Below are 131641 nucleotides of genomic sequence, written 5' to 3'. Positions count from 1 at the left end.
TTTGAGTACAGTCAGTCCCTTGCGCTTATTAAAACAAGGCAACGCTGTTGAGGGGCCAGCAGGAGAGTTAGACATGGTTCTAACTTGAGTCCCCAAATGTATGCCTATTTTAGGCTGTGGCAAACTGAGGAGGCCTGCAGCGACTTCTAGCAGACAGGTTTTATTTTATTTTATTTTATTTTATTTTATTTTATTTGGTTTGGGGGTCACATCCAGCGGTGCTCAGGGGTTACTCCTGTCTCTGCACTCAGAAATAGATCCTGGCATGCTCTGGGTACCAGGATATGGGTGCCAGGATTTGAACCACTGACCGTCCTGAATCTGCTGCATGCAAGGCAAATGCAATGCCTTACCTCTGTGCTATCTCTCTGGCCCCTGGACAGGATTTTTTTTTTTTTTTTTCGTTTTTGGGTCACACCTGGCAGTGCTCAGGGGTTATTCCTGGCTCCAGGCTCAGAAATTGCTCCTGGCAGGCACAGGGGACCATATGGGGCGCCGGGATTCGAACCGATGACCTCCTGCATGAAAGGCAAACGCCTTACCTCCATGCTATCTCTCCGGCCCCCCTGGACAGGATTTTTAATGCGCACAACTGGGCAGTTTGGAGATGGGAATATCTGGGTCTTTCCTGACACCAAGCAAACCCTTCCAGTGGTTCCAAAGTGCTCGCCTCTGCTTAGCCAGCAAGCTAAGCTCCTTCCTTCCTTCCTGCAGGGTCTCTCTCTCTCTCTCTCTCTCTCTCTCTCTCTCTCTCTCTCTCTCTCTCTCTCTCTCTCTCTCTCTCTCTCTCTCCCCCCCCCCCCCATAGCCTTTCTGAGAAACCACAGCCCTGTCTGGGTAGCAGCTGGGTGACGAGGGTGACAGAGTGACCACACCTGCCTTACATGTGTGAGCCCCTGGGTTCTATCTCCCCACCGCAACAAACACAAATCACAACCCTTCCTTCAGCCCATCTGGCTTTGATTATTCCATTTCTATTTTCCTTTTCAAGGCAAGTGTCCAAATCTCATCCTCACAACGATGAGATCCGAATGAGGTCATGAGGGTGGACCCCTCCTAGAGGAATTAAAGCCCTTGGAAGAAGACCAAAAATAATACCCCAAAACAAAACCTCTCGCTTTCTTTCCTCCCTCTTCCTCTCCACTCCACTAGGAGAGGGACTCTGGGAGGGCACAACAAAAATACAGTGTCAGGATGGGAGAGGTAGTACCCCTTGTATACAGCTGACCTGGATTTGGTCCCCGGCACTGCAAATGATCCCCCAGCACCAACAGGGGTCACCTCTGAGGACCACTTGGTACTGACTAAAAATAAATAAGACATGTCTGCAAGCTTCGAATTTAGCCTGGAACCTGAATAGACATATTTTCCCTCTTTTTTTTAGTTAGAGCCACACCCAGCAATCTTTGAGCCTTCTCTCTGCTCTGTGCTTAGAAATCATCCTTGGCAAAAGTGTCAAAACTCATCAGTGCTGGGTTTTGAACCTGGGTATATATATGGACAAGTGTCCTCAAGAATAGCCCTGAACTGGAACCCCTTAAATGCTCATAATAATAGATTAAATAGTTGGGAGATGAAAGAGTGGGACCAGAGGAATTCAGTGGATAGGGCAACCTACAAAAAAGATGAGAGAACAGACCAGGGCCAGAGAGATAGCACAGCAGAAGGGCATATGCCTTGCACGCAGCCAATCCAAGACTGATGCTGATTCAAATCCAGGCACCCCATGTTCTCTCTAGCCTGCCAGGAGCAATTTCTGAGTGTAGAACCAGCAGTGGCCCCTGAGCCTTGCTGGGTGTGATCCAAAACAAACAAACAAAGAACAGACCAGCACTAGGAGTGAGTCCCTGGTTTGGTCCCCACACCGACAATAAAGCACAATGAAAAGAATAAACTGTTGTTCCATAATACGATGAATGAACCTAAAACAGTAATGGGGATGGCTCATCTGGGAGTGCGCGCAGGGGTTACTCCCGGTTCTGAACTCAGAAATTATTTCTGGCAGGTTTGGGGGTTCAAACCAGGATCAGCCATATGCAAGGCAAGTGCCCGATGTATGGCAGTTGGATTTGGGCATGCCCTTGAATACCCCCCACTGTAATGACTACTGAACCTAGATGATATGAACCCTGGACATGCCCCTGGACACGCCCCCTGTCATGCCGGATATAAAAGTAAAACTTGGGGTCCAGAGAGATAGCATGGAGGTAAAAGCTTTTGCCTTGCATGCAGAAGGATGGTGGTTTGAATCCCGGCATCCCATACGGTCCCCCGAGCCTGCCAGGAGCGATTTCTGCATAGAGCCAGGAGTAATCCCTATGCACTGCGAGGTGTGACCCAAAAACCAAAAAAAAAGTTCTCTCTCTCTCTCTCTCTCTCTCTCTCTCTCTCTCTCTCTCTCTCTCTCTCTCTCTCTCTCTCTCTCTCTCTCCCTCCCTCCCTCCCTCCCTCTTTCTCTCTCTCCCCCCTACCCCCCAGGCGGGCGTCCATCACTGTGGGCTATTGCTGGGCCCCCAATGAATGAATAAAAAGCCACTTTCAAGGCCAGAGTGGTGGCACAAGTGGTAAAGCCTCTGCCTTGCCTGCGCTAGCCTAGGATGGACCGAGGTTCCATCCCCCAGCATCCCATATGGTCTCTCAAGCAAGAAGCGATTTTTGAGCACATAGCCAGGAATAACCCGAGTGTTACCGGGTATGGTCCAAAACTAAACAAATAAAAAAAAAAAAGCCACTTTCAGGGGGCAGAGTGATAGTACAGCAGGTAGGATGCTTGCCTTGCATGAGCACCGAGTGCCAATGGTTATGGTTCAAAACAACAAAGAAGCCATTTTCAATAGACATTTATAACTTCATTTCTGGCAGGTGCACAGAGCCACGATCAGGTCAAGGATGCAGGAGTGTTTGTCTCTGGACTGTGGTGACAAGGGGCCTTGGGTGGGGAGCACTAAGACACTAGAATGTTTTTTTCCTCACCTGGGTCTGGTTCACAGGTTTGTTCATTTTGGAAACAGGACGTTCATCTTTCTCTGTGAAAATTCCCTTTTAAAAAAACATAGTAATTTGGGTGGGGCCATATTTGGCGATGTTCAGGGCTTATTTCTGGCTCTGCAATCAGGATTCACTCCTGGTGGTGCACAGGAGTCCATATGGAATAACCAGGGATTGAACCTGGGCTGGCCTGTTTCAACCCTATGCAAGGCAAGTGCCCTATTGGCTGTACTATTACTCTGGCCCCAAATTCCTTTCTTTTTAGTACCCCCCCCACACACACACCCCTCTTGGTTGTTGATGAAGACATCCTTCCACATGCTTCCTTGTATTATGTGCACATCTTTTCTATTGCAATGCTCGCTGGGGGGTCATGGCCCATTTTTAGGGCTTTGGGGCCATTCCTAGCAGTGCTCAAGGTTACTCTTTTTTTTGGGGGGGGGGCATACCCGATGACGCTCAGGGGTTATTTGTGGCTCTGCGCTCAGAAATTGCTATTGGCTCAAGGGACCATATGGGACCGGGGCTCAAACCAGGTTCATCCTGGGTCTGCCGCGTGCAAGGCAAACGCCCTACCCCTGCTGTTGCTCCGATTCTTCAGGATTACTCTTTTCTCTGTGCTCAGGAATCCCTCCTGCCAAGACTCAGGGACTCAATCATAGACAGTGCCAGGGATTGAAGCCAGGTTGATGCAATTGAACCCAAAAATTCCTGTCCTATTCTTTGATTTTGCACTTTACCTTTTTTGAGTCACACCCAGAAGTGCTTAGGAGCTACTCTTGGGATCCGGGCTTGGGGTCACTCCTTGAAATGCTTGGGGACCAGCAATCGAACCCAAACCTCCTGCATACAAAACATGCCCCAGGGACAGAGCAATAGTACAGTGGGGAGGGTATTTGTCTTGCATTCGGCTGACCTGGGTTCAATCCCTGGCATCCTATATGGTCCACCAAGCTTGCCAGAAGTTATTTCTGAGTGCAGAGCTGGGAAAACCCCTGAGCATCACTGGGTGTGGCTCCCACCCAAAAAAAAAACAAAAAAACATGTGCTCCAACCCCTGCCTTGTTCTGTGCTGCTCACACACCTAACTATGGAACAACTGGGAAGCACTTACAGAGCCAGGGATCAGGGAGCTGCCAGGCCAGTCCTCGATTCCTATGGGACCCCCGGATTTGATCCCCTAATCATATGCTCAAAGCCTCGGCTCCATTCCTTCAGGTACCTATGGGCATCATTCCTTGTATGAATTGGTTTGGAGAAGGCTTGGGACCACATCCACAGGTTTGGTTCCTGGCTTGGGCTCAGGGTTGTATGTATATTTCAAGGAAACAGGTAAATGAAAAACTGAGGGGTGATGAGATCACCCAAAGGGTTGAGCACAATGAGTTCAATCCCTAGAATTCCATGTTCCCCTAATCACAAGTGTGACCCCCCCCTAATCACAAGTGTGACCCCCCAAAAAAAAGCACTATGCACCAGTGCACAACCAGGTGGAGCTCCCAAAATCTAATAATGATAAATTAGTAATAATAAATTCATTTTAGATGGTCAGAAGTGGGAAAGCTGGGGGCCGGAGAGATAGCATGGAGGTAAGGCGTTTGCCTTGCATACAGAAGATCAGTGGTTCAAATCCCGGCATCCCACATGGTCCCCTGAGCCTGCCAGGAGCTATTTCTGAGCATAGAGCCAGGAGTGACCCAAAAACGAAGAAAAAAAAAATGTAGGAAAGCTGCCATGAGGCCAGCATGAACTAACTTTCCTGTTCCTTTAGCATCTGATGAGAGACTCCGTCCATCACTGAACAACGCTCATCTCTTCCTTGGCACCTGACCTAGTGGCCAGCCAAGAGTGTGTTCCTCTTACGGAGGGAGTGCAAGCAGGTGGTCAGCGTCTCTCATAAGCTCAGCTCATACTCTTGGGGACAATTGTTTGGTGATTGCCTAGTGGGAGCTGGAAGAAACAGAACTGAAACCCAGGAAATCTTTGTGATATATTTAGCTGTATAATGGGAGGCAGTCACTTGGCTTGTTTTTTGTTGTTGTTTATTTGTTTGGGGGTTACACCTGGCTGAGCTCAGAAAATTATCTTGGCCATCTCAGAGAACCATATGGGATGCCGGGAATTGAACCCAGATTGGCTGTGTGCAAGGCAAAGGCCCTACCTTCTGTGCTATAGCTCTGGCCCCATTGGCTTGGTATTTTGGGCTGGGGGTGGGGGGGAACAACACCTACTGGTGTTCAGGGCTCAGTCCTGGCAGGGCTCAGGGGACTATCTGGATGGCAAGAATCGAACCCGGGTTGGCTGTATGCAAGGCAAGTGTCCTACTATTGCCTTGACCTATGGCTTGGTTACTTCATGCCAACCCTTTTACTGCAGACAAACTAAAAGCAGAAAAAGCAGAAAAAGCGGAAAAAGCGGGGCCGGGCGGTGGCGCTAAAGGTAAGGTGCCTGCCTTCCCTGCGCTAGCCTTGGACGGACCGAGGTTCGATCCCCCGGTGTCCCATATGGTCCCCCAAGCCAGGAGCAACTTCTGAGCGCATAGCCAGGAGTAACCCCTGAGCTGGTGTGGCCCAAAAACCAAAAAAAGAAAAAGCAGAAAAAGCACAAATCCCGGGAACACCCTGGGCCCTTCTCTCTCTCCCACACACCCTTGGTGGCAGCAACAGCCAAACTCGTCAGAGACATCCTGTGCTCGGAGCCTTGCACACCCACCTTTCCGAGACCCAGCTTCCTTTGTCACACCCCAACACTGTTCCTGAATTCCCCCCAGGTGGCAGTTATTGAAGATTAGCACCAAAGTTCCCAATCGCCTCTCTGAGTCCATTCTAGAGATGGGAAAACTAAGTCTCACATAGACTAGGTGGCCTGAGTAAACTCTCGCTCGCAAGAGACAGCTCTTGTGGGGGTCACCCCAGCCTCAGTGCTTCACCTGGGCACTAGCAGGACAGCCACAGCTACACCTCAGAGTGGCTGGGAATCCAGTCTGGGCACCCTGATATGCCCCATGTCTTCTGCGCCCCTGCCAGAAGCAGCACAAATCCCTGGACAAATCCTGTTCTCAGGGCCTCCTCACTTGCTCACAAGTAGATTATCCTCCATCCCCCTTGGAAATGTGAGCTGCATGGGGGTCACCTGAGTCTGGCACCCCGCCGCCCAGGTTGCCTAATGCAATGGGGAAGCTCAGTAAAGATCTGGAGGGATAAATCCACTCTTTTTTTTTTTTTTTTTTTTTTGTGGTTTTTGGGTCACACCCGGCAGTGCTCAGGGGTTTTTCCTGGCTCCGTGCTCAGAAATTGCTCCTGGCATGCACGGGGGACCAAATGGGACGCCGGGATTCGAACCGATGACCTTCTGCATGAAAGGTAAATGCTTTACCTCCATGCTATCTCTCCGGCCCGGGATAAATCCACTCTTGAGCTCAATACTCAGACCAGGCGGGTTCCCCAACCTACCCCGACAACATTCCTTCTCTGGAGCTTCAGAAGTCGGGGATCCCTTACATGCTGCCTGGTGAGGAGTCACTCCTGTGTCTCCTCCAGTGTACTTCCTGCTATATGGGTCCTGAACAGGCTCCAGCACTCCCTCTGACTTGATGTCCGCAAACATCTGCAGGGCCCAAGGGCTGGCATCTCTCTGGGCTTTCGAGCCTGGCACAGGAGAACCGGAAGCACAAATTACCTGCAGCAGCACGTTTTATTGCAGCCAGAGCCCCCTTAGTGGTGGGACTGAGAAAGAGAAACTGAGTCACAAGCTGTGTGCTCCAGGTCTAACTGACCAAGCCCGCCTCTCCCCTTCCCACCCCCCCAAATCAGGGCGCTCAACCACGCCATAGAGGAATAAAAAGGGGGGGGGGTGTCTCTGAGCAGTTTCCATCCAAGGCTCTGAGGGAAAAAAGGGCAATGACAATGACTTGTGTCCTGGGGTCGCTTTGGGGGGGGGGGGCCAGCAGGGCGTCCTCTGCTGGAGGGGCAAATGGAGGGCGGTGAGCCAAGGGAGGCTCCAGATGAGAAATGGCACAAGTTTAGATCAGCTGGGCCCTCCCTCCACTCGGCCCATTTCAGGTTCTATGTGGGGAGCTGCGTGTGGTCCAGGTCTTGGTCCATGATCTGGAGAACGTCGTCCAGGATAGAGGGGCCCAGATCCACATGCAGGGACAGCAGGGAGCTGGCGTGAGACAGGAAGGGCTCGTCGGAGCCTGATTCAGGGCTCAGCCCATTGAGGGCAGAGCCTGCCTCTGGGATTCTCCAGAGGTCCATGCTCCCTGCGTCGGGTGATGAAGGCTGCGATGACTCCAGGTGCAGGCGAGGGGGCTTGGGAGGCGCCTGCGTGGTGGTGGTAGTGGGCAGGGTGAGGGCCTGGGGTCCCCCGATGACAGGGAGGGAGATGGCATTCTTGAGCAGCGGTGACAGCCCGGCGGGCAGCTCCCGGGCACACAGCGAGGTGGGCGTGCGTGCCAGCTGGAAGGGGAGGTCCAGGGCATCACTGCCTTCATCGTCGTCATCGTCACCACCGTCCCCCGCCGTCCCAGGCAGCAGGTGGAACTTGCCCTGCAGGAAGGAGATGTCCCCGAACATGTCGTCTCCGCCGCCACTGCCGATGTGAATGGTGTGTCGGAAGTCCCCAAGCGGGGGGCTGATCATGTCTGAGGACAGCAGGTCTCGCAGTTTCTCCTTCTTGCCCTTGCGGCTGCTGCGCTTCAGGTAGATGGGCACTTTGGTGGACATGGTGGCAGGTCACTAAGTGTCACCGCCTCTCACCCACTGGTGCTCAGCCTCCCGCACCTGCTCAGGGCTGAGCCTGGGGGGGAGTCTCGGAGCATCAAGGGCAGGCGATCCCCTCCAGGTCTTTTGCTCCCCAACGTTTCCTTGCAGAGATCCGATGTGGCGGGAGGTGGGCAGTGCCCCCTAGCTGGTTCTAGAGCTTGTAACCCATTGATGGGTCTTTGAGGGCTGGGAAGCTAAAACACAAAAGATGTAAGTCAGGGGTCAGAGCGGTGGCACAGGCGGTAGGGCGTTTGGCTCGCACATGCTAACCTACGACGGATTCCGGTTCGATCCCCCAGCATCCCACATGCACCACTGAGTCTGCCAGGAGTTATTTCTGAGCACAGAGCCTGAGTAACCCCTGGATGTGGGCCCAAAAATTAAAAAACGAGGGGGGATCAAGCTGGTTTCTCCAATTCCAGACTGGACCCTGGATCAGTTCTCGGGGACTCAATTCTCAGGTGCTGAACATATAGAAGGGCCAAAGACTGTGCCCAATGGTCCAGCCTTGAGTCCCAGTTGGAGCACAACCTCTGGCTTCGGGGTTCCTCCAGGGGTCAGAACTTGATGCTTATGTCCCAATGGAGAAGGGCAGGGGAATAAATGTTTGAGGGAGGAACTGGAGTGAGCTTGGCATTGTGCCGAGTTCTCCACAAACGTGTTTCGAGATCCCTGGCATCCCATAGGATCTCCAAGCACAGCCAGGAATGACTCCTGAGCTCAGAGCCAAGAATAAGCCCTGAGTACTGCCAGGTGTGACCCAAAAATGAAACAAAAAAAGAGAGCCCTGAAAGCAGAGCCAGAAGTTAGCTCTGGGGCCGGGCGGTGGCGCTAAAGGTAAGGTGCCTGCCTTGCCTGTGCTAGCCTAGGACGGACCGCGGTTCGATCCCCCCGTGTCCCATATGGTCCCCCAAGCCAGGAGCAACTTCTGAGCGCATAGCCAGGAGTAACCCCTGAGCGTTACCGGGTGTGGCCCAAAAACCAAAAAAAAAGAAAACAAACAAACAAAAATTAAAATCAGAGGTATAGGTATACCATAGCCATTTATGGTAAAACAAGACCTTACGGGGCTGGAGAGATAGCATGGAGGTAAGGTGTTTGCCTTTCATGCAGGAGGTCATCGGTTCGAATCCCGGTGTCCCAGATGGTCCCCCTTGCCTGCCAGGAGCAATTTCTGAGCCTGAGAACTGCCGGGTGTGACCCAAAAACCACAAAAAAAAAAAAAATAAAAAAATAAAAATAAATAAATAAAAATAAAAAGAACAAGGCCTTACACTTGTGAGGCCCTAGGTTAGCTCTTCTGTTAAGCTGGCTACCCACACAGGGGTGGGGAGGAATGTTCAAGAGAAGGAATCTGTCCCTGAAGAAATGACCTGTCATATGTGGACTCACGTCTAGAAGATGATTCAGTGACTGGGAAAGAATTAGTCCAGAGCACAAGGGCCCCAGTTCAATGGCGGGAGAACACACAGCTTTGCTTTCAGGAGCCCCAGATGCAATTCTGGGCACACCTGGTTCCACCAACACCAGGTGGTAGGACTTAAAACACTTTTCCTTGTTTGGAATTTTTGTTTCATTAGTTGTGGTTGGGGGACTGACCTTTGCTGAGGTGCCCAGAGCCTAAAAAAGTAGAGCTTGAACTCTGACCTCTCTCAGGCCCTGTTCAGGTCCTCTGGCGCACATACTTGCGTAAATAGGCTTGTAAGCCTGGCTTTGTTATGAAACCAGAAAGTTACGCTTTGCTTTTTTTCCCCTTGTTTGTTTTGTTCATACCCAGCAGTGCTCAGGGCTTACTCCAGGCTCTGCACTCAGGAATCCCTCTTAGAAGTGCTTAGAGGATGGGCAGGGGGAGATAGCAGGGCGGAAGGGCATTTACCTAGCACACAGGACAGATGGTGGTTCAAATCCTGGCATCCCATATGGTCCCCCAAGCCTGCCAGGACTGATTTCTGAGTGCAGAGCCAGGAGTAACCAAAAACAAACAAAAAAGAAATGCTTAAGGGGCTTTCTGGGACACCAAGATCAAACTCAGATCAGGGTCAACTCTGCAAAGCAGAGCCTCACTTGCCTCACTTGCTTATCACTCTGACCCCAGAAAATTAAGCTTTTGGGTGAGTAAAAAAAAAAAAAAAAAAAAAAAAAAAGAGTTCCCTGGAGAGATATCACTGACATTAACAGATGGGCCCTGGGGGAAGGTCCCAGAGCGTAAGGACCTGTTGGGGGGCAGGTGACATGCCCACTCTGTAGGTAGAGACTTGTAGGTAGAGACTAGTTCTAGGTCCCCAGTGGGATTCACCCCCTGATGAGTTTACCCACCGCCCCAACCTCCGATCCAGCATCCAGGCTCTCTAGGAGGCTAGAGGAGGGGGAGGGAGCTGTCAGAGAAAGCAGGAAGGGGGAGGCCGGAGCAGCAGTGTCCCCAGGGCTCTTTCCGCCCCCAGCCCTGCTCCTCTTTCAGGAAACCCCACCCAGGACCGGACACCCGGGCCGGGATTCGAGTTACCCCCGCCCGGAGCACCTGCGATGGGCAGGAAACAAAGAAATGACACTCGGGTGGCAGGAGTCCAGCTAGGCTGGAAGGAGGAGGAGCCAGGGCCGGGGCGGGGTCTCAAAGCCGCCGTTGATTGGCTCATCACCTGACAGGTCCCGCCCGCCCAGTCAGGCCACGCCCAGTGAGCTGTCTTGCATCCTCTGCGACCCTAGCAGGCCAGCCACCCTGGGGCAGCTTTTCCTTCCTTTTCAGGGTCACTCTGGATAGACCCAGAGCCAGAGCCAGAGCCAGATCCCTCCCCATCCCACCCCTCCAGTGCAGACACCCCACTTTCCTCCAGGGCCGCCAAGACAGCCTGAATGTTTCCACAACAAATCAGGCGCCCCTGACAGCTGTCTTACTCCAGGCCAGGCCGGGCCCGCCCAATTCCAGATGTGGGAGACTCCAGCACTGGGGGTGAGGGGTGGGGGAGGACTGGGTCCCCACCCCAGAGGAGGAGAGCTGGGAATGACATACCCTCAAGCCCCAAGTATTCAGACTTGGCAGGCGCCCCCAAGTCCAGCTGCCCCTCACAGCCCAGCCTTCATTCCAGCGTGGCCAGCTCCAGAACAATGGGTGGCATTCCTGCCCTTTCAGGGGGCAGAGGAGTAGGGGACATTGGGGCCTGGCTCCCCACACCCACCAGATCTGCAGGATGAGCTCAAAGAAACGGTTCCAGCTGTGCTAGAACCACTGGATCCCTTGGGCCACCCCAGTCCAAATATTTGCACCCTCCCCTTGGTGCAAGTATGGGGAAGACACGGCGCTGATCCAAAGGAGAAGGGGGCTGAGCTGGGCCTCAGCAGAGGAGGGACACACTGTGTGTGTGTGTGTGGGGGGTCATGCGTGCCTGGAGATAGAACATCCATCCGGTGGAAAAAATGACTTCCAAGGGACCTGAGCATTAGCACAGCGGGGAGGGCGTTTGCCTTGCACGCAGCCGACCTGGGACCCACATAGGTTCCATCCCCGGCATCCCATAAGATCCCCTGAGCCTTCCAGTTGAGATTTCTGAGCACAGAGCCAAGAGTAACCCCTGAGCGCCCCCGGGTGTGGCCCACCCCTTCAAAAATGGCTTCCGGGAAGTAGATCATTCCAACCCCCTCCCATCTTAAGTCACTCCACGTGGCTGTTCCTTGACCTTGAAATCCCAGCATCGACCTTGAATCCCTAGGAGGCCTGGGAGCCCCCCCTTGCAAGCAAGCCCCTGTTCTCCGGGGCCTACCCTTCCCTTCCTAACTCTAGATGATCAATCGATCGATCGATCGATCGATCCTCAGGCGCTGGCCAGAGAGAAGCTAAGCCAGATTCCGAGGGACAGCGCCAAGGTCCGAAGGTTCGAGGCCCCTGTCAGCCAGAGCCTCCATTCATTCTCCAAACAGCCCAGCAGGGTCTTTGACAATCAGGCTGGTTCCCTCGGACACGGCTCCCAAAAGGACGAAAAACAAAACAGAACAAAACAAAACAAAAAGCATCGCCCTGCGCAGAAAACCACGCTTCCCCCCCCCCCTTTGCCTCTCTGCACCCCAAGAAGATCGGGGTCTCCCGGGGCCGGGCGGGGAGTTGCGCTTCCCTCCTCGGCTGCCAGGTGGCGCGCGTCTCCCGCCCTCTCTCCCTCCATCCCTGGGCGCGCACTTGGGGTCCCTCCAGCGTGTCTGGGGTTCCCGGCTGGTGCATCCCCTTGATCCCCCCAGCAACGAGTCTCGTAAACGTACCCCATGCAGATTTCCTTCTCCAGGTGAATGCATGTGTGTGTGGGGGGGAATCAGATTCTATTGTCCAAGCCAGACAATAGGGGCGATCAGAGACCCTAACCTACCCTGCAGGCTCGGGTCTGTCTTGCAAGCTTGCTGGGAGGGGCCGCCGCCTCCTCCCGGCTTTCCGGCCTGGGCTCTCGCTGTCCGAGAGTGTCCGCTCGGCGCGGAGCCAGGGTTCGAACGTGCCGCACGCACGACACGGCCCCCTCATCCCTGGCCTCCCGCGGCTCCGGTTCCTCAGCGGGCCCCAGCTCGGGTTCCAGCGCCCAAGCCCCAGCTAGCTCGGATCTGTTCCAGGACAGTGGCGGCCTCGGCTAAAGATAGGAGGACACCTCACCATCGGGCTATAAAAATATGGGGATCCCCCCTCAAGCCAGGGTGGGAATGCTAGGCAAAAGGAGGGTGTGTTTCCCCTCCCACCCCGGGCTGTCCCCCACATCTCGGGGTACGGAGACAGCTCCTCCAGCTCAAGAGTGCATATGGAGGAGGGTCAGGGTCCGAGAATTCGGGCTGGGGATGTGGCTGGAAAACACCAAGGAGCCCGAGGCTTGGAGGGATGGATTTGCTCGGAGGTGAGACCCGAGTCTTCTGCAGCGATCGGGGGCGGGATACTGCACGGGGCTGGGGTGGGGGGTCTTTCGAGGCTGGGGGAGGCTCTAACAGGACGCAGGATCCCGGCCAGGACTCACCTCGGGGCATGCAAAATGCAGGAACCCCGCGGACGAATGCAACTCCGGAGCTGCCTGGCGGCCCGAACGCGCCCGACTGGCGATGTGCAACTTACAAGACTGACCGCGGCCCTAGAAGCCACGCCCCCAAAGCCACGCCTATTGAATCACTCCCTAAACCACGCCCGTTGGTCACACCCATCCAGGTTAGCCAATGAGAAGAGGGCTTGTTGGGTCACGCCCCCATTAGACACGCCCCTTCTGACCGAGGCTCCGCCCACGGAGCCGCCCTGTCTCCGGGGTCCAGCCCTGGGCCTGGGAGTCTCTGGTCCAGGGTTTGGAGGCTGCGGCTGCCGGTCTGGACTCTAGCAATGTCCGTCGCCGGAGTTAAGGGTTCCCTGGGTTCTACATGGAAAAAAAGGGGGAGATGGAGAAATAGTACACAGGGGAGGGCGCTTGCCTCACACAAGGTTGACTTAACCTGGGTTGAATCCTGGACCACTCATAGATAGCATCACCCCACCCAGCATCACCGGAAGTGATCCCTGAGCCTAGAACCTAGAGCCAGGAGTAAATTCTGAGCATCATCATCGGGTGTGTGGTCTCCCCCAAAAAATATTAGAAGGAACGAGGGGGAAGCAGGTGGTAGACAGCTCTGTAGACTTCACCAAGCCAAGGCCTTGGCCCAGTTCTCTCTCCCTTGGGCCTGGCTGGGGAGGCGCTGGCACAAGTGTATTTAGTAAACCCCAGAACGAAGCGAATCTGGGAAGCGGCCTGCATGAAACTATTACATAGTTGCGGGATGTTTTAAGACTGTGTTCTTCCCTGGAAGAGATGACATGTTGAGGGGCACGCCAGTTTTGGGGAGCCAGGCCAGGTAGATTCTAGGGCGTGGGTGGGAGCTACTTGTGCTAGTTCCAACACTGAATTGTTGTTTCTTGGTTCATTCCTACGGTGCTGGGAAACAGTCAGCGACGGGCAGGCCCTCGGGGGTGCTGGAAAGGACCCAGGAAGTTTATTTCCCAGTTTTGTTTGGGGAAGCTGCAGGGATTTGTGGAGGAGCATCGGTGAGTTAACCAGGAGCCCCGACTGTTTGCTTGGCCCTGCTAAATTGGGTGTACAGGCCTAAGTGTACCCCATTTTCTTCTTGCTCAGCAGGTGCAGGGGAGAGTCAGGTGAAGGAAAGGGCAGAGAGTGGTGGCGGGAAGGGACCCAGCTTTCTGGAGGATGACAGTTGTTAGTGACCCATGTAATTAGGATAGAAAAGTTCTCCGGACTGTATATCTGGGAGTAACTCTGGGAGGAGGAAGTTGCTAGGGTGGGGGTCATTTGTGTGGGGAGAGGGGAGGATGGGGAGAAAGGCAGCTGGGAGGAGGGGATAAGGCCCTGCCACAGGACTCATCTAATCTGTGAAATCTGTGACCTTAACCAGCAAAAGTTGTGGATGGAATTATAAACAACTGACATGTTTGGTCTGTTTATTCGTTTGGGGGAGCATACCCCATGATATTCAGGAGCTATTCTTGCCTCAGTGCTCAGAGGCTTGCTCCTGTTGGTACTCTGGGAATCAAGCAGTAACAAGAATCAAACCAGGGCCTTGTGCTTGCTAAGCATGTGCCTACATTTCTTCTGCCCTAAGCAACTAACTTTAAAATAGGGTGACTAGGGGGCCGGTGAGGTGCGCTAGAGGTAAGGTGTCTGCCTTGCAAGCGCTAGCATAGGACGGACCACGGTTCGATCCCCCGGCGTCCCATATGGTCCCCCCAAGCCAGGGGCAATTTCTGAGCGCTTAGTCAGGAGTAACCCCTGAGCATCAAACAGGTGTGGCCTGAAAAAACAAAAAACAAAAAAAGAAAGAAAGAAAAAAATAGGGTGACTAGGACCAGAGCAATAGCACAGCGGTTAAGGCACTTCCCTTGCATGCCACCAACGTGGATTTGATCCCTAGCATCCCATATGACCCTCAAGTTCTGAAGCACTTGAGAGGAGTGATTCCTGAGCACTGTTGGGTGTGGCCCCCCAAATCAAAATATTAAAAAATAAAAACAATAAAATAAAGTAGGGAGATAGGGCTAGAGAGTTAGTATAGCAGGTAGGGTGCTTGCCTTACATGGAGCTGACCCAAATTCAATCCCTGTCCCAAATCTGGTTCCCTGTACTCCCTCAGTAGGAGTGATCCCTCAGCATGCTGCATGTGACCCCAAAACAAAACAAAACAGGGAGACAGATGAGGGAAGTGGCACAGAAGGTGGAATGCATTCCATGTCTTTGTGAGGCCCTTCGTTCCATCCCTAGCCCTGCAAAATAAATGAAAAATATAAAAAAAAATAAATAAAAATTAGAATTGGGAGGGTGAAAGAGATGGTACAGGAATTAATGATTAAGCACTGCCAGGAGTGACCCTGGGCACTGAGTCCAGAGTAGCCCCTGATCACCTCTGGGTGTCCCTCCAAGTCCCAAACTAAATAAATAAAATAGGAATACTTGGGAATAAAGAGGTATTTCAAAGGGCTGAGCTATATGCATTGCATGCAAAAGACAGGTTCAATCCCCAGCACCTCATGATTCCCTAAGCATTATTAGGAGTTATCCCGAGTACTGGCAGGTGTGGCCCACCCCCTCAATAAATAAATAAATGAAAGGGAAATAAAAATAGGGAGAAAGGAGTTTGTTCCAAGAGATAGATTATAGGCTGTGCATGCAGGAGTCCTGTGTTTGATTCATGGGAGTAGTACCATATGATCCCCCAGCACTCTTGGGAGTGACGCCCCCAAAAGAAAAACATTTTAAAAATGCTGGAGCAGGAAGGGTGTTTGCCTTGCATACAGCCAACCCAGGTTTAATCTTTGACATCCCATAAGGTCCCCTGAACTCACTAGTAGTAATTCTTGAGCGATGAGCCAGGAGTAACCCCTGAGCACTGCCAGCTGTGACAAAAAGGAAAAAAGAAAAAGAAAGAAGGAAGGAAGGAAGGAAGGAAGGAAGGAAGGAAGGAAGGAAGGAAGGAAGGAAGGAAGGAAGGAAGGAAAGGAAGGAAGAAGACAGAAGAAAGAAAGGAAGGAAGGAAGGAAGGGAAAGAGAGAAAGAAAGGAGAAAGAAAGAAAGAAGGAAGGAAGAGAAAGAAAAGAAAGAAGGAAGGAAGAAAGGAAAGATGGAAAAGAAAGAAAAAGAAAAGAAAGAGAGGGGCCGGGCGGTGGCGCTGGAGGTAAGGTGCCTGCCTTGCCTGCGCTAGCCTAGGATGGACCGCGGTTCGATCCCCCGGCGTCCCATATGGTCCCCCAAGAAGCCAGGAGCAACTTCTGAGCGCATAGCCAGGAGTAACCCCTGAGCGTCACAGGGTGTGGCCCAAAAACCAAAAAAAAAAAAAAAGAAAAAAAAGAAAAGAAAGAGAAAGAAAGAAAGAAAGAAAGAAAGAAAGAAAGAAAGAAAGAAAGAAAGAAAGAAAGAAAGAAAGAAAGAAAGAAAGAAAGAAAGAAAGAAAGAGAAAGGACTGATTATTCTGAAGAATCTAGTTGGGCCCAGAGTAACAGGAACCCTTAAAGATAAGAGAGGGGGGTGGAATGGGGGGGTCAGAGAAAGGTATGTGAGGCCGAAAGGTCAGTGGAGGAAGGGGCACAGGCCAAGAATGTGGGGTGAGCAGCCCCTAGACATGGAAAAAAGGAGGACACAGTGAAGGATGGAGACAGGCTCTTGAGGCCTGGCTGGATACTGAGCGGTGGGTGACACTAAGGAAGCTGATTATTCAACCTTATTCAGCCTTATTGGGGCCAACACAGAAAATATGGGGCACAGCAGGGAGGGTGTTTGCCTTGCACTCGGACGAGGAGTAATTTCTGAAGGCAGAGCCTTGAGCGCCCAGGATGTAGCCCCCAAACTAAACCAAACCAAATCAAAAGACAGATGTGAGTAGTGAATTTATCCTACACCTCAAGCTGCTCCCAGCATTCCGAGGAACACCTGAGAGAAAAGCAGACTCAGGACCTGGTTGTTTAGGGGGATGTCAGATGTGGCAGGTTGGAGGCTTTCTGGTCCCCCTTCTTGTCACCCACATTCTGCTACCCCCACACCCAGGCAACCTGGCCTGTGTCCAGGGCACAGCCAGAGGCCATAAACCAGAGCTGGCAACTGAGGGCCAGAGCAATGGAACCAGGGGGCGGATTGGGGCATTTGCCTTGCAAGTACAGACCCGGGTTCGATCCCCCGGCATCCCATATAGTCCCCACAATTACCTGCCAGGGGTTATTTAATTATTTGTTTTGTTTTTGGGTCACATATGGCAATGCTCAGGGGTTACTTCTGGCTCTGTGCTCAGAAATCACACCTGGCTTAGGGGACCATATGGGATGCCAGGGATCAAACCCAGGTCCATCCTGGGTAGCCGCATGCAAGGCAAATGCCCTACTGCTGTGCTATCGTTCAGGTCCCATCGCCCTCTCTGTGAAGTCTCCTCTGCCTGCGACTGAGCCACTAGAGGCCTCTTGTCCTGGGGGGCTGCTTTGTACCTCCTTCTCCCTCTGCTCCTCTAGTGTCTGCTGGAGTCTGGGCCCTATCAGCTGCCATGTGTGGTGACCCCGCCCTTCTCTTTACCCAGGCATTCAGGGCATTCTGCACCCCAAAAGGAGGAATGTGAGCCCCTGGCCCCTGGAAGTTTGGTTGTGCTGAAGGGGCGCTCAAGTGAATAAGCATATGGAAAGTACCAATTTGACCTTTTAGGGACCAAAGTGGTAGCTCAGGGCTCGGAGAGATAGCACAGTGGTATTTGCCTTGCAAGCAGCCGATCCAGGATCTGGTTGGTTCGAATCCCGGTGTCCCACATAGTCCCCCGTGCCTGCCAGGAGCTATTTCTGAGCAGACAGCCAGGAGTAACCTCTGAGCAACGCCGGGTGTGGCACAAAAAGCTAAACAAACAAACAACAAAGTGGTAGCTCAGTAGGTAGCACACTTGCCTTGCACGGGGCTAACCTGGGTTTGATCCCCAGGCCCTAAACTTCATCAGGAGAGAGTCCTGATCACTGTGGAGTTTGGAGTTTGACTTAAAAAGCAAATGAACAAGGCGGTTTAGCCTTTTTGGTATTGTTCAACAGGTTGAGCTCAGATTCATGCCTGGCACCTCACGGTTCCCCAAATATCACAGAGCAAGGTGTGGCCCCAACCTCCCTTTTTATTTGGTATTTGGGCCACAATGCTCAGGGCTTAACCCTAACTCTGCACTCAGGACTCACCACTGGTGGTGCTCAGGGCACCATCTGGGATGCTGGAGATCAAAGCTGGGTCAGCCCATGCAAGGCTAGTGCCTTCCCCACTGAGTTACTACTCCAGCCCTGAAGTGTTTATTTTGGTTTTGTTGCGGGTTGGGGGGTATTCCTGGTGGTGCTGGGGGTCAAATCTACACTTAGCCACTAACAGTTGAGCCTCTCCTTCACTCCTGAAATTGTTTTTTTTTTTTTTTTTTTTTTTTTTTTTTTTTTTTTTGTGGTTTTTGGGCCACACCCGGCAGTGCTCAGGGGTTACTCCTGGCTCCATGCTCAGAAATTGCTCCTGGCAGGCACGGGGGACCATATGGGACGCTGGGATTCGAACCGATGACCTCTTGCATGAAAGGCAAACGCCTTACCTCCATGCTATCTCTCCAGCCCCTCACTCCTGAAATTGTGACTCCCAACTCACACAATGCAGAAGAGCCTGAGTGTGTGTGTGTGTGTGTGTGTGTGTGTGTGTGTGTGTGTGTGTGTGTGTGTGGGAAAGTGACAGGACATCTGAGCCAGGCCAGACTGGGACTGCGGATTTTTATTTTATTTTTTTTAATTTTTGGGCCACACATTGCCGAGCTCAGGGATTACGCCAAGTTCTGCACTCAGGAATCACTCCAGGCGGGGCTTGGGATGCTGAGGATCAAACCTGGGTCGGCTGTATGCAAAGCAAAGACCCTCTCCACTGTACTATTGCTCTGGACCTGGGGGAATCCTGGTGAGTTTGGGGGACATGGAAGTATCTAGAACCAAAACTCCAGAGAGGAGTCTTCAACTTCCTGTCCTCCCCTACCCTGACATGGGCCTTGTTAGGGTGTCTTTCCCCCAACCCCACTCGGGACTGACTCAGCCCTTCATCCCCTCCCAGCTCTTCTTCCTGGAAATGGCCGAGTCACATCCCCAGCCCCCAGAGGCCAGGCCGGAAAACCCATCCCCATTCTTCCAGAGGGACTGGGGGGTGTCGAGATTGGCACAGTGGGATCTCATCCCTCTCATAACCCTGAGGTTCTGGGGGGCAGTGGGAAGACAGAGCCTGGGAGTCTGGGGTGCGGGAGTTCTGGGGGCAGACTAAGGGGTAGGGTCTTGAACCCATCCCTCTTGTCCTTTTTTCTGCTCCGCACAGCTCAGCCTCCTCTGTCCCCACGGCCTGAGCCAACCCCGGGGGCCCGCCTGGCCTTTCCTTGATTGTTTCTTGTTTCCTTCCTCCCCTGGGCTCCTGCCAGCTGCAGTCCTGAGCTGTCCGCACGTCACCCCTCAAACAGTTCGTCTTGGGAGTGGCCTTTTGAGGGTTACCCTCACCCACCCACACAGGAGCTGGGCATAGGCCTGTGGAGGGACTTTCCTTTGGTCCTAGCCTTAGGGCTGTCAGGGGAGTTTCCAGAGTGGGGACAGTTCCCTCGAATTCGCTCCTGGAGGGGCTGCCAGGCACTTCCTTCCGAGGCCTCTGGGAGGGTCTGACTGCTTGGCCTTTGGCCTGGGAACGGCCTGTAGGAAATTTGGCTTGCAAGGCGCCTCGTGGCTCTACTGGGTTAAAAAACTTCTATTTTACGTCTAACTTGTGTGTGTGTGGGGGAAGGCCCCAGCCCCCCCCCCCCCCCCGGAAACAACCAAGCCCAAGTGAAAGGAAGAGTTCTTCGTGACTGAAGAAGGCCCAGAGCCAAAGGGGGCTGATTCATTCCCTGTCCACCCCAGGCCGGGATGACTTGGCCAATGAGTGGGCACGTGAGGGTCCAAAAAGAGCAGAAATGACACAGGTTTAGTCTGATTCAGGTGGGGGAAAGGATGGGTGGCTTCTGGGGTGACATGTGGGAATTCATGAATGAATGGATGTTTGCTGGGCAGAAAAGGGCTGGAGCTACTGTGTGGTGGGGATGGCGCCAGGCTAAAAGGTCACAGTACTTTTCACTTACCGTATTTAGTTTCTCCAAGGTGGGGGCTACTGTATTCCCCCACCCCCAGGGACACTGGAGCTACAGGGAGCAGTAGGCCCTGGTGCTCTGAAGCTGTGCTATCTCCCTGATCCTCATTTTTTCCATTTCCTTAAAGAAGGGGCACATGATTATTTTGTTTGGAAGCAGTCCTCCAGGGGAGGGGGAGCTGAGGACAGCTCTGGGGTCAGTGGCCTGCTTGGGGCTCTGTACTTATTCCTATCACTGTGTGACCTCCTAAGCACCTGCGGGGGCATCCCTGGCAGGCCCTAGCACTGCTGGAGAGGAACCCCTAAAGCAGTCATTCACTGGCCCTGCAGAAATTTAGCACCAGGCATGACTGCAGAGATGATGAAAACCTGTCCTACGCTGGCCTAGCCTTCCACCTGCAGGGGTCAGCTTTGAGGAGGCCTTGGAGCCCCGCCTTCCCCGACTCCCTTTCTGACAGAAATGCCTGGCCCTGAGGGAGCTGAGGGGCAGGGCTGGGGCAGGCACTGGCTGCAGCTGGGCTTGGGGGGGGGGGGTCAAAGGGATGGGGTTGGTGTGTCACAGCAGCAGCTGCCCAAGGAGGGCTTTGATGGACTCAGGCAGCTGCTGGGCTCAGAGTGGAGGAGTCTAGATACAGGGGAGGAGGAGGAGGGGGATGGGGAAGAAGAAACTGAGAGGGAGAGGAGAGGGAGGGCAGGGGCCTGGGGTACAGTCAGTGGCTCTACCCAAAGCCCAGGGGGCACTTCCAGGGCAGATGCAGAAGAATAAGAACCTGGCACTCAGGAGCAGGACAGCCAGCACACCCAGCGACCCCTCCCACTTCTCGGGGTTCTCCTCTCTTGCTGCCTCCTGGCCTCCAAGTTGAATGATTGCACAGATGCTCCCAGGACCTACCTCAGCAGAGGCTGCCCCGTCATCCAGACCCCTTCATGCCAGCCTGACCCAACAGAGCCAGGCACCCGGCTCCATGCTCCTCGCCTGCCCCTGGGTGGTGACCTCACGTGGCACAGGGAAATTAGGTTTTGGGGATGAGGTCCCAGCTCTGACTCTGACTGAATCTGGGGACCGAACTCCGGGCATCTGTGCCAGGACCAATTCCATCCCTGCCCCATGCAACGTCGGAACCTTCCTTCCCTTTCCTGCCTCCGAGGCTGAGTTCCCTGTTGGTGCCCTGGCGGGCAGCCCAAATGCTGGTTCCGGCCATTGATGAGAAAGAACAGAACGTTCATCTCGAAGAAGTTTGGGAAGGGGGTGCAGGGGGATAATAATTGAGGTTTAGATGTAGGGCTCAAACAGGACTGTGCTGACCTGAATCCTCTACTTTAGCCCCTTTCAGGATCTCATGGCGGCACAGTGGCTGCAGCAGCTCCGGCAGAAACCTGGGAATTCTTGTTACCCTCAGGCTAATAAAGGCCAATAAAGGACAGGTAGACGTAATGACCTGATGGGTGAAGGCCAGGCTGGAGGGCTGGAAGATAGCACAGTGAGGAAGTCTTCCTCCTCCCATGGCCCTGACCTTGTTCAATCCCTGGCACTAAAGTCTCTGGAGCCTGTGGGAACTCCTGTCAGGATTTCGGGGAACTGTTTGCATCAGACAGTGCAGGTTGGGCGGGTGCAGTCAAGGGCCTTACCTGCTATACTGCCCCACCCCTTCTGAACATGCTGATTGGAAATGTCTCATTCTACTTAGGAACTTTCAGCTGTCTGGAGGGCACGGAAGCAAGCCCAAAGTCCTGTGGTGGGTCTTCTGGACACCCCAGTCCTGCTCAAAGTACCTTTGATCCCCAAGGCTCGCTCTCTCTGGCTCCTTCTTCCCCCCCTGCATTGACCTCCAGAATCCTAAAGCCCCTCACCCCACTTTCCTAGACCTCTCCAAGGAAACGTGCCCCACTGTTTATCAGTGTGCACAGCAGTGGAGTTACCATCACCAGAATACCAGCCCCCTCTGTCCCCTGCTGTGTCTGGGAGCTGACCAGCCACTGGGGTCCCAGGGAGGTGCGACATGGAGTGGAAGAAGTCAGACACGCAGGGATGTGCTGGGTCTTATCTATGCTCACCTGAAATTCCAATTTTTTTCCTGGGCCACATCCAGTGTCACTCGGGTTACTCCTGGCTCTGTGCTCAGGATTTACTCTTGGAGGGCTCAGGGGACCATATGGGATGCCAGGGATCAAACGTGAATCAGTCGCATGGAAGACAAATGCCCTCCCTGTGGCGCTATCGCTCAGGACTAACACCTAAGACTTCTGACAGGGCGAGGAGTTGGCAGGGGACTAATAGTGACCTGAGTGTCACTGGAGGAATATTTTGGAAGATGGTGATTGTATATTACTGAACTTAAAAATAAACAAAAAAGGGGCCGGAGAGATAGCATGGAGGTAAAGCGTTTGCCTTTCATGCAGGAGGTCATCGGTTCGAATCCCGGCATCCCATATGGTCCCCCGTGCCTGCCAGGAACAATTTCTGAGCCTGGAGCCAGGAATAATCCCTGAGCACTGCCGGGTGTGACCCAAAAACCACAAAAAAAAAAAACAAAAAAAAAAACCAACCCATTAATTATACATATGAATCCAGTGAAGTTTATGCTATTATTATTGTCTGGAGTTCCACGGGACCCTCCCTGATCCTTCCCAGCTTCCCGTTCTCCCCACCTGAGCTAAGAGACCCTTGTCCCTAGGTGCTCCAAAACCCAGTTCCCCGGAGACAGAGCCCTGAATGCAGGGCAGGTAGGAATGTGGCCGGCCAAGGTTGGATAGACAGTGGAAGGTGAAGCCTTCTGATTCTCGAAGAGCCATTTGCTCACTCGCAGACCTTGAGCACTGCCAGAGGGGCTTCTGGAGTCCGGAACCCTACTGCAACTGTGACAGTCCTATCAGGGGCCAGAAATAGCCCTCACTTCCTGTCCAAAGGAAATGGAGGGAAATGGGTGGAGGGAAGGGTCCTTCCCCTGCAGGCTTCATTGACAGCTCTGGCCCTGCCCTTGCTGACCCAGCAACCCGGGACCCTGGACATGGCTTATATCCGGGCAACGGGTTCCCATGGACTCTGCTCTCACTCGCACACACCAGACCCCCCAGGCCTCCTCTTACACTGCCCACTACTTTCTCTGCCCTGGGTCTCCTAGGGCTGTGCAACCGGGCCAGGGGCAAAAGGGACTTATCATCCTGCTGAGTCTTCAAAGGAGCAGGAGGAGGGATGGGAGTGGCTTTCCTAGAGGCACAAGGGCTGAGATAAGGGGGTGTGGCTGGATAAGGAGGGGGCGGGGCGGCCCATCTCCCCAGATGCTGTCCAGGGGCCAGGAGGGGCCCAGCTGATGTTGGCAGGAAGGCAGAGTGGTGGTGGTGGGGGCCACCAGATATTCCTGGAAGAAGGGGGGGGCTGGGGGGCCTTCCTGGGCTGAGCCTGGGCTCTGTCAGAGATGTTTATGGGGTGGGGGCAGGGGAGCTTCCCAAGACTGAAGCTCTCACTTATCTTAGACCTCTCCCTTTCAGAGGCGCCTAGAGCCAGGATACCCATGGCCAGCACCAGCAGCCACTGTTTCTGTGCAGCAGAGATTCACCCAGTTCTCTTATCTGACCATCTGTGGCCCAGATCCAAGCTGAAAGCTCACCCAGCACCCCTCCCCCAATTGTTTTTCTCCCCCAGCCTGGGATGCAGGGCAAAGGGTCCTGGGCTCCGTGCAGCCGGCTCTAGCCCAGTTCTGCGGAGCAGCCCCTGCAGCCAGGGAGGCCAGGCTGGGAGCACAGTCAGTAGGAGGCCGGCCGGGAGGCTGGGCACGCAGCCAGGCAAGCAGCGGGAAGACTGGGCCGGACAGCGCAGGCCCCGGGCCAGGGGGTCAAGGAGGCCTTGGTTCTTCGCTCACCACCAGGAAAACCAAAGACCAGAAGAATTAAGACTCAGAAGTTACGCTCGGAACAAATTCTTCTTTTTCCAGAAGTGTTTGAGTCTGACTCACGCGGAAAGTCCAAACTTTCTAGACTTTTCTCAGCAGGCTGCCCTGCAGCCAGTTTGCTCCGGACTCTGTGTGTCCGTGAAGAAAACAGGAAAGTTCAGCCTGGAATTGGGGTGCAGTTACTCCTCAGTCCTTTGTCTCCCCTGTGCCTCTTGCAGCTGGGACCTTGTCCCAGGGCATCCTGGACTCTGGAGGTGGCCTTGGTGGCAGTGCTGGGCCTCAGATCCTGACCACCTGGGCCGAGACACAGGGGCTGCGCCTTTGCTGCCCAGGCCCGGCCTCCTGCCTCCGGAGGTAGAGTCGGCTGAAGGTGCCCCCAACCTGCCCTTTGGTGAGGCGCCCAGGGTTCACACACACACAGCCAAGGACGTCCTAGAGAGGGAAAGGGGACGGGAAATGGTCACTCCTGGCTCAGCCCAGGGTGCAGGCGACCAAGCCAATTTGGCTCCCACAGATCTGGGTGTCAGGAGGCCCCACCGCAACCCAGAGGAAAGGGATTATTGAGAAATTCAGAATTACTGAGTCTCAGGAAGAGATCTAAGAACTTGCCCCAAACTTGGGTACAGACGTGTTTTTTGTTTTTCAATGTGAAAGACAATTTGCCTGTTCTATTTAAAAGGAAAAAACTGAGGCTAGAGCAAGAGCACAGCAGGTAGGGCGTTTGCCTTGACCTGAGTTTGATCCCTGGAATCCCATATGGTCTTCCCAGCCTGCTAGGACTAATTTCGAAGCACAGAGCCAGGAGTAACCCCTGAGCAAAGCCGGTGTGGCCCCCAAACCAAACCAAACCAAACCAAACTTCCTTTGGGCCACTTCAAGCCACCCAGGGGGGTTTCCACGAACTTCAGGCCAGCACTCTGCTCTACTGCACCCCAGGCTGCCCCATCCACTCACGCCAGGACTCAGGTTTTGGGAGGGACAGTTGGTGGCAACTGTGTGCATGGCCTGAGGACTACTGGGATGCTGGGAGTAGGTTTTATGTGAGCCCTGACTCCAGACTGGGGGTATTGGCGGTGCAGGGCAGGGGACAGACAAGTTGAGCAGACCCACCTTCACAAAGTATCTCAGCTCAGACGGGACAATGAGCACGTCGGGGGTGAGTGGCAGCTGTGCAAAGGTGTAGAAATGCTCCAAGTCCAAGGGCACATCTTCCTGCGGCGGGTACAGTGGATAGTAGCTGGAGGCGGAGACACAGTTACACAGATGTCGGGTGCTCTTAGCCCCTGCTGGAGGACCCCCTTCACACCCCATCCCCAAGCCTAGCTGTGCACTCACCTCCTCTGGGTCAGGATATGCTTGAGAATCCGAGTGAATTTGTCCGAGGGGCTGGAAGCTCTGGAAGAAGGCCCAGGAGTGGCTAAATAAAGGGGCTCTGGGCAAGGCCCTCCCAGCTCCTGGTCCTGTCCATCCAACATACCACCCAGCCCTCGCTCTTCCCTCCTCTGGCACAGCCATCAAGGGCAAGAGAGGCTCAGCCTCTGGTGTGGGCCAATGACGAAAGCTTCAAGAACCAGGAAAATCTTTGGTCTTGCTTTTGGGTCACGCCTTGCAGTGCTGGGGGTTCCCCAAGTGTAGGGTTGGGGGGGGGCAAGGACCGCTGTTCTGGGGAGTAGTCCCAGGGAACTCCCCTCAGGCAACTGAAAGGGCCCCCCTCAAATCGCACCATCTGTCCCCACAGAGCTGAGGAATCAGATACGGGCTGGGGCAGGGCCCAACAGGCATCTGCGGTGAGCCAGGCCAAGGGTGGCCGCTAGCCAGCGCTGGATTACGCAAGAACAAGCGAAGCTGGGGGCCTGGCGAGGGCAGTTCATGGTTGGGGTGACCCAGGCACCCCAGAGCGCAGCCAGCTGGGACACACCTATCTTGCTCCATAGGATGGCGTCACGATGCTTCCCCGCAGCTAGCCTGGGAGGAACCACAGGGCCCGGAACCCACAACCACCAGATTCGGTTCCTCTAAGCATAGGTAGGACACCTAGGGAACCTCTCAGGGACACCAGGGAGGACAGCCAAGGTGACCCACAGGGCGAAATCTTCTGTGGAGACAGGCTCTGCCCAGGCCCCCAGCGTACCTGCTGATCTCCTCGGCACCCACATGGAAGAGCACGTCGGTGGACGTCAGGCCCAGTGTCACGCTGCCCAGGCCCAGCGTGCAGGGCTCAGGCACGAAGTGCACACGCTGCAATGAGAGGGGCCACCCGCCATCCAGATGCTGAGTCCCCGAGAGCAGGGGAACCCTGGCCCGCCCACCCGGCCTGGGACCTTGGCACCCCTGACCTTCCTGTCCTGGGGGGGCAGGTCCGGGCAGGTGAACGGTGGCTGCGGGTACAGAGGCTCATGGTGTGCGTCTCTGAGTGATGGGACGAAGACCAGGCAGGAGCCTGAGCTGTGGGAAAGAGGGGGCAGACATTAGTGTCCAGTGCTAGAGAACTGGGTGCTGCCCCCCAGGGTGCCCATGAACAGCTACATCAGGGGTATGGGCGCTGTTTCCTGCCTATAGCGCTGCGCTGTCGCCAGTCATGCTGTGAGAAGGATCTAGAACTTCCCAGGAAGGGATTGGACCAAGACCCCAACCCATGGAAGCTGGGCATATGTTGACTGGGGTGCCACCCAGAGACCCCCCCACAAGCAAGCTCGCTCTCTGGTTCTGATTTGAGGGGATGGGGCAGAACGCCAGGAACAGTGCTGACAAGGCTTCTTCTCTGCAGTCCCCTATCTTCACATGGCTCAGAAGGTTCAGGGATGTCCCAACAGAGGGCAGAGTCCCTAACCACATCAATGCTGCTTCCCTGGTCCAGCATGGGGATTCTTGGGGTCTCTTCTCTAAGCCCAGGGATTCCCCCCAGCTGTGGGGGGCAGATGCAGACCCTCCTGCCTCAGAGGGGCTGCCCCTACCCTGTCCCCTCAGAGGCAGGTGCTGGCTACTGTCCTGACATTTGTCTGCAACACCCGTTGAGGGTGTGAACAAAATTCCTGCCACCAGAACCTGAGGTTAGTAGGGGTGCCTGGGTGTGGCAGGCAGGTGCCAACAGGATGGGGGTGAGAGATGGGAGGGCCCACTGTCTCAGTTGCGAGGGCCGCTGAGAGTGGAGGTGGGAGGGCTTCGAGGCAGGCCGGGGAGGAGAGCACCAGGCCCGCCTGTTCGCCAGAGAATTCCAGCTATGCCCACTGCGTGCCAACTTCGCAGGGCAGTTCGCCCTCTGCTCCAGCCTGCATGGGACTGGACTGTAACGGCTTTCCTGAGGAGGGGGGTCCCTCCTGCAGAAGGGGGTGCTCCTGCAGCGGAGGCTCAGGACGAGTAAGCGTCCCAGCATGAAGGAGGTGCCCGTACCCACAGACCCCAGATGAAAGTGCCTGGCGGTGCCGGGCCGCTTGCCCTCACCCCGACAATGCCCGCTTTGTTCTTCTACTCGTCTGTTGTCAGTACCACATCGGGGGAGGCACCAAAACAACCTTCTTGTGGGGGGGTGCCCAGCCTGCACTGGGACAGCCACCGCCTAGGGAGCCCCTGCATGTGATGGGGTGAGGGGACACAGCCCAACTGTTGTTTTTTTTTGGGGGGGCGGTATTTCTCCCTTTGGGTCTCGCTGGGATAAGTCCTCACTTGAGGGACGATGCACAACCCTAGCACAGGTTGTCATGGTAGGGCCCTGGGCCCTGAGACCGGAGGCGGCAGAGGGTCCTATTACCACTAATCAAGCCTGAGATCAGTTCTCACAGCAGCAGGTGGAAGCGCATTTAAAAACCACCTTTGTTGCATGCCTCTAGGAAAACCTTGGCCTGGAGAATGCAGGGCTCTGAGCCCACTCGGGAGAAGCGCCATTGCCCGCACCAAGTGCTCCCAGGCCTGGTCATGGAGGAACAGAGTCCCGAGGTAGGGATGGTTGCTGCAGCCCTGGAGGAGGGTTTGGAGATGAGAATGGCGGCCTTGGCTGAGGAGGAGCAGTTGCCCGGAGGTGAGGAAGGCCTCACCCCCTGAACCAACTGGCCTCTCCAATTAGACCCTCATCTGTGACAAAGACTAAGATGGTTTCTCCTGGCTGTGGACCCAACTCAGTGATGGCCACTCATGGGGGGAAGCACTGGCTCAGTGGCAGGGCCTGAGCTCACCCCCAAACACCTTGCCCAGTGACATGTCAGGGGCCCCTACGACTTTGTTGGGGAAGCCGAGAGACGCAGCGATGGAGCCGCTCCTGTCCGTGCAGCCTCGGCATGTCCAGCGTGTTTATCTCGTGTGGACCAAGAGTCTGGGTCCCACTGACCAGGGAGTTCAAGGGGACCTGTGGGACCACGATGGCCAGGGGGGCAGCTGTCTCGGCAGCGCTGGGGTTAGGAAGGTCCCACCCGGCCTGGGGCCTGACCTGCGAGTCCCTTCCACAATGGTCCGGAGACACTGTCTGAAGATGTCCTCAAAGGGACTGGTCAGCAGGCAGTTCTGTGAGGAAAGGAGAGAGATGGGAGGACAGATGGGGTTGGGCCCCGCTACCACACACATCAGGGGCTGCGCGTGCGGTGGTGGGATGGAGGGCTGGGAGAGCTCCAAGAGCAGGTCTGTGGATGGAAAGAAGATTCTGGAGCACAGCCTGCAGCCGCTGGCGCTGAAGGCAGACAAATAACCTGCCTGCTAAGGGTTGAGGGTCGCCTGGGGTTGTTCCGGGTGTGGAGAAACACCCAAAGGTGCTCAGAGGGAGCCAAGACTGCCAGAACCCCCATGCCTGGCTGGCCCAGCTACTCACCTCCACCTGCTCATGCTTTGCATCCAGGAAGGGTCCAAACTGCCCAGGTCGGGGTACAGGGAGATAGAAAAAAGGAATGAGAAAACAGGTCAGGACTTGGCCATCACCGGGTGCTGCCCGGTCTCTGTAGATATGAGGTGGGCATTTCTCAAGCTGGCCCTACAGCCCTGGGATTCCCCAAACAGTCCGGCAGGGTCACAGGTATCAATGAAATGCAGAAACATGTGATGGGGGACCAGTGTGAAGTAGAGATTGCAGGCCAAGGACTGCCTATGTGGACTAACCCAAGCACAGAGGCTGGGAACCAAGCCTTGCTTCACGCAGGCCACCATGGGGCCAATTTCCAGCATCCTGTATGGTCTGAGCCGTGCTGGAGGTAGCCCACTCCCCAAATAACATGAGGGGCCAGAGCAATAGCACAGTGGGTAGAACATTTGCCTCGAGGGAGGCCAACCCAGCATCCCATATGGTCCCCGAGGCTGCCAGGAGAGATTCTTGAGCACAAAGCCAAGGAGTAAGCCCTGAGGGCCAGGGGTGTGACCCAAAATAAAAATCAAAACTGAAAGGGAAAGAAAACACTCTTTAGTCATCCTTACTATGTGATAGATGGCCTTTAAATAAATGTATCTGAAAAAAAATGCCATTTCAGGTCTGGGGTGTATCTCAAGTAAGCCCACCCCCAGCACCACATGGACCCCAGCAGTGCCATGCACGGCCCCACAACAGAGACAGATGGACACTTCCTGACGTGCTCCCTATAAGCTCAGAACTGCCTGAGCCCTTCTTTGTGGCCCTTGGCCACCCTAGCAACAGCCCCTGGCCCCTCGTACCAAGATGCAGACATCTGGCTGGTCGTGGTTGATGATGGTGATGAGGTCGAGCAGGGGGTCATAGGTGATGCTGTCGGACGTGGTGAAGGGCCCGCAGGCCACCAGGACCATGGTCTGCTCCAAGTCTAGGGACAGCAAGCCAGGTTGGGGGGTGGTGGAGGAAGAAAGGACAGTCAGGGGGAAGAGCTCAAGGACACTGAGCCTTTCCTGTGCCCTGGCCAGCAGGACACACCCAAACTCAGAATCTACGCCTGGGAGCGTCTACGTGTGCTTTTCTGCATGCATGCATGGGACAAAGTGGCAGGGGCATCGCCAGCAGTGTTTGTGGGGTGTACACTGACAGCATGAAGGGGCGAGATGACCGAAGAGACCTGCCTGTGGATTCCATTCAATCCTGAGCATCTCACCACTCCTGGCGGTGCTGGGGGACCACTCGTGTTGCTGGAGATGCAATCTGCTCTGCCACGTACGAGGCAAATTCCCTATCCACCTGCTCCAGCCCTCTCCCTCACTTTGGTCAGTTTATTTTTAGTGTTTGGGTCACACCTGGCAGTGCTCAGGTGTAATAACTTTTTTTTGTGGGGGAGTACACCTAGTGACGCTCAGGGGTTACTCCTGGCTATGCGCTCAGAAATCACTCCTAGCTTGGGGGACCATATGGGACACCTGGGGATCCAACCAAGGTCCCTCCTAGGTCAGGCACAGGCAAGGCAAATAAATGCTCTACTGTAGGGCCACAGCTCTGGCCCCGTCCTATAACTGGTTGTGTGCTCAGGGCTGACTCCTGGTGGTGCTTAGGAGTCCATCAGGCTTGCTGAGGACTGAACTTGGGTTTACAAAATATTTGCCTTAAGCACCTTTTTTCGGCTCTACTTCCTTATTGGTCATTTTCAGCCTCACCAGCCCCAAAAGTATCCAACCTAATAAGTACCAGGATGGCTAATAAGTACCAGTAGAGAGGAGACTTACACGGGCACTGTCCTAATGTCCCCCTAATGTGCATCCAGACAGATGGCAGGAGAGCAGGGACCCCAAACACATGGTTAGAGATTAAGGGGATGGGGAGGTAGCCTCTGGGGTACAGCTCTTAAGAGGTTCAGTAGCAGGTCATGGAGCAGCAAGTCCAGTGAGGGGACCTAGGGGACAATGTCCCAGCTGCAGACTTGGACTAGGGGATTGTATGCTGGTATAGGGTCGGGTTCGAGAAGTCAAGGGAAAGCAGAAATCTCAGGGTCCCACACCAGACTGGTCTTGATCTGAGATGGAGCCATTGTGTGGGGGATCCAGACACACCCTTAACCCTTTTATTCTTGGTTTCTGGGCCACATCCGTAGGTGCTCTAGCTCTGTGCTCAGAGATCACTCCAGGGGATGGAATGCAAGGCAAATGTCCTCCCTGCTGGACTATCGCTCTGACCAGTTACTTGAACTTCATGATAAGCTTCTTTTTTTTTTTTTTTTTTTTTTTTTTTGGTTTTTGGGCCACACCCGTTTGACGCTCAGGGGTTACTCCTGGCTATGTGCTCAGAAATCGCCCCTGGCTTGGGGGGACCATATGGGACGCCGGGGGATCGAACCGCGGTCCTTCCTTGGCTAGCGCTTGCAAGGCAGACACCTTACCTCCAGCGCCACCTACCCGGCCCATGATAAGCTTCTTTTTTTTTTTTTTTTGGTTTTTGGGCCACACCCTGTGACGCTCAGGGGTTACTCCTGGCTATGCGCTCAGAAGTTGCTCCTGGCTTCTTGGGGGACCATATGGGACGCCGGGGGATCGAACCGCGGTCCGTCCTAGGCTAGCGCAGGCAAGGCAGGCACCTTACCTCCAGCGCCACCGCCCGGCCCCCATGATAAGCTTCTTAAGTGTTAAGAGTTTTATATGCAAGTACAATTCTCTCTCTCTCTCTCTTTTTTTTTTTTTTTGGTTTTTGGGCCACACCCAGCGGTGCTCAGGGGTTACTCCTGGCTGTCTGCTCAGAAATAGCTCCTGGCAGGCACGGGGGACCATATGGGACACCGGGATTAGAACCAATTACCTTTGGTCCTGGATCGGCTGCTTGCAAGGCAAACACCGCTGTGCTCTCTCTCCGGGCCCGCAAGTACAATTCTCAAAAAACGAGGCACTCAGGTAAAGTCAACCCACTCTTGTACTAACAAACTCTCCAAGGGCAAGAAAACACCACCTCGAGGAAAGCACCCCATGCTGGTTCTGAGCCAGTAATTACTTCCTGAGTTTCCCCTTTTCAGCTTCTGAACAAATTTTTTATTTTCTATACATACTCCATACAGAATATGAACAAGAAAACAATCTCTTTTCTTTCCTCTGAGTTTCTGTAGCTCATGACCACCCTGATTCCCAACTTCACACAACTGGGCCCCAGCCCCAGGGCTGCTGTGACGTCACATGTGGACAGCTAAATCAACAGCCCCATTCTGCAGCTGGGGTCAGGGGTCCTACAATCAAGGCACTGGCAATTTCGTGGCCCATTTCCTGCCTTTCCCAGCTGCCCGGGGTCGCCCTGCCCCCGGCCCAGGTGCCTTTCCTTCAGGCTTTAAAGCTAAAGCCTGACTTTCAGGGGTGGCCTGTCTGTCCATCTATGCTCACAAAGGGCAGGGCTGACCACGGGCTCATTTGCCTCCACCGCCGAAATCTTAGGCCCATCACACGTTGGCCGGACATAGTCAAAGCTCATAAGCCCTGGACTCAGCTAGGGGCTGGGACTGACCCACTTCTCAGAGAAACTTCTTTTTTTTAAGTTGAGGGGCCAGAGAGATAGCACAGCGATAGGGCGTTTGCCTTGCAGGAGGCCAACCTCGGACAGACTCTGGTTCGATTCCCGGCATCCCATATGGTCCCCTGAGCCTGCCAGGAGCAATTTCTTTCTTTCTTTTTTTTTTTTTTTTTGGGCCACAACCATTTGATGCTCAGGGGTTACTCCAGGCTAAGCGCTCAGAAATTGCCCCTGGCTTGGGGGGACCATATGGGACGCCGGGGATCGAACCTCGGTCCTTCCCTGGCTAGCGCTTGCAAGGCAGACACCTTACCTTTAGCGCCACCTCACCGGCCCTAGCCAGGAGCAATTTCTTTTTTTTTGTTTTGTTTTTTAGGTCACACCCGGCAGTGCTCAAGGGTTATTCCTGGCTCCATGCTCAGAAATTGCTCCTGGAGGGCCCGGAGAGATAGCACAGTGGCATTTGCCTTGCAAGCATCCGATCTAGGACCAAATGTGGTTGATTCGAATCCCCGGTGTCCCATATGGTCCCCCGTGCCTACCAGGAGCTATTTCTGAGCAGACAGCCAGGAGTAACCCCTGAGCACTGCCGGGTGTGACCCAAAAACAAACAAACAAACAAAAACAAAAACAAAAAAAAAAAAAGAAATTGCTCCTGGAGATAGCACAGTGGCATTTGCCTTGCAAGCAGCAGATCCAGCACCAAAGGTTGTTGGTTCGAATCCCGGTGTCCCATATGGTCCCCCGTGCCTGCCAGGAGCTATTTCTGAGCAGACAGCCAGGAGTAACCCCTGAGCACCTCCGGGTGTGGGCCAAAAAACCAAACCAAACCAAAACAAAACAAAACAGAAATTGCTCCTGGCAAGCACGGGAGACCATGTGGGACTCCGTGATTCGATCGGATGACCTTCTGCATGAAAGGCAAACACCTTACCTCCATGCTATCTCTCCGGCCCCAGGAGCAATTTCTGAGTGCAGAGCCAAGAGTAACCCAAGTGCCGTCCCAAAAACCAAAACCAAAAAGATCTGGGTTGGCAGGGTTCAAAGCAAAACCTACCCCCACCCCACCCCCCTACTGCTTTGGGCTATTGCTCCACATGATGGGAGAAGTAGAAGATTCAGGTGGGTCGACAAGGGACAGAGTTGGGGGAGGTGGGGAGGTGGAAGGAATAAGATATTGGATGGGCCCCGAAATGTCTCAGCTGGGTTCCCCTCAAAAAAGTATTAGCTTCTTACAAAAGCATCCCATCACACCACAAAGGATTCCCTGCTTGATGGGTCCAGGCACGAACCCTAACCTTTGCTCCCAATCTGGGTCATTCCCTAGGAATGACTTCTGCATAGCTGATGGGCGGGGTGCGGTGGACTGTGTCCCTCCATCCCGCAGCCTCCTTCCCCTCCCCCAACATGCCAGGGATGCTCTGAAGCAGTGTTCACAGACGCCTTTCTCTTTTCCAGGTTGCTTATCTCGCTTGGCTCTAGGCGGTCTCAGATACTCATCTAGTTTCTCGGCAAATTGAGTCCTTTGTAGTGGCCATAATTGGAGGCGGCAGAGCCAGGACAGTGGGTAAACCTGGCACCTGCATGCCGCACCTCACCTACAACAGACCCTACATCTGGATGGCACCGGTCTTCCCACTAACGCCCCCATCTTAGAACCCAATCCAGGACACCACTTAGAAAGTGTCTGGTGACAATTGACCAAAGTGATAGTACAGTGGGAGGGAGTGCAGAGCCAGATTCGATCCTCGGCATCCCGTAGGGTCCCCTGAGCCAGCCAGGAGGGATTCCTGAGCGCAGAGCCAGAAGTAACCAACCTGTGAACATCGCAAGGTGTGGCCCAGGAAAAAACAAAGGGAACTTCTTTGTTCAGGGGTTGGAGAGAGAGAAAACAACTGGTAGGGTGTGGCCCCAAAACAAAAACAAACAAAACAAACTAACAAACAAACAATAAATCCTTTGGTTAAACATTAGACCCTGAGGCTGTGCCTGGGTGCTCAGGAGCAGCAGATAATGGAACAAATTACCAAAGCTCAGCCCCATAGGTCTGTGGGTCCTCCCTGCCGGGTGCTCAGGCAGGTACACCTTCTGGGAGATCTGAAGGGGTGTAGGGGACCCGCGTCCACTCCTCTGCGTGGGTGAACCAGAACTCACCTCCTCCTTCTGCAGTGGGCTGATAAAACGGGAGAGGCACACCCTGAAAATCAGGACAAAAGGTAAACTAAGGGAGAGGCCCAGCGTGGCGTTTGCTAAGTAGGGAGGCATCTGTGCTGCACTGGGGTGAAGGGTGCTATCTTGGGGAGCCCATGGGACTGAAAGTGCCTGCTCAGGGAAGGGCTGGAGAGAGCAGGAGTGAAGTCCTGACTGCAGCCAAACCCTGTTTAACCCCTGGCACCTAAGGGTGGCCTGAACCACCTTGAGAGTCAACCTTGAGAGTTCCTACAGCCTCAGGCCCTTCAGAACTTCTGGTCTCGTCTGCCCGTTCCCACCATCCAAAACCACCCAAATGCCCAGGTCAAGAAAGCTTGAGACTCAGCTCCAAACGCTCAGTGGCAGAGGGTGGGACAGAGGTGCCTGATGTCTCAGCACCCCTCTGAGCTGGGCTATGGGGGCCTGTCGCTTCCCTACAGGTGGTTTTGTGTAGCACCCCCTCCCTGCACGGGCTAAACCTGACCAGCTGGCTGAGGTTGCTCTGGCTGGGCCGGGCTGTTACCGCACACCCTGCCGGCTCCCACTTCTCTGCAGCGTGCCCAGAAACCAACAAAAAGGTCCTTAAGTGGGGCTGGGAAAACTGGGGCAACAGCCTTTTCCCCAAAGCACAGTGACCAAACCCAGTGCAGAATCAACCTCGCAAATGTGAGGCATCTCCGGCAGGGCAGGATGCATTGGCGCTGCCTTTTTCCTTTTCTTTTCTTTTCTTCCTTCCTTCTTTCCTTCCCTCCTCTCTCTCTCTCTCTCTCTCTCTCTCTCTCTGTCTCTCTCTCTCTCTCTCTCTGTCTGTCTCTCTCTCTCTCTCTCTCTCTCTCTCTCTCTCTCTCTCTCTCCCCTCCCTCCCTCCATCTCTCTCTCTATCTCTGTCTCTCCATCTCTCTCTCTATCTCTGTCTCTCCATCTCTCTCTCTATCTCTCTGGTTTTTGGTCATACATCCAGCTTCGCTCGGGGGTTACTCCTGGCTCTATGCTCAGAAATCGCTCCTGGCAGGCTCGGGGGACCATATGGGATGCCGGGATTTGAACCACTGACCTTCTGCAGACAAGTCAAACTCTTTACCTCCATGCTATCTCTCCGGCCTGGAGCTGCCTTTTTCTATAAAGGGGCATGAGTGGGAGGAGCCTCAGAATCCTGCAGCTGAACAGGAGGGGGGACCCTGCTGTACCTCGTAGAGTTTGGTCGCCACAAACTTCGTGCCAGTGGAGTTGATACCATCCATCGCGACAATCTGCAAGCCAGGAAGCCAAACAGATACTGAAGGAGTAGCCGGACCAGAGATTTGTGCCCCAAACACAAAGCAGCCAGGCCAGGGCATGTGCCTCTTTTATTTTATTTATTTATTTATTTTTGTTTTTTTGGGGTCACGCCCAGTGACACTCAGATGTTACTACTGGCTATGCTCTCAGAAATCGCTCCTGGCTTGGGGAATCATATGGGATGGTGGGAATCAAACTCAGGTCTGTCCTGGGTCCACTGCGTGCAAGGCAAACACCCTACCGCTGTGTTATTGTGTCCCCTTTTTGGCCCCAACACCCCTCACCCCCAGAAAAGCCTTCTCCAGCTGCTGTCACCCGGAACTGCAAACACGAAGGATTTCCCAGCACACTAGTTAAGGAGGAGCAGAAACAATTCTGCTCTGGGCCGATGACCTAATTTTTACAATGACCATATGAGGTCAGTACAGTGACTTCCGTTTTCCTGTCAGGTGGGACACCAGCTCAGAGATCTGAGGACCCCCCCTGTGCTCCCCGCAGCCTCAGCCCCCACCCAAGGGCCCACCCACCTCACCTGGCCGGGGAACAGGGAAAAGTCTTGAAGCTCTGATAAATCCACAGGAACTCGAGCGCCGGAGGAATGTTCTCGGTCTCCCTCCAGGATCACCGACTTGACGTTCAGTTTCCCGTTGCTGTCGCAGCCGATCTGCCCCAGCAGAGTGACAGGCTCCTTTGGGGGCAAGGGGGAGTGCACATGTCAGTCTCAGGGCGAGGTGCCTGCCTGCCAAGTGACTCCCAGCACCAGACAGTCCCTGGAGGAAGCCCCGAGCTTGCTGGCATAGTACCCTATGCCCCCCCCCAAAGTACCAGTTTTTGGGATGGGAACTCTAAGGGTGAACAGCAAAGGAAACCCAAAATCACACACTTCTGGGGCTGGAGGGAGAGCACAGTGGGGATGGCATTTGCCTTGCATGTTGCTGACCCAGGTTCAATCCCCGGCATCCCACAGGGTCGCCTAAGTACCACCAGGAATGACCTCTGAGCACTGCCAGTTGTGGCCCCCAAACAAACAAAAGCAACAGAGTAAAAAAAAAAAAAATCACACACTTTCTTGGGGTGTGGCCTTCCCTTGAGATGACCACAATTTCCCTAACTCTTGGGGTGAAGGACTCACCCAGCCCTGCCTGAGCTGGAAATAACTCCCGTGAAGGGGGAACTGATGCTGGGACTCTGTGGGTGTAGGGGAGCAATAGCTCCATTTACTGAGAGAAACCAAGCACTGCCTTAAAGGCTGGTAAATGAACCCAGTCAAGTTTCCGTGCCCCTGTGGGCACCCAGATGCCCAGAAGGGTGGGGCACAGGTTATTATCAAGTGGGCAAAGCCTGGGGTTCGAGTCATGATTGGCTCCAGGGCCATTTCCTTAACGACACACCGACAAGCTGGTGACAGGAAGTCCTTCATTAGATGGAGCTGAAATTTCTCTCCCGGTGCTTCCTCTGGTCCGTTCCCAGCCGAGGGCACACGGAGGAAGTCAAATCTTTCCCCACCAGCTCATGCATCCGCCTTCACCCCACTACTTCCTCCCAACATCCCCCAACACTTCCTTATATGACAGGGTTTTGCATATCTTCCTACTTGCTCATTCTCTGAAAGCAAACCTGGGACAGCTACCTTCAGGGATCTTCTAGAACATGCCTCTCCTTTCTGGAGAAAGCACTGGTACCCAGGCCTGACCAAGCCCTGACAGAGATGCTGTGGGCAGGAGTCGGCCCATAACAACAGAGACCTGACGCGAGAGACTGAGTCACTCTTTCTGGACGTCCTGCCCTTGCTGTGGCCCTGAGAGCTGAGACCAGAATGTTCTGAGTTGTGAGAAATTCCTGCCTCACTACTGAGGGGAACAGGCTTTGCTGTGCCAGGACCCTTTCCAGTATAAAGAAAACGGGTCACAAGATGAGAGCTGGCTCCAGGCTTTGGTTTTGAGGCCACACTTGGCAGTGGCTCAGGGCTTAGGCCTGGCGGGGCTCAGGGGACCTTATGTGGTGCCTGGACTCAAACTTGGGTCAGATACCTTCCAGGTGTACAACCTTCCCAGAGTACTTTCACTTTGGCCCCTGAACTCGGGTTTTTCTTCAGTAGAAGTCAGTTGACCAGACTGCAACAGGATAGATGCTCTGGCCAGAATGAAGACGGGAGCCAAAGTCAGGCGGCCACTCTTACCTGTGCCGGGGCCAGTACGGGTGCAAACTCCTCGATCCTGTAGTGGTCCTTAAGGTCGCTGCCCAGTTCTTCAATTCTGCAGGTCAGGACTGAAATGCCAGGAGGAAAAGTTGTTTCAGACTTTTTGCTTGGCAAATAGCACGTAAGGCAGGCATTGGACAGAAGCAGAGGGGTCCTGACACCCAGCCATGCCCTCTTAGAACCCCAGTCTCTCCTGGGTTGAGTAATAGAGTCCAACCTTCACTGCAGCCACAGAGCAAGTGAAACCATCCCAAAGTAGCTGGGCTCCCAGTCTCTGTCCCCTCCCCTTCACTCTGGTGGGGAGGCCAAGCCCTGTCCAGAGAGCACCTCAAATTCACTGAGCAGCCAGTGCAGAGCCAAGACTAGTCAGGTTCCCCAAAACAAAACATGCCACATGCCCCTCACTGCTGGGCCCCCATAAAAATATTTCACCAGCTCAAACATTCAAAGGCACCCCCCGGAACCTTCCTGATAGCCTCCCAAAGTGTCTACACCCATTAAGCCCTTCCAGACGTTTGATATTCTCCAGATTCCCGAAGGGAAACCAAATCACCTTCCCGAATGTCGGGGAGCTTCTGGAACATGGAGTTGTAGCTGCCCGTGAGAGGCTCTGGGTCCCCCAAGACCTTCAGGCTGATGTTGGCGGCTCCTCCTCTCCCGGACCACGACACTCCCTGGGCCTCACCGAAGGACACCACCACCTCTCCTCGGCTGCTCCTCGAGGCGTATTTCTGAGAAGGGGCAGCGCTGGCGGGAGAGAGTGGAAGGGCCTTCACATGGCGGCCACCCAAGAGGGAGACAGAACAGCTTGCCAGGTTCTTTTGTTTCGGGTTTGGGGGCCACATCCAGGATGCTAAGGGCTCATTCTTGGAGGACCTGAACCCAGGTCAGCTATGTGCAAGGCCAGCCAGCACCTTACTAAGCGAACTATCTCTGACCCACCTTTTTTGTAGTTTAGTTCTTTTTTTTCGTTTCAGGAGGTGTCAACCCAGCGTTGTTCAGGGGTTACTCCTGGCTCTGGGCTCAGAAATCGCTGCCAGGATTCAAACCACTGACCTTCTGCATGCAAGGCAAATGCCTTACCTCCATGCTATCTCTCTGGCCCCAGTTTAGGTTTTTTTTTTGGTTGTGTGTGTGTGTGTGTGTGTGTGTGTGTGTGTGTGTGTGTGTGAATCCATCGGTGTTCAAGGTTTACTCCTGGCTCTGAGCTCAGAAATCACTTCTGGGGGTCGGAGAGATAGCATGGAGGTAAGGCGTTTGCCTTTCATGCAGAAGGACGGTGGTTTGAATCCCAGCATCCCATATGGTCCCCTGTGTCTGCCAGGGGTGATTTCTGAACATAGAGCCAGGAGTAAAACCCCTGAGCACTACTGGTATGACCCAAAAACCAAAAACCAAAGAAAAAAGAAAAAGAAATCACTTCTGCCCTGGTTCAGTTATATTTTTTTGTTTTGTGTGTGTGTGTGTGTGTGTGTGTGTGTGTGAATCCATTGGTGTTCAAGGTTTAACTCTAACTCCTGGCTCTGAGCTCAGAAATCACTCCTGGCAAGCTCGGGGCACCATATAGGATGCTGGGAATCGAACCCGGGTCGGTCTTGGGTCAGCAGTGTGCAAGGCCTACCGCTGTGCTATCTCTGGCCTGTGGTTTAGTGTTTTTACCATCATACTTGGCAGTGCTTGGTCTCCTGGTGGTTTCCAAGAGAACCATGTGATGCCAGCTTTGGAACTGGGGTCTGCTACATGCTAGGCGAGTGCCTTCCCCGTTATACTACCTCTCTGGCCCCTAATTATTGTTTTTTGTTTTTGTTTTTGTTTTTTTATTTTGGGGCCACACCCGGCAGTTTAGGAGTTATTCCTGGCTCTGTGTGCAGGAATTACTCCTGGCAGGCTCCGAGGATCCTATGGGATATGGGGATTGAACACAGCCCTCCCTGCTGTGCTATCTGACTTTCTTGGGGGATGGGGAGGCAACGCTAGGAACTGAACCCAGGGCCTCCCAGAGAGCAGCTTTTGAAGGCGAGGATTAGAGAAGCCATAAACTGGCCTCAGAATTTATGAATCTAATCAGCTTAATGGGGTTGGACATCCCGGGACCTCTGAGGAATGTCAGGAATGAGCGGCCTCGGGAGCCGCCTGTGGAATCCCAGCGCTGTGTGGAGAAGCCTGGAGATGAGGCGGTTGATCAGACGCTGCTGGTCGGAGACCAAACAGAGCAACAAGCCCCACTTGGAACTGGCTGCGAGAAGGCGCCGTGCGTCTCCCCGGTCTTCTCATTTGGGGGACATTCTTTAGTATTTTGCAACACCATCGGCGCCTGCGACTGTGGGTCAGCTCCAAGTTGCAATGCCAACAAGTATGGTTGACTGTGGGGTTTGAGGCTGGAACCCCAGTAAAAGAGGTAAGCAACTCTGTAGGTGAGCATCCCCAGTCGCTGATCCCCAGACCCCAGGAGGCCCACTTGCTCCAGGGCAGCGATGCTGCAGTGTACTCAGGCCTCTTAGGCCATGAACAGGGCCTGGACAGTGCCGGGGGGCAACCCAACCGACGCACTGAAACCCCAATGCCCAGTTCCGGGGCTCCATGGTCTGCCTGGCCGTGGTGGTTTCCAGAAAACGAGCTCACTCATTATCTCAGGCTCAGAGCTGCTTCAAGCCGAGTAATTTAGAAGCCGCTGTCAGAAATTGCAAAACCAGTTTCTGAGGTCAGCTTTATTAGTGAGCATTAGGAAACGCTGAGGCGGTGGAACTCCGATTTCCCACTACGACGGCCCATCTGACATGCACCCAGGACCCAAGGTCTGTCCCAGGGGGAGGGGCTGCCCACTGCAGGCACACCTACCCGGGCCATGCCATGACCCCAGGTTTCACGGATGCAAATTGTCAATGAAAAAAACTGCTTTCAGAAGCAGTCAAGAGGAGTACCCCAAAAGTCCCAGGAAGAGGGGCCGGAGAGATAGCATGGAGGTAAGGTGTTTGCCTCTCATGCAGAAGGTCATCGGTTCGAATCCCGGCATCCCATATGGTCCCCCGTGCTTGCCAGGAGCGACTTCTGAGCATGGAGCCAGGAGTAACCCCTGAGCACTGCCGGGTGAGACCCAAAAACCAAAAACCAAAAAAAAAAAAAAAAAAAAAAAAAAAAAAAGTCCCAGGAAGAGACCACACAGAGCTCAAGGATCTGGTGGATGGTGCCAGCAAGCAACCCACCACGCTCTCTTCCCACCCATGACAAAGCGATAAAGCCCGAAACTATGCTCGTTGGAGAAGCGACAGGCTGTCAGAATTTTCTGAAACGGAGCTCCCCTGCCCCATGGGACAGCACCCACAGTCTTGCCTCAGCTCCTCTGGAGCCCTCCCTGCAGTGTTCTCCAGTGTCAAGTGTGTCATTTATAGATTTCAGAAAAGCCTACATGAGCTTGGTGGCTCAAACACAAAACGGTGGCGGCAGGTCGGGCTCAGCCCGCAGAGAAGCCTGCATGGACTCCCGGGGACAAGGAAAAAAAAAAAACCCTCAGCAACAAGTTGTAACCTGAGCAAGGAACAATAAACAAGTGACACAATGTTCAGAACAAAGATAACTGCCTCTCTTTTAAAGAAAACAATCACTTCAACCGCAAACACAGGCCAAGGCCCAGGCAAACAGCGGGGGACTCCGTCCGGCCCACTGCGGGCCTCTGCAGAGGCAGGGCAGATTGTTTGCAGTCTGGGGGTATCAGTTCCCAATCAAGGAAATGGGCCCCAGAAAGTGGGTGGAAAGTGAGTTTCCTTAATTGCTGGGAGAAACAGGAATTTTCCATGAAGGTGGGGAGAGGCAGGGGCCACGTGGCTTGTTTCTGGGTTTTCATACCTGGGCGAGAAACTCGATGGCGAGAGGAGCTGCTGGGGGCTTAGGGCAGACGCCCTCCTTTTCGTGATGGGCGTCTCGGGGGTGGTGATAGCTCGCTTCTGAGAGCCCTAGAAACAGAAGGGGGAAACCAAGTCTCAATAAGGAGCTTTTGGCTTATTCCTATGCAGAGGATCAAACCTGGGGTACGGCTAAGCCTCGCCCCAGGGCCTCTCCACCCTGTTGGCACCAATGCCAATTAAACGCTCAGTTCTTCAGGGAGAAAAGGGGACCAAGATGAGGGGGGCACCTCTCGCCCAACAGAATGAACCCAAGATTTACAGGAACCCCTTATTTTGCAGGCCACTCGGGTACGAGTCCGTGGTCCTAGACAGTTCCCAGCAGCAGGCAGGCCTGCCAGGTCTTTCTACACACACGTTCTTTGCCCTGTTGGATGCTGCTTTAGGGCAGAGGTGAGATTTTTTTCGAGACAGGAGGGGACCCCTGGCATCCTTGACCAAGTCTACTATGCATTTTCCTAAGAACCAAAGGGAGGGAGGGCAGTGGGCCCTGACACTGCACAGAAAAACACCTCCCGGCCGGTGACTCCTCAGTCCAAATATGCCCATCACCGAGGATGACGCCCACGGCTCATTTCTCTGTGCACCCCAGTCTGGGATGTCCCCTGACCAGGGCAGGCTGTGGCAGCGCCTCTGCTCGTGGGCGCCTCCTTGTGGCATATTTGAGTTTGACACTAGGATTCCAAAATCTTCGTTCAAAAGCTGGAATTCCACTAGAAAGTGGAGTTTTGAATGGTTCTCCTGTGGGTCCTACCCGGTGATCACACTTGGTCTCCAGAACTCAAGAGTTTAGGGTGCCCGGCAGGGCTACTACACAGGAGAAATGGAGGCAGCTTTTGCTGAGATGTGGCGTCTAGGCGGGGACCGACCTCAGGGAGGAAAAGCTGGAGAAAATTATCATCTCACTGGAGAAAAAGGGCCATTTCCTTATTCCTTCACTATTCCAGGCACCTGGTTCTGCGCCAATGTCCACGAGTGAGTCACTTCGTCTCCATAGGCACACCGGAGTCACTTGTCTTCTTTCCCACAACCTAATTTTCTTTTTGGGCCACACCCAGCCATGCTTAGGGGTTACTCCTGGCTATCTGCTCAGAAATAGCTTCTGGCAGGCATGGGGGACCATATGGGACATTGGGATTCAAACCAACCACCTTAGGTCCTGCATCCGCTGCTTGCAAGGCAAACACCGCTGTGCTATCTCTCCAGCCCCCAACCTAATTTTCTTTTTTGGGGTGCGGGGCTTCCCACAGCCAACTCAGGGACCTGGGATTCAATTCACTGCTTCCTGCCTGGATGGTTCAAGGCTTACACCTTGAGGTGTTTTGGGGGTCACTAACCCACACTGGGTGGTGCTCAGGGACCAAGCAGTGCCAGGCAGGGATTGAACTCAGGGCCTCACCCATGCTAAGCCTGTGCCCCAACCCTTCTGAGTCACCTCCCTAGTCCACCGACGATTTACCTCTAAGCAGTGGGCTTGCTCCACAATGACCCTTCCTTATTTTAAGGTTGGTTGGTTTTTTTTTTTTGGGGGGGGGAGGGCACACCCGATGATGCTCAGAGGTTACTCCTGGCTCTTCACTCAAGAAATCACTCCTGGGACCGGAGAGATAGCATGGAGGAAAGGCGTTTACCTTTCATGCAGAAGGTCATCGGTTCGAATCCTGGCGTCCCATATGGTCCCCCGTGCCTGCCAGGAGTAATTTCTGAGCATGGAGCTAGAAAAAACTCCTGAGCACTGCCAGGTGTGACCCAAAACACACACACACACACACACACACACACAAAGAAATCGCTCCAGGCTTGGGGGACCATATGAGACGCTGTGGGATTGAACTACTGTCCGTCCTAGGCTAGCGTGCTCAAGGCAGACACGCCTTGAGCCCTGCGCCATGGCTCCGGCCCCTCGAGGTGCTCAGGGACCTGATGGGGCTTGGGAGGCTCTATCAGTGGTCCTCAAACTATGGCCCGCAGGCCACATATTGTATTTGTATCTGTTTTGTTTCTTCATTGCAAAATAAGATCTATGCACAGTGCATAAGAATTCGTTCATAAGTTTTGTTTTTATTATAGTCAGACCCTCCAATGGTCTGAGGGATAGTGAACTGGCCCCCTGTTTAAAAAGTTTGAGGACCCCTGCTTGTGCCACTGATCAAACCCACACTACATGTAAGGCAGGCACCCTTCCCATCATTCCAAGGGTCTGGCCCCTTCATCCACTTTGTAGAAAGTTAACTCTGAGGCTGAAGAAAAGCTCCATGGGCTGAAAATATGCTTTACATGCAGGAAGCTTGAGCGGGATCCCCTGAGCATTGCCAGGAATGACCCCCAAGCAGGGAACCAGAGCAGCCCAAAAGCACCACAAGTATGGATCCAAACTGAGATGAAACGAAAAGACTGCTTATGATTAACTTGTAATTAGGATCACACGCTGACTCAGTACCTTGGGGTGCACTTTAAACACTCATGGCCCTGTCTTTAACACTAGGGGGATTTGGGGAACCCCCAAAGGCTTCAAGGGAGCAGAGCCCGTCCCTGCCTGAACATTCACTACTGTTTTCCCAGTGTTTCTCGGAGGATGGCACGTAGTAGCTGCTCACTAAATGAATAAACCCTGATGCTATAGTTTAGGAAGCTTCGTTTTGAGAAGTTAATCTGCCGTGGTCACTAGGTTATTTTTGACTGTGTGCTCCAAAAGCAGTGCTCTTCTGAAGAAACATCCAGCAGGTCTATAGTGGGGTGGGGTGAGGAACAGATAAGCTGTAACACGGATTAAACTTGGGTCTGGGCAAAGAAGGCACACACAAGTCACTTAGGTCTTTCCGTTCCTCCCTTCGGTTTTTAGACCCCTAGCAGTGCTCAGGGGTTACTTTGGAATCTGTGCTCAGCAATCATTCCTTGCAGGCTCAGGGGACCATGTGGGATGCTGGGGACCAAACCTGGGTCAGATGCATGCAAGGCAAATGACTTTCTTGCTGGACTAACTATTGCTGGACTATTGCTCTGGCACATGTTAAATGTTTTATTTATTTATTTTTGGTTTTTGGGCCACACCCGGCGGCACTCAGGGGTTACTCCTGGCTCTATGCTCAGAAATCATTCCTGGCAGGCTCAGGGGACCATATGGGATGCCGAGAATTGAACCTGGTCCATCCCAGGTTGGCCATGTGCCAGGCAAACGCCCTACCGCTGTGCTATCGCTAGGGCTCCAGAAGTTATTTGTTTTGGGACCACACCTGGCAATGCTCAGGGCTTACTCCTGGCTCTAAGTCAAGGGTCACTCTCAGCCATGCTCAGGGGACAACATGTAGTACCAGAGATGAAACCACAGAAGGCTTCCTGCAAGACAAGGTCCTGCCTCCCTGGACTATCTCTCCAGCCCACCACCTAAATCTTTTGATAGAAACCTTGAGTGCAGCTTTCCCCACAATCCACCTCTTTCTTGCAAGGGGCATAACACCAGAATTGGATTATTGATTCTTTTCCTCCAGGTCAGTCAAAACTATGCAACAGCTGATAAGGAGCAATTCTGAAGAAAATCATATCCCATTGCTTGGGGTGCATTCTGGGAAGAAAGCAGGAGGCCTGCATGATCACCCTCTGTAAAAGCATCCACATAGGGGCCGGGAGAATGGGTCAAGAGGCTGGAGCACATGTGTTGCAGGCGGGAACCCCAGGTTTGCTCTCCGGCAACCCAGGGCCCCAACAACATGCAAATGTGGAGACATAGTAGGAAGGGGTTAACTCTCTTCCTCAGCACTTTTTTTTTTTTTTTTTTTTTTGGGCCACACCTGGCTGTCTGCTCAGAAATAGCTCCTGGCAGGCACGGGGGACCATATGGGACACCGGGATTCAAACCAACCACCTTTGGTCCTGGATCGGCTGCAAATGCCGCTGTGCTATCTCTCCAGGCCCATCAGCACTCTTTTTTAACACTATTGATTGATTGATTGATTGGATTTTGGGTCACACCCAAAAGTGCTCGAAGTTACTCCTGGCTCTGTACTCAGAAATTGCCCCTGGCAGGCTGGGGGACCATATGGGATGCTGGGAATCTAACCGGCCAGTTGCATGCAAGACAAACAGCCCTCCACTGTGCTATCTCTCCAGCCCCTTCCTTAGCACTTTCAGTGTGGCGCTAAGGCTGCAGAATCAAGGAACGCTGCCGAATGTCCCCTCCCTGTCCACTCACCTTAGAAGGTGTGGTATAAGCGTTCAGAAGAGTCTCCTCTTCCTCTTCCACTTCGAATCTGAAAAGACTAGCTAAGAAGAAATGTACAGGGGGCAAGGCAATGGAGCACTGCAAGGAGAGAGTCCCAAATGCAGAGCCAGGAGTCTGTCCTGAGCACAGCAGGCGTGGTCCCCAAATGAAAAAATTACAAACCCTCCCCCCAAAAGGAAAATGGCCCACCCAGAGTGATAGTACAGCGAGGAGGATGTTTGCTTTGTACATGACTGATCCAGGTTCAATCATCAGCATCCCATATATCCCATATCCCAAATCTGCCAAAACTAACTTGGAGCACAGAGCCCAGGAGTAATTCCTGAGCACAGCTGGGTGTAACCCTCCCCAAAACAAAAAACAACATAAAAGGGGAAAACAGTATATTTAAACTCCCTATGACTTGCAGTGTGTGTGTGTGTGTGTGTGTGTGTGTGTGTGTGTGTGTGTGTGTGTGTGTGAAAACAGTATATTTAAACTCCCTATGACTTGCAGTGTGTGTGTGTGTGTGTGTGTGTGTGTGTGTGTGTGTGTGTGTGTGTGTGTGTGTGTGTACACACTTCAGAAATTGCTCCTGGCAGGCATGAGGGAACATATGGGATGGTGGGATTTGGGATGGCGGGATTTGAACCACCGTCCGTCCTGGATTGGCTGTGTGCAAGGCAAATGCCTTGCCACTGTGCTACCTCTCCAGCCCTGCCTTTTATATTTTTTAATTGTTTTCATGGGTCACACGTGGCCATGCTCAGGGGTAGGCTTGGGGAGGGGCTATGGTTGGCCATGTCATGTACAAGGCAAATAAATGCCCTGCCCTGTACCGTGTGTACTATCACTACAGCCCCATTTTGGGGGTCCTTAATATTTGCTTTTAAAAACAATTGCAGATCAACCCTGATCTGAACCACATCTGTGGGAACTTGTAGGCAAGGATACAGCTCCTGGATGGAGAAGATGTCGCGTGCCCCCGCATGCCCGCTGTCCTTGGAGGCGGCCTGTCTGGCTTTGGATAACCTTTTGCTCAGAAACTGAGGAAGAAAAGAAGAGTAAAAGGGGAGGTGTTTTCTACCGCCAGGAGGTAAAGACTGGGCATCCCATTTAGAACCCAAGTTTAGGGCCAGAGAGGTAGTAGAGTGGGTAGGGCATTCGCTTTACACAGTCAACCAGGTTTGATCCCCAGCATCCCATTTGGTCCCCTGAGCATCACTAGGAGTGATCTCTGAGCAAAGAACCAGGAATAACCTGACAAGTGACTGCCAGGCACGTGTGGAATCCAAAGCAAGCCAACATACAAAGAAATTACGACCCAAGATAGCAAATGTCTCAAAGAGTTAAGAAGATGCCTGCTAGCCCAGCCGTTTCACAGGTCAGTTCTATGGGTACCAACACTATCTGGGAAAGATCTACCACCTCCTGAGACATTCTGCCTTTCTGACACGAAACGTCCTGGGCTGCTCTTAGGATCCAACTTCATTTTTGTTTTGTTTTTTTTTGGGTCACATTCGGTGACGCTCAGGAGTTACTCCTGGCTCTGCGCTCAGAAACTGCTCCTGGCTCCGGGACCATAGGGGATGCTGGGAATCAAACTGAGGTCCAACCATGTGCGAGCATGGCAAACACCATACCACTGTGCCATCGCTCCGGTCCCAGGACCCCACTGACCCCACTTCTACCTCTCCCCTCTCCCCGAGTGGGCGCAAATGGAGAAGGACTTGCCAGTTCCTTCTGCTTCCTCCTTACCTCATGCTCGAAGGAGCCAAGGATGTCCGTGGTGAGGCCCACTTTCTTGCTGGTGCAGAAGGCTAGCAGCTCGCCCACCATCCCCTCCTCATTCTGCTCATACTGAAGACACAGATCCACCACTGGGGAGGAGAGGTGACAAGTGAGGACCCACTTTCCTTTTCTGCCGCCACCACTCAGAGGGGCAAAGGATCTTCTGGTCTGTCTGTGTGGCAGAACCTCGTCTTCCCCAAGGACAGCTGAGGGGGCCAGCTGAGGGGAACTGAAGTGAAGGAGAGCCAAGGCAGGATTGAGGGAAGAGGTTCAGACCAAGACCCTGAAGGAGGCCGGCCAGAGAGGCCCTGGTATGAAGAATGGGGAGGGAAGGAGAGTGGGTAGAAAGGGTCAAAGGGCCACAGGTTGGGGCCACTGCAGTGACCCCTGTTTGTTCCAGGGCTACCAGAGGGTTTGAGCAGAACAGGATCTGAGGCCCTTCGGGTGGCGGCGGTAGGCAGCCAGTGGGGGCGAGATAATGGGGGTATCCCAGGAACTTTGCTGACTAGCTGGGCTGCTGCTGCAGTCAGAACACAGGGAAAGGGACTACTGGAAAGTTAGCACAGCATTTGCTTTGCATGCAGCCAATCCAGGACAGTTGGTGGTTCGAATCCTGGCATCCCACATGGTCCCCAGAGCCTGCCAGGAGTGATTTCTGAGCAGAGCCAGGAGGAACCTCTGAGTGCCATTGGGTATGACCCAAAAACAAAAACAAGAACACTGAGAAGGTTGTGTCGCTCAAGGGCTACTCCTGGTTGAGCTCAGGGATCCCTCCTGGAAGGATTTAGGACCAGGACAGCGAACCTATGGCACATGTGCCAGTGGTGGCACACGAAGGCCTTGCAGCTGGCACGCGGGAAGGTCTGCAATTAAGATATACGGTGCATGCATAGATACTAAAATCTTGTTATTAAGGTTTAATTGACGTGCTGGTACTTTTGAGGAAATTCTTTGGTTTTGTGCGGCAGTTTGGGCAGCCACACGATGACAGGGATTGAACCCAGGAATCCAGGTTGGCTGCTTTACCAGCATGCTGTCTCACCTCTGTGACCTCTTAGATGTGTTGGGAGGCAGGAAGGAGAGGGGAGGGGGAGCCCTGCTTTCCACTCACAATGTCTGAGATGCCAGTCAGACAAGCAACCTCGAGACCACTGGACCACCTGACCATGCCATCATCTAACCACACCACCATTCTACCATCTCATCATGCCACCATCCATCCATTCAATCATGCCGCTGTCCAACCATCTGACCATCCAACCATCAGACCACACTATGGTCCAACCATCTGACTCCCTGACCATGCCACCATCCAGCCATGTGACCACTTAGCCATGTCACTGTCTAGCCATCTGAACATGCCAATGTCCAACCATTTTGACTGCCCAACCACGTCACCATACAACTATGCCACTGTCCATCCACATGACCTCTGATCATGCCGCCATCCATCTGACCACCTAAGCGTGCAGCCATCCAATCATCTGACCACCTGACTGGGGCCTGTAATGTTAGTAGCGAGATAGATCAGCTACAGATCTGCCAGCATCTGGGTTATGCTACCAGACAGGCCCCTGAAGATAAGGCTGAGTCCAGAGGGCAGCGAGCATGGCAGACACCATGCACCATGGCAGACATGGCACCATGTGACACCGTGTCTCACAGAAAAGGCAGTGACAAGCAGAGCCAACTGTCTACATCCTACCAGAGGAAGACTGAGGCACTGCTGGCATTAGTGGATGAAGGACAACGAGGACTGCTGCAAAAGTCATTTCCATGGAGGTGGGGATGAAACTTATAGAAATGGGCTTATGATGAAGCGGGAGGGCAAGAAGCGACAACCCCCTAAGAAGGTCTGGGGAAACAGGGTGACCTGGAGCATAAGTTTTGTGGAACTCTATCCCCAGGCACTAAATGCTCCTTGGGTCACCACTGGGAGAGACCCCCAAGCACAGAGCAGGTGCAGATCCCCAGCACAGCTAAGGGAGGTCCCCAAGCAAGCAACACAAATCAAGAACCATTTTTGGTGCTGATGGGAAAAGACAGAAAGGAGCAGTGTCTTCAAGGAGGAATGGAGTTTGGGGGTCCAGAGCACGGCTGGTCCTTGCTGGGAATATGATTTATTTAGCCACTGAATCAGGAAGGCAGGTGTCAGGTAGGGGAGAAGAAAGAGTTCCATGTGGGAACTCAGGAAACTTTTCTAATGGGTTCTCTCTCATCAGTCTAAGTCGGAGATTAGTGGAACAGAACTTTGTAGAGGCTGGAAAAGAAGCATCTAGAAAACGTAGCATGAATGACTAGGCAGAGGAAGGACAGTGAGATGGGCAGGAACCCACAAGAAAGGAGGCACAGGCAGAAGTCAAGGGCCACCATGGATAAGAGGGAATTGGGGGTACCTGGCTAGAGTCGACACACCCCACTCTAGCTGTCTGGAGCCAGGCAAAGCCAAGACATTTCTGCCCAGGACCAAAGTACTCATTCTAGCCTCCTCTATGGGGCTAGAGAGATAACACAGCAGGGAAGCATTTGTCTAGCACACATTCCGTTCAGGTTTGCTCCCAGACACCCCTAAACCTAAACACTCAGAGGTACTCTGAGCCTTGTTAGGAGTGATCTCTGTGCACAGAGTCAGGAGCACTGCTGGGTATGGCTACACTCTACCCTCAAAGTCAGAAAGAGAAAGCACCGGGCATGAGTGAGCTGTAAAATGAGTCCAATTCTGAGGGTCACATGTAAAGACCCAAAATAGTCCTACCCAGGGCTGGCGCTAGAGTACAGCAGGGAGGGCACTTACCTTGCATGCAGCCAACGCGGGTTCGATCCCCGGCATCCCATAAGTAATTTGAGCCCAGAGCAGAAGTCACCCTTGAGCATAACTGCCTGTGGACCTGCTCCCCCAAAACATTGCTCGACTCCGGACCTGTCATGCTCATTTTTTTGGTTTGCTCTATGGGCCACAGCCGGCTCAGGGTATTACTCCAGGCAGGCTCATAAGAGGACCCTATGGGATGCTGGGGGTGGAACCAGGTTCACCTGCTTGCAAAGTAAACATCCTCCCGGCTATGCTATCGCTCCAGCCTGGCCTTGAGCAGCGACAGGGAAGGAACTGAAGCTTCTGCTACTTTTCAAGGCCCCAAACAACGTCCAGACCCCAGCTCGCCTGAACGATGCGATTTAAGAGGCTGCCTTCCCATTTTTTTTTTGGTTTTGGGGTCACATCCGGCAGCGCTCAGGGGTTCCTCCTGGCTCCACGCTCAGAAATCGCCCCCTGGCAGGCTTTGGGGGAGATCACATGGGATGCTAGGATTCAAACCACCATCCTTTTGCCTGCCAGGCAAATGCCCTACCTCCGTGCTATCTCTCGGGCCCAAGAGGCTGCCCCCTTAAGCCTTTATTTTCGGGTGGGGGATCCGGGCATTGCCCCACCGGAGCATCCGGAGCTCAGCTCGGAGAAGACACTCACATTTCTCCACCAGGGCCTCGTCGCAGTTGAGGCCGAAGAGCTGCAGCTCCTCCAGCAGTTGCTGGGACGACACGATCATGGTGACACGACCAGGCTACCGAGGCTCCGCCGGTTCGAGCCCAGCCTCGGCCCACCCCAGGGAAATACTTAAAAGCAAACAATTCTGGAAGCTTTCCCTGGCCCGGGAGTGAAGAAACGATGCAGAAATGTCCAGAAGCGACTCTCCGTGCAACGTCCCGCCGCCTCCCGGAACGCCAAATCCGGGCACCGTGGCATCCGACGTTGCACCAAGAACCCAGCAAAAGAAAAACAAAAACCCGCCAAATGATTCGGGCCGCGCGCATGCGCGTGACCCGGGGTCAACCCCGCCTCTTCCGCTTCGCCCCCTTCTCCAGGCTTCCTTGGCTGCCGTGCGCAAGCGCGGTGGAGGGCGCATGCGTACGAGCGCCGAGGTGCCCACAGTAGCTTCTGGCAATTGGAGCTTCGAGCGGGCCACTGCGCAGGCGTCCGTCTCAGGGCGGGAAAACATGGCTCCTGTGTGCAAGAGTGCTGTGTCTCCGGGTCTGCGGGGAATCGGTTTTCCGGCCCCCGGTGTGGCCGGCGCTGTTTTAGACGTGTCATCGGATGTTCCAAACTTTGGAGCGCGTGCGGGGGAGGTCCCGATCCGCCCCGCGGGTCTCCTCGCCCCTGTGTGCATGATGTGGCCTGCTTTGGGGGGATCCGGCCCCTGGGGTCTTCAGGGTGACACGGCTCTTTGCTGGGTCTGAGGCAGTTGGGTGGAAAGAATTGGGCAGGAAGGCGACTTGACTGATTCTTGCATTGGGATTCGTTAGGTTTGGGATTTCCAGAAGGTTTTTCCTTCTGGGAAACTGGAAGTTGGGGAGCCAAGATGGAGTTCATGGGAGATCAGGGAAGAAATCATTGTTGGAAATGCTGCCCAATTCTTTTTTCTTTTTTAAACTATTTATTTACTTATTTATTGGGTTTGGGGCCACACTCCGTGACGCTCCTGACTAGGCGCTCAGAAATCACTCCTGGCTCAGGGGACTATATGGGATGCTGGGAATCGAACCCAGGTCCGTCCTGGTTAGGCTGCATGCTAAGCAAAAGTCCTGCTGCTGTGCTATCTCTCTGCTCCTATGCTACCGAATTCTAGGAGCCACAGTATCGCTGTCACTCTCGGGATCTCTGCTGATCTGTGGTGGGTGCTGGTCAAGGAAACAAGACTGGTTCTAGAAAACTCGTTGACAGTGTCTGTGAGGAGGCTTCGGAATGCACATCTCTGTTCAGTTTTTGGTTACAGAGAACCAGCCAGAATCCAAAGGGTCAAAAAGTCTAGGATATATGGGCCTGAGAGATAGCATGAAGGTAAGGCATTTGCCTTTCATGCAGAAGGTCATCAGTTCGAATCCGGCTTCCCATATGGTACCCCATGCCTGCCAGGAGCAATTTCTGAACCTGGAGCCAGGTGTTTCCCCTGAGCACTGCCGGGTGTGACCCAAAAACCAAAAAAACAAACAAACAAAAAAACAACTAGGATATATATGCCATATGATATGCATAGATATATGTATATACATAGGCTTTTTGCTGTTTTGGGGTCACATCTGGTGATGCTCAGGGCTGACTCCTGCTTCTGTGCTCAGAGATCCCTCCTGGAGGGGTTTGATGAATCATATGGTCCTGGGGATGCACCACATGACTGCATGCAAGTCAAGTGCTTTTTAAAACCAAATTACCCCCAGCCTCTGTTATAGTCTTATTAATAAATAAAGGAGGGTGTGAGTGATAGTACAGCAGGTAGGGTATTTGCACGTGGCTAACCTGGGTTGGATCCCAGCTCCTATGTGGTTTCCCAGGATGATTCCTGGACACCGAGTTAAGAGTAACCCCTGGAGGGCCCGGAGAGATAGCACAGTGGTGTTTGCCTTGCAAGCAGCCGATCCAGGACCAAAGGTGGTTGGTTCGAATCCCGGTGTCCTATATGGTCCCCCGTGCCTGCCAGGAGCTATTTCTGAGCATACAGCCAGGAGTAACCCCTGAGCAACACTGGGTGTGACCCAAAAACCAAAAAAAAAGAGTAACCCCTGGGGCTGGTGAGGTGGCACTAGAGATAAGGTATCTGCCTTGCGAGCGCTAGCCAAGGAAGGACCGAGGTTCGATCTTCTGGCGTCCCATATGGTCCCCCCAAGCCAGGGGCAATTTCTGAGCGCTTAGCCAGGAGTAACCCCTGAGCATCAAATGGGTGTGGCCCGAAAACAAAAAAATAAAAAAACAAGAGTAACCCCTGAGCACTGCCAGATGTGACACCCCCCCCAAAATAAACAATATTCACAGGTAGAAAGATTCAGTCAAGCATGAGTAGTTTTGATTTTAATTTCTAGATTGAGGTTTTGACCAGAGTATGATTCTCAAGACTGCAGACTAAAAACCACAGGAAAAAATGAGAGACAGGGGTACTGGTGGCAGGAGTACCCTGACTTGTCCTCAGTAACGTGTGTGTGCCATCATAAAAGGGGGAGAAGAGATGAACAGCCAGAAGAGATGAAGGTGTTCAACATCACTTCTTACCGTGGAACTGTAAATCAAAGCAACAATGAGATAACACCTCAACCAGTGAGGATGGCATAGATGGAAAGAATGGAAAACAGCCATTGTTGGCAGGCTCATGGCAAAACAGAAGTCATGTTCACTGCCAGTGGAAATGTCAGCTGGTTTAGCCTCTGGAAGTCTACGGAAACATTGCCCAGCCAAGAAAAGAGCTTCCATATGTCCCAGCAGCCGCACTACTGGGCATCTAGCCCAAGAAAAACATTGACAAAAAAGATATCAGCACACCTACGTTCATTGCAGCACCATTCCCTGTAGTCAGATATGAAAACATCTTGCCTCAGATGAATGGATTAGGAAGTTGCGGTCTATATATATATATGCAGAAAAAAATGGAAATCTGTCGTATGCTACAATTTGAACTGGAGAGCCTATTTTTTTTTCCTCGCACACCTAGCAATGCCAGCAGGAGTGATTTCTGTTCTGTGTGCAGAGCCAGGAGTAACCCCTGAGCACTGCCGGGTGTGGCCCACAAATAAAAACAAACAAAACCCTACAAAAGTTAGGGCTGGGGAGATAGTACAGGGTTAGCAATCTTTCCTTGCACACTGCTGGCCCTGGTTTGATCCCAGATACCACATATGGCCCCTGAGCATTGTTAGGAATCTGCCCTGATGGTCATCAGGTGTAGTCAGAAAAAAAAGCCACACAAGGGGCCGGAGAGATAGCATGGAGGTAAGGCGTTTGCCTTTCATGCAGGAGGTCATCGGTTCGAATCCCGGCGCCCCATATGGTCCCCTGTGCCTGCCAGGAGCAATTTCTGAGCCTGGAGCCAGGAATAACCCCTGAGCACTGCCAGGTGTGACCCAAAAACCAAAAAAAAAAAAAAAAAGCCACACAAAAATGAACACTATTGTAACCATGTCATTTAAACTACAAATTTTAAAAAGCATCAGAAGTGTGGGGCAGGGTGTCATCTGTTTATGAGCCCCACCATGAATTGGGGTAGAGTGGGGGGGGGGGGGTAAGAGTGTGTGTGTGTGTGTGTGTGTGTTGTAAGAGAGAGAGAAGAGAAGAGAGCAGTGAGGCGAGTATTCCTTTTCTACTTGGCATGATTTGTTTTCTACTTTAGTGTAATTTGTGCAAACAGTGGCACAGAACAACACCCCTTTTCAGCCCACAGTTCTGTTATCCAGAAGGTCTGCCACTGGCTGTTTGCGCTGGACTGAGCAAGTCTGAGATGGAGGTGTTGGCCAAGGTGCATTCCAGGCTAGGGTTTCATCCGGCAACCTCAGAAACTCTTAAAAGGAGTTTATATTATTAGGTCAGTTCCAGCCCAATAATCTTCCTTTCTTAAGCTCAAATGATTTGGGACTGTAATTACATCCACAAAATCCCTTTGCAGAGAGCTCAGGTTCAGGAGCAGAGGGCATGGCCAGAACAGATTTAGTGGAGCTCAACAAAGAGGGAGTCACAAAGAGGTCCCAGAATGCGCCCCAGTGACTCTCAGGCTGGCGACTGGGGTCTCCCAATACTTGGCACCCTCCCACCTTTTTATTTTATTTTATTTTTGGTTTTTGGGTCACACCCGGCAGCGCTCAGGAGTTACTCCTGACTCTGCGTGCAGAAATCGCTCCTAGCAGGCTCCGGGGATCATTTGGGATACCGGGATTTAAACCAGCATTCGTCCTGGGTCAGCAGCATGCAAGGCAAATACCCTACCACTGTGCTATCTCTCTTGCCCCCACCTTTATATTTTTTGGATTTTTGGGTCACACCTGGTGACGCTCAGGGGTTACTCCTGGCTATGCACTCAGAAATCGCTCTTGATTTGGAGGAACATATGGGATGCCCAGGGATGGAACTGTGGTCCATTCTGGGTCAGCCACATGCAAAGCAAATGCCCTACCGCTGTGCCATTGCTTTGCTCCCTCCCACCTTTTTAGTATCATCTTGGCACGACCCCCAGTGCCCCAACAAAGCATGTGATGCCCCAGTTAGTGCCACCACACACAAAAGGAAAGGAAGTAGAAAATGTGTGGGAGTGAGTGTTGTTTATGGGCCACTCGGTGGAGCTTAGGGGTTACTCTGGGCTCACCAATCAAGAATCACTCCTGGGGGCCGGAGAGATAGCATGGAGGTAAAGCATTTACCTTGCGTGCAGATGATTGGTGGTTTGAATCCCGGCATTCCATATAGTCCTCCGAGCCTGCCAGGAGTGATTTCTGAGCATAGAGCTGCTGGGTGTGACCTAAAACAACAACAAAACAAACAAACAAAAAAAAACAAAAACAAAGAATCACTCCTGGTGGGATTGGGGACCACATAGGGTGTTGAGGATTGAACCCAAACTAGCTGCATGCAAGGCAAATGCCTTACCCACTGCGCTGTCTCTCTGACCCAAGGAGAAAATTGTTTTTAAGCAAACAAGGAAGCTATTGAAAATATGGTTGTATCTTTTTTGTTGTTGTGGGGAGCTATATCCGGCAGCGCTCAGGAATTACTCCTGGCAAACTTGAAGAATCATATGGGATGCCTGGGATCAAACCTGGGTTGGCCATGTGCATGGTAAACAACCTATCTACTGTACTATTGCTCCAGATTGAGTTGTATCATCTTTTTTTAAAATTAAATTTAATTTTTTTGGTTTTGGGGCTACACCAAGCAGTGATCAGAGGTTATGCCTGGCTCTGTACTCAGAAGTTGCTCTTGGCAGGCTCCAGGGACCATATGGGATCAGGGAATTAAACCTGGTCTGTCCAGGATTGGCTTCATGCAAGGCAGCTGTGCTATTGCTCCAGCCCCGGGTTGTATCATCTTTTAAAATATTTTTACTATTGGCTCATTTCATGATAATTATGAAAGAGAGGGACGTTTTATACAGAGGAATATCCTAGCTACAAAATCCTGCCATTTCCAACAAAATTTTGAAGAAACAAGAAATCTGGGACGAGTTATCCACCATATTATCTCTTCAGCCCCTTCCCCCAGCATCCCATATGGTTCCCCAAACCTGCCTAGCATAATTTCTGAGCAGGGCCAGGAGTAACCCCTAAGCACTGCTGGTGTGGCCCCACAACAAACAGCAACAAAAAACAAATGGGAACAACATTTGTGGGTGCTACAATGTAATCCCAAGAGAAGCACAGTTATATTATAAAATTAGGTGAGAAAATGATTTATAGCTTTTAGCTTATTTTTATTTTGATGGCTTTACTTCAGAAATGTCTTTATTTTTGTTTGTGTTTTTGGCTACACCCAGCAATGCTCAGGGGTTATTACTCTTGGCTCTGCACTATAAAAACGCCTCTGGGGGCCGGAGAGATAGCATGTAGGTAGGGCATTTGCCTTCTATGCAGAAGGACGGTGGTTTGAATCCCGGCATCCCATATGGTCCCCCGAGCCTCCAGGAGCAATTTCTGAGCATAGAGCCAGGAGTAACCCCCTGGTGTGACCCAAAAACCAAAATAAATAAATAAATAAAGGGCCGGAGAGATAGCACAGAGGCGTTCGCCTTGCAAGCAGCCAACCCAGGACCTAAGGTGGTTGGTTTGAATCCCGGCGTCCCATATGGCCCCCTGTGCCTGCCAGGAGCTATTTCTTTTTTTTTTTTTTTTTTTTTTTTTGGTTTTTGGGCCACACCCGTTTGACGCTCAGGGGTTACTCCTGGCTATGTGCTCAGAAATCGCTCCTGGCTTGGGGGGACCATATGGGACACCGGGGGATCGAACCGCGGTCCCCGCGGTCCGTTCCTTGGTAGCGCTTACAAGGCAGACACCTTATCTCTAGCGCCACCTTCCCGGCCCCAGGAGCTATTTCTGAGCAGATAGCCAGGAGTAAACCCCTGAGCACTGAAGGGTGTGGCCTAAAAACCAAATAAATAAATAAATAAATAAAAATTAAAAAACTGCCTTGGCAGGCTCAGGGGACTCTATGGGATGCTGAGGATCGAACCCAGGTAGGCCTCGTGCAAGGCAAGCGCCCTTCCTGCTGTGCTATTGCTCATTCCTTATTATTATTATTATTATTATTATTATTATTATTATTATTATTTTATTATTATTTTGGTTTTTGGGTCACAACTGGCAGCACTCAGGGGTTACTCCTGGCTCTGCGCTCAGAAGTCACTCCTAGCAGGCTTGGGGGACCATGTGGGATGCCGGGATTTGAACCGAAGTTTGTCCTGTATTGACCACGTGCAAGGAAAATGCCTTACCACTGTGCCTTCGCTCCAGTCCCTATTATTATTATTATTTTTCTTTGGTCACACCCGGCAGCACTCAGGGGTTCCTCCTGGCTCTATGCTCAGAAATCGCCCCTGGCAGGCACGGGGGACCATATGGGATGCCGGGATTCGAACCACCGTCCTTCTGTATGAAGGGCAAACGCCTTACCTCCATGCTATCTCTCCGGCTTTTTTTTTTTTCTGTTTTTTTTTTTTATTTTTATTTTTAATTATGAGAACAAAGGTACAAAGAAAGAGGACAAGGTAAAGTTACAGTGGAAGGACAATCACCCATAACATAATTCTCAGAAGTCCCCTTGCTGATATCTTAACTTTGAAATTTCAGCCAAAGAACATTAAGATAAATAAGACAGAATCCATGTACAATTACTTTGTCCCTCAAGTCCCCAGATTGTAACACATTATAATATTTCTTAACAGTACACAAAGCAATCTAAAGCCATAAAACTTACGTAACTCCTTAAACATTACAGGCATAGTATTTTCTTACATTTCCATATACATGCATATTAGCTTACGTTAACCTCAAATTTTAAGTGAGTTCTTTTTAAGGATTAGAGTCAAAGGAGCACAGTAAAAATGGTGTTAGAGTGGCAATTGTTGTTTGCATAGGCCCACCAAAATATGAGGGACATGGAAAGAAATAACCTTGGCCTAAGTACAAAGAGACCCGACCCCTGAAGTTTCCTGGCACAAGACCAAGTCTAGGCTTCAGGCAAGCTAGATCGTCCAATCCAATACATTGTCTGTCGTGCCAACACACTTTTATTTTTCACACAGTCTCTGTTGTTGGTATCATGTTTCTGTATTAAAGATCCTGGAATCTGCATATCTTACATTGAAGTCAGGATGTGGAGCATCCTCTCCTTTCACCTCACAATCAAAGGGCAATGCAGGGAGCCCTGTCCTGTAAGCAGGTCGTTGTCGTTGTTAAGTCTTCTCAGTGTTAAGGGAAGTCTCTTTTGAGCAGGTCAAAGTCTGAGCAGTGTAGGTCTTCCGTGGTAGAGGATTGCTTCCAGGTGATGTTATAGACCAGCCTGGATGTTTCGTGGATGGCTTCCCTGGTTCAGGGGAGAATGGATTATGCCCTTTCTTCTGAGGTCTGTGCCAGGTCGTTATGTCAATGTTCAGGGTGTAAGGTCCCTCTGCACTACAAGATTTGTGTGTTCCAATCTCTATTAAATAGGATCTTATTTGTATGTATAGTATTTTCCCATTTTAATGTGCCTATGCAAATAAGAAGCAATGCCACGTGGTGTTATTGGCGCATATGGGGGCCATAAGAACAATTCCAATGATTCCCATGACATGGTTCAATCATAAGCATTAAACTCTCCGGCTTTTTAAAAATTTTTAAAAAATATTTAGCCATACGAGGCTGGAGAGATAGCATGGAGGTAAGGCGTTTGCCTTTCATGCAAGAGGTCATCGGTTCGAATCCCAGCGTCCCATATGGTCCCCCGTGCCTGCTAGGAGCAATTTCTGAGCATGGAGCCAGGAGTAACCCCTGAGCACTGCCAGGTGTGACCCAAAAACCACAAAAAAAAAAAAAAAAATTTAGCCATGCTTGGGAATCAAACAGATGCTGTTGTGTCTTGGGGTCCCGCTCGGCACTGCAGGCACGCTGCCAGCAGGGGGCGGCAGAGCAACGTGGCCCTGGGGATCAACCAGGATGGTCCTAATTCCAGGTTTTCTCCTAGATGGGAAACTCAGGAATTCTGCATTGAGGGGCGGGTAGGATGGGATGTCAAAATCCAGAAACAAAACAGAATCAACCGATGAGCCTAGAACCCATTAACCACTGTTTCTTGAGTTGCCCACCCACTGTCTCACGCATGCCAGGCACATGTTCTGCTATGGACCTGTAACACCAGTCCTCTGACTAATGTGTTTACATAGTTTATTTATTTTTTTTTGTTTGTTTTGTTTTTTTTGTTTTTGGGCCACACCCAGCGGTGCTCAGGGGTTACTCCTGGCTGTCTGCTCAGAAATAGCTCCTGGCAGGCACGGGGGACCATATGGGACACCGGGATTCGAACCAACCACCTTTGGTCCTGGATCGGCTGCTTGCAAGGCAAACGCCGCTGTGCTATCTCTCCGGGCCCTACATAGTTTATTTGCTGTATATCCTTTTGTGATGAAAACAATCTAGAACATCTGAAGTCTTTCCCAAGTAAAAGAGGAGAGATAGCACAGCAGTAGGGCGTTTGTCTTGCATGCAGCCGAGGAGTAACCTCAGAGCCCCCAAAACAAAACAAAACAAAAGAATAAAAGAGGACACAGCATGTTTTACATTATTTGCTTTCTTTTTTTTTTTTTCTTTTCTTCTTTTGGTTTTTGGGTCACACCCGGCAGCGTTCAGGGGTTACTCCTAACTCTATGCTCAGAAATCGCTCCTGGCAGGCTCACGGGACCATATGGGATGCCGGGATTCGAACCACGGACCTGCATGCAAGGCAAATGCCTTATCTTTATGCTATCTCTCTGGCCCCACATTATTTGCTTTCTAGACATCAGAAATGCATGTTGGATCAGTGTGACTTGCTGATCAATGAAAGCAACTTGTTTGGTACATGAAATGAAAACTTATGATGTCAAGCTTGTGGAAGGCGTAGGAGGGAGGCGGGGCCAGGGTGTGACCTCAGCAGGCTTGGGGGAGTCCCTGCCGCAGCCCCATGATGCTGTTCCCATTGTGGCCCAGGCAGTTTGTTTCTACGCAGGCAAGACCCCATCCAGCCTCCCTCCCCAAACAGAGCAAAGACCTTGGCCACATATGGGTTATAAACGTGCAGATTTTTTTTTTTTGGGGGACACACCCGGCAATGCTCAGGGGTTACTCTGGGCTGTCTGCTCAGAAATAGCTCCTGGCAGGCAGGGGGGACCATATGGGACACCGGGATTCGAACCAACCACCTTTGGTCCTGGATCGGCTGCTTGCAAGGCAAACACCGCTGTGCTATCTCTCTGGGCCCAAATGTGCAGATTTAAGTCGAATTCATGAAGTTAAAAATCACAGAAGTCCCACAGCCAACAGAGATTCCATATGTGTTAGGACTTACGTGATTACTTTTTATGAGGATGATGCAAACGTTTCAGAATCAGGTACATAATCTGGAGGAAACAGTTCATAATGAAAGCATGGCCAAGGGCCAGAGAGATAGTATAGTGGGTAAGGCTCTTGCCTTGCATGAGGCTGATCTGGGCTTAATCCCTGGCATCTCACGTGGTTCCCAAGCACCTCCAGGTGAAATAACTGAGTATATGGGTTGGAGAGAGAGCACAGCAGTAGGGCGTTTGCCTTGCATGCAGCTGATCCAGGAGAGATGGTAGTTTGAATCCCGGCATTCCATATGATCCCCTGAACGTGCCAGGAGTGATTTCTGAGTACGGAACTAGAAGTAATCCCTGAGCACCGCTGTGTGTGACCCAAAAATCAAAAAAAAGAAAGAAAGAAAGAAAGAAGGAAGGAAGGAAGGAAGGAAGGAAGGAAGGAAGGAAGGAAGGAAGGAAGGAAGGAAGGAAGGAAGGAAGGAAGGAAGGAAGGAAGGAAGGAAAGAAGGAAAGAAAGAAAGAAAGAAAGAAAGAAAGAAAGAAAGAAAGAAAGAAAGAAAGAAAGAAAGAAAGAAAGAAAGAAAGAATGAGGGGCCGGGCGGTGGCGCTAAAGGTAAGGTGCCTGCCTTACCTGCGCTAGCCTAGGACGGACCATGATTCGATCCCCTGGCGTCCCATATGGTCCCCCAAGCCAGGAGCAACTTCTGAGCGCATAGCCAGGAGTAACCCCTGAGGGTCACCGGGTGTGGCCCAAAAACCAAAAAAAAAAAAAAGAAAGAAAGGAAGGAAGGAAGGAAGAAAGAAAGAAAGAGAGAGAGAGAGAAAGAAAGAAAGAAGAAAGAAAGAAAGAAAGAAAGAAAGAAAGAAGAAAGAAAGAAAGAAAGAAAGAAGAAAGAAAGAAAGAAAGAAAGAAAGAAAGCAGAAAGAAAGAAAGAAAGAAGAAAGAAAGAAAGAAAGAAAGAAGAAAGAAAGAAGAAAGAAAGAAAGAAAGAAAGAAAGAAAGAAAAAGAAAGAAAGAGAGAGAGAGAAAGAAAGAAAGAGAAAGAGAGAAAGAAAGAAAGAAAGAAAGAAAGAAAGAAAGAAAGAAAGAAAGAAAGAAAGAAAGAAAGAGAGAGAGAAAGAAAGAAAGAAAGAAAGAAAGAAGAAAGAAAGAAGAAAGAAAGAAAGAAAGAAAGAAAGAAAGAAAGAAAGAAAGAAAGAAAGAAAGAAAGAAAGAAAGAAAGAAAGAAAGAAAGAAAGAAAGAAAGAAAGAAACTACTGAGTGCAAAGTTAGGAGCAAGCCCTGAGCATTGCCGGGTATGGCTTCTTCCCTAAAAGAAAAACACAGGGCTTCATGCTTAAAAATGGCTAAGAAGCTCAGCTAGGGACCATGTGTGATTCCATGAAGTCGCCTGAGGGTTCCCTTTGCTAGAAAACCAGCAGTCAGGACCTTGGGGACAATTAGAACCTCTGGGACTGTCTATTTGCTTTTGCTTCCACAGTTCTGTTTCTGCCTGGGGCCTCTGGGACAATCTTGCCGAGGCCTTGAATGTCCTGCAGCAGCAGCTGGGAGAAGGCAGCTGTCTTTGGAGCAGTGGGTGGCAGCTGGCCTAGCCTGGCTCTCAGGTAGGGTGGGTCCGGCCCAGAATTATCAGACAGATCTGGGCTTGTACTTGTGTGGTCCTGCGGCCCAGTAGTGAAGGAAAGGCTGGCCTAAGAGATAACAATGCCAATTTGTCTTTTTTCTACTTTTCCCCCTCTTGTATTTTCATCTAGTCATCCTTGCATGTACAGAACTGTCCTGGAAATTTCCACCTAGAAGACACAGGATATTTATATTCTGTTAATTAATTATATTAATTAATTATATATATAATTATATATATTTATATATAATTATATATTTAATTATATATAATTAATTATATATTTATTAATTTATATTCTTCAGACACTGGCTTATTTGTGAGATGTAGTTAGAACTCAGCCAGAGAGATGTCCCTTTGTAGATGGCCTCTAAGTCAACTGCAGATGGTGTGTTGAGATACTTCTGGCAGGAAATGGGCTAGAGAGAGCAAGGGGTTGGAAGGTTCTAGATCTCTGCTGCCTCACACAGTAGCTACTGGTCACGGGCACTACTGAGTCTTGCAGAGTGTGATTGTGAAATCCAAGAACAGAGTTTTTATAATTTTATTTACTTTGAATTTATTTCACTTTTGTTGTTTTTGTTTTGTTTTGTTTTGGGACCACACAGGGCAGTAGCCTCCCCACTGTGCTACTGCTCCAGCTTCCAACTTTACCTTCAGTCTCATTAGCTCTGTGTGGCCAATAGCAACCACCTTGGCTGTTACAGACGAATGTGGAGTCAGAACACAGCCAGCTCAGAAGATGCTAAAATAAATAAAAGACGTTATTGTAATAATGCCCAGAGGCAATAGAGATGAGGCTGGAAGGACTGGCTCATGATATGAAGTTCACCATAGAGTGGTGAGTGCAGTTAGAGAAATAACTACACTGACATGGAGCATATCCATGGTAGTGAGTGAGACAAGTAGAATGCCTCTTTCAAATACTAGGAATACTTGGATGCTAAAATATCTGTAGAAACACAAATAGTATTTAGAAGGCGTGTCTATTCCAACTGCTAGGGCAGACACAGTGCCAAGCTTTCCACAGGGAAAGCTGCAAGGGGTCCCATCTGTTCCTACTTTCAAAAGTTTCCATCGACGAACAGGCAGGTCGTGGGGCGTTAACTTCTAAGAAAGACAGAAGCTGGTAGAGAGAAGCAGGAGAGATAGCAGAGCAGGGAGGGCGTTTGCCTTGCATGTGGCTGACCTGGGTTTGATCCCTGGCATTCTATATGGTCCCCCGAGTCTGCCAGGAGTGATTTCTGAGCACAGAGCCAGGAGTAACCCCTGAGCGCTGCTAGGTGTGACTAAAAAACATTGTGGTGTAACAGGTGCTGGAGAGATAACATAGCGGATAAGGTTTGATCTTTGACATCCCATACGATCCCCTGAGCACCACCAGGAGTAATTGTTAAGTGCAGAGGCCCAGCAGAGCCACAGTGTCATTCCCAGAGCTGCAGCTTAATAAGAGCACTTCGCCACCAAACCAAGAGAGGGCCGGAGAGACAGCACAGTGGGAGGACACTTGGCTTATGCATGGCTGACTGAGTTCTGAACATTGTTGAAAATGGCCCCAAACAAGCAAAAGCAACAAAGAGAAGGGAGGGCAGAGGTTGTGGGAAAGGGTGACCGGAAACAAGTGACATACTTGCCACAAAGACCGAACTCAAGATACAAGACTTGATGGAGAGAAACAAACGGGCTTTTCCAGAGCCAGCAGCCCAAGAGGATGGGGCCGCGTGTCCCCCAAAGCCTTCTCGCCTACAAAGTCACGAGATATAGTTGCCACAGGAAGGTGACAGGGAAGGTAAAGTTTGAGAAAGAGAGGGTGTGGGCCCGGAGAGATAGCACAGCGGCGTTTGCCTTGCAAGCAGCCAATCCAGGACCATAGGTGGTTGGTTCGAATCCCGGTGTCCCATATGGTCCCCCGTGCCTGCCAGGAGCTATTTCTGAGCAGACAGCCAGGAGTGACCCCTGAGCAATGCCGGGTGTGGCCCAAAAACCAAAAAAAAAAAAGAAAGAGAGGGGGTGGCCAATAAACCCCCTCATAGTCAGAGCCCCCAAACATGCTGCCAATCAGGTTTCTCATGAGGGTTTCTGCCCTCCTATCATAATTGTCTTTCTGGGGGGGGGCATGCCTCCTGACAGTGCTCAGGACTTATTCTTTTTTGGGGAGGTTGGGGGCCACACCCAGAGCACTCAGGGGTTACTCCTGGCTCTGCACTCAGAAATTGCTCCTGTCAGGCTTGGGGGACCATATGGGATGCTGGGGATCAAACCCAGATCTGCTCTGGGTCAGTCGCATGCAAGGCAAACACCCTATTGCTGTGCTATTGCTCCGGTTCCAGAATTTATTCTTTTTGTTTTGTTTTTCTTTGGCCACACCTGGTGGTGCTCAGGGGTTACTATGACATGAATCACTCCTGGTAGGCTCGGTGGACCCTATGGGATGCCGGGTATCAAATTCAGGTTGGCCATGGACAAGGCAAATGCCTTCCCTGCTATGCTATTTGCTCTGGCCCCTCCAGGTTTACTCTTGGCTCTGTGCTTGGGGATCACTCCTGAAGTGCTCAGGGCACTATTTATGGTACTGAGGTTTGAACCTGGATTAGCTGCATGCAAGACAATCACTGTAGCCCTGTGCTATCTCTCTAGACCCCCTCTTGTAGGAAATGCCTTTCTCAACATTTTCAACTACCCCTAATAGACAAGTTTTCTTTTATTTTTCTCTATTTTTTTTATTTGTTTTTGGGTCACATTGATGGCGCTCAGGGGTTGCTCCTGGCTCTGCGCTCAGAAATCGCCACGGACAGGCTCGGGAGACCATGTGGGATGCCAGGAATCCAACCAGAGTCTGTCTGGCGTTGGCCGAGTGCAAGGCAAATGCCCTATCGCTGTGCTATGGCTTCAGCCCCTAACAGACAAGTTTTCTGTTTCTAATATTGAATGCCAGTCTTAAAACATTTTTAGGACTCACCCTGCAGTGCTCAGGATTACTTTTTTTTTTTTTTTTTTGGTTTTTGGGCCACATCCGTTTGATGCTCAGGGGTCACTCCTGGCTATGTGCTCAGAAATCGCTCCTGGCTTGGGGGGACCATATGGGACGCCGGGGGATCAAACCGCGGTCCGTTCCTTGGTAGCGCTTACAAGGCAGACAACTTATCTCTAGCGCCACCTTCCCGGCCCCTCAGGATTACTCTTGACTGTGCTCAAGCCCGGCAGGCTTCAGAAAATCCTTTTTTTTTTTTTTTTTTGGTTTTTTGGTTTTTTGGTCACACCTGGCAGCGCTCAGAGGTTACTCCTGGCAGGCTCAGAGGACCATATGGGATGCTGGGATTCGAACCACCGTCTTTCTGCATGCAAAGCAAATGCCCCACCTCCATGCTATCTCTCCGGCCTCAGGAGATACTATTCTTAATTTCCTGGGACCAATTGCAATATGTTGAGAATACACACTTATCCTCTTAATTACTGTTATTATTTTTGGAAGGGAGCCATCCCTGCTGGTGCTTGGGGAAGCTCCAGATGCTTCTGCCGGCACTGTCTGATGCCAGGGATTGAATCAGGGCCTCCTTCCTGCAAAGCACACACTTGATTCATTGAGCCCCTTTCCAGGCACCCACATATTGTTTTTGGTGCTTTCAACTGGGCCACAGTTTAGCGCCATTAAGTATATTTTGCACTGTTGGACAACCACCATAACCGTCCACCCACAGAATGATTTTCACCTTGTAAAACTGAAACTCTCCTATGAAATATCAAGTCCTTGTTCCTCTCTCTCCCTCCCTGACCCCGCTACCCACCGCCCTCCTGTCTGTGGATCAGTCAGTTCTTAGAATAAGTAGAATACACGGCGTTTGTACTTTGGGATCGTTTTATTTGGAGGTGGGGTGCACCTGGGAGACGCTTAGGGGGTTACTCCTGGCTCTGCGCTCAGGAATCCTATGGCAATCCCTGGCATCCCATATGGTCCCCCGAGCCTGCCAGGAGCAACTTCTGAGCACAGAGCCAGAAGTAAGCCTGAATGCCACCAGGTGTGGCCCAAAAACCAAAAACCAACCAAACAAACAAAACCAAAAAACAAAACTGGGTCCTCCCATGCCTCAGAGCATGACTTGGATTTCTCTCTGGTGCTCAGTGCAATTTTTCTTTGTTTCTTTTTGTTTAGTTTAATTTTGTTTTTGGGTCACACCCAGCAGTGCTCAGGAGTTACTCCTGGCTCTTGGTTCTATGCTCAGAAATCGCTCCTGGCAGGATCGGGGGACCATATGGGATGTCAGGATTTGAACCACTATCTTTCTGCATGCAGGGCAAGGCAAACGCCTTACCTCCATGCTATCTCTCTGGCCCTTGTTTTTGTTTTTGAGTCATACCCGACAGTACTCAGGGGCTACTCCTGGCTCTATGCTCAGAAATCGCTCCTGGCAGGCTTGGGGGACCGTATGGGATGTCAGGATTTGAACCACCGTTCTTCTGCATGCAAGGCAAACGCCTTTACCTCCATGCTATCTCTCCGGCCCGAGTGTGCAATTTTTCTGCATCATGCTGAGTGGTTGAACTGACCGTCCAGGCTTAACAGCTTGACTGTTGTGGCAGAAGGCAAAAATCCCTCCTGGACTCACCATGAGTGACCCATGTAGGGACAGACACCTGTTGTTGAACTATTTGTTCACTGGGGGAAGGTTCATTTGCTTCCACATTAGCTGTGGCGAGTGATGCTTTTTACCCAGTTGATTGTGTCTTTTTATTTTTGTTGCTTTGGTTTTTTTTTTTTTTTTGGTCACACCCAGTGGTGCTCAGGGGTTATTCCTGGCTCTGTGCTCAGAAATCACTCCTGGCAGGCCTGGGGGACCATGTAGGATGCCAGGATTCGAACAACTGTCCATCCTGGATTGGCTTTGTGTAAGGCAAATGCCCTATTGCTATTCTTTTTTTTTTTGGGGGGGGGGCCCCACACCTGGCGGTGCTCAGGGGTTACTCCTGGCTGTCTGCTCAGAAATAGCTCCTGGCAGGCACGGAGGACCATATGGGACACCGGGATTCGAACCAACCACCTTTGGTCCTGGATCAGCTGCTTGCAAGGCAAACACAGCTGTGCTATCTCTCCGGGCCCACCCTATTGCTATTCTAACTTGATTGTGTCTTTTTTTTTTTTTTTTTTTTTTTTTTTTTTTTTTTTTTTTTTTGGTTTTTGGGCCACACCCAGTAACGCTCAGGGGTTACTCCTGGCTATGTGCTCAGAAGTTGCTCCTGGCTTGGGGGACCATATGGGACACCGGGGGATCGAACCGCGGTCCGTCCAAGGTTAGCGCAGGCAAGGCAGGCACCTTACCTTTAGCGCCACCACCCGGGCTGATTGTGTCTTTTGACTTTTTTTTTTTTTTGTGGCTTTTTGGGTCACACCCGGCAGTGCTCAGGGGTTACTCCTGGCTCCATGCTCAGAAATTGCTCCTGGCAGGCATGGTGGACCATATGGGACACCAGGATTCGAACCGATGACCTTCTGCATGAAAGGCAACCGCCTTACCTCCATGCTATCTCTCCGGCCCCTGTCTTTTGACTTTTTTTTTTTTTTTTTTGGTTTTTGGGCCACACCCTGTGACGCTCAGGGGTTACTCCTGGCTATGCGCTCAGAAGTTGCTCCTGGCAACATATGGGGACCATATGGGATGCCGGGGGATCGAACCGCGGTCCGTCCTAGGCTAGCGCAGGCAAGGCAGGCACCTTACCTCCAGCGCCACCGCCCGGCCCCTGTCTTTTGACTTTTAACTTCAACTTCCAGGTCACATAAGTTATTTAAATTTACAGATAGTGGATTAAACATTTTTTGGGGCCACACTGAGCAGCATTCAGGGGTTACTACTGCCTCTGTGCTCAGAAATCACTCCTGGCTGGCTCAGGGGACCATATGGATGCCAGGGATTGAACCTGGGTTTATCCCGGGTCAACAGCATGCAAGGCAAATGCCCTACCATTTACTATCACTCTGGCCCCCATAGATTAAATATTTTGTTGCTATTGGGCCACACCCAATGGTGCTCAGGGCTTACTCAGGGCTGTGATCAGGGAAACATAGAACAATTCTCAAGAGTACCAGGGAAAAGGTGGGGCTGAGCAAAAGGACATAAGTTGTGATTCCAAGAGCATGTCTAGACCTCTTCACTTCTCCCATACTCCACTATGAGCCCTTCTATTCAAGTTGGGGCACCCTTGGAGGAAACAGCTGCCCTAAAAGCCTGGAACTTACTGCCCTGTTTACTGTTCTCTTTTTTTAATTTTTTTTGGTGGGTCACACCCGGCAGTGCTCAGGGGCTACTCCTGGCTCTATGCTCAGAAATTGCTCCTGGCAGGCTCTGGGGACCATATGGGATGCTGAGATTCGAAATATCGTATGTCTGCATACAAGGCAAATGCCTTACCTCCATGCTATCTCTCCGGCCCTTCATTTTTTAAACTTGATTGATTGATTGATTGATTGGTTGGTTTCTGGGCCACACTGAGCATCACTCAGGGGCCACTCCTGGCTCTGCACTCAGAAATCACTCCTGGCAGGCTCAGGGGACCATATGGGATGCCAGGGATCAAACCTAGGTCCATCCTGAATCAGCCGCATGCAAGGCAAATGTCTTACCTCTGTGCTGTTGCTCTGGCCCCATGCTAGGAGTAATTTCTGAGTGCAGAGCCAGGAGTAACCCCTGAGCTGAAGGGTGTGCCCCCCAAAACAAAAACAAAAACAAAAACAACAAAAAAACAGGAAAGTGGCTTTTAACAGTTCTTGGGAACAGACCTGCTGGTCTGTGCTCCAGGCGATAGAGCTTGGGTGGCTGGAGACAGTTTGCCAACACCCAGGATGAGTCACAGGGCACAGCAATGGGGCAGCTGGGCAGCCTGGAGCCTGAGCAAGTAGTTTTAGCATCACAGGAAGTGAGTTTTTGCTCATTTCCAGCCAGGGCTTTGAAGGACAGAGTCATCACAGACTTGGACTTGCACAGACAGACAGGCCTGGACTGCGGTGGGTAGCTAGGACTTGCTCCTTTTGGAGCAGGAGCTTTGGAGCTGGTTGACAGGACAGCCAAGGCTTCTGGAGAAAGGGGGGTTTGCTCACAACAGACAACAACTATTCCTGGGAATTGCACGTGGCTAACACAAGATGGACCATGGTTTGAGTCCCGACATCCCATATGATCTCCTGAGCTTGCCAGGAGCCACTTCTGAGTGCAGAGTCAGGAGTAACCTCTGAGTGCCACCGGGATGGCACTCAAAACAAAAACAAAAAAGCAAAAAGAAAGAGAAAGAGCGAGAGAAAGAAAGAGAGAGAAAGAAGGAAGAAGAGAGAAAGAAAGCGAGAGAGAAAGAAGGAAGAAAGAGAAAAAGAAGGAAGAGAGCAAAAGAAAGAGAAAGAAAGAAAGAAAGAAAGAAAGAAAGAAAGAAAGAAAGAAAGAAAGAAAGAAAGAAAGAAAGAAAGAAAGAAAGAAAGAAAGAAAGAAAGAAAGAAAGAGGGCCTGGAGAGATAGCACAGCGGCGTTTGCCTTGCAAGCAGCCAATCCAGGACCAAAGGTGGTTGGTTCAAATCCCGGTGTCCCATATGGTCCTCCGTGCCTGCCAGGAGCTATTTCTTTTTTTTTTTTTTTTTTTTTTTTGTGGTTTTTGGGTCACACCCGGCAGTGCTCAGGGGTTACTCCTGGCTCCATGCTCAGAAATTGCTCCTGGCAGGCACGGGGGACCATATGGGACGCTGGGATTCGAACCGATGACCTCTTGCATGAAAGGCAAACGCCTTACCTCCATGCTATCTCTCCAGCCCCTTCCAGGAGCTATTTCTGAGCAGACAGCCAGGAGTAACCCCTGTGCACCACCGGGTGTGGCCCAAAAAAACAAAAAAACAAAAAAAAAAGAAAGAAAGAAAAGAAAGAAAGGAAGGAAGGAAGGAAGGAAGGAAGGAAGGAAGGAAGGAAGGAAGGAAGGAAGGAAGGAAGAAAGAAAGAAAGAAAGAAAGAAAGAAAGAAAGAAAGGAAGGAAGGAAGGAAGGAAGGAAGGAAGGAAGGAAGGAAGGAAGGAAGGAAGGAAGGAAGGAAGGAAGGAAGGAAGGAAGGAAGGAAAGAAGGAAGGAAGGAAGAAAGAGAGAGAAAGAAAGAAAGAAAGAAAGAGAGAGAGAGAGAGAAAGAAAGGAAGGAAGGAAGGAAGGAAGAAAGAGAGAGAAAGAAATAAATAAAAAAGAAAGAAAGAAAGAAAGAAAGAAAGAAAGAAAGAAAGAAAGAAAGAAAGAGAGAGAGAGAAGGAAGGAAGGAAGAAAGAAAGAGAGAGAGAAAGAAGGAAGGAAGGAAGAAAGAGAAAGAGAGAAAGAAAGAAAGAAAGAAAGAAAGAAAGAAAGAAAGAAAGAAAGAAAGAAAGAAAGAAAGAAAGAAAGAAAGAAAGAAAGAAAGAAAGAAAGAAGGAAAGAAGGAAGGAAGGAAGGAAGAAAGGAAGGAAGGAAGGAAAGAAAGAAAGAAAGAAAGAAAGAAAGAAAGAAAGAAAGAAAGAAAGAAAGAAAGAAAGAAAGAAAGAAAGAAAGAAAGAAAGAAAGAAAGAAAGAAAGAAAGAAAGAAAGAAAGAAAGAAAGAAAGAAAGAGAAAATGGTGTTTATAGCAGAGTCATGTTTGAAACACCCAAAGGTCTCATGTCACCTTGTATTGGCACTTGCTGTGAGAGATCTCACTCATTATTGTTTTTTTTGGGGGGTGGGGGCAGCAGTGCTCAGACGTCTACACTCGCTGATTATAATGCAGTGATGCTTGGGATCTTCAGGGCTCCACCTGGCAGTACTTAAGGGGACAATGTGGCACCAGGGATCCAACTCAGGCTCCCACAGGAAGGACAGATGCTCCAGCCCTCAGCTCTCTCCCTGGCCTCGACTCTTGTTTGCCTCCTGGGGAGTGCGTCATTCTCCCCAGCAAGTGAACAGAGTTCTTCCTCTGTGTGGACCGTGGAGGCAGCCACAGATGTCTTCAGAGAGCCCCTGGGAGAGATCAGCACCAGAAGGGTCTTTTTCTGACACAGCTGGGTCATTGCGAAGAGGCCATTGCGAGGAGATGGGGTGAGGGGCTGGCCCTGAAGACAGGCAGGAGAGGTCAAGGAAGGCTACGTGGAGGAGAGAGCTCCCAAGCTGTATCTTCAAGCAAGACCAGACCCAGGGCCCGGAGAGATAGCACAGTGGCGTTTGCCTTGCAAGCAGCTGATCCAGGACCAAAGGTGGTTGGTTCAAATCCCGGTGTCCCATATGGTCCCCCGTGCCTGCCAGGAGCTATTTCTGAGCAGACAGCCAGGAGTAATCCCTGAGCACTGCCGGTGTGGCCCAAAAACCCAAAAAAAAAAAAAAAAAAAAAAAGACCAGACCCAGCCGCAGCTCTCTGGGTTCAAAAATCTTTTTTGTTGAGGTGAGGGCTGGAAAGACCCCAAAGGGAAAGGCCATGGGGTGGGGAGATCCCTGGTATAAGGGCTGAGTGGGGGACCAAGGAGCCCAGTGCAGGGTAGAGACTGATGAACTGATACTAGGAGTAGGTCCATCTCTCTGACGACTCACCCAAATTGTGCTAGCGGCTTGGTGACTGAAAGACCCACATTAGTGGCATGGGAGTTATTGGGGGCTCCTGCCTGCACCCCTTTCCTGCTCTTCCCCTTTCCTTTCTGGCTTCTTTTTGACCACGGGCAGCAGGGACAGAACCCCCAGGTTTGTTTTTCAGGCACCTTTAGCCTACACCAAGGCCAGGATTTCCGTCCCCCCTCCTGAACTCCATCCACCTCATCACAAAGAAGTTCAAGGTCAGCGAGGCTGGCCACAGGCCACTGAGGTCACAGGGGACACTATGCCTGTGGGGTTTGTTCCTCTGAAGAGCCTTTGGACATCAGCCCCAAGCCCAGATTAGCAAAACGGGGCCCAGGCCAGACTGGAAGGGAGGAGGCGTGCCCAGCACCAGGTCAGACATTGTGGTTTATTGAACAGAAACATCTGGGGTGGGGCTTTAGAGATAGCAGAGTGGTAGGGCATTTGCCTTGCACACAGCCAATCCAACAGTGGTTCAAATTCCGGCATCCCATATGGTCCCCCAAGCCTGCCAGGAGTGATTTCTGAGCGCAAAAGAAACATCTGGGGGGCCCTGGCAGGGGGACATGTACAGAGGAGGCCAAGGAGCCTGATAGGAGGTGGGGGAGAGCCAGCCACGTGCATGAGCGCCTGAGCTTGGGGACCCTCTGGGCACACAGGATCCGATTGTGGGTCTGGCCCATCACCCAAACACTGTCGAGACAGCAGTTTCAGGTGTAACAAGGATGAATAGGAGACACCTGGGGGTGCAGCTGGGTGGACCCTTCTGTCCCTGGATTTATTCTTGGGGCTGTGTCCATCCCAATGCCAAGGCAGCTCCGCCCTGGCTGTGGGCACTTCTGGTTTATAAGCGGGCAGAGCCCCTAGGGCCTGGCTGATTGTCCCCCACCCCCCACATCCCTCAGTTGCCTGAAGAAGCCCCAGGGGGCTGCGTGGAGCCTGGAAGAGCTGCTGGGCAGTGCCAGGAACCTTAGATGGTCTCTTTGAGGGGAGACGTGCCCAGCTGCTGCAGAGAAACCTCTTCGCTCTTCTCTTCTGCCTCCTTCCTGCAAACTCCTTCCTTGGCTCTGCGAAAAGGGAAGAATCAAAGGAGGCGAGAGGGAGGTAGGAGCAGGGGGGGGGTCTGGGGGTTCCCACAAACATGGCTCCAGACCCCCAAGGAGTGCACATACCCAGGGCCTTTTGCTGGCACCGATGGGAAGCTCAGTGGGCACCTTCCTTTTATTTGCCATACCCAGGGATGCTCAGGGGTTACGCCTGGCTCTGCACTCAGAAGTTGCTCCTGGCAGGCTCAGGGGACCATCTGGGATGCCAGGAACCAAACCCAGGTCTTTCCTGGGTCAGCACGTGCAAAGCAAACGTCCTATCACTGTGCTCTCTCTGGCCCCAGTGAACACCTTCTGTTGTCCCTTCTGCACCCTTCTTTTTCATCTTTATTTGGGGGGGGGCTACACCTGGCGGTGCTCAGCAGTTGCTTCTGGCTCTGCACTCAGGAATCATTCATGGCTGTGCTCAGAGGACCATATGGGATGTCAGGGATCAAACCCAGACACCCAGATTGGCCACTTGCAATGCAACCATCCTCCCTGCTGTACTATTGCTCCTCTTTAATATAGCTTTTTTTTTTGGTGGGGGCGAATACCCAGTGGCACTTAGGCATTCCTCCTGGCTCTGTGCTCAGGAATCACTCCTGGCAGTACTCAGGGGACCATATGGGATGTCGAGGATTCAAACCAGCTCGGCCATTTTTTTGTTTTTGGGTCACACCCAGTGGCTCTTAGGGGTTACTCCTGGCTCTCTGTACCCAGAAATCGCTCCTGGCAGGTTTGGGGGACCATGTGGGATGCCAGAAATCGAACCAGGGTCTGTCCTGTGTTGGCCATTTGCAAGGCAAATGCCCTATTGCTGTGTTAATGCTCCGGCCCTCTGGCTCCTTTTAATATAACTTTTAACTAGCACACAGCACAACATTTATTTCGTGGGTAGATATTAGGAAACTGTTATTTCCCCCTAGCACATAAAACCTGGGAGGAATATCCTTGCAAATGACTGTGCCCATTGCAGCTTATTGAGTGAGGGTGGATTCCTGGAAATTATGTAGTTACTTTAGCAGAGTATAAAAACAAACTTCCCAATTCATGAGTGGTTATGCCAAAGAATATTCTAGAAAGATTATAGATGTCAGGCCAGAGCAATAGCACAGCAGGTAGGGCATTTGCCTTTCACGTGGCTGATCCCGGGTTCGATTACTAGCATTCCAAAGAGTCCCCAGAGCCTGCCAGGAGCGATTTCTGAGCACATAGCCAGGAGCAACCTCTGAGCACAGCTGGGTATGGCCTAAAAGCAAAATAAATAAATAAAACTAAACAAAAAGAAAAAAGATTACAGGAACTCCCTCCTTTAGTTTACACATCTCTGGCTTGTAACTACATTTCAAAATCATTTCTCAGTGGGTAATTAAAGACGACCCGCTATTTTCATGCTTCTATGATCATTTAAAATGAGGCTGTTTTTCCTGTTCACCGCCTGCTGGCATTTCCTCTTTTGCGAATGTTCTAGTCTTAAAAAGGGTTGCATGTACAAGATTAGTCCCTGGTTCCTTGTTTATATTGCTTGAGCAAACAGGAATAAGCCCAAGTGGGTCACAGGGCCCAACTCGGGCCTGCACAAGCCAGCATTCAAACTGTCCCAGAGAAAAAGTTCCAGCTGGGGAGGGACTTAGCTGTTTGCAAAGAAGCGAAGTATTTACACTCGACCAGAGAGATAGCACAGCTGGGAGGTGCTTCTCCTGCACACAGCCAATCCAGGATTCTATCCAAGGCACCCCATATGATCCCCTGAGCACAGGACTAGAATAACCTCTGAGCATAGGCAGATATGGCCCCAAAACAAAACAAAACAGCTCAGAGTTAATAAGATGCCTGGTAAAATTAGTGGTTTCCAAAATTGTGCAAAGTAGGGCCAGAGCAGTGGCACAAGTGGTAGGGCATTTGCCTTGCACATGCTAACCTAGGATGGACCGCGGTTTGATTCCCCAGTGTCCCATATGGTCCCCCAAGCCAGGGGCTATATTTTTTTTTGGATCATACCCGGCAGCACTCAGGGGTTACTCCTGGCTCTATGCTCAGAAATGGCTCCTGGCAAGTTCGGGGGACCATATGGGATGCCGGGATTTAAACCACCGACCTTCTGCATATAAGGCAAATGCCTTACCTCCATGCCATCTCTCAGGCCCTGATTTCTGAGCGCAGTGCCAGGAGTAATCCCTGAACGTCACTGGGTGTGGCCCCCAAAACAAACAATAACAAAAATGAATTGTGCAAAGTCTCTCGGACCAGTGCTCCCTAAATTTTCCTCCCTGCCACATGAGGCACTCGCCCACCTGGCCCCACTGTGAGAGGGGGACTGGAGTCTATTTAAGGGGGTCCCCGTGGCTCTGCTGCCTCTCCTTGTACTCACCTTCTCTCCATGGCCTCGATGGTCTCCAGCAGTGGCTTGTTGCGCGTCTCATCCAGGAAGCAGACAGCCAGCCCAGCCAGGATGGAGGTGACCCCGAACCCCACAGGGGGCAGTACAGGGCTGAACTCCCCAAGGGTGGAGACCAGCGGCGCCACCAGGCCCCCAAGTCGGGCATTCACGGAGACATAGCCCATCCCCATCTGCCTGTCGGGGGGGTCAGAGGGGACAGGTCACAGAATGCCTCCAGAAGCAAGAAGTTCCGGGCATAGAAAAGGGGCCTCATTTTTTTGTTTGCTTGCTTGTTTTGGGGTACCTGGAGGCACTCAAGAGTTACTCCTGGCTCTGGGCTCAGAAATTACTCCTTGGGGCCGGCGAGGTGGCGCTAGAGGTAAGGTGTCTGCCTTGCAAGCGCTAGCCAAGGAAAGGACCTCGGTTCAATCCCCCGGCATCCCATATGGTCCCCCCCAAGCCAGGGGCAATTTCTGAGCATGTAGCCAGGAGTAACCCCTGAGCATCAAATGGGTGTGGCCCAAAAAACAAAACAAAACAAAACAAAACAAACAAAAAAAAGAAATTACTCCTCGCAGGCTCAGGGACCATATGGGATGTTAAGAGTTGAACCCGGGCCAGCCATGTGCAAGGCAAAGGCCCTTCCTGCTGTGCTATTGCTCCGGCCTCTGAGCCACTATTAAAGCCAGCAGCCACCCACATGAGCATGAGGGCTCCCCAGTTCCCTGGCCCCTACCTGATTTCTGTGGGGTACAGCTCGCCTGTGAACAGGTAGACACAGATGAAGGAACTTGCCAGGCAGCCTTTCCCCAGCGCTGCCTGTGCTGTACGCAGCGCCTGCATATCTGGGGGACAGGAAGCAGAGCTGTTGGGGGGCTCAGAGCCTGGAATCCTGGAATAGAGACCAGGAGGCCAGCCAAGGACTGGGGGTGCAAAAGCAAGAGGTAGAAGCAGACATTTTCCCTGCCCTCTGGTTCTCCCAGGGACTGGAGCCTCTTGTTCTGCTCCCCCCACTTCTGCCCTGTCTTTCCCTTTCCCAGTGGTTACTTATGTCTTCTGAGCCAGCAGGTGATTAGGTCAGAGCTACCTGTATTCAATGGGGAAAACTGAGCCCTGCTGCAAGGGGTTCTGGGGGTCACCATGAGGTCAGAGAAGGCAGTACCCCCATTAAGATGCTCAATGGTAGGGCTGAAGCCATAGCACAGCAAGGAGGGTGTTTGCCTTGCACGCAGCCAACCCAGGTTTGATCCCCAGCATCCCATATGGTCCCTCTAAGCCTTACAGAAGTATTTTTTTGTTTGTTTTGGGGCCAATGCCTGATGGTGGCAGTGCTCAGGGATTACTCCTGGCTCTGCGCTCAGAAGTCACTCCTGGCAGGCTCAGGGACCATATGGGATGCCTGGGTCTGTCCAGGATTTTGCTTCGTGCAAGGTAAATGCCCTACCACTGTGCTATTACTACAGGAGTAATTTCTGAGCACACAGCCAAAAGTACCCCTGAATGTCACCAGATGTGGCCCCAAAACAAAACAAAACAAAACAAACAAAAAAGGACTCTTAATTTTCCTCAAACAGACCCCAGCCAGTGTCCCGCCAAGCAATGGTCATGTGAAGACAGTGCCAGCTCTGGCTTCTAGGCAGCCCTACTGTGCCCTAGAGCCAGGAAGGGAGCTGCAGGAAGCCCCCAAATTGGACCTGAAGCCCCCCAAGAAAACAGGTCCCAGGAATGGGCCAAGTAAGGCATTTGACACTTTTATGTTTTGATTTGAAAAGGGGTCTCCCCAAAGGAACCAGGGGACCACGCCTGGCATTCTCAGCCTTACAGATCACTGTTGAGATCTCACAGTACTGGGGCCCAGCAGGGCCACATCTAGTTGGGTGAGGACCCCCATGCAACACTCAGGTAACTGAACATGAAAAACATGCATCTCAACCCTTTGAGCTAGAGTCTTCTGGGATTTGTGGTCACATTTAGGGGTACTCAGGGCCTACTCCCTGTGGGGAGCCTAGCTGATGAAACCTGGGACATAGGACACCTCAGTAATTCCTAATCTGGTCACCCACGTGACCAAAAGGCCCATGCCTTGAGAACAAAGGAAATAGACAAAAATAAAGTAATTCAGAGCAGCCCAATATATCCAGCCAAAAAGAAAAATATAGAGCTTGCCTTTGTGTTAGCAAACATTATTAAGAACTCTGTTTGAGGGCCCGGAGAGATAGCACAGCGGTGTTTGCCTTGCAAGCAGCCGATCCAGGACCAAAGGTGGTTGGTTCGAATCCCGGTGTCCCATATGGTCCCCCGTGCCTGCCAGGAGCTATTTCTGAGCAGACAGCCAGGAGTAACCCCTAAGCACCGCCGGGTGTGACCCAAAAACCAAAAAAAAAAAAAAAAAAAAAAAAAAAAAAAAAAGAACTCTGTTTGAATCTTATGCCTTTTAGTAAAACGTGCTCAGGTCTACCTCTTTGCCCCTCCCTATTACCTGCCCCAGTTTATGCTAATGAATGCTTGTAACTGTGATTGGTGTAAAATTTGTAACACCCCTGACGTGTTTCAGCCCTTAAAAGCTGATCCCCCAACAATAAACTTCCCTTTTTGAACAGCATGCGTTGTCTTGAAGGCTTCTGTTACTAATTTCTCTAGTTCTTCTTTACAGGTCGGTTCTGCTCGAGTGAACCCACTAATAACTAGCAACTTTCATTTCCACACCCCCGCGGGTCGGGGGACTCCCACGAAAGTTGCAACTCCCTGCCCTTTGTTCAGGGGTTACCCTGGTGGATGAACATATACCAACCCTTTGATCTCCTCATGAATGTATCTATATTTATATATTATTATATTATATATTTATATAAAGCATATATAAATATATATATTTGTTGTTGTTTGCATTTTGGGTCACACCAGTGGTATATATAAATATATATATTTGTTGTTGTTTGCATTTTGGGTCACACCAGTGGTATATATAAATATATATATTTGTTGTTGTTTGCATTTTGGGTCACACCAGTGGTGCTCAGGGCTTACCCCTATATTCAGGGATCACTTCTGGTAGTGCTGAATATCAAACCTACATTGGCCATGTGCAAAGCAAATGCCTTGCCACTATACTATCTCTCCAACCTGCCATGGGTATTTTTTTGGGGGGGCCACACCCAGCAATGCTCAGGGTTACTCCTGGCTCTGAGGTCAGGAATCAATGAAGGGATCCATATGAATGTTGAAGAATTGAACCTGGCTTGGCCTCATGCAAGGCAAGTGTATTTGTCTGCCCTGGCTGCTCACTGGGTCTCCCAGCCTGTTCTTCCATTCGAATCAGCCACTTTTGGGGATGCGGGCGGCACTGAATGCTCTTGGGGCTCAGATTCTGGCTCCCCACATGCAAAGCTCCTCATTGGGCTGTTTGGGGTCGGAGTGATAGAACAACCATAAGGCCAATGGTTAGGCCTTGCACGTAGCCAAGACAGGATGGACCCAGATTCAAATCCCGGCATCCCATATGGTCCTCTGAGCCTGCCATGAGTGACTTCTGAGTGTAGAGCCAGAAGTAGCCCCTAAGTGCCACCGGGTATGATCCAAAAAAAACCCCATTGGGCTGTTTTTCCAGACTAAGCTGGTAGCCGAGTCTCAGAGCCCATGCTAGCTCAGATTACTGGGGTGCAGAGAGATTTCTGAGGGTCAGGGGTATGAGGAGCACAAAGGCCTATGTAGACCTGCACCAGGGCCAGGGGTTGAAGTTGGAAATCCCAGGAGCCCCCTGACTGGGCTGTGAATAAATCTGCCCCCACCCCATCTTCTTGCAGCTTTTTTTTTGAGTGAGGCCACACCCAGTGGCATTCAGATTACTCCTGGCTTTGCACTCAAAAATCACTCCTGGCAGGCTCAGGAGACCATATGGGATGCCAGGGATCAAACCCTGGTCAGTTGTGTGCAAGGCAAACACCTTCCACACTGTTCTATTGCTCCGGGCCCCTGCAGCTCTTTCTTGGACTTTGTGGTATCTTCTGAACATCACCAACATCCCCTAATCTGTGGGGTAAGTCAGGGCTTGATGCCAACCAATGGAACTGGCAGAGCTGGCAGTCCTTCCCCTGCCTTGTGCCTTCATCCAGGCCCCTCTGAGGAGGAAGGGCAGCTGCATTGACTCACCCTCAGGCACAAACATGTTGGAGACCACCATGAGGCCGGCGAGGATGAGGAAGGAGGCCACGGTGGCGCGGCGGCCCACGTAGATCATGGTAGTGGTGGCCACCAGCATGGCCGGGATGTCAATGACTCCGAAAAGCACTTGAACCAAGTACACGCTGAGCCCAAACTTCTGCAGGTCCATGGCCAGCCCGTAGTAAGCCATGGAGGTGGAGAACCTGGGGAGGAAAGAGGGGAGCATAGAACCCCATCTCCTGGGAGGAGCCCCCTGGGCTGGCACAGGGCCCCTTTCTGATGCTGACCCTGGAGACCAAGCTCCACCTTCCCGGGTCTCTGAATTCCAGCTGCAGGCCCTGGGGCGAGTGTCTCCCCTTGACCCCTCTGATCTGAGCATCTCATGGAAGCACTGGGGGGAGGAAACGGGGTGAAGGTGTCTCTGGCTTCAGGTGGGAAAGACCCACCCAAAACCTTAGCTCTGCTGAGGGGGTCACACAGCGGGCACAGGCCTGGAATCTGCACTCTGGGTCCCTCAGAAATGCCAAAGCTTCCCCAGGGCACTTTCTCAAAGAGCCCTTTGTGAAGCCACAGAATTGCCAAAAACCCGGCCCCCTCCAAGGGCAGAGATGAGGGGGTGAGGCAGGAGCTGTCCCATCCCCAGGAAAGGGAGTGAGTGCTGCCAGGAGGTGGGAGGGGGCAGGAGAGACTGGTCAGGGGTCCCCTCACAGCAAAGGTCAATCCTGTGGGGGTTCACTTAGGTTCAGAGGGACTGAGTGTGGACGGCAGGAGGCAGACACTGGAGAGGGCACATGGGGAGTGGTTTTAAATGCAGACTATTTCTTTTGGGAAGATGGAAAATTCTGGAGACTATTGCGCAATTTTATTTCCTCATCATGGCTGGAGCTGCTCTGCTGTGAAGGGGAGATGGCCAATTCTTTCCTTAATTTATAATGTTTTTTGTTTTGGGACCACACCCAGGGGCGATTAGGGGCTACTCCTGGCTCTAATTATGCTCAGAAATCATTTCTGGCAGGCTCAAGGGATCCTATGGGATTCTGGTATTGAACCTGGATCAGCCACGTGTAAGGCAAATGTCCTCCTCGCTGGGCTATAGCTCTGGCCCCTATTTCTTTTTTTTTGTTGTTGTTGTTTGTTTGTTTTGGGACACACCCGGTGACACTCAGGGGTTACTCCTGGCTATGCACTCAGAAATCCCTCCTGGCTTGGGGACCATATGGGATGCTGGGGGATTGAACTGCAGTCCATCCTAGGCTAGTGCCAGCAAGACAGATGTCTTACCGCTCCGCACCACTGCTCCGGCTCTTTTATTGATTTTTGTTTTTGGGTCACACTCGGTGGCGCTCAAAAGTTACTCCAGGATCTGTGCTCAGAAGTCACTCCTGGCAGGCTCGGGGACCATCTGGGATGCCGGGAATTGAACCGGGGTCTGTCTGGGGTTGGCCATGTATGCAAGGCAAACATCCTACCACTATCACTGTGCCATCTCTCCAGTCCCTCTGGCCCCTATTTCTTTTTTTTTGGGGGGGGGGGGAATTTGCACCCGGCAGCACTCAGGAGTTACTCCTGGCTTGACGCTCAGAAATTGCTCCTGGCATGTTTGGGGACCATATGGGGTACCAGGATTCGAACCACTGACGTTCTGCATGAAAGGCAAACGCCTTACCTCCATGCTATCTCTCCGGCCTTGCTCCTATTTCTAATCGAAGGGCCAGAATGATAGCACAGCAGGTAAGGTGCTTGCCTTGCACATGGTAGACCTGGGTTTGATCCCTGGCATCCCACTGAGCCCGGAGCACCACCAGGAATAATCCTGAGTGCAGAGTCAGGAGTAACTCCTGAGAACCGTCAGCTATAGCCCAAATTCCTACCACACACACACACACACACACACAAATTATTATTTTTTTTTTTTTTGGTTTTTGGGCCACACCTGGCGGTGCTCAGGGGTTACTCCTGGCTGTCTGCTCAGAAATAGCTCCTGGCAGGCACGGGGGACCATATGGGACACCGGGATTTGAACCAACCACCTTTGGTCCTGGATGGGCTGCTTGCAAGGCAAACGCCGCTGTGCTATCTCTCCAGGCCCATACAAATTGTATTTTAATAAAACAGTTACCAGATTATTTTAGCATCTTTGGTTCTGAACTTCAAAGTCACTCAGCTTTGGCACCACCAAAGTGCCCAAGACCCTCCTCCACTTGTCCCTATGTTACCCCTGGTCCCATCTTCACTCTCCCCAGCCCTATTGCCGAGTAATCCGAGTTTTGCCCAATATTGTGAGTTTTTTTGTTCTGTGTCTTTTCCCACATCAAAACAAAACAAAGCAACTAAAAATCCCTGGGGTCTGGGCTGGGCTCAGCAGCTGCGGTCTGTCCTGGCAGGGCTATTTCTCTGCAGACCACCAGCTGCTCAGGCTGTGAAAAATAATATAGAAACTTCCAACGTGGACACAGTCATTCCTGTCAGTCAGTCCTCAGATGGTCTGAGAGAGAGTCAAGAGTGCTGGGGAGGCCTGAGAGAAAATACAGGGGTTAAGGCACTACTGACCTGGGTTCAATCCCCAATATGACGTAGGGCCCCCCAAGTCCTGCTGGGAGCAATCCCTGAGCACAGAGCCAGGAGTAAGCCCTGAGTACCCCAGGGTGTGGACCACCCCAACAAAAGATTCTGATATGTGTGAGAAATCACAAAACAACACAACTGCCTGTGCACTCAACTAAAATTGGCTAAAATTCAGACAACAGATGGAGCCAAGTGTGACAAGGCTGAGGAGCAAATAGAACTCTAGGTCAGGGACCAACCAGAGAGATAGCATAGTGGTAGGGAGTTTGCCTTGTACGCAGTCAACCAGGGACAGACCCGGGTTCGATTCCTGGCATCCCATGTGGTCCTGAGCCTGCCAGACGCGATTTCTGAGTGCAGAGCCAGGAGTAACTCCTGTGTGGTCCAAAAACCTAAATAAATAAAATAAATAAATAAATAAAGGGCCGGAGAGATAGCATGGAGGTAAGGCGTTTGCCTTGCATGCAGAAAGACGGTGGTTCAAATCCCAGCATCCCATATGGTCCCCCGAGCCTGCCAGGAATGATTTCTGAGTGTAGTGCCAGGAGTAACCCCTGAGTGTTGCCGGGTGTGACCCAATAACCAAAATAACAACACAATAAGAACAAAAAAACAACAACAAAAACCCAACAAATAAATAAAATAGAACTCTAGTTCCTAACACTATACCATAGTCACTGCCCCTGCATAGAGAAACCTAGTCAAACTCTACGGTCTGGCCATTCCAAGCTAGAAGCAGATCGAACAGAGACAAACCCTCCCTCTCACCCGGAGAATGACCCTAGGAGCACCGTCCTGAGTATCAAAAAGTGGAAAAACCCAAACGTTGATCCACCAGAACATGGGAAGTTTCCGTGCTCCCTATTGCTGTTGTGCCGCTTGCCCAGCAGGGGACAGAGCTGAGCCCCACCAACCCGCTATCCAGTCCTGTCCTGTCCTGCTCCTAAGGGCTCCAGGTTGTTGGGCCGGAGAGAGGTTCATTTGCTGCTGCATTTCTGCACGGGATTTGGCTGTAGTTAGTCCAAGTGGCCAGTTCTGAATCCCAGGAGCTGCCCTCAGGGACACGCGTGAGGGGGTATGCACCCCTCTTTCACGTACATGCACCAGAGAACTGAGCCTGCCCAGGGAATACTGCAGAAGGGGGGAAACTGAGGCTAGGGATTCTCCTACACAGGGCTGATAGGAACCAGGAGATTAGGGTCTGCTTCGCTTTGCCAACACCAACCCCTGAATTAAGTCCCAGTAAATCCTGCCAGGCAAATGCCCTGTGTTGTTCTGGGCTGGCTACCTGTGAGGGCAGGTCGGGGTGCATCAGATTTTAATCCAGGTGGCACCCTCGTGCTGGGAAATCTTTGCTGCTTTCCTGAACACCTGAGCCCCCCAAACCCCAAAATTTCACCCACTCTTAGGACACTTGGCATGGCCCAGGAACCGGTTTCCTCCCTGCCTGGCCCCTCCTGGTTCTACAGTTTTCATTTCCCCCCCTCAGAGTTAGACACTTCCTGGCATGCCCTGGAGAACTGCACGGTCATGAGGATAGGACAGGAGACCCCTTATCTCAGAGGCTCGAGGACCCTGAATGCTCACAGCACCCAGAGAAAGGGGAAGAAGGGACAGAGCTTCATAAGATTCAGCATACATTGCATCCAGGGTATCTGAGGGCTAAGTAAGAGGTCTATCCCAGGTGAAGGACAGTGCTGGACTTGCACAGGATCAGCAGGGGTTTGATCCCCAAAACTGCATGTGGTCCTCTGAGAACCACCAGGAGTGAGCCCTAAGTTCAAAGCCAGGAGTAACCCTGTGTCACTCTCTCTCTGTCTCTCTCTGTCTGTCTCTGTCTGTCTGTCTGTCTGTCTGTCTCTCTCTCTCTCTCTCTCTCTCTCTCTCACACACACACACACACACACACACACACACACATATGTGAGCATGGAAAACTCCTGAACTGGGAGAGCAGAGAACTGTATTTGGCAAAGCTAAATAAAGTGAGTCAACCCCAGAAAGACTCACGTGGCAGCAAAGAAACAATGCAGGGGGCCAGAACTGCACCCTGGGGAACTGCCAACAAACTGAGGTTGCCAGCTGTGAGGGTGTGGCCTGGGGGTGGGCAGTAGGGGGCTCCAGGGACATTGGGGCCTGATCTTGGCACCCTGATGGCAGGTGGCTGAAGCTGTGGTAGGCTAAAGACCAAGGTCTGATTCCTGTGTTTACAAACTAGGGGAAGGGAAACCAGAGAAGGGGACAGTGCAGAGGCAGCAAGGGGTGTGTGGCACACCTGGCCCCACCTACCAGACCACAGTGAGACAGCAGGACACCTTGCGGATGGCGGGTGTTCGGAAAAGATCCAGGAGTGAGTTGGAGGTGCGGACGCTGTCGAATTCGCTCTGGATGTAGGAGCTCACCACCTGGCAGGGAGGGGCAGGACAGGGCAGGGGTGGGATTGGGGGGGTCACAGAGCCCAGGACAAGGGAACTCTCCACCCCAACAATGTCCCCTCTCCCATCCAGGCTGAGCACCCTGGGCTTTGAGGATGTGTGGAGCTATGAGGCACCCCTGAGACTCCAACACTGCAATCTACTGATATGTGATTGTGCGGGACACAAACTCCCCACTCTGGGATCCCAGGACCCTGCAGAATGTCTGCCATGGATGGGACACTTTGAGCACCAGTTACTGAGTATTCCTTTTAGCTGTCTTTTTTGTTTGTTTGTTTGTTTTTTGGGTCACATTCGGCAGCGCAGCGTTCAGGGGTTATTCCTGACTCTATGCTCAGAAATTGCTCCTGGCAGGCTCGGGGGACCATATGGGATGCTGGGACTTGAACCACTGTCCTTCTGCATGTAAGGCAAACACCCTACCTCCATGCTATCTCTCCGGCCCTAGTTGTCTTGTTTTATCCCTTTAGAGTTTCTGGCTGTTGAGTGTGAAAAGATTTTTTTCCATTGCAGAGCTGGTTGCTCGGATGAACAAAGCACTTAAGAGTTTTCATAAATTGGGTATGAGAACTCCCCCAAAAAAAGGGTTCAGAGACTCTCGGGCTACTCCCACTGACTTCAAGTGACTGTGCTGAGGGTTCAGAGCTGAGACAAAGAGTGTGATGTCACTCAGGCCTCGCAATGATGGGACCTGGGGGGGGGGCCTCCTCAATAGTGCAGGGGACCTTCGGCGATGCTTGGGGGGACCATGAGGTGTCAAAATGGAACCTGGGCCAGTTATCTGAAGTGTCTCCCAGGACCTTATTTGTTGGGCCATTGGCTTTATGTTGTGCTTACGCAAGAGGTGTTTTAGGATTTTCCTGGCAGTGCTCAGGGAGTCATGTGATAAAGGTTTGGAATCCAGGTCTCCCACATACAAAGCAGTGACTCAGCCCATTGACTTCTCCCTCTGGCCTTTCTCATGAAAATTTTATAGGGACCAACATCCAGTAGTAATGGGGGATAGTGGGGGGTGCGGGGGACAAGGCATATGATGTTGGGATTACTCTCAGATTTCCAGTTTAGAGCTGATTTTTGTCCCCAGTGATCACAGGCCAGCAGCATGGCCCAGCTTTCTTTTGTCTGTTCCCATTCTCCAACTTGGGGAGACCAGGTGAACCCCCATCCCAGCGCATCCTGAGGCCACAGATAGTCTCAAGCCTGCTGGGCCACTTACCTCCTTGGTCAGTCGCTCTCCCTCCTCCTTCTTCCCATTCAGCTTTGCCACCTTGCGCAAGTTTCTCACTGCCAGCTGTGACTTGCCCTGAAGGAGGAGCCAGCGGGAGGACTCAGGCAGCCACCTGGGAGGGGCAGGAGGAGAAAGTCGAGTGGGGGGCCCAGGAGACCTCACCCCGTGGCCACGGAGAAGCCAGGAGTTGTGGCCCTGAAGCAAAGCCCAGCCTTTCCTTAGGGACAAGCCAGGGCTCAGCCACGTGGATGCCTGGCCCCCATTCACCCATCCCCGGCCCCCGGACATACCAAGAGTAGAGGAAAAAGATGAGGTAAGGGAGAGACACAGCGAGCTGCAGCCACCTCCAAGGCCGGATGACATAGGCGACCCCGGCCAGGACTAGCTGGCCCAGCGTGAAGGAGTAACCCAGCAGAATGCCAGCCACGGTGCGGCCTCGCGTGGGCATCCACTCCACCACTGCGGGAAGCAAATGTCAGTCACTCCATCCTCTTTTAAATTAAAATAAAATTTAAAAAAATGGGGGCCCTGAGAGATAGCATGGAGGTAAGGCATTTGCCTTTCACGCAGAAGGTCATTGGTTCAAATCCCGTTATCCCATATGGTTCCCCGAGCCTGCCAGGAGGGATTTCTGAGCATGGAGCCAGGAGGAACCCCTGAGCACTGCTGGGTGTGACCCAAAAGCCCCCCCCCACCGATTTTTTTTTTTTTTGGTTTTTGGGTCACATCCAGAGGCACTCAGGGATTACTCCTGGCTCTGCGCTCAGAAATTGCCCCAGGCAGGCACGGGGGATCATATGTGATGTTGGGATTTGAACCATCGTCTGTCCTGGGTCGGCTGCGTGCAAGGCAAAAGCCCTTCCACTGTGCTATCTCTCTGGCCCCTAAATTAAATTTTTTTTCAATTTTTTTTGGTCTTTGGGGCCATACTCAGCAGTGCTCAGGTGTTACTCTTGGATTTGTGCTCAGAAATCACTCCTGGCAGGCTCAGAGGACCATATGGGATGCTGGGATCAAACTTGAGTCAACTGCATGCAAAGCAAATCTTTTACCTGCTGTGCTATTGCTCCAGTCCCAGTGACCCCATCCTTTACAATGATTCTCCGAAATTTGAAATCAGCCGTGGACCCCAAAACATGAGGCGAGGTTTACATACTCCCACGAACAGTGTCAGCTGTCCCGAGGCTTTCTATGTGACCAGTAAAACCACAGCAACTAGCAGGAGCACTTGGGATTGGGCAAGTCTTTCTTCCACCATCACCTAACTCAGAGGCACCCACAGAAAAAATTAATTTGTTGAATTTAGGAGCTTCTGAAGAAGAAACATTTAAAACACAAACTCAAAAGGAGTGGAGTAACAGCTGACTTGCACACAGCTGACCCAGGATGAACCTGGGTTTAATCCCTGGTATCCCATATGGGCCCCTAAGCCAGAAGTGATTTCTGAGTACAGAGCCAGGAGTAACCCTTGAGCATCATGGTATGGTTCAAAAACCAAAACCAAAACCAAAACCAAAAAAACACAGAGTCAAAGCACAGCATAATCATGGCAGCATTTAGAAAAAAAAAAAAAGGCCAAAATTTAATGCTATGCTAAATAAATAAACATACTGTTTAATAAATAAAAATGTAATTTTGATTAAATAATACATAATTTATTTAATAAATAAAAAGGCCAAAATTTAATGCCATGCTAAATAAATCTCTAATTTTTTATTTCTAGTAGCAAGGAAAAAGGACTAGAACAAAACTTTGATGGTAAAAATCCTATGGTCTTTCAATACTCAATTAAATATTCATAAGAGTCAATAGTTGCTGATTGAAATAGTGAAAAAGAAAAATAATTATTTTTGGAGGGTCACACCTTGTGATGCTCTGGGGTTACGACTGGCTCTGCACTCAAGGATCACTCCTGGTGGGTTCAGGGACTATCTGGGATGCTGGGGATCGAACCCAGGTCAGCTACATGAAAGCAGGTAAGTGTCTTACCTATATTACTATCTGGCCCCAAGAAGAAAATTCTTGGGCCAGAGAGATAGCATGGATGTAGGGCATTTGCCTACCTATGCAGAAGGATGGTAGTTCGAATCTCAGCATCCCATATGGTTCCCCGAGCCTGTCAGGAGCAATATTTTTCTTTGGTTTTTGGGTTATACCTGGCAGCACTCAGGGATTACTCCTGGCTCTACACGCAGAAATTGCTCCTGGCAGGCTCTGGGAGCCATATGGGATGCTGGGATTCGAATCAGAGACCTTCTGCATGAAAGGCAAACGCCTTACCTCCATGCTATCTCTCCGGCCCCATCAGGAGTGATTTCTGAGCGCAGAGCCAGGAGTAATAGGAGTAAACCCTGAGTGCTGTTGGGTGTGATCCAAAAACCTAAAGAGAGAGAGAGAGACAGACAGACAGACAGACAGACAGAGAGAGACACACAGAGAGACAGAAAGAGAGAAAGAGAGAGGGGGGGGGAGGGAGGGAAGAAAATTCGGGAAGAAAATTCTTAACTTCTAGACAGGGGAAACAGTATCAGGATTAAGGTGCTTTTTCTTGCCTGCCAAGGAACCCCGAAATCCCAAGCACAGAGCTGAGCAAGGAGTAACCCCCCAGACACTGCTAGATGTAGCTCAAACACCCTCCCTCTAAAATGAAGAAGGAAAAGAATGAGTAATTTGATGCCTTTGGAGCAATAGAACAGCTCATAGGGTATTTGCCTTGGATGCAGCCTACCCAGGTTCAATCCTTGGCATCCCGTATGGTTCCTTGAGCACCACCAGGAAAGATTCCTGAGCGCAGAACCAGGAGTTACCCTTCTGCATCTCAGGTGTGGTTTCAAACCAAAATAAATAAATAGATAGATACAAAACTAAATAAAAGAACTGGAAAGAGCACTTCTCTAATATAGCAGAAGGCTTAAAAAGCAGGAAAAGGGTTATGTATAGATAGATAAAGGTTTACTCCTGGCTCTATGCTCAGAGATCTCTCCATTACTCCTGGCAGGGCTCAGGGGCCCATGGGTGGGGGGGATCTGGGGATCAAGCAAAGGCCCTACTCACTATACCATCTCTCTGGCCTCCGACTTGGAGGCTTCTAAATCCAGATATTGGGGCTGTCTCTGGTGCCCACCTCGGACCTGGCACATATCATGTTTAATAAGAGGTGTCAGTAAGCTTGTTTTGTTTTATTCTGTTTTGGGGCCACACCAGGTGGTTCTTAGGGGCCACTCCTGACTCAGCACTCTGGGGTTGCTTCCGGTGGTGCTTGGGGTCCCATACAGTGTAGCAATGGGACCAGGTTTCCTGCCTGCTAAGCCGGTGAGCTGGCACCTGGCCTATCAGAGGCTGGCACAGAGACAGGCAGAGCTTTGCACGTTTGAGGTCCCATCAAGGACCAGCCTGAGAGGGACTGGAACTTAGGTTTTGCTGGTGAGAGCTGGATTGACCACCCCAGTACCCTGTGGTTCCTGAGTGACCTGAGCCTGCCCTTGGAAACTTGCTGACCACATAAGCAGAAAGAACCTCTCATTGCTGACCATGTGGCTCTGGAAACCTGCAGTCTCCGATTTGGGGTGTTGCATGAGAACTCTGACCCCACCACATAGGCTGGTCAGCAGTGGCTGGATCCCCCAGGGGCCCCCTGCTAGACTCACCCAAGGAGAGAGAGTTGAGGATGATGCCGGAGAAGGTCATGCCCATGAGGAAGCGGAAGGCACAGTAGGCACCGAAGGAGCTGAAGTAGGCGGTGGCGGCCCCCGAGACAGCCAACTGCAGGTACGACCAGATCAGGGGGCCCTTTCGGCCTAGCCTGTGTAGGGGGTGCAGGGTCAGGGGGCTGCAGGCCACAGCACCCCCACAAAGCAGAATAGTAGCCTGAACCCAACTTTCAGGGGGCTGGGGGCTCAGAGGGACAAAGCTGCTGTCAAGTTCATTCCTTCAAGACAGGCCCCCCAGAACCCCAAAAATTGGCCCAGCAACATTGAGGAGGGGGAAGGGGAGCAGGAGACAGGGGAGAGGGGCATTCAAGTGGGCTGAGCACAGGGAGGTCTGTGTGTGAGCCCAGGAAAGATGGCGGGAAGGAGAAAGGGAGGAAGTGAAGGGAAAAGGGAAGAAAGAGGAAGGAGGGAGGGAAGGAGGAGGGAGAGGAAGGGAGGAAAAAGAAGGGAGGGAAGGAAGGAGAGAAAGAAAGAAGGAAGAATGGAGGATAGGAAGGGAAGAAAGGCACTCTAAGAAGGTCTGAGCCCAGCCCACTGCTACCCACAGGAGTATGGGGTCATCTGTCTCTCACAGGATGGTGCTGGTTACCTTCTTGGGGTACAGTGCACACAGCAAGGATGAACGCTTTTGGGGTACAAGGGTGAGGCCTTGAAATGGTGACGAAGGCAGGTACAGTTCCAGAAGGGTGCTAGCACTGACCCCAGGGGTCCAAGCAGGGGAGGGCTGGAACAAAATTGCCCCTACACTTGGGACGTGTGTGTGTGTGTGTGTGTGTGTGTGTGTGTAATTTCCTTTTAGTCTAGTTTTCTTTCTCTCTCTGTGTGTGTGTGTGTGTGTGTGTGTGTGTGTGTGTGTGTGTGTGTGTGTGTGTGTGTGTAATTTCCTTTTAGTCTAGTTTTCTTTCCCAGCCACATCAGGCAATGCTCAGGGCTTTCTCCTGGCTCTGCACTCAGGAATCACTCCTGGTGGGACACAATGGGGATCGAACCCAGGTTAGCAGCGTGCAAGGCAATCACCCTCCTCTCTGCTTTGGTGTTCAGAACTTTCTGGAACTTGGGGCCTTGCAAACCCAAGAGGTGTTGGAAGATGCAAAAGGCCCCTTCTGCGAACCCCAGGATCAATCTTTGACAAAGCAAGCTGCCTTGACTTGCAGTCTGGGGTTTTGGGATATCGGGGTCGGTCCCCAAACCACCCCCAGGCTAAGACTCACCTGTCAGCCACACTGCCAAACACGGCGGCCCCCACCAGCACCCCGGTCATGTAGAGGGACTGAGCCAGGTCTCGAAGGCTGCGCTTGTCACACACCAGGTCCCACTGCAGGGGGGGCACAGGGGCATTCAGGGCGCATGGGGGCAACACCTCACACCCCAACCCTGCACTTCCAGGGACCCCCAGACCTCGGTCACAATGCTGGATGGGAAGATGCTGTGGTCGTACACCCAGCCGTCCACGCAGCCCTCGGTGGCCGGCTCAAGGCTGGAAGTGTTGGGGTCCCCTAGTGCCCACTGTGGCTCCTTGAATCGCCTGCAGGACTCAGGGAGCCCCAGGTGGTCCAGGGGGACAGAGGCCCGGAGCCAGGCATCTGAGTTGTTGGCCGAGCTGTTGGGGGGTGGCCGGCAGTGGTGTGAGGGGACTGCGGCCGTGAAGTTCTGCAGGAAATTGTGACAGGCCAGGAGGCCGCAGGGCAGAAGCAGCAGCACGGTTTGCAGCAGCTGGAACCGACCCACGCCGCCCAGCGCGTCCAGCAGGTCAGTGAAGGCCATGGCCTGGGAGCCCCAGGCCTGCCCGCCCGCCTTCTTATGTGCCCAGTCCAGATGGGGCGTGCAGGGGCTCAGGGGGTGTCAGGGCTGCTGAGTCTGCAGGGAGGAGGATGTTCAGACGCAGACGGCTCTGGTTTCGCCTCCCAGGAGGCCTCGTGTGTCCCCAGGGTCCCCACCCATCCATCCACCCACCCACCTGTCCTCCCAGCAGGACAGGCCCCACCTCCTCGGTTCTTTCCACCTCTCTACCCTGTTCCTCCAGGGTGGCAGGGGAAAGTGGGGGCCCTCTCCTCTGGGGCCTTTGGACGGTTGCCCTAAATGTCCCCATCCCAGACACAGCTCTAGGTCCAGGGAGCTTTCAGTACTGGGAAGGAGAGAAGGGGTCAGGCCTCCCCCAGCCCCACTCCTCCAGACTCAGGGTCACATAGGAGAAGCTGGGGAAACTTTATTTATTTATTTGTTTGTTTGTTTGTTTTTTGGTTTTTGGGCCACACCCTGTGATGCTCAGGGGTTACTCCTGACTATGCGCTCAGAAGTTGCTCCTGGCTTCTTGGGGGACCATATGGGACGCCGGGGGATTGAACCGCGGTCCGTCCTAGACTAGCGCAGGCAAGGCAGGCACCTTACCTCCAGCGCCACCGCCCGGCCCTATTTATTTATTTTAGGCCATACCTGGTGGCACTCAGAGGTTACTACTTCTGGCTTTGCATTCAGGAATCACTCTTGGCAGTGCTCAGGGGACCATATGGGATGCCAGAGGTCGAACCTGAGTCAGCCGCATGCAAGGCAAATGTCCTACCCTCTGTGCTGTCGCTCTGGCCCTCTTTTTTTTTTTTTTTTTTTGGTTTTTGGGCCACACCCGGCGATGCTCAGGGGTCACTCCTGGCTGTCTGCTCAGAAATAGCTCCTGGCAGGCACGGGGGACCATATGGGACACCGGGATTCGAACCAACCACCTTTGGTCCTGGATCGGCTGCTTGCAAGGCAAACACCGCTGTGCTATCTCTCCGGGCCCTGCTCTGGCCCTCTTTATTTATTTATTGGCCACACCTGGCAGTGTTCAGGGGCTACTCCTCGATCTGTGCTTAGAGTGGTGGTGCTCAGGGGACCAAATGGGATGCTGGAGATAGAACGCAGGTCAGCCACACACAAGGCAAATGCCCTACCTGCTGTGTTATCACTTCAGTCCTCTTTTTTTTTTTCATTAAAAAATGTTTTGGGGGCCAGAGTGATAGTACAGCAGGCAGAGTGGTTTGTCTTGCAAGCAGGTGGCCTGGGTTTGATTCCCAGCATCCCTATGGTTCTCCCAGTGCTGCTAGGAGTGATCCTTAAGCACAGTCAGGAGTAACCCCTGAGCATCACCAGGTGTGATCCAAAACACACACACACACACACACACACACACACACAAAATATCTAGTTTGGGCACTGTACTTGGAGATGTTCAGGGCTTCTTCCTGGCTCTAGGCTCAGGAATCATTCCTGGTGGGGGTTAGAGGACCATATGGGGTACCAGGGATGGAACCTGATGGAACCCAGGTTGGCCAAGTGTAAGGCACAATTCCCTCACTCTGCAATATCGCTACAGGTGGGGATTATTTCTTTTTTTGGTTTTTGGGCCACAACCGGTAACGCTCAGGGGTTACTCCTGGCTATGCGCTCAGAAGTTGCTCCTGGCTTGGGGGACCATATGGGATGCCGGGGGATCGAACTGTGGTCCGTCCAAGGCTAGTGCAGGCAAGGCAGGCACCTTACCTCTTGCGCCACTGCCCTCCCCCGGGATTCTTTCTTTTCGTTTTGTTTTTTGTTTTTTGTTTTTTTTTTTTTTGGGGGGGGGGGTTGTGTTTTTGAGCCACACCTGGTGTCGACAGCGCTCAGGGGCTTCTCCTGGCTCTGCTCTCAGAAATTGCTCCTGGCACATCCAAGGGATCACGTGGGATGCCAGGAATCAAATCATTGTCAGTCCTGGGTTGGCCTCATGCAAGGCAAATGCCCTACCACTGTGATATCTCTCTGGCCCCTATAGGTGGGGATTCTAAAATGCCCAGTTCCGCTGGAGAGAGCAGCAGGTAAAGGGTGTGCCTTGCACACCACCACGCCCAGTTTTATTTCCAACACTGCATATGCTCTGGTGAGTCCTGCCAGGAGTGATCCCTGAGCACTACCAGGTGTGGCTCAAAACCAAACAAGGAAAGCCCAAAGCGGGGTCAGAGATTAAACACCCCCAAACCAAAGCTCAAGGAGGGTCCTTGGGCAGACGCTGGATGGCAGGACTGAAGGTAGGACATTTGCCTTTCACACTCCCAACTCAGCACCCCATATGGTCTCTCAGGCAAGGCCAGGAATGAGCCGTGAGCACCAAGTGCTGCCCCCAGACTAAAATCAATAAGGGATTTTGGGGCCGGAGATAGCACAGCAGTAGTGCATCTGTCTTGCACTCAGCTGATCCAGGATGAACGGGGGTTCAAATCCTGGTATCCCATATGGTCCCTCGAGCCTGCCAGGGGCAATTTCTGAGAGCAAAGCCTGGAGTAATCCCTGAGTGCTGCCGGGTGTGACTCAAGAAACAAAACAAAACAAAACAAAACAAAAAAACCCAACAACAAAAATAAGGAATGCTGGTCTCTTGCTGTCCACCCCACCTCAATGTCTCACAGTGGGGCTTTGAGGGGCCCTCTGACCATCCAGACTCACACATGGGACATTCAGGGTCCACTAACAACAAAAAATGGGGTCTATTGCCCCTGCTGTCATTCTAGTCCTGGAGGCAACTCTACTTATTTCTTTGATGAGGACCCCCAAGATTTGGCAGTGACCTGGGAATCCCAAAAGCAAAGAGTAGTCCCAGGATGGCCTGGGCTGGCCGTGTCTGGCTGTGCTGGCCATGAGTCACTGGGCCTCCCCAGGCCACCTCCATTGGTTGAGCAGACCCTGTTTCTCCCCTGCAGAGGCCACCCAGCTTGGGGTTTTTTTTAGGCCTTCTCCCACCTTTCTGACCCTTGGCCTGGCTTATCTGGGGAGGCAGGAGCCCCGGGGCTCCGCTTACATAAGCTGCAGGTGTCTGGGTCATAAGCTCCCCCCACCACCCTTGGACTTGAGGGACTTGATGTGTACTCTAGGGAGCGTCTTACGGGGTCGGATTGTGCTAAGTAGGGGTTCATGTTTCAGCCAGAGCCACACAGCCAGAGCAGAGCCAGGAAAAGGCCAAATCAGACCTTCCCAGGCAGCCCAGAAGTAGGCAGCAGGTGGCCTGGGGCCAAAAAGACTGAGGTGTGGGCTCCCCTTTACCCCTGCAGGGAGGTAAAAAGAAGCTGGGACTCAAGGCCTTTGCCCTCCTGCATGCCTGGAGGAGTCCTCAAATACCCCCCAAAAACTCCCAATCCAATTCTGGGGGCGCCTGGGTATAATACCTCCAGGGGAGGGGAAGGAGGCTGGTGGGGAGGCTGGATGGGGCTAGGCTGCACAGAAACACAGACACGAAGGTGGGTCTTCTCCTTTATTATTTGGGGTTTCTCTGTATGGAAACAGGAGCCCCCCCCCCACTCCTTGCCCCAGTGCCTCAGGGTACACTAGTCCTTGAAGAATCCCCTTAAAAGTCACCAATATAAAAAAGGGGGAGCTGCCCACCATCCAGGTAATGCTCCCAGTGGCAGGACAGGGGAAAGGCTGAGGGGCTGAGGGGTGATTGGTTTCTGCAAGAGAAGGGACAAGCCTGGGATGGGGGGCCCTGAGGGGCTCCGAGGTTTAGAGCCGCAGACAGTTGAGCTAGTGGTTTTGGTTGAGCCTGCGGGAAGCCAGTGCAGAATCTGCGTTGAGGGGCTGTGGGGATGCGGAGGGGGCTGCTCCGCCACCCCCTAAATTGAGGCACCAACAACAGCCTTGTGGGCTTGGCACTGAGGAGCCCCCAGATGTGCCTGGAGCAGAAAAGCCAAGCACGGGGCGGGAGCAGGAGTGGGGGGTGGTGCCAGGGCAGAGGCCAGGGTGGCGGCTGCCCCCACCCCAGGAAGGCACTGCAGAGGCGGGATGGGGGGCTTGGCAGATGAGTGGGGACAGAAGAGGGGTACAGCCGGGGTCCCCACCTCAGGCGAACATGGTCAGTTGTAACCACTGTGGGAGGAAAGATGGGTCAGTGGGGGTACCCCAGACCCCAACCAGTGCAACCTTCTTTTTTTTTTTTTTTTTTTTTTTGGTTTTTGGGCCACACCCGGTAATGCTCAGGGGTTACTCCTGGCTATGTGCTCAGAAGTTGCTCCTGGCTTGGGGGACCATATGGGACACCGGGGGATCGAACCGCGGTCCGTCCAAGGCTAGTGCAGGCAAGGCAGGCACCTTACCTTTAGCGCCACCGCCCGGCCCCCCAGTGCAACCTTCTTGGGGGACCTTCCCTTCTACCACCCCTACTCGCCCTGGGCACTGCGGACACCCAGGGTCTATCCATACCTTAAACAGGTCAAAGGTCACTACGCCATCCAAATCTGTGTCCAGAGCTTTGAAAAACCCTTCAAGGGAGCAGAGACGGGGTGTGAGGCCATACCTGGACACCCTTCACTACCCCTAAGGTGCCACAAATCCCTCAGCCAGAGGCTCCAAGGCCTTCATCTCCACCTCCATCAGTCAGGCTGGTTTCTGATTTTGGGGTCACCCCAGGGGTTGCTCAGGGCTTATTCCTGGCTCTGCACTGAGGGATCACTCCTGAAGCTGATCTCAGGGGATCAAACTCAGGTCAGCCCTGTGCAAGGCAGGCACCTTCCCTGCTGTCCTTTTTGAGCCTCCACACACCTGGACCACCCCATCCCTAGACACTGCCTGGGACCCAGTGTCTGGGGCTGACACTTACGGAACATGGTCTCCAGCCGAATCAGGCAACACACAAAGTTGTCAAAGTCCACGGCCAGGTCGGGCTCGGAGTAGCGGGTAATGATAAGCTCATACAGCTTCTTGTTGAGCTTGAAGCCTGGGCAGGGGCAGCGGGTGAGGGCAGGGAGGTGTAGCCCTGCCAGGCCCAGGAGGGGCGCACAGGATACCCCCAGGGTAGGAAGACCCAGACAGGCGAGTGCCCAAATCATGGTAGCATGGAATCCCATAGAAATCAGGGGTCAGGGCTGGCCCAGGAGCACCCACCGTGGAGCCCTGGCCCTCCCCAGGAGAGTCTGGCTTGCTATGACCCCCCAGGTCGCTCCCTTTCTGAGCCCACCTGCAGCCTCTATGGCCATGCGCATCTCATAGGCGCTCATGCTGCCAGACTTGTCCAGGTCAAACTGCCGGAAGATCGCCTGGGGAGGACAGCAGGGGTCAGGGGTCATATGGGGGGAAGGGATCAGGGGTCAGAGCTCAGGTGACCGCTGCCCAGTGGGGGTCCCTACCAGGTAGTTCCGGATGCGGTTCCACAGGATATTGAACTCCACCAGGCCCAGTTTCCCATTGCCGTCACGCTGAGCAGCCGTGAAGGAAAATGCACCCCTTAAGGTGCACAGGGAGAAGGGCCAGAGCAATGGCACAGAGGGGAGGGCATCTGCCTTGTATGTGGCTGACCCTGGTTCGATTCCGGCATCCCATATGGTCCTCTGAGCCAGCCAGGAGTGATTTCTGAGTACAGAGCCAGGAGTAATCCCTGAATGTTTCCAGATGGCTCCAAAACAAAACAAACTGAAAACATGCACTGGAGGACAGGGAGATGCAACTGCCTACAAACAGGGCAGAGACAGGCCAAGGCAGGGAGGCTCCTCTTGGGGAGACTACTCATATGGAAAGCCCTGCCTCAGTTTCCCCACCCTCCCCAGGAAGGCAGTGGAAGGATACGTCCATGAGGTTGACCATGCTTCGGCAGGACTCGAGGCTGAAGCCCTTGGTACGCAGGTCTTTGTCTGCAAAAAAAGAAAAAGTCCTTCTCAGACCGTGGGAGGTGGGGTCCAGCCCAAGCGGGGTACAAGATCTGACTAAGGGGGACCTGCACCCCCCGTTGGGGATCTAGTTTTCACTTGGCCATGAGAGCCCTGGTCAGAGAGACACGAACTTGGCCTCAAAGCACAAAGGGATATGAAGCAGGTGTCAAAGGGCAGAGGGCAGAGGTAGAAAACTTCAGGGCATGGGGAGACTGTAAAGTATGGGGGTGTCCAGAGTAGAGGACACAGGGAAGTTGGGGGGGGGCTAAAGAAGTCAAGGGCTAGGTAGGCTCAGGAAGAAGGGAGCTGGGGGCTCGGCAGGCCCAAAAAAGCAGAGGGTCCCCCAACCACACAGACCAGGGCAAGATCCCCAGGCGGGAGCAGGCCATGGGTGAGGAGCAAGGGGGCAGCCAGGGGACCCCAGTAGGCTTACGTTTGCTGATGATCCTGTTAAGGATGGTCCGCAGCTCCTTGACGCTGATCTCCAGGTCCTGGGGGGAGGATAGACCCACCCTGAGCCCATGTGTCCCCCATTCCCTACCTCGTCCCATCCCAGACCCGTGTCTTCTCCCGACCATCCTGCATCCAGCCCCTTCCCATCTTGTTCATACCCCCTGTCCCACCACCCCCCACTGTCCTCCTACCTCCCCGGCCAGCTGCCGGAAGAGGGACTTGAAGTTTTCGTCGATCTCCTCTTCTGAGAGGACACGCTGTGAAGAGGGAAGCCAGTCAGGGGCGTGGGAACACTCCCCATATCAGCCTTACCCCGGCTACCATGAACTGTCTAACCCCCCTCCTACAGGAATTCTGGGGCACCCCAACCTCGGACCTGAGTTTCTGCTCAGAGGGATGGGGAGTTGCCATGGGGAGCCGGGTAGAGGCCAGCACAGGCCCCCTCCCAGAGAGCAGCAAGCTCGGGGGGGGGCCCCATCACTTTCACCCCAAGCACCCCACAAACTCTAAGTGCCTAGTAAGAGAGGCATCCCTGAGGAGGAAACTGTCCTGGGAGCACCCCCATCCCTGGCATGGCTCTCAACACACACCTCATCTGGGAGATTGGCCTGGATCTGGTCATCCAGCTCCCTGCAGGGCAGAGGGGGAAGGAGGCATTTAGATTGGGGGAAGCCCTGAGTGGGGAGGGGAGGAGTTAGAGGGCAGCAGGGGTGGGGAGGGGAGGGAGAGAAGAAAGAGGAAGGCGACAGAGGGTAGGGGAAGAGAAAGGAGGGGAGGGCAGCAGGGGTGAGTGTGGAGAGCAGCAGGGATGAATAGAGAGGGCAGCAGGGGTGCATGGGGAGGGCAGCAGGGGTGAGTGTGGAGGGCAGTAGGGGTGAGTGTGGAGGGCAGCAGGGGTGAGTGTGGAGAGCAGCAGGGATGAGTGTGGAGAGCAGCAGGGGTGCATGGGGAGGGCAGAAGGGTGAGTGTGGAGGGCAGCAGGGGTGAGTGTGGAGAGCAGCAGGGATGAATAGAGAGGGCAGCAGGGGTGCATGGGGAGGGCAGCAGGGGTGAGTGTGGAGGGCAGTAGGGGTGAGTGTGGAGGGCAGCAGGGGTGAGTGTGGAGAGCAGCAGGGATGAGTGTGGAGAGCAGCAGGGGTGCATGGGGAGGGCAGAAGGGTGAGTGTGGAGGGCAGCAGGGGTGAGTGTGGAGAGCAGCAGGGATGCATAGAGAGGGCAGCAGGGGTGCATGGGGAGGGCAGCAGGGGTGAGTGTGGAGGGCAGCAGGGCTGAGTGTGAAGGGCAGCAGGGGTGCGGCCACTTACTGAGTCCCAGCGCTCTTCTCGGAGAAGAAGCGCAGCACGAAGTCGCCCTCCTTGTTGGGCTCGAAGGTGGACGGCACCACCACGTACTCGCCGGGCGGCAGGCGGAATCGGGTGCTCACCTCCCGAAGGTTGATGAACTGCTCGGAGCGCGCCCGTGACGAGTTGGCCAGGAAGAAATCCCGCTTCAAGTGCACGGGCCGGCCCACCAGCTGGGGGGACAGGGCGCTGCAGGGGTGCCCATTGGCCCCAGAACCCCACACCCAAACCCCAGGGGCTCTGTTACCGTCACCCCCCTTGCTAATGTGGTCCTTGATCAGCCCCTGCCTGGCACTCAGCACAGCTCTGGCTTGGCCCTTTTACAAATGAGGGCACTGAGGCTTGGTCGAGGGGCACCCCAGGAGGAGCAACCCTGGGTGGGGCCAGTGTGGGTGTGTGGGCAGCACAGGGGTCAGGGATCCGGGGTCAGCCCTGGCCACACATGGCAGACTCTGATCTGGGGAGGGCAGATCCCCCATCCACGGGGGCCCCAGGGAACAGGCCAGGCAGGTGACCCCTGACTCCGCAGCAGGCTCTGGCACTGGCATCCAGGTGAGTCACAGGCACACCTACCTCCGGAGGCACCTGTAAGGGGGAGGGCAGAGAGACGAGGCTGGGGGTGCAGCTGGGCAGGGTCCCAAGTACAGGCAAGTATTTGAGAGCCGGAAAACAGGAGCAGAGTCCTGGATCCCTTCAAGGGCTGCAGCGCTGATTCAGAGCCCCAGAGTAGCCCCGGGGGGCCAAGTCTGTACCCCCTATCCCAGGAGCACCAATGCAAGAATCTGCAAGCAGGGCCCACTTACCACCCCCAGGAAGCCCAGCACCTTCTGAGGCTGAGCCTGCCTGCCCCTGTGTCATCTGTTCTGATCTCAGGAGAAGATGGGGCGGCTGCCAGCCTCTCTCCTTTCGACCCCAATTGTCACCCAACTGTCCATCTCCCTGGGAGCTTTTTGGGATCCTGCCAGGCGGCCCCCAAGGCTGGCAGAGATACGAGCAGGTGCCTGCCCGGGAGCCCTCTATCAGAGCTACCCTGCTGGCTGCTCACCTCGTAGACAGCGAAGCCGATGGTCTCCATGTCTCGGCCATAGCGGCGCTCTCGCCTCTTGTGCTTCTGCATGAGCGCCAGCACGAAGCTGCAGCCGTCCTCACGGCCACCGTAGTCCTGGTCGGGGTCATCCACCTCCTCCAGCCGGATCTTGAACTGAGGGTTCACCCAAAAGGTGGCTAGAGGAGTGAGAGGGGGGAAGCAGAGATCAGAGGAAAGGGCAGGGTAGGGAGGTCCTCCATGGCTCCTCCATCCATCCATCCATCTGTCATCCATCCATCCATCCATCCATCCATCTGTCCATCCAATTATTCACCTGAGTGGTCATCTACCCACCCATCTATCCATTTATCTACCCACCCGTCCATTCATCTGTCCATCTGTCTATCCATCCATCTATCCACCTGTCCATCCATTCATTCACCTGTCCCCCCATCTATCCACCCATCCATCTATCCATTTATCTACCCATCCATCCATTCACCTGTCCATTTGTCTATCCATCCATCTGTCCATCCAGCTATCCACCCACCCATCTATCCATTTATTCGTCTGTCCATCTGCCCATCCATTTATTCATATGTTATTCTATCCACCCACCAATCCATCTGTCTATTCACTTATCTATCCATCTGTCCATCCATTTATTTTTCCATTCATCCATTCATCTGTTCAGCTGTCCAGCCATTGTCCAGCCATCCATCCACTCACTCTACAAATATGACTCAGAACCAACCAGGCGCAAAAGGACAGAGTTGGGCAGGGACACGCCCAGTCCCAGCCCTCATGTGCTCACATTCCAGAAGCCTGAGCAAGCCAGGTGAATTAACAGACCATTAACCAGAATAGACGGGCAAGTGGGAAAAAGTGGGTTAGGGCATCTCTGTGGTGTCTTTGCCTCTGAGATCCAAAGGGGGTGCTCAGGGATCCCCATGCCCCGAAACCAGACAGAGCCCAGGTCAGGAGTATAAAGAGGAGAAGCCTCTGAGGGAGGGATTAGGCCAGGACAAGTGGCTTTGGCTGCAGTTGCCTGAGCCCAATGACTTGCATTTCTGGCAATTGGGTGATTCATTCACTGCTAAACCCAGTGCTGATTAGAATATGCGAAACTCCTTCCTAAAACTCTAGGAAGGGCTGAGAGGTGGCTCATAGGCTGGATCCCAAGTTCACACACAAGAGTCCGGGTTTGATCCCCATTCATGGGGATTGTGGTACTGCATGGTTTCCTAAGTAGCTGTCAAGAGCAACCCCAGAGCACTGAGTCAGGAGTTGTCCCTAACTGCCATCAGCTATGACCCTCAAACCATTAAAAAAGATAGCATGAAGGTAGTGTGTTTGCCTTGCATGCAGAAAGATGGTGGTTCGAATCCTGGCATCCCTGATGGTTCCCCGAGTCTGCCAGGAGCAATTTCTGAGTGTAAAGCCAGGAGTAACCCCTGAGCGCTGCCAGTGTGACCCAAAAACCAAAAACCACCACCACCACCAACAACAAAAAAGGCACCAAAAAGTCCAGCATTTCCCCTTCCCACATGCTAGACTCATGCCAAGCAGAAAACATCGAGTAGAGATTGGAAGGTCAGGAGTTTGCAACCCACCAGGGGCTGTAGAATGGGGCAGCGACTTGGGAAAAGTCAGGCTGCTCCCCAATTAGCTGTCCTGTATCCAATTACACGGTGCCCCCCTCAGTTCCACTGTCAGGTGTTAACCACAGAGGAAGGAAAAAGAGATCCCAGGGGCTGGAGCGGTGGCGCAAGCGGTAAGGCGTCTGCCTTGCCCCCGCTAGCCTAGGACAGACCACGGTTGGATCCCAGGGTGTCCTATAGGATAACTCAAGCCAGGAGTTATTTCTGAGTGCATAGCCAGGAGTAACCCCTGAGCGTCATCAGGTGTGACCCCAAAACCAAAAACCAAAAAAAAAAAAAAAAAAAAAGAACCCTAACCCAAAGGTGTCGATTGATCTCTCTGGGCATCCTATTGCAATAGCTAATGGCAGAGGCAGCTCAACTGTCCATCACCTGCTGGGGGCGCGAACCAAAGGTGCGGGCAAGGTGACATCCACCAATAGGGTTAAGGAGGAGGGTCCAAGGACCGCCCCTCATGAGAGGACTTAGTACCAGGGTTCGATTCCCCAGCTGAGGCTCTTCAGTTTGCTAAAGACCAGACAGAGCAGAAGGAAGGGGAAGTGAAAAATAAATGCTGGGCAGGGAGTGCCGATGGCATAAGCCAGGGCTTGTTAAACCTTTCCCACTTGCACCCTTTTGAGGTAACCAAATGGGGTGCTGAGAATTACAACAGGGAGAGCCCTGCCAGAAACACTTCGGGGGCATGCCAGGGTTAATTTTGAAGCACATGCTTTTGCTTTTGTTTTTGGGCCACATTTGTGGGGGTGCTCAGGGGTCACACCCAGCTTGAGGGGCCCCTAAGGTACTGGGGCTTGAACCAAGGCCACCAGCACGCAAAGATTGCACTCCAGAGCTTTGAACTAGACTCTTTCTGGTTTTTTTTTTTTTTTTAGTTAATTTTTGGTCATCGTGTGTTCAGAAACCTTTTACTGTTGCCAAGTGTTTCAGTCATGTGCCCCTATATAGAACTGCACATGATCTGTGGGTTAAGAAATTTGGCTCGGGGCGGGCGGTGGCGCTGGAGGTAAGGTTCCTGCCTTGCCTGCGCTAACCTAGGACGGACCGCGGTTCGATCCCCCGGCGTCCCATATGGTCCCCCAAGAAGCCAGGAGCAACTTCTGAGCGCATAGCCAGGAGTAACCCCTGAGCGTCACAGGGTGTGGCCCAAAAACCAAAAAAAAAAAAAAAAAAAAGAAATTTGGCTATGGGGTTGGAGAGATAGCATGGAGGTAAGTCATTTGCCTTTCATGCAGAAAGTCATTGGTTCGAATCCCGGCATTCCATATGGTCCCCCGAGCCTGCCAGGAGCTATTTCTGAGCGTGGAGCCAGGAATAACCCCTGAGCGCTGCCGGGTGTGACCCCCCCCCAAAAAAAAAAAAAAAAAAGAAGTTTGGCTATGCTATGAATGAATGGAGCTAGAAAACCTCTTTTCTGGGGCCGGGCGGTGGCGCTGGAGGTAAGGTGCCTGCCTTACCTGCGCTAGCCTAGGAGACGGACCGCGGTTCGATCCCCCGGCGTCCCATATGGTCCCCCAAGCCAGGAGCGACTTCTGAGCGCATAGCCAGGAGTAACCCCTGAGCGTCACCGGGTGTGGCCCAAAAACCAAAAAAAAAAAAAAAAAAAGAAAACCTCTTTTCTGGGGAGTGGCCACACCCAGAAGCACTCCGGGGTTACTCCTGCCTCTGCACTCAAGAATCACTTCTGGCAGGCTCAGGGGACCATATGGGCTGCTGGGGGATCAAACCTGGGTTGTCTGCACGCAAAGCTAGTAGTGCTACAGTTTAGGCCCAGAGAAAATGCCTTTTGCGGGGGAAGGGGACTTAAGTCACACCCAGTAGTATTTAGGGCTCTCTCCTAGCTTTATGCTCAGAGATCATTCCTGGCAGGACTTGGGGGACCATATGAGATGCTGAGTTGTCACATATTCGGCAAGCGCCCTAGCCCCCTACCCATTGTACTAATTCTCTAGTCCTGAAGCTAGAAAAACCTGAAGCAAGTAAAAACTGCCAGTCACCAAGGGCACAATCCTGGTGAACCTGTGGCACTTGTCATTCAGGTCCAGTGAGATCAGTGAAGGAACCTTAAGGGGAGACTTTTTTTTTTTTTTAAGGGGAGACATATTTTTAAGAGCCACATGCATGGCTGCCTTGCTCAAAAGACACTCACTTCCGCCCAGGACTCCAGGAACTCAGCACGGCCCTTCTAGGCCAAAGGAGTGTGAAACTCAGTAGGAAGCAAGGCCGAGAAAGAGGAGCCTATGGTGGATAAAAACCACCTAGCAGAGGGCTGGAGCATTTGATTTGCATGGAGCTGACCCAGGTTCCATCCCTGGGATCGATCCCTGTCCTCCCATATATCCCCTGTACATTGCCAGGAGTAATTTCTGAGCACAGAGCCAGGGTACACAGAGCCTGTGTGACCCAAAAAACAGAAATTAAATTAAATTTCTTTTTTGGGGGGGGATTGGGGTCACACCTGGAGGTGCTCAGGGTGTTACTCCTGGCTCTGCACTCAGAAATCACTCCTGGCAGACTCAGGGGACCATATGGGATGCTGAAATTCAAACCATCATCCATTCTTGGATTGGCTGCATGCAACGCAAACTGCCTTACCACCGTGCTATCTCTCCGGCCCCCAAAACTTCAATTTCTAGAAACACTTGTGGTGGGTTTGGGGTCACACCATCTAGTGCTCAGTGCTCAGGGGGCTTTTCCTGGCTCAGTGCTCAGGAGTGTGTCCCCTGGAGGTGTTGAGGGATCCATGCAGTACTGAGGATCAAACAAGGGTCAGTGGCGTGCATGACAAATGTCCTCCTTCCTACTTTATCTATCTCTCCAATCCTGCGGAAAGACTTCTTATACTGAAATGAAATATGTGTTTGGAAGGTGAACCCATAGATTGGGACATATATAAAAAAAAAAAAAAAAAAAAAAGAAAAAAAAAAAAGAAAATGAGTGAATTGAAAATGCTTCTGGAGCCAGGAGATTAGGAGATGGAAAACTGGAACCCCTTCGAGATAAGAAGGGCTGAGTGACAAGAGGATTAGGAAAGAGGTGGTACCCCGAGAACTCAGAGAAGAGGAAGAATTTTGAGAGCTGCTAAAAGACGCCAGTCATCACCTGAGAAGTTCCAAAAATCCATGGCAGAGTCAAAGGCAAGTTTACAGCTCAACACATAGGTCCAACTACAGGAGATGGCAGAGAAAGCCAGAAAAAGTGCCAAAGAAGGAAGAAATAACTGGACGGGATCTTCACAGACTGAGAAGGTGAATCAGCAAAGACTCTGACAAAAGGCCCTTACAAAAGACCCTTTTCGGATCACTGAAAAACAAACCAAAGGGCACATTCCAGGAAGATGGAAAATGATTTCAGAGGAAGGATCCGAGAATGATGAGCACAGAGCCTGGTTTATCTGGGTAAGCCAAAAAAAAATCTGGGCAACAGCAAATACTGATGGGGCTTTTACAATAGGAAGAAAGTTGACAGAATAAAAATACTTGCTAAAACCAGTATATGAAACAATGAGGAAGATGATCTAAGAGATTAAAGAGTTTTCACTGCGTTGTTTGGGCGGAGACCAAAAAGACTGCTCATGGGGGTCGGAACAATAGTAAAGAAGGTAGCATTTGCATTGCATCCAGTTGACCAGGGTTCCATACCCCAGCACCCTAGATGGCCCCCTGAGCACCTCCAGAAGTGATCCCTGAGCACAGAGCCAGGAGTAACCCCTGAGTACCTCTGGGTGTGGCCCCCAAACCAAAACCAACCAAACAAAACAATATTCAGCAGAGTGGAGAGCAAGCACAGTGTGTAAGGCACTTGCTCTGCATACAGACGACCCAGGTTCGCTCCCCAGCACCCTACATGGTCCCCTGAGCCTCACCATAAGTGACCCCTGAGCACAGAGCCAGGTGGGCTCAAGCTGTGTTGCCCAGGGTCTATTTACTTGGGAAGAGGCACAAAGTACCTTAAGCCACTAGAGCCAAGATGGACTTGACCATGCCCCACGATGGAACAAATGACCAGTCATGTGGGCAAAGGGAAAACAAGGCTGATTCCATGGGAGCAGAAACTCTGGGTGGATCAGGGACAGAAATACCTAACCTGTGACCAAGGCCAGGAGTGACACCACAGTGGGGTGGGCATTGGCCTTGCAAGCAGTCAACCCAGTTTCTATCCCTGTATCCAGGGGTCTCAAACTCACGGCCCGAGAGTTGTTGCGACCCTTCGTACAACATTTTGTGGCCCGCGGCCGGCCTTCAGATATTGCAGTATTCGCGATTATTCGCGTACCGAATAAAAATCACATATGATATGGACCCCCAAGCCCCACCAGGAGTGATTCCTGAGCATAAAGCAAAAAGCCCTGAGCACTGCTGAGTGTGATCCCCCAAAAACAAAAAAGTAATATTACTGTGGGCGATCCACCTAGGTACAGCTTTGGGGCTCTAGTGACCTCCAGAACCCCAGGTCTAAACAGTACCACATAGCTGGGTTTGAGTTCTGAACCATCAGGCCCTTATGGTCACAGAGTATTGCTGGGAGTAGCCCTCAGGCGCCCGACCACAGTTCTAGAAGCTGTGCCTCACCCCCCCCAAAAAAAAAAGACGTCAGTAGTACCCCCGAGTGATTGTCAGCATCAATGTGGTTTTTAACAGAAGCCCAAGAGCCTTTATCATCCAAGCGGAAAATTCAATCCACAAACTCATGTGAAATTGTAGGCAGCCCAGATCTCAAAACAATTTGGAAACGAAACCAAGTTAGAGGCTCTTCCACTTTCTGATTTCAAAACATGCCCTAAGGTTGCTGTCATTGAAAATGTGGTACTGGGATAAGAACAGAAAAGCAAGGAGGCCAGAGCGATTGTAAAGCAGGGAGGACACCTGCCTGCCATGCAACTGACCCAGGTCTAGTGCCCCTGCCATCCCCTATGGACCGCCCCCCCAACCTTGCCAAATGTGATTCCTAAGTGCAGAGCCAGGTGCAAGCCCTGAGCACAATTGGTGTGGCCCCAAAACAACAGCGACAAAAATAATAGAAAGTAAAAATCAAAAAAATAATAATAATAATGGAAAGTAGAGTTAGAGACAGTGAAGGCAGGAAGGTGTTTGGCCTTATTGCAATCCTGGTTAAAATCCCTGGCAGAACATTTGGTCCCCTGAGCCCCACCAAGGATCACTCCTGTGCACAGAAGCAGGAATAGCCCCTGAATGGCAATGCCAGGTGTACCCCCAAACTCCTCCACCCTGAAAGAAAATGGAACAAAATAAAAATCTAAAAATAGGGGGCCGAGCGGTGGCGTTAAAGGTAAGGTGCCTGCCTTGCCTGCGCTAGCCTTGGACGGACCTCGGTTCGATCCCCCGGTGTCCCATATGGTCCCCCAAGAAGCCAGGAGCAACTTCTGAGCACATAGCCAGGAGTAACCCCTGAGCGTCACCGGGTGTGGCCCAAAAACCAAAAAAAATAAAAAAATAAAAAAAAATCTAAAAATAATTTCAGGGGCTGGCACAGTGGTGCTAGAGTTAAGGTGTCTGCCTTGCCAGCAATAGCCTAGGAGGGACCGTGGTTTGATCCCCCGGCATTCCATATGGTCCCCCAAGCCAGGAGCAACTTCTGAGCACATAGCCAGGAGTAACCCCTGAGCATCATCGGGTGTGGCCTCCCCCAAAAATAATAATAATTTCATAGACAGATGGCCCATTGATTTGTGGATATGGAGGCCAAGACGCCTCAATGTGGGCAGGAAGTTTGTCAACAGGTAATGGAGAACAACTGAAATTCAATGTGCAAAGAAATATTGCCCAGTGGGGCTCCTGTCTTACATACTCCACAAAAATGAATTCCAAAGGGATCAATGACCTAAACAGAAAGGCTAAACCTGTGATACAGAAAACAACCCAAGAGACTCTGCTTCAGGACATTGGATGTGGGGATGGAAGTCTTTGAAAAGACACTCAAAGCAGGAAGAACCAAAAAAAAAAAAAATAGATAATCAAGTGTCATCAAAATAGAAAACTAGGCTTTCAGGGATAGTCATGAAAAATAACAAGATATGGGTCCCGAGCGATAACACAGCAATAGAGTGTTTGCTTGCATGCAGCTGACCCTGGACAGACCCAGGTTCGATCCCTGGTACCCCATATGGTCCCCCGAGCCTGCCAGAAGTGATTTCTGAGCGCAGAGCCAGGTGCCACCAGGTATGGCCCAAAAACTAAAAAAAAAACAAAAATCAAGATATGGAGCAGAGTGATAGCACAGTGGTGAGGGCACTTGCCCAGCACCTAGCGGAGGAGAGTTCAATCCCCGGCATCCCATATGGTCCTGGAACCCCAGCCAATAGTGATGAGCTTGAGTGCACCACCAGGTGTGTCCCTAAAATTAAACAAAAAAAAAAAAAGAGGCAGGTAAAGAAGGAAATAAAGAGAACAAGAGAGTGAAGACCAGCACACATGAGGTTGCAGAATATGTCCAGGATAATTCGGAAATGACGCAAGAGATAAACTCCTCGAAAACACGACGCCTCAGCATCCACCCCTGAGGAAACAGGAGATGGAGCTGATCCCCAGGAAGTGAGTTGGTATCAAATTCATGGGCACAGGAGAAACAGAACAGGTCTGACGCTCCCCCCACATCCCAGAACACTTTTCTAGAAAACGCAAGGACAGCACATTCCAGGTCATGTTCCCAGCCCAGCACTAAGCTAGGGCAGCCTGAAAAAGGACAAGTAGAGCAAAATGACCCTTGAGGAAAGAAAACCATGGGGAAGAGTAGTCAGGGGCCAGAGAGAATATTCTAGAAGGACATTGATGGAAAAGAAGTGAGATCAGGGCCCAGGGAGATGCTCCAAGAGCAGCAGAATATTATGAAAGAAAATTCCTGGAGGAGTGAAGTCAGGGGCAAGGGAGATACTCCAATAGCAGGAGCATTTTCTTTTCTTTTTTTTTTTTTTTTTTTTGTTTTTGGTTTTTGGACCACACCCGGCAGTGCTCAGGGGTTACTCCTGGCTGTCTGCTCAGAAATAGCTCCTGGCAGGCACGGGGGACCATATGGGACACCAGGATTCGAACCAACCACCTTAGGTCCTGGATCGGCTGCTTGCAAGGCAAACACCGTTGTGCTATCTCTCCAGGCCCGCAGGAGCATTTTCTATACATACAAGGAACCCCCAGGGTTTGATCTCCAGCACTGAGGGCTCTCTTGAAAATGGATGGGATGAGGGGAACCCTCTCCGAAATAATATTATGACCATGTTTTATTTCTTTGTTTGGTTTTGAGATCACACGCTTATACAGGGCTTTTGTCTGGCTTCACAACTCAAGGATCACTCCTGGCAGATTTGGGGGACTCTAAGGGATGCCAAAAATTGAACCCCAGTTAGCCGTGTGCAAAGCAAGTGTTCTCCCACTGTACTATCATATTAGCCCCAACCATGATGTTTTCATTTCAGGAATGTAAACTTGATCTCAGGGACCAAAGCAATAAATGTGGGCCTAGACGATGGGTCCAAGGGTGGAAGGACATGCCTTGCCTGTGGAAACCCAGAGTTTGATCCTGGCCACTGGATGGTCTCAAGCATTGCTGAGGTGTCCTAGTGATCCCCAGCACTGCCCTATACACCTGAATACTTCAGGTTGGTGCAGGTGGGCTGTGTATCACCAGGCGTGGCCCTGGATGGTTTGGTTTGGGAGGTGTCCTCCTCCACCCTCCCTGATTATTGGAATGTGTTGTCTAAACTGAGCAAATAAAGCACATCATCTTGGGCAGGAGCAAAAGTATAATGGGGAGTGATAGCACAGTGGGGAGGAATCCCTGTGCACCTCTCCGTGTGGCCAAAAAAAGGTACTCAATAGAGGCCAGAGAGATAGCACAGTGGGTAGGGCATTTGCCTTGCATGTGGCTGACCTGGGTTCGATCCCTGGCATCCCATATGGTCCCCCTTGCCTGCCAGAGCAATTTCTGAGCACAGAGCCAGGAATATCCTCTGAGCCCTGCCGGGTGTGGCCCAAAAACAAAACAACAAACGAAAGTATTCAATAATAGTGAACTTTATCAATCTGATAAAGTTGCATAGATAAAGCAAGGACGAATTACCCAGAGGGGAGTAATAGTGGCAAAACTTTCACTATGTATTTTGGGCTGAGAGTCATGCGCTAAGCCAAAGCCAAGGCCAATGGAGCATTTACACTTGTCCCACAAGGACAGGCCCAGGCAGCATGTAGAAGGAGATAAAGGAACAGAAGATAGAAGAATTGGAAAAGAAACAAACTTTGTCCTTATCTGGAGCGATAGTACAGCAGGCAGAGAGTACAGTGGGGAAGGCATTTGCTTTGATGCAATTGATGCAGATTTAATCCCAGCATCCCATAGGGTCCCCACGCCCTCTTGGAGGGATCCTGAGTGCAGAGACAGGAGTAATCCCTGAGTACTGTCAGGTGTGGCTCCCCGCCACCCAGCAGAATGTTATTATCTACAGATGTTATATGGCCAATTAGAAACCCAGGAATCAGACAAATTGGGAAAATTGAGTATATTTTTATTTTTATTTTTTTGTTTTGTTTTTGGGGTCACACCTGGCAGCGCTCAGAGGTTCCTCCTGGCTCTATGCTCAGAAATCGCTCATGGCAGGCTCGGGGGACCATATGGGACGCTGGGATTTGAACCGATGACCTTCTGCATGAAAGGCAAACGCCTTACCTTCCATGCTATCTCTCCGGCCCCAAAATTGAGTATATTTTAACGAAGTCACAGTGTTACCATTCAACCAATCACACTTGAAGTGCCAGGAACTTTTACTTGGGGCTTATAGTTAATTTTATGAATTTATGTGAGTACCAAGGATGTACCTCATATATACAAAACATGTGCTCTACCAATGAGCTACCCCTCTTGCCTGGGAGATGCGAGTTTTTGGGGGGAGGAACCATATCCGGTGATGCTCAGAGACTACTCCTGGCTATGCGCTCAGAAATCGCTCCTGACTTGGGGAAGCATATAGGACACCGGGAGATCAAACTGTGGTCCGTCCTAGGTTAACTTGTGCAAGGAAAATGCCCTACCACTTGCGCCCTGGGAGATGCAATTTTAAAGAAATGCACAGATAGTGTATATAAAACCGGCAACCCAAAAGGCTCTGGAGCTCATACTTTACATGTGGAAGACCTGGGTTCCATTCGTTTTTTTTTTTTAAATGGTTTTTGGGTCACACCCAGCATCGCTCAGGGGTTAGTCCTGGCTCCAGGTTCAGAAATTGCTCCTGGCAGGCAAGGGGGAACATATGGGACACCGGGATTTGAACCGATGACCTCCTGCATGAAAGGCAAACGCCTTACCTCCATGCTATCTCTCTGGCCCCTGGGTTCCATTCTTGACATCACATGGTCCCCTGAACACCCCAGAAGTGACCCCACACAAAGCACCAGAAATAGTTCCTGATGATCACCAGATGAGCCCTCCCAAACAAACACAAACAGAAAGAGCTAAGCGGTACCAGCATGATAGAACTAAAGCTCAGAAGAGACTTAAATGCTGCATAATGAAAACTATTCAATATTGAAAGACTTTAAAGGAAGACAAAATGATTAAGGAAAGGGGCCATCATCCTGGAAAAGAAGATTCAAAATCAAAGCCTGCAGGGACAGAGTGATATAGGACAGCAGGGAGGACGTTTGCCTTGCACGCAGCTCAGTTCCATCCCCAGCACCACCAAGAGTAATCCTGAACAGAGCCAAGACTAAGCCCTGAGCACCACCGGATGTGGCCCAAAATACAAAGCCAAAACCAAAACTGAGGCAGATAGGAGAGAGGAGTGGCACAGACAGGCCTTGCCTGGTAGCTCAGAGAGGGAGGCTCCTTTCTACCCAGTTGTCACACATGTGTAAAATCACTTGACTTTTTCCTTTCAACTTTTCTGAGTTAATTGGCACAAGTACCCTTAATTAAGTCAACCCTGACCCTCGGGTGATTTTCGTTAAACTCTGGCTAATAAAAGTGGCAGGAAAGCAGCAGAAAGGAAGCTTGGCTGGCTCTGTAAGACATTTCTCGACACGGCTGGCCGAAAGTGTAGTTTTGGGGCACAGCTGTAGGGCATCTGTTGTGCACGCTGCTGACCCGAGATGGACCGGGGTTCAATTCCTGGCATCCCATATGGTCCCTCGAGCCTGCCAGGGCTGCCACCAGTGTGGCCCAACTCCCCCCAAAGAAAAGAAAAGCTGAAACTGCCTTCTCCCAGGACTTGGTGAGCTGCTTCTCAAGTACTCATGGAAAAAGAAGGGCCAGAAACAACAGTTCAGGGGGTCCAGAAAGATGCTGACCCCCAGCAGGGATCACAAACTGCCCACTGCTTCCGGCACACATACACACAGACCCACATATTTGGCACTGCAGGGCCAGACAGGGAGAGATTTCTCACTCTAGGGAACAGGGAGGGAGGGTATCTATTTGGGGAGAAGAATGCTTCGGAGGGTGGCCAGAGAGGACTGCTGGACAGGGACAGCCGGGTGGGGTGACTGAACCCAGCCAGGGACCTTCCCAGAAGCGGGGGGCATCAGGGAGGGAAACGGGTGGGGGGCAGATGAGGTGGGGGGCAGGAAAGGGGCGGAGATTGCTGAGAAACGGGGGTGGAAAGGCTCTGCCCTGAGTCTGTTTCGCTTTCAAGTGGGGAGAAGGGTGTTCTGTTGAAGGCAGGGAGAGGGGTCCGAGGGGAAGAAGAGGGGGACTCCTAGGAAAAGAATGGGGTGCTTTGGAGATGGCAACATAAGGGCCAGTCTTGCTGGTGACCCCCTTTCTCAGTGCAGTGCAGTGGGAGGATGAGTCAGGACGGACCCAGGGGAGGGAAAGCACGAGGCTAACTGGCAGTGGATTTGTGGGCTCAGTTTGCAGCTGCAAAGCAACCAGGGGACTCCTCAGCTTCTCTTGGGCCACATGCCAGGGCTGGAGCTCATGGCCAAGCCTCAGCAATGGGGACCAGGAGTCAGAGGTGGCCGTGTGTGTGTGTGTGTGTGTGTGTGTGTGTGTGTGTGTGTGTGTGCGAGTCAGAGGTGGCTGTGGTCAGGGCAAGAGAAAAAGGGTTCTGCTTAGGAGGGTTGGAGAGACAAGGCAGTGGGGAGGGTGTCTGCCTTACAGGCAACTCGTTAGATCACCAGCACCACAGATGATCCCCTTAACCCCCAAGGAGTGACCCCAAAACACAGAGTCAGGAGTAACCCCTGAGCATCTCTGGGTATGGCCCCCAAACAAAACAAATCGAGATAGTCTGATTTGGAGCCGGAGCAACAGCACAGCCAGCACGTGGCCAGCCAAGTACAGATCTGGGTTCGATCCCCAGCATCTCATATGGTCCCCCGAACCTGCCAGGAGTGATTTTGGAATGCAGAACCAGGAGTAAACCCTGGGCGCCGCTGGGTGTGGCCCCAAAAATCGAATCAAAACCAAACCAAACAACAACAAAAAGATAGCTTGATTGGGGCCGGGCGGTGGCGCAAGAGGTAAGGTGCCTGCCTTGCCTGCGCTAGCCTTGGACAGACCTCGGTTCGATCCCCCGGCGTCCCATATGGTCACCCAAGCCAGGAGCAACTTCTGAGCGCATAGCCAGGAGTAACCCCTGAGCGTCAAACGGGTGTGGCCCAAAAACCAAAAAAAAAAAAAAAAAAAAAGATAGCTTGATTGGGATAAGGCAGGGGAGGGGTTGAAGAAGGGTTGTGGGGAGCAGTGAGCCCACAGATCAGACCACCCGGCCAGGTTGGGGCTGCAGAGCAGAGGTTGGTGGGGCAAGGGGGTTTTGGGTCCCTCTGCTGAGCCTTCAGGGGGCTACGGGAAAGAGGAATCAGTGGGTGCAGAAGGGAAGGAGGGCAGGGACTTAGGTGCCAGGCTGGGACAGAGACCCCGGGCGCAGCTGGGCAGGGAGCTCATGTCTAATTCACATGAACTCCTAGGGTCTGGGCACAACAGCACAAACCCACAGCTGGAATTCGGGGGCCCAGAAAGGGGTGATGAGAACAGGGCAGAGATGGAGTGAGGGTGAAGAAAAGAGGAAACACTGAATGGTGCGGACAGAGCTGACCTCTCTCCCGTCTCTCTCTCCTTAGCCCCCTCTCTCACCCCCTCATACCTGGGTAGTTGCGGCAGCCCCCCGCGGTGCTGCCCCTCCGCCAGGTCCCCTCATAGAGCGTCGTGTTCCACTTTCGGATGCTGCGACTCTTGAGGGCATCGGGGGTCAAGTTGCAGATTTCCAGACGTGTGAACTCACGCATGAAGTCCCGGAATGACATCCTGGGGGCAGGCGCAGAGCTGAGCCAGAGGGACAGAGGGGGGTAAGGGCAAGGGTCCCCCTGGAAGGGCGCTCACCAGAATTCCCCATCATCCATCTTGATGCGGAGCTGGTCCCGCTCGTAGGGGTCCACGTTGTTCCACTCCATGGAGCTGGGGGAAAAAGAGCATTGGGGGGCTGCCCGTGCACCCCCTTAGACCCACTTGGGTCCTCTGCAAGGACAAAGCTGAGCCCAGCTTGTTGGGTGTTTTATGTAAGAAAATGGAGCCAGCCATCCCAAAGATGCACACAGCTGGGGCACAGGGTGGGGGCCCCCAGTTCACTCCCAAGCCTATGCTTTGGGGGGGTCCCCTCACCCATCGCTCCAGGCTCCCGTCCACTCCACCTCGCCCCAGGGGTTCCGCATCCGGATCAGGCTCACCATCTGGCCCTGGTAGTTCACCTGGGGGTAGGAATAGGGGTACCATCAGACCTGGGACACCCCCTCCCCTGCCCTGTTCTGTGTCAGGGGAAGCCCACAAGGTCTTCCCAGGAGGCAGCTCTGATCCTGGGGTTCCCAAAATCAGGTGGGACAGGACAGACCCCACAGCTGGGTGAACCAAGATGAGAGGGGTATGCACCCCGGTTGGGCAGGGGGTAAGGGGGGGCATGGGGAGGGTGGGCACCTGCTTGGCTCCAGTCACAGAGTACGCGTGGCCCTTGACCAGCTTCTTGAAGGTGATGGCCTCCATGTCCAGAACGCTGGAGATCTGGAGAGATGGACCGATGAGGGGGTGCAAAGGGCCAGCCCTACCCCATCATCCTGGGGTCCTAGAAGTGGCAGGCCATGGCCCTGACCCCACGGAGTCTATTCCCCCCACATGAGCCCTAAGAAAGGGACCCCTTAGGTACCCCATCAATTCAACCTCCCAGTGAGGTCCCAGGCCTCATTCTCACTGTCTGCCCAGACCTCAGTCTTGAGGGCCTGGTGAGATAGATAGACAGGGAGGACAGACTGTCACTGATGCTGCACGAAAGGGGACAGAATTAGAGGGGGAATTTGGACCTGAGGCCAGGTAGGGGGTCCTGGGCTGGGGGGGGGGGAGAGCCAAGGGTATTGGCAGGGTGGTGACCCCAACTGTGGATGGAGGGGACAGCAGGGAAGAGGGAAATGGGCAGAGCTGAGGGGGAGGGGCAGGCCTGGGGGGGGACTCAAGAGAGGGGCAACGGGGCTGGGAGGGATAAAAACTAAGCCTGAGTTGGAAGCTAAGCAAAGGTGAAAGTACAGGGGGATCTCAGGAGTGGGGTACTTGGAATTGTTAGGGGTGGGGGTACAGGGGAATCTTAGGAGTGAGGGTAGAGGGGTCTCTGAGGGGTACCGAGGATTATACAGGATAGCTCTTAGGAGTGGGGGTACTGGGGGAATTTCAGGGGGGCTCTCAGGACGGGGGGTGGGCTCTCACATCGATGGAGCAGCCCAGCAAGGAGCCTCTCTCCAGGGCCTTGAGGATGATCTGGTAGAGGTCGCTGGGGGCCTTGCGCAGCTCGTACCACTCTGTCACGCCACCCGTGAAGTCCTCGAATCCCTCCGAGGTGCTGCCTCCTGACAGGGCCTCGTAGCTGCCGTTCACTCTGCGGAGCAGCTCCCGGGTCAGCGACCAGCCCAGCCCGCAACCCAGCACGCCCCCAACCCGCAGCCAACACCCCGCAGAGTGGGCCCCTCAGCACCCACTCACTTGGCATAGGCCTTTTCCAGTAGGGCGCTCCAGAACTCATTGCCCTGGGCCGAGTGCACGAACATGAGCTTCCCTTCCTTGACAGGCAGCAGGTCATCCACCACCACGTCCACCCACTCGCCGAACTGCCACAGCTGCGGGGGGGACATCCGTGAGTGCCACCAACGTTGCCCCCTCACTGGGCACAAGGCTGCTCCCATGGGCTCAGACCTGGCCTACCCACTGCCATCTGCCACGCAAGGGGCCTGTTTCCCCATCCAGGAACAGGAAGAGGAAACAGGGTCTGGGGCAAAGCCTGGCAGGAGCTTGGGACATTTAGGACGGACAGAGGGAGGTCTCAGGTTTGCCCAGAACCTGTATCCTCCAGAGCCAGTTTTTTTTTGTTTTGGAGGTGCTCAGGGGTTCCTCCTTGGCTCTGTGCTCAGGAATCGCTCCTGGCAGGCTGAAGAGACCATATGGGATGCCAGGGATTGAATCCAGGTCTGTCCTGGGTTGCTGCCTGCAAGGCAAATGCCCTGCCACTGTGCTATAGTTCCGACCCCTCAAGAATCACTCTAGCCGGTGATGGGGGGACCCTATATGAGATACTGGGGATCGAACACTGCTTGGCCTCTTGCAAGGCAAGCATCTTCCTACCACCCTTTGTCCTTTTGCTCCGGCCCAAAACTAGCCTTGCCCCCAATTTCTCTTCCATTCTGAGCCTGGGGATATGTGGCATGCCCTGAGGGGTGCTGGAGGCAGAGACACTTGCAAGATGCATATGGAACGAAAGTGGAGATCCTACCACTGCAAGACAGGGAGGGGATCACCCCCATCCGGGGCACCTGCAGGGGCCAGCAGAAGGGAGCCAGTGTAGGGGGAGGGGCTGGGACTAGGGCAGGGGGTACAGAACAAAGAGGGACACCAACCCCAAAGTCAGCGACAACAGAATCAAGATAACTCAATCTACAACAAGCTATACACAAAGGGAACCAGTTACACTAGCAGTTCAAGGGCAAAAGGGGGTGGCATGCTGGGAATAGGGGTGGTGGGAATGGCCCTAATTTACTGTCACTAGGTATCTTAAATACAACTGTAAAAGACTTTGTCATTCACATTGGTCACAATAAAAATTATTTAAAAGATAAAAAAAAAAAAAAGAACAAAGAGGGAAGGGGAGGGAAGAGTCTTAGGGGGAGTGTTGAACAGGCCAATCAGAGGCCTGGGAGGAGTGGATTGGAGGAACACCGGGCAGGGGCGGGGAAAAGAGCGAGGCCACACCCCTGCAACCCAGAGGGTGCGGCAGGTGCGGCTTAAGGCCAAAACAGCCCCAGTGTCTGTGGTCCTGTGGCCCTGGCCCTGAGCCTAGGTCTCCTTGCCAGGGGTGTGAGGAAGGAGGACCCCAAGCTAGGGGGGGGTCTCCTACAGGGCTGCTGGGGTGCAGCCCTCCCACCCCCAGCTCAGAACTCATCAGTGTGATATGACAAATTTGGGAGCTAAGGGGCAGAGCCTGCAGGACGGGCTGGACTAGGAGCAGACAACACCCCAGAGTGCCCCAGGGCAGGAGCGGGCTCTCTGGGCTAACAGCCACCCACTTTTCCCTGCACTTTCTCCCACCAGCCACCTAGGAATCCTGAGTGACCGACTGGACTCCCGCAGGCCAGATGGGGGAGGCAGCAGGAGATGGAAGATCTCTAATGGGGAGTCTCCACACGCCCTCACTTCAGAAGAGGGTGCTGGGAGCCCCCAGCTTCTCGCCACCCTCACCTGGAAGTGGAAGATGCCCGCATAGCCATCCTGAAAGCTCTGGCCATGTGGGACCACGCGGTGTAGAAGCGTGTCGTTGAGGGTCAGGGAGGCGATGGCGGCCAGCAGCCAGCAGTCCCCTGGGGACAGACAGGAAGTGTGTCACGGGGTCTCCTCATCTGCTCTGCACCTCGCACCCCCACTGGGGAAAACCGGGGTTCCCCGGGTGGGTGGGGTGCCCCTGGATTTCCAGAAAAGACCCAGGAATCTGGGCAAACCAGCCCCAGCGCTGTTGGCCAGAGCCAGTCTGAGCCTGCAGGAGGGAGGGGCTGGGACAGCCGCAGGAAAGAGCCTCGGGGGACCAGCGTGGAGCATAACGACCTACCCAGGCCCCCCTGGCAGATGTCAGTGCGGGTGGCTCCGTCCACGATGAATTGCGGGTTTGAGAGCAGCTCCTACAAGACACCCCAGAGAGCCCTGACTTGAGCCAGCGCTGCATGCCAGGCTCCGGGACACCAGGGCCTGGAGGCCCATTCCCACCCCACCAAGGTTCTTGGGGACCACCCCAGCTGCACCAGGGCTGTCCCCACTCACCGTGGGGCGCTTCCACTTGATGCCATAGGTCTTGGAGGAGTTGGGGCCCAGTTCCTTGAAGCCCAGACTCTGGGCGATGGGGGGGAAGGCGTCGTCTCGGAACAGGGTCCCAGTTTGCAGGCACTGGGCCCGCAGCTGCTCGAAATCCTGGCCCAGGTACTTGATGGCATTGTCATGACGGCCCAAGCCCAGCTCTTTGGCCCGCTGCTTCTGTACCTGCGCCGACACCCCAGTGCAGTACACCGGGGTGATGAGCTCCTCCGCCATCCTGCGGGCAGAAGGGCCAACTTGCAACCCCTCCTGTCTGCCCAGTCCTGGAGCTGGGGTGCCTCCTGAGACCCAACGCTGCCTTCCAGCCCCAGCCCACCAGGGCTGTCCCCTTCAGGTCCCCTCCGGTAACCCAGTTCTTTCCCCCAGTTCAGGAGCTAGAGAAGGGGTCGGGCCCCACCTCCAGCCCCAGGCATCTGCCTGCTCCCTTCTCCAGATCCTTTGTGCTGCAAGGTGGGGCCGGCCTGGAGGAACCGCCAGTGACCCAGAGTGGAGAGGTAGGTCACAGACCCTTGGAGTGTCCCTTTTGGATTGATTCTTTGCCAGCCTGCTCCCCCCTTCCCAGACTAGCCAGGATCTGGCCTCCACCCTGGTGCCTGAGAGTTCCAAGCAGACAGACAGTGGGGTGAGGGTGGGGTCTACTTTTAGGGGGGGCTCTCCAAATCCCTGCATCATGTTGGAGATCAGGACCCCAGGATCCCTGGCCCTGCTGCCCAAAGAGGCGACCCAACCAGGGCGGGCCCTGAGTTGGGTGGCTGCTGGGTGAGGGGGCCCCCACGCCCCATTCCAGGCACTCAGACACGGGGTCGGGGAGGCACCCCCAGAGGTAGCCAGGAACCGGGTGCCTGCTGTCAGAGCCTTACCTGGGGGTGGAGTGCTCGGGGGGCCTCTGCGTCCTGCGCCCGCGTCCCGGCGACAGCTGAGGGCAGGGCCCAACCAGGAAGCGGAGCGGCGGCTCCCCGCCCGCGCCCTCCTCCCCGCTCCTCCTCCTTCGGCCCCGGGGCCGCGCCGCTTCCTCTGCACCGCCTTATCTCGGGGCTCCCTCTGCGCGCACGCCCGGGCTCCCCGGCCCTGCTTGGCGGGCCCCGATCGGCCCCAGGCAGGCTGCTCTGTCCCGGGGAGGGACTGGAGGGCACCGGGGGGAAGGCCGGCCCGGCCGGGCAAGGGGTATTTTTAACCCACGGCCCCGGCTCGAGTTGCAGGGCGGCGCCCCGAGAGTGCTCCGGGCACCCCGCACTCCGCCAGCTGCGCCCGGCAGAGATTCCCTGGCGCTGCGGCAGCTGCAGGGAGCTGGGCCTGGAATGGATCGGACCGGACTGGGGAGGCCCCACCCGCCTGGGCGCGCCCAGCTAGGCACCCCGAGAACTCTCCCAGCATCAACTCCAGCCCCTCACCCCACAGAGCTCAGGCTCTAGCAGCCTCTAGGGGTTCCCTGCTGGCTGTGTGACCTTGGAAGAGTCCTTTCCCTCCCTGCCTCAGTTTCCCCACTCCTGCAGGGGATGAGATGGAAGAGAGGGGTCGGCTTCCCACTTCTTGGTTGGACCCGAAATCCGAAGCTGGGTTTATTCTCTCCTCTGCACCCTCATTGACTACTCTGAGGGTGACAGGTTTGAGGGTCCAGCTCGGTGGTAGAGGGTGGGGAGTCCTCCCTCATGAGGGGCTGGAATGGGAGGAAGGTGGGGGGACCTTTTGCACCGACCTTGGGGGTCACCTGCCTCGCCTAGCATCTGGGGGGTGGCGAAAGAGAGAATTTTGTGGAGGCAAAACTGCCCAGTTTTCCTGGGTCCTGTTCATCCCCACCCCCAAAACTAATTCAGAGGCCTTCCCTGATGGGTTCTGAGCCCACTCTGGCTCTGCAAAGGGGGGTGCAGGACAAGGCGGGGCAGGGCGGGGCTCCCTCACCTGATGAGTCAAGGCAGGAAGTACTGTGGGGCTGTGACTGGACAGGGGTCAATCTCAGAGGGCCAGTGCCCATGGCAATCTGGCTTGGTTGGCGCTGCCAACACCCAAGGGCCAGGCAGACCAGGCCTGTGGGAGCAGCTTCCTGCTCTGTGTTTAAAAAACCGAGTTGAGAGGCTGGAGAGATAGCACAGTGGTAGGGCATTTGCCTTGCACACAGAAGGACGGTGGTTCGAATTCCGGCATCCCATATGGTCCCCCGAGCCTGCTAGGAGAGATTTCTGAGCGTAGAGCCAGGAGTAACCCCTGAGCGCTGCCAGGTGTGACCAACAAACAAACAAACAAGAAACTGAGTTGAGGGGCCAGAGCAATAGCACAGCAGTAGGATGTTTGCCTTGCACATGACCCACCTGGGATGGATGGACCCGGGTCAGATCCCCGGCATCCCCTACGGTCCCCCCAACCTGCCTGCAGCGATTGCTGAGCACAGAGCCAGGAGTAACCACTGAGCATTGCCTGGTGTGGCCCAGAAACCAAACCCCCCTCCCCAAAGAAACTGAATTGAGGGGCCGAATGGATAAAACTGCGGGGAGTGTGTTTGTCTTGCACTCTGCCAACTCAAGTTAGATCCCTGCATCCACAGAGTCCTCCAAGCCTGCAGGAGAGACTTCTGAGGAACCCCTGAGTGCCACCACCGGGTGTGACTAACAAAGAAAAAAAAAAAAAAAAAAACACCTGAGTCCAGATGGATGAGTAAGTGTTAACTTACTCAGGTAGGGCCAAGGAGAGGGCAAGCTGGCAGGAAGAATGGCGGGTGCAAAGGTCCTGTGGCAGGGCCTCACCCTCCCCTGGAGGCGTTTCAGGGGTGTCTGTACCTGGATCCTAGGAGGTGGGAGGCAGAGCAAGGTCACCACTGCCTCCTTGCCCCATCTCCAGAATCCTACCACTCCCGCTGACTACAGAGAACAACCACATCCTGTATGTGCCAGGCAGGCAGGTGTCCTACCAGGCTGGACAGTAGAGGCCAAGGAGACTGAAGTAAGCGGGCACCAGCCACGACCCCCTGATTAATTGGGAAAAGGCACTGGTGCTAAGGAAGCAGGTTACCAGAACCTTCTATAGCCGGGGCTTAGAGTGGGTATAAATCAGAAAAGGGGGGCAGCTAGGGGAACTGCGGAGCGTAAGAAAAAACTGAAGGAGACTTCAAGTTGCCAGAACTAAAAAATAAAGAAAAGAGGGGAGAGGCAGGGCTTGTTGGGCTAGGGATGTTGAATTCACAGAAATACCCCCAAAAGATGGGGCTGAAGTGGTGGCACAGCAGTAAGGCAGTTGCCTTGCACGTGGCTGACCCAAGACAGACCTTGGTTTCATCCCCAGCATCCCATATGGTCCCCCAAGCTAGGAGCAATTTCTGAGCACATAGCCAGGAATAACCCCTGAGTGTGCCCCCCCCCCAAAAAAAAATAAGCAGAAGGTGGATGTGGAGGATTTGGACTGTGAAGGTCAAGGCTGCAGGGCCAGAGGGAAGAGCCAGCAGGGAACGTGCCTACCTCTTATGCAGCTGAGGTTTAATGCCTGGCACCACATATGGCCCCCAGATTACTCCCAAGAGTAAGCCCTGAGTACCTCCAGGTTTGGCCTACAAACAAACAAACAAACAAAAACAAAAGGAAAATAGTACATCGGGTAATGTGTTTGTTTTGTATTCAACCAATCCAGATTCAATCTCTGACATCCCACATGGTCCCCCGATCTCAACAGAAAATGATTCCTGAGCACAGAGCCAGGAATAACCCTGAGCATGGCTGTGTGGGGCCCAAAAACAAAAAGCACGAAGTAAGTGAATGGTAAATCACTTGGCTGCATAGATGAAGCCCTGTGTTCCATTCCTGACACTCCAGAACTCGCTTCTGCGGAAGAGCCAGGAAGAGCCCTGAGTGCCTCCCAGTGTGCCAAACCCCCATTTGAAGTTCTAGTTTTTGTTTTTAGGATCTTGCCTTAATCTTATTTTATACTTCACTTCATTGTACTTCCAAGATTTAAGATGTTGGGGGCCACACTTGTGGTATACTAGGACTGGGGCCATTCCCAGTGGTGTTTAGGGCAGTGTTGTTCAAGCTTTTTGTGCAAAGGCACACTTTTTTCATAAAAAAAAAAAAAAAATCATGAGGCACACCACCATTAGAAAATGTTAAAAAAAATTTAACTCTGTGCCTATGTTGACTATATATAAATTAATTCTCTTGAATAGGAATCAAACACAAAGACATTATTTTAGAATTTCTTTATTATGAAATAATCATTAGAATCTAATGATTGGTCTGTTTGTGAGCCAAAATCACATGTTATGGATGAAATTGGAATTTTTCCCATGGCACACCAGACAATATCTCACACTAGTGGTTGAAAAACACTGGTTTAGGGGACACCAGGAATGACAGGGACCAAACCCAGGGCTTTGGCCTGGCTAGGCTTGTGTCTACCATTTGAGCCACATTCCAACCTGACATCCATTTTTTTTTAAATTTTATTTTGTTTTTGTTTTTTGGGCCAAACCTGGTGACTCAAGGGTTACTCCTGGCTATGAGCTCCTGGCTTGGGGCACCATATGGGACACGGGGAATCGAACCCAGGTTTGCCCTGGCTCAGTCGCATGCAATGCAAATGCCCTACTGCTGTGCTATTGCGCCAGCCCAACATCCTCTTTTTTTCACAGAACCCTGCAACACTCAGAAGATGATGACTCGTCCAAGTGTCAGATGACGGTCGGCAATCTTGAAGCAATAAAGTCTATTTTAATTAAGGGATGTAAATAGTTTTATAGGATAAGTTCCATTGCACACTTAATAGACCACAGCACAGTATAAACATCACCTCAAGATGCACCATGAAGCCAGTCTCCTGTGTGACTGTCTACACAGCCATGATTCTTGCTGTGCATCATCTGGATCCAGCCAGTAACAACTTCCATGTAGCTGTACAAGTTGAGTATTCCACAGACCCCAGTGAGGAAAGGGGAATCCCAAAGCCTCTATCTGAGGAGGATAGGAATAGTTGGTCTGGTAGTAATTTTCTGCAATAAGTACTCCACACAGATATGGAGATTATAGAAGGCAAGAAAACACACACTGTAAGGGGCCGGAGCTGTGGCGCAAGGGGTAAGGCATCTGCTTTGACTGCGCCAGCCTAGGACAAACCATGGTTTGATCCCCCTACAAACCATATGGTCCCCCAAGCCAGGAGCTATTTCTGAAGGGAGGGAGGGAGGGAGGGAGGGAGGGAGGGAGGGAGGGAGGAAGGAAGGAAGGAAGGAAGGAAGGAAGGAAGGAAGGAAGGAAGGAAGGAAGGAAGGAAGGAAGGAAGGAAGGAAGGAAGGAAGGAAGGAAGGAAGGAAGGAAGGAAGGAAATTGTGGACAGTGATAATATAGTCAGTAAGGAGCTTGTCTTACAGGTGCCCAATTTGGGTTCAGGAGTAACCACTGAGCGAGCATCGCTGGGTATGGACAAAAACAAAACAAACAAAGAAATAGGGGCCAGAGCAATAGTACAAAAGGTAGAGCATTCACCTTACATACTCAAGTGTAAAATCACCCCAGACACCCTATCTCCAACCCCAGGTAAATGAGTCTGAATCAGGAAAACACATATAGTCTGGCCATTTTCTACCTTGTGTCTCCCCCAAGCTGCCTGCCAGAACTGTCTTTACTGAGTATAGGGACCACCCCCGGGTGGGACAGTAAGGACATAGTAAGGGCAGATAGTTCAGGCTGTCCTGAGCCTGTCCCGCCCAGGTTTACAGATAAGACAACCTTTGTTTTGGGTGAAACCAAGTTGTAAACAAACAGAAACCAAGAAACTAGGGATGATCTTTGTTTTGGGTAAAATAAGATGTAACCTAACACCCAAATCCTAGTCCCAAGCGCCTGATATGACTGACTCTCCAAGCCTGCCAGAAGTGATTCCTGGGGCCCGGAGAGATAGCATGGAGGTAGGGCGTTTGCCTTTCATGCAGAAGGTCATTGGTTCGAATCCCGGTGTCCCATATGGTCCCCCGTGCCTGCCAGGAGCAATTTCTGAGCATGGAGCCAGGAATAACCCCTGAGCACTGCCGGGTGTGATCCAAAAACCACAAAAAAAAAAAAAAAAAAAAAGAAGTGATTCCTGAATGCAAAGCCAGGAGTCACACCTGAGCACCACTGAGTGGGGCCCCCAAACAAAAAATAATAGTATAATAAATAAATAAAAATAGTACTTTAAATCTGTTGTGAAAAATTAACTTCTCGGGCCGGAGAGATAGCACAGCGGCGTTTGCCTTGCAAGCAGCCGATCCAGGACCCAAGGTGGTTGGTTCGAATCCCGGTGTCCCATATGGTCCCCAGTGCCTGCCAGGAGCTATTTCTGAGCAGACAGCCAGGAGTCACCCCTGAGCACCGCCGGGTGTGGCCCAAAAACCAAAAAAAAAAAATTTACTTCTCAATAAAAGATACTAGGAGTGGGAGGGAATTTGGTGTATAACAAATTACAGATGAACTCCAATTTTTTTTTGGGGGGGGGGGTTTGGGGCTCTTTCTCAATGTGTGTTTAGAAATGAGCCCTAGCAATGTTTTTGGGACTGTATGCAATGCTGGGGACAGAACTGGGGCCCACAGGATGCAAGGCAAGTGTCTTAACTCCTGTACTGTTTCTCCTGCCTTATAAATGAAAAACACAGTGATATCTTGAAGGCTGGTCTACTCATAATGGTTAAAAAAAGAAACTTTTTTGTGTCATCCAGAAATCAGAAATGTGCAAAAGACAAAGACAATTCATGGAAAAATAGACGCAAGGTTCTTAAACATCTGAGGCCAGGCTGGGGCTGGAGCTCAGCAGGAGAGCGTGTCTGGTATGTGTGAGGCCCAGATTCTTGCCCCAGAAACCACAATAAACAAAGACCACATGAAAAAGAGGCTGAAGAGAGCATAGTGGGTAGGTTTGTTTTGAACACCAACCTGAGTTCGATCCCCAGCATCCCATATGCTCCTCTGAGCCCTTCCAGGAGCGATCCCTGACACAGAGCCAGGAGTAATCCCTGAGCGCCACCTGGTGTGACCCCCCCCAAAACCAAACTAAAACAAAATAAAATAAATCTGAAACAATTCCTGAGCTTTCACAAAAGTGAAAACACACACACAATTTTTTTGGGGGGGAGGCACATCTGGTGGTGCTCAGGGGTTACTCCTGGCTCTGTGCTCAGGGATCGCTCCTGGAAGGGCTCAGAGGATCATATGGGATGCCGGGAATTGAACTCAGTACTGTCCTGGGTCAGCCGCGTGCAAGTCAAACTCCCTACCACTGTGCTATCCCTCTGGCCCATCACACACAATTTTTTTTTTTTGTGGTTTTTTTTGGGTCACACCTGGCAGTGCTCAGGGGTTTTTCCTGGCTCCGTGCTCAGAAATTGCTCCTGGCATGCACAGGGGACCATATGGGACGCCGGGATTCGAACCGATGACCTTCTGCATGAAAGGTAAATGCCTTACCTCCATGCTATCTCTCCGGCCCCATCACACACAATTTTTAAAAGAAAACAAATTAGAACTTTAAAAAACAAAGCTCTCACTTGGCACATGGCTTGGGTTTGAGCTGTGGCACCCCATAGGCTTCCTGAGTCCTGCCAGGAATGATTCCTAAGCACAGATAGGAGTAAAGCCTAGTACTGCCAGGTGTGACCCAAAAATACTGAAGCCAACTTAACCAAAGAGCAACACATTAGAATTTTCCTGAGACCATTTTTTTTTTTTACTCAGCATATTGGCAAAGATTAAAAAACAAAATCAGTACAAGCTGGGGAAATGACTTAGTGTAAAAATAAACTGCCCTGCTCCATGAAATCCCGCATTGTTCCTGGCACCAAATAGTCATGAAAAGGATTGGGCATCTTGTAAGTGTTCTGGAAAATGAGCAATTCTGGGAGGCAAGCCTGATCTTAAAGAAATAATACAGTGGGCTGGAGAGATAGCATGAAGGTAGTGAGTTTGCCTTGATTGCAGAATGACTGTGGTTCGAATCCTGGCATCTCATATGGTCCCCCGAGCCTTCCAGGAGTGATTTCTGAGTGCAGAGTCAGGAGTGATCCCTGAGCGTCATTGGATGTGCCCCCCCAAAAAAAGAAGCTATTATTATTATTATTATTATTATTATTATTATTATTATTATTATTATTATTATTATTATTATTTTGGTTTTTGGGCCACACCCGGTAACGCTCAGGGGTTAGTCCTGGCTATGTGCTCAGAAGTTGCTCCTGGCTTGGGGGACCATATGGGACACAGGATCGAACCGAGGTCCGTCCAAGGCTAGCGCAGGCAAGGCAGGCCCCTTACCTTTAGTGCCACCGCCCGGCCCTAGCATTTATTATTAACTAGCAATGTTTCGAATGGTGGATCTGCTGGCTTTCCACTCCCTCCATCCTTTTTTGTTTGTTTTTAGGCCACACTCAGTGGTGCTCAGGGGTTACTCCTGGCTCTACTCAGAAATCACTCCTAGCAGGCACAGGGGATCATCTGCCGGGGATTGGGGATCAAACCTGGATTAGCTGTATGTAAGTCAAATACCATCCCCACTGTGCTATTGCTCTAGTCCCTCCTTCTGTCTTCTGGCAGATTTGTTTTGTTTTGTTTTTGTTTTTTTGTTTTTCGGCCACACCCATTTGATGCTCAGGGGTTACTCCTGGCTAAGGGCTCAGAAATTGCCCCTGGCTTGGGGGGACCATATGGGACACCGGGGGATCGAACCGCGGTCCTTCCTTGGCTAGCGCTTGCAAGGCAGACACCTTACCTCTAGCGCCACCTCATCGGCCCCTTCTGGCAGATTTGACTTGGCTTCGAGTTCTAGCATCTCATGCTCCCACACACACTACTGGGTGTGGCTCCAGAACAATAATGTGTGTGTGCAGTGCCCAAGATTGAACCAAGATTGAGCAAGACAAATGCTCTATTTCTGAGCTACCTAGAAAGGAATCCATTCAGGATCAGAGACATAGTCCAGAGGTAAAGGCACTTGCCTTGCAGGCAGCCAACTCCAGTTCAAATCTTTGGCACCCTATATGGTCCTCCCCAAAACTGCCAGGAGGGCTCCTGAGGATGATTCAAAAAAGAAAAATAAAATCAATTATTTTGAAAAAAATTATTATATTATAATATTGCATATATTATAATGTATTATTTTATTATATTATAAAATATTTTGAAAAAAGAAAGGGGAATACATTAAGGAATGGGAGATAGTTTAAAGTTCTTTGCAGGAGCTAGTATAGTGGGTAGGGCTTGATCCTCAGCATTCCAGATGGTCCCCTGAGCCCAGCAGGAGTGACACCTGAGCATGTCAAGTACGGCTCCAAACACACACACACACACACACACACACACACACACACACACACACACACACACACACCCCGAAGTTCTATATGCAAAAGCCTGGTTTCATTCCTGGCATTATGTGGTCCCCTAAAACTGTTGGATGCTCCCCCCAATAAAGGATAGGAAGTGTGAACACAGACCCTATTTGAAAGACAAATGCCTAGCTTCTGTACCCCTAGGAACCTCACAACTATTTTTCAGGGACCCGCCCCCAAGTCCTCCCAGCTGACCCATGTGGGTGTCTCCAGCTTCAATTCTAGGCAGTCCCCAGCCAGCCTCATTTTTGGCCCTGGATGGGCCTCAGTCCCTCTGCTAGTGACCCCCCAACTCACATTCGGGTTCTAAGCCCTTTCAGGAAGATGCTTACTACAGCCCTTTGGGGTGGTCCTATTTTACAGAGAATACAATGAAGAAATTAAATCACATGAAATGATCACCAGAAACCTGCGATTTGGGATTTTTTATTTTGTTTTGTTTAGTTCATTATTTAGTGTGAGGGGGTCACACCTGGTATGCTCATGAGGTAACTCCAACTCTTGTGCTCACAAATGAGCCCTGCTGGTGCTCAGGGGACCATTTATGGGGTTGAGGATCAAACTCGGGTCAGCCACATGCAAAATAGTACCTTACTTCCTGTACTACTCTCTAGTCTCAAACCCTGCCATTTGAACCTGTAGATCTGGCCCAGAGACCAGATCTACTCTAGTCTTGACAAGAATTTCCTTCCGAAGGATGGAGTGACTGTACAGCGGGTAGGGCGCTTGCATGGACTCAGCCAGGGTTTGATCCCCGAACACTATGATCACACAGTCAGGAGTAAGCCCTGAGCACCATCAAATGTGGGAGGAAAGAAAAGAAGGAAGAAGGAAGGAAGGAAGGAAGGAAGGAAGGAAGGAAGGAAGGAAGGAAGGAAGGAAGGAAGGAAGGAAGGAAGGAAGGAAGGAAGGAAGGAAGGAAGGAAGGAAGGAAGGAGGGAGGGAGGGAGGGAGGGAGGGAGGGAGGGAGGGAGGGAGGAGGAAGGGAGGGAGGGAGGAAGGAAGGGAGGGGAAGGAAGGAGGGAAGGAAGGAAGGGAGGGAGGGAGGAAGGGAGGGAGGGAGGGAGGGAGGGAGAGAGGAAGGGAGGGAGGGAGGAAGGGAGGGAGGGAGAAAGGAAGGAAGGGGAAGAAAGGAGGGAAGGAAGGAAGGGAGGGAGGGAGGAAGGGAGGGAGGAAGGGAGGGAGGGAGGGAGGGAGGGAGGGAGGGAGGGAGAGAGGAAGGAAGGAAGGAAGGAAGGAAGGAAGGAAGGAAGGAAAGAAGGAAGGATCTTCCTAGTTTCTCCTCACAAGCAAGCACAGTTCCAGACAAGCCCCAACATTCTCTCCTCTAACCCAGTCAACAAGAAATTTGCTCTTTGGGGGTCTGGAGAGATGATACATAGCAGGGTAAACCTACTGTCTTGCTAGCAGCTAACCCAAGTTCAATCCCCAGTTCCCTTCATGGTCCTCTAAACCCTATCAGGAGTGATCCCTGAGTTCAGAGACTGCAAGAGTAATCCCCAAGCACTGCCAGGTGTGACTCCCCCCTCCCCCCAAAAAATATACTCTTTGGTGGCTGGGTCAAACTCAGGTATCCTCTGGAAATGTGCAGAGCTAGAAATCCGCCTTCCCATGGCTGTTGCACACAGAGCAAGCACTCCAGGCCTTTGACCCATTTCCCCTGTCCAAAAAACTACTTTTTGGTTCTCATTGCATTACATTATATCTGAGTGCAGCAGGACAAAGACCAAGAATTTCTCCTTTGATGGAGCCGGAGAGATAGCACAGTAGTAGGTATGCAGCCTATCCAGGACAGACGGTGGTTCGAATCCTGGCATCCTATATGGTCCCCTGAGCCTGCCAGGAGTGATTCCTGAGCACAGAGCCAGGAATAACCCCTGAGTGCCACTTGATGTGACCCAAAAACAAACAAATGAAAAAGAACGTCTCATTTGGGGACCACACCTGGGTGTGCCTGAGTTTATTCCTGGCTCTGTCCTCAGGAGTCCCTATGAGATTCTAGGGATCAAACCCAGTCTGCCACATGCAAGGCAAACAACCTATCTACTGTCCTATAGCTTCGAGCCCAGGACCAAGTCTTCTTTCTGGGTGTGGAGGAGCGGACAGTCCTGTAAGGGGTCCCCAAGACTGAGAGTGGGATCTTTCCACTTGGGACTTTTGTCATTTCTCTCTGAGAAAGACATTCCCTGTCTTATTCACTCCTTTCTACACTATGGGCGCATGTCAGCACCCAGGGGTGATGGGACAGAGGGGAAACTGAGGTCCCTAACCCTGGCAACTGCATCCCTGTGCCTGACAACATGTGGAGAGGGAGCAGGTGAGACTGGAACACAGTGAGTGTTGTGTGACAGTCTGACAGTCCGTTTCAGGAGGCCTGGATGGTACAAGCTGCAGGTAGGGAAGGGCAGTGGTGCAAACAGTACCACCGGTCTGCTGCAGGGAGATCTGGGAGGGTGCACTGTCAGCATCCAGGACTCGGGGCCTGTGCGAGTACTGTGGGTAGGACAGAAACTCAGAGGAGACACACCAGCGAAGAAGACCAAACTGGGCGAGTGTCCAGGTACATTTTGGGGATGCCCTCTGGCCTCCCAAGCTTCCCTCTGGCCCCCAACTCACCATAGAGGGTGTAGGGCTCTGGCTCCAAGAACAGCTGGGGGGCAGGAGGAGGAAGAAGGTCCCTCCCCAGAGGTCTTTAGCCATGGGGATGCAGGCTTGGGTGGGGGCACGGGGCCACCCCAGAGCTGGAGGGGGCATCCGGATAAGACTGGCCAGGGTTGGGCAGGCTGGCAGCAGGGGCTATGGCTAGGAGGACCGCCACAGAGAGCACAGTGGGGTGGTGACAGTCTGGGGCCCTGGGGCAGGGGGATGCAGGCTGGAGGGCCGCCCCTCTGAACACCCCCATGGTGGGGCCGCCTTGTTCTAGCCCAGGCCCAGTGCAAAGGCTCTTCGGCAATAACCTGGGAGAGCAGAGTGGAAGGTGAGTGGGTGGTGCAGGGGGTCCACCTGCTCTCCTGCCCCCCTGCTAAGCCCCAAACTCACCTCCTCACAGCTCTGGTGGCTCACAGCGGCCCGGAAGTCCATCCGTGCCCATAACTGGTCCCTCTGGTGGAGAAAATCCGACATCCGGCTCTGCCAGGCCTGGCCCAGGGCCCAGGAGAAAATCACGCATTTGGGGTCACTCGAATCCTCCTCCATATCATTGGCGAGGAACCTGGCCATGGAGGAATACGGATCAGAGTTGGGGTTCCCGGCCCAGGACAGGGACCCCACCACCTCCCTGCAGCCGCACTTACAGCGCCAAGAACAGGTTCCCGGGGTTGTACTCGCTGAGTCACAGCTGGGCACGCTGGAAATACACCAGCACCATGGCCAGCAGGTACTGTGGACAGGCTCTGCCATCAGGCCCTGGGGGTACGGGGGTGGGCTGCACCAGGCTCAGATGCACCCAGAGAAGTTAGGGGGTAGGGGTCGGACAGCCCATGTGGGAGAGAGGGGAGGAGCCTGCAAGGACAGGGCTCTGGGGTGCCCGCATCAGATCAGGGAGCCCAGAGTCAGCTCTCAGTCCAGGAAACTCCCCCCCAACACCCCCTCACCTTATCAGAAATCTGGAAACAGGGGTCCTTGGAGAGGAATTCCTGGAGGAGGCTGTGCTCTGAGCAGAAGGAGAAATGAGTGGGGGATCGTGGAGCCAGAGGTTTGATTCCTGGCCCCCCTGAGCACTGTGATTTCTGAGTGAGGAACCAGGAGTAACCCCTGAGTACCACTGGGGGTGGCCAAAAAAGGAAAGGAAAGGAAAAATAAATGGGGATCTGGGTTGCCCAACATGAGACAAGAATGACAAAAGGCCTCTATCACCCCCACTTTCCGACATGATGTTCCTACATCCCACAGAATGAGCTGTGGACACTGCTTGTGTCTCCCCATCATATGGGCTTCACCCCTGGCTCCTATAGCCCCCCCCCCAAGCCAGCTCAGGTGGACTCACCCAGAAGACTAAGGAAGGCCTGGAGTTCCTGGTGCTCCCGAGATTGGAGTGACCCACTGTCTCTGTCCGGACAGGCTCCAGTCCCCCACTTCACCTAGATGGTGACCACAGAAACTGAGGCCAGACCCTGGTTCCC

The 131641-nt window shown here is 52.4% G+C and overlaps 4 protein-coding genes across 4 annotated transcripts; all 4 read right to left on the bottom strand.

Annotated features, from left to right (window-relative positions):
• Positions 1–6662: 6662 nt before the first annotated feature.
• Positions 6663–7785, bottom strand: CDC42EP2 (CDC42 effector protein 2). The gene has a single exon (XM_049780140.1). It carries the CDS (start codon positions 7710–7712, stop codon positions 7053–7055), a length of 660 nt encoding a protein of 219 aa, XP_049636097.1. The 5' UTR covers positions 7713–7785; the 3' UTR covers positions 6663–7052.
• Positions 7786–23408: 15623 nt separating this feature from the next.
• On the bottom strand, positions 23409–51302 carry POLA2 (DNA polymerase alpha 2, accessory subunit). Its single transcript, XM_049780151.1, has 18 exons — positions 51136–51302; positions 47640–47761; positions 46836–46927; positions 45873–45930; positions 41628–41734; positions 38338–38531; positions 37764–37852; positions 36117–36272; positions 35494–35556; positions 34271–34313; positions 29389–29513; positions 28559–28597; positions 28184–28257; positions 26100–26208; positions 25895–26001; positions 25099–25158; positions 24874–25000; positions 23409–24195 (listed from the first exon to the last, which is right to left on the bottom strand). The coding sequence occupies exons 1-18, from the start codon at positions 51212–51214 to the stop codon at positions 24043–24045; spliced, it is 1797 nt and encodes a 598-aa protein (XP_049636108.1). The 5' UTR covers positions 51215–51302; the 3' UTR covers positions 23409–24042.
• A 21811-nt stretch (positions 51303–73113) lies between these two features.
• LOC126018031 (solute carrier family 22 member 20-like) lies at positions 73114–91500 on the bottom strand. The gene is made up of 10 exons (XM_049780125.1): positions 91135–91500; positions 90948–91051; positions 89674–89828; positions 86317–86485; positions 86015–86138; positions 84653–84768; positions 79787–80001; positions 76374–76482; positions 75629–75832; positions 73114–73236 (listed from the first exon to the last, which is right to left on the bottom strand). Exons 1-10 carry the CDS (start codon positions 91498–91500, stop codon positions 73140–73142), a joined length of 1659 nt encoding a protein of 552 aa, XP_049636082.1. The 3' UTR covers positions 73114–73139.
• Positions 91501–94979: 3479 nt separating this feature from the next.
• On the bottom strand, positions 94980–118458 carry CAPN1 (calpain 1). Its single transcript, XM_049780150.1, has 21 exons — positions 118139–118458; positions 117930–117999; positions 117566–117684; positions 115820–115953; positions 115547–115715; positions 114770–114853; positions 114461–114546; positions 114182–114256; positions 113946–114106; positions 100218–100396; positions 99746–99757; positions 99137–99345; positions 98423–98462; positions 98024–98089; positions 97813–97870; positions 97297–97361; positions 96861–96929; positions 96692–96770; positions 96335–96451; positions 95938–95996; positions 94980–95604 (listed from the first exon to the last, which is right to left on the bottom strand). The coding sequence occupies exons 1-21, from the start codon at positions 118403–118405 to the stop codon at positions 95578–95580; spliced, it is 2145 nt and encodes a 714-aa protein (XP_049636107.1). The 5' UTR covers positions 118406–118458; the 3' UTR covers positions 94980–95577.
• Between the last annotated feature and the right edge of the window lie 13183 nt (positions 118459–131641).

The sequence above is a fragment of the Suncus etruscus genome, chromosome 9 (assembly GCF_024139225.1).
Source record: "Suncus etruscus isolate mSunEtr1 chromosome 9, mSunEtr1.pri.cur, whole genome shotgun sequence".
In the NCBI taxonomy this organism is placed as follows: Eukaryota; Metazoa; Chordata; class Mammalia; order Eulipotyphla; family Soricidae; genus Suncus; species Suncus etruscus.
The sequence above is the reverse complement of the archived record's forward strand: the minus strand, read 5'-3'. Positions and strand labels throughout refer to the sequence as shown.

Coding starts and splice junctions, on each gene's coding strand:
- CDC42EP2 (XM_049780140.1), bottom strand. CDS start 7,712: ATGTCCACCAAAGTGCCCATCTACCTGAAGCGCAGCAGCCGCAAGGGC.
- POLA2 (XM_049780151.1), bottom strand. CDS start 51,214: ATGATCGTGTCGTCCCAGCAACTGCTGGAGGAGCTGCAGCTCTTCGGC. Junction 34,314..35,493: donor TGGCGACCAAACTCTACGAG/GTACAGCAGGGT, acceptor CCTGATTTTCAG/GGTGTGCCTCTCCCGTTTTA. Junction 29,514..34,270: donor GCCCACTGCAGAAGGAGGAG/GTGAGTTCTGGT, acceptor TGCTGTCCCTAG/ACTTGGAGCAGACCATGGTC.
- LOC126018031 (XM_049780125.1), bottom strand. CDS start 91,500: ATGGCCTTCACTGACCTGCTGGACGCGCTGGGCGGCGTGGGTCGGTTC. Junction 91,052..91,134: donor CATCCAGCATTGTGACCGAG/GTCTGGGGGTCC, acceptor CCCCCCCTGCAG/TGGGACCTGGTGTGTGACAA. Junction 80,002..84,652: donor TGCTGTCTCACTGTGGTCTG/GTAGGTGGGGCC, acceptor TTTCCTCCCCAG/GTTCTCCACCTCCATGGCTT.
- CAPN1 (XM_049780150.1), bottom strand. CDS start 118,405: ATGGCGGAGGAGCTCATCACCCCGGTGTACTGCACTGGGGTGTCGGCG. Junction 118,000..118,138: donor TCAAGTGGAAGCGCCCCACG/GTGAGTGGGGAC, acceptor GGTGTCTTGTAG/GAGCTGCTCTCAAACCCGCA. Junction 117,685..117,929: donor CATCTGCCAGGGGGGCCTGG/GTAGGTCGTTAT, acceptor GTCTGTCCCCAG/GGGACTGCTGGCTGCTGGCC.